The sequence below is a fragment of the Barbus barbus genome (genome assembly GCF_936440315.1).
Source record: "Barbus barbus genome assembly, chromosome: 11".
NCBI classification, from domain to species: Eukaryota; Metazoa; Chordata; class Actinopteri; order Cypriniformes; family Cyprinidae; genus Barbus; species Barbus barbus.
The window spans coordinates 24,813,670-24,935,565 of NC_136739.1; the positions used below are offsets into that span (position 1 = coordinate 24,813,670).

The window sequence follows — 121,896 nt, forward strand, 5'->3', positions numbered from 1 at the left end:
ATAAATGATACCAGAATGTTTATTTTCGGGTAAACAATCCTTTTAGGGGGGTACATATTAGTACCATTTAAGGGTACTGTCCTGTCCCAGTGACAAATATTGTACCCCTGAAGGTAATTTTTTTTCAAGTTTGTTGTTCTCACTTTGTCCATTTTAATCACTTTTAAACATTTTGTCAGTTGTAAAATGTCCTCTTAAAGGCTCCAAATAGGGAACTTTGCAGAGATAGAAGAAAATTTTGAGTTTTCCAACAAACCTTTCAATTAACAGTTCTTAAAAATACAATTTTCTCTTAATTCTGGAATGTACTATACAACTTTTAAAATCAAAACTATTTTAAAACACTAAAAATTATACACGATTTTGTAAATGGTTGCAGAGAAAACTGGGCATCACACACTAAATGAATGTGGATCACACATAAACAGACTTTTCAAATCATGCTGAAAACAACTTCCGTGTGACTCATTGGTAGGAGACACATGACAAATTAAAACAATATGTGTTCTAAAATCAGCTCAAAGTATCAAACATGACTGATATCCTCTGACTTAGAATCAAAGACTGACGCTAAAAAAATCTGAGTCTATACCCATCATACACGTGTTTTTCTGTGAATTGTCATTGTCAACTGTCCAAAATCTACAGACAGGCTAGTGTCAAATCTTGACACTAAAAATGAAGTTCATTCCTGTTTTTAGTCTAAAGAACATTCCTATAATAATGTGAAGAATTATTTTTATTATTATAGTAGTACTTTTTATGCAATAAAAAAGTTCCATGGATGTTAAAATTCTTCATGGAACCACCAACACCAGTGAAGAACCTTTATTTTAAGAATGTAGGAATTAGTGAATGCACCCTATGCGCATTTCCATATTGATTTCATGCATTTCCATATAAATTCTACTGCATATTTTTGCTTGCATATTTGTCATGTGCTTAAATAGCTTTGAAATGGTGTACAAAAGGTTTTAAACAAGGGTTTAAGTGAGGATTTCTACTGTCATGTGGGTTCGGATTTAATGTTCATCCAGAAGCAATTGCTTTTTTCGTTTATTCAAATAGTGTTTACTGTCAGTACGTGCCACATTCCAAGGATTAATCCCAGCCGCCGTGGTGCGCCTATTCAAATTTGGGATCTATCACGAGTTATTTTGAACTTTCGGTATAGAAAAGTTAAAGTCTTTGAATGTCAATGCAAATGTTCATCTTCTTCTGGAGCAATTTAATGCCATCCCCAGTAGGGAGTTCTGACAGCATGAACAAAATCCCTACCAAAACAGTTTGGGGCTGTGACTTCGCAGCTTCACAGACACCCCTAAAGGTTGCAGGGTTTGGATAGGGTGCACATATCACACTGTTTGCTCAGGGACTTGCAAGTGCCAGGGGCGTAGATGTCTGCCAACTGGCTCTGGTTCACCCAGGGAGAGGTTGAGATTTTTTATCCCTGCTTCCCTTTCTGGGAAAAAAGAAGGTCAGAGCTGTCACTTCCATCTGGGTTGAAAGAAATGGCTCGTCCGACTGCCATCCTCTCTCAGCCAATTAGAGCGTGCGCCTAAGCGCCACACTTCGTCCACCAATCACAACTGGGTCTGCGTGGGGGGCATGGGGTTCAGTTTTGGCATGGCACCAGCTACAGGCGGATTATAAGATACAAATTTGGCTTTTCTTTATTTACTGTGACAACTGCATCAGTGAATGTGAATCATCTAGGTTCAAATTTTTTAACCGTTTTATTTGTCTTTTTGCTCAGTTTTTTAAGTTTGCTCAAGAGTCAAATTTGACCTCGTTGGTATTTGGTACAGTAGTTGATTTAATTTGTACGCAGTTACTAAAAAGCATTTGTAGACCGGCGCAACAGTTAAAAAGTTAGTCTGAGTTCATATTGAAAAGCAAAAAGTGGATGTGAAAATGAAGTATATGCTTTTGATATCCTCATGTTTTTGTTCTGTTTTTAGAAGTAACACTTAGTTTGGGGGTTGTCTGAGGACAGTGTAACAGCTTGTCCTATTCTTGACTTAATCTCTGTGCTGGGGTCCAGCAGACAGGTTGGCATCCTGTGGTACTTATTTCCCAGAATGCACCACAAAGCTCACACCGGGGGATGCGTGATGATCAACCCAGTTTCTGCAGAAGTTCACTTCCACGCATTAGCCTGGCCGGCCGAGAACGGAATAAAGGGATGTGGCTGTCTTTTCATAGATATCCACTTCATCAGCAATCCATCCATCTCTCTCTCTGCTTGTACAGGAAGTGGCCCTGAAGTGCTGCGACAGCTGAGAGTAAATTCAAACACGCAGAGAGTCATAAACAGATGCTTGTGATGCTGTTTTCTCTATTCCAGCTCAGTTTTTTGTGGATTTATAATGGATTTGAGGAGAATAAACAAATGACATATGGCTTTAGTTTGATCTGAATTGTGGAATCAGATGCAGCTCAATTGTTTAAGTTATGTTCATTTTTGTTAGCTTTGGCAAAATCACTTTTAATGTAAATCTGTTCAATCATGGGCATCTAGGAAACACCCCGGGCAGCTGCCTTTTGTCTTGGCAATGGTTATAGAAGTATATAGTATATAGCTCCTATCTGTTTGTATGGGGAAAGGTTGAAATCTCTCCAAAGCTGTTGGCTAAACATCAAATTGGTTATAAAATTGGACTAAAATATTATGTATTTTGCTTCTAAAGCTGAAATCATTTCAGGTCTGCCCTGCCAATAGAATGCTGCAGTGATGATGTATTTTTGTAAGCCAACCCAGAAGTGGGCATGGTCCCTGGTCCCCTCTACAGAAACCCAACAGAATTTTTCAGAAAATAAGCGCTGTGACCAACAAAAGTTGATGATTCTTACATGTTACACGTTTGTTCATCATGACAGTCATCACAAATGAACACAAGTTGAATAGAATGTGAGACTACTTTGTGCTTATTTTAACCACAGACCTTTTTCAGGCACTTAATCAAAAATCTAATAAAAAAGACTTTATGATGATAGAACAGGAAGTGCTAAAACGCTAACTTTTTTCCTGGATTTTGGCTACAAAAAAAGTTTCTAGAGCATTCTAGAGCATCTAAGTCAGGGCATCTTTTCTTACTTCTTTTAATTTGTCCTGTGTTCTATTTTGTTTTCTAATCTAACTTTATAATAGACCTGACACTGTATACTGTGAATATTGTTGGATTTGTAACATATTGCTTATGCTCGTCTATTGGAAGATGCTTTGGATAAAAACATCTGCTAAATGCATAGATGCAAATGTTTTGCTGCGTTTCTCCCATTCATTTTCTACAAGTGGTCCATTTGCTCCTAGTCTTTGGCTCCAGTAAGTCATCACAGTTGTTTGAGGAGCAGTACTCTGGACCTGCCTTCTGCATCTTTGCTGGTAGGTCGGATTTGTTGGCTGGCCTCACGCCTGGTACTTTCACAGTGCCCAGCATACGTTCTCTAGATCAAGATCATCAGAAGCCTGGCGCTCAGACTTGGTACCGTGCCCAGTGTACCACACCTGCTGCTGTCGCTTCAGTGTCTATTCAAACCCCCTCAAGCTTATTGAGTGTTACTGCCATTTCTGTCCACCTGAGTGTGCTGTTTTCACTGATGCTGGTACTGTAATGTGCTCAGTTTATGCCTTGTTGCAGTGAGATTGAGATCAAAATTGTGTATCTGTGAGCGTGCCAGTGTACCCAAAGGATTGATGCTAGTCTAAAAGTGACCTTGATCATGTACAAACTGCGAGGTGAGAGAGATAGAGAGAGTGACACTGAGCTAAACTGTTTACAGTTTTTTCTATGAGGAGTGCTCTCTCTGAATCCGACATTGCCAAATAAAAAGACAGTCCTTGTCAGTCCGTTATTGAGTTATTTATACAGTCCCAATAAATAACTCAAGTCTCTGAAGCAGAGGTCTTCAGCTGTAGTGAATGTCCTTGTCTTTCTCTATCACTTTGGAGACACTTTCACAGATACAATGATTTGCAGTGACAAAGTCATTTATTTTTTAGTGTGATTTGGTGATATGAGATGACATGACCAGCAATGGCCATTGGGGATATGATGTGGGTGTGTCCAGTGATGGAAGAAAATTGAGAAATTTTGATTTTATGCAAATGTTTTGGTAACTACCAATGGGAGTGAAGACAAAAAAAATCACTTGAAGAGTTAAATATTACAGGCACATATTCAAATCTATTCATTCATTCATTCATTCATTCATTTACCTATCAATAACCAATACTATATGTACTACAGTACTAATGTTAATATTAATACTATATTTCTATATATATTGATGTACTGTATATAATCTATCTATCTATCTATCTATCTATCTATCTATCTATCTATCTATCTATCTATCTATCTATCTATCTATCTATCTATCTATCTATCTATCTATCTATCTATCTATCTATCTATCTATCTATCTATCTATCTATCTATCTGTCTGTCTGTCTGTCTGTCTGTCTATCATTTCATACAATAAATCATTTTGGTAATGCTTTACAGGAAGGTTTGTTTTTTTATCATATGATGCGCCTCTGTCCTTGGCCTCTTCTTGACCCTGATTGTATTTTGGATGTTCATACATTGTCAGAATTTGTAACTCTTGTGTTGTCCTCTGTCTACATATGCTTTCCAATTGAAGGTTCATCATTGAACTGGTTTGTCATTGGTTGATCTATATTCTCTTCATTAGTGAAAGTCAAGGTTCACTTGCACAATTCATGGCAAATTTACAAAAAATTCTAATAGAAATGTGTAGAAAATATGTTTGACAGTTTATGACAACTAGATCAACCATTCTGCATTTAATGACTTATACTATGAATTAATGATAGATGTTTTGAGGGGTAAGACAATTGCACAGAGAACTATATAATACATTTTAACTAAACTGATAATGTAGGAAACCGCAGACAAGTTGCATGAATGTACCAAAGCAATCACAACTTGTTGAAAAGAATGAGAAACTGATTTTATGATGTGCACAAGTGACTAGATGATGTGGAGGTTGAACAAGTAGTTTTGAAAATTTCATTTCTGATCTAAGAAATGCACCAAAGCGACTGAGAAAAACTGTAAATGAGCTTTAATTTAAAGAACGATTATTTATTTTCCTAGTGAAGCTTGCCTGTATAAAAAGTAATCTCCTCAATGCTAGCATGTTGTGGTTGATTGCATGTTGCTGTGTGGTTGCTAATCAGTTTATTGGCCCAAGTCAAGAGTCCACCCTCCCATTTTTTTTTATTTTTCTTTTTAAGCTGGTACCATGTTTTTGGTCATGTTCGCTGGAGCAAGGGAATGAGGCGGCAAGGAACTCTTCAAATAACAATAATTATTAATCCAATCGCTAGAACATAGGAGTCGTAGGAGACACAGGGAAGAGGCCTCCAGGGACCAGGAGACATGACTAACGGCCTCCAGGTCGGCGCCCGTTCCGGAACCCATGGCGGGTCCGGGGACTTGGGCGGCCATGGCGGGTCTGCCTCCGAGACCGCGGCCCCAGCCCCTGCCTCGGCCTCTACGGCAGGAGCCCTACTACCCCCCCCCAAAAAAAATTCCTTGGGGGAAGTAGGGGCTTGATCGGGCTGGCATTCTGGAGAAGCGGGCATTTGGGGGCGCTCTCTGGAAGCGCAGACTCTTGGGGGCGCTCTGGAGGAACTGGCCCTGGAGAGGCAGGCACAGGAGGGATTGGCCCTGTTGAGGCGGGCACTGGAGGGAGCTTGCAAGGAACTGGCACTGGAGGGCGCTTGGGAGGCGCAGGCATAGTATAGCGCATTCGAGGGGCTGGCACTGGGCTTGGGTGAGCAGCGATTGGCAGGCTTGCCATACTCTCCGCGGGCGGCTGTCTTGCGTTGGCTGCGGACGGCGGTGGGTAAAGGAGAGCCGTGGATGACGGCGGGCTAGTTCTGGCTCGGGGCAGGACACTCTCCAGACACCGGAGGATCCCTTCCCTCCATTTTAGTCCAGTGGTGTCTGGGAGGTCCACGGGACGATGGAAATTGGCCCCGTGCCAGAACAGCGAGAGGCTGCAGAATACCCAAGAATATTCTGCGAACGGGAGATCTAGGTGGGCAAGGGCAATGAAGCGTGCCGCGACATCCATCGCCACAGGAAAAAACAGGAACAACAAAAAAACTTTTCAATAAACTGGGAAAAAATAAACGGGGGTACACGGCGCAGAGGTAATGGTCACGTTCGCTGGAGCAAGGTAACGAGGAGGCAAGGAACTCTTCAAATAACAATATTTATTAATCCAATTGCTAGAACATAGGAGTCGCAGGAAACACAGAACTCAAGGAATGACAAATAACAGCTGGCACCAGACTCAGGGAACACAGGGCTTATAAACAGAGGAGTAAACTAGATAATTAATAACACACGGGTGGGGACTAATAAACTAATGAGGAGAACTTAACGAGAACAGGAAACAAATATGGGCACGAGAGGAGGGGAAACACAAGACACAGGAAGATAGGACTGACAGTTTTACAGTTTGAGCTGTGTTTTTAAACATTCAGGATTTTCTTTTCATATTTTTTCAAACTTTGTGAAACAGTTTTCTACTTCAGATATTTTAAAAAACTTTTGGTGTTGAGTGCCAGTGGGAGTGCTGCTTTAGATTGAATTTTTAATGCTAGGTTTAATGCTTTCCCATGATTCCCCGGTTAATCAAGATCTCAGCGGGGTTCTGCCATGACTGCTGCACCACCCATACCCAGCAAGCTATCAGACTGTAATCTCAGTGTATCTGGCCTTCAGCAGATAAGTTTGCTGTCAGACGATTAGAAATTTAGCATATAATATGACAGTGATGATATGGATGAGTCACTTGTGTGAGACTTTGCCATTGCCCTTGCCCATTGCAGCTGACTTTACAAGTTAAATTAAGCTAAATGTTTTACATCTGAGAATTAATGTGACTAATCTGCAACATTACTGTACAATCAGAACATTTGTGTGTCTTAAAGGTGCTGTAAATGCTTTTTCTATTGAATGCAACACATAAGAAGTCCCATTCTAACCAAAAAAGGGCAAAAAGGTCAAAACCATTAGAATCAGGGTTAGGAAAACAGTTAAAATTTAACATTTCATTTTTTTTTAAATTTGTAATTTTATTTTAATTAAATTTTTTATTTTGTTTATTTATTTTTGTTTATCCTTTATTTATATATTTTTAACATGTATAATATTATACATATATAATTATTGTATGTTTTATATTTCATTTACTGTTTTTTAGGCAAATTCTTGTCACTTAATATGGCTGCAATGTAAGTCTAAGGGTTCTTTTACCCAATTTGTGGTCTACTTAGTAATAGCACACCCCTCCTCATCAAACCGCATGATTTTATGTTCGTAGGACATGCTGAAATGCAATACTTAGGGTTTGGCTATTTGTCCAAATCCCTATGTAACCCTATATATGAGCAAAGTGATGCTTGCCTTAGCAACACCACTAAATTAAAGTACCATAATACCTATTTTTGGATTACGTTTCCTTCCACCAGGAATCACAGAGGTTTGCGGAGGAGTTACTCTGAGCATACAGACAGAAACTTTTCCTATAATCAACCAGTTGCAATAATCCTAAAAGCCTGGAGAAAGACCCTCAGTAACACCGAGTGAGGGATTGAGATTGAAAGGGAGCGAGAGGGAAGGAAGGCGTCCTCCCTCCAGGAGTTACTGTCAGTCAGAGAGAAGGAATGAGTCGTGGCTGATCAAAGCCTCCATTAGCAGTGCAGACAGACTCCCCTCCACCAGCACACACTCAACAACCCCACTGAACAATTAAGATATCATGAACATATCTGGTGGCCCAAAGTCATCTGAAAATCCACTTCAGGGTGAAACTGAGAGAGAGAGAGAGAGTGAGCAAGTGATAGAGCGCAGAGTTCGGACACGAACAGACACTACAAATTAAGATTTACAAGCTACTGCTGCACTTTAAAACTGTTTTGATTGCTGGCACACTGGAGCGGCCTGTCTCGACCTCTCTTTCTCATTCTTTCTTTCTTATTTATGGAGGGGAAATGCCCTTGTTGTGGCATACATTGTATCTTCATTGCCCATGTACCTTACATAGCCGACAGGAGACAGTGACATTTGCTATAACCCACCAAATTCAGTGGAAACACATGTTCTGTCAAGTGTATCATCAAAATACAGGCTGGTCTTCCGTCCTTCACCCTCATTTTTCATATATGTTGTGACAGGTGAGGAAGATGTGAAGAAAGTACACTTCACACTGACACGCTGCTGTCCTTTTTCAAAGAATCTGCTGTCAGAGAGTGTTTTTTCAATTTAGTGCAAATCATATCTGGCACCTACCAATGTTATCTGGTCCTGTTTGCAGCTTAACAATCACCTGTGTAGGAAGGAAGGGACTGACGTGTAAAGTTAATAACCAGTTTTTGTTTTTAATGTGTTGTTTAGGGACAGGTTAATCAGAAATGGATTATACCAATATAATGTATTGGCATGGAAAAATTCAAGTGATGGCATAGCAGTCCTAGTTATAAGGAAAACAAATAACAGCATCTCTTTATCATCTTAAAATTTTACTCAGTATTTGATAGAATTGCTAAATTTGGCATTTTTTTTAATATTTGTAATGATTTTAAAATAATTAATACTTAATAATACATATTTTATATAACATATAATTATAATATTACATTATACAAGTATGAATAATTATTACATATACTGTTCAAAGGTTTTGGGGTTGTTAAGGTTTTTTATTAAATCTCATGCTCAATAAAGCAAAATTTTTATGATCAAAATACTGTAAAAGTTGTAATATTGTGAAAAATGATCACAGATTAAAATAACTGTCTTCTATTTTAATACATTTTAAAATGTAATTTCTTCCTGTGATGGCAAAACTGAGTTTTCAGCAGCTGTTTCTTCAGTCTTCAGTGTCACATGATCCTTCAGAAATAATTCTAATATCCTTATTTGGTGCCCAAGAAACATTTCTTATTATTATCAATGTTGAAAACAGTTGTGCTGCCTAATATTTTTGTGGTAACCATGATATGTCTTTTTTTCAGGATTCTTTGATGAAAAGAAAGTTCAAAATAACAAATTTATTTTTAAACCAAAATCTTTTGTAACATTACAAATGTTTTAGAAATATACTGTCAATTTTGATCAATTTAATGCATTCTTGTTGACAAAGTATTTATTTAAAAAAATCTTACTATGTATAATATGCTAAATAATAAATTCTCTGAATTTAACATGTGATGTGATCAGGTCATAATGTACTATAATATTGTCTATCTTTATTGTTAATATTTTGTACACTGCGTTCTGATATATATAGCATGTATGGTGCAGTATTTAGTTAAATCTTGTTGATTGACTTCCAGTGGCTTTCTGTTCAGTCAGTGTATTAACATTAAGCATTTTTCTGATCATTCAGGAGTAAGGAGTGACCCCTTCCCTTCTGGTTCAGATGGCAGACGGTCGGCAGCCTGAGGACAGCGGCCCCCAGTGGCCATCTCCGGGAGCCCAGGGCTCATCCTCGCCAGGTGGGCATGGAGAGAACGGCTTCTCTTCTACCTTCAGGACTTGCCAGCCTGGCAGTGACCACGCTGGTTCTGCCGCCTCCTACGCCAAAGAGAACGGCTTCAACGGAGACCTTACCTCTGGACACGCTGTGACTGCTGGTGAGAAGCAGAAAATGCCTTTCACATGAGCTTCTGTCCACAGGAAACCCTATGACTAATGACTTCAATCAGTGCTATATGATTATCTTTTGACTTCAGATTTTTTTACACAGCAATTGAAGTGAAATTTGTTAAGGATTTCCTTTCCAAGTTGTTTTATGAAAGAGGTCAAATAGTCTCATCTAGGCAGGCGTGTGACTTGCGGCGTATTGTCTGGTCATTATTGCTGTTATTTCTGGCTAAGAATTGCCCACTTAGACAGGAAGAGCCTGCAAGACTGTGAGTGTATGCATATATGTGTGTTTGTTTATATACTATATATATATATATATATATATATATATGCTCAGGGGCAGTGTTACTTAATTGAAACAACAATAATAGATTGTTAGAATAATAAACTGTTGATTTCAGCCAGCAGTTGACATTTCTTTTGCAATGAGCGAGGGTGTAATATGGTTGCAAACTTTCATGACTGAAATGTTATAATAGATATAATAGTTATAATAGATACTGTAGTTCAGAGCAGCCAAATTACATATTATCCACAGATGGTTTATCTTAATATTTCATAAAAAAATAACACAAGCTCCCTGCGTTCCGTCATGCAGGACAGCTATTAACGTAAAGTGAAAGGAAAGACATAATTAGCCAAGTGAACAATTATGTCTGTTTTTTTCCATTGCAATGATAGACTAGGGTTAATAACAGTGTGTTGCCATTTTAAAAGTCATGGTGTGCTATACACTTGCACTTACATCTCCAAAGCAGTTTAATCTTGTTTTTGGAGACCAGAGAGTTTAGACGACTCTGGCATGAGGAAGTAAGTTAGGCCAGAGCTTTTCTGTCTGGGTATTTGTGAGGCTTCAAGGGTGTACGAGGAAGAAAATGAGGTGGCGCTTCTCTCATGTCAGCACAAAAAATGTAAAAGGAAAGATTGCAGGGATGCTGAACAAAGGTCTGGCAGAGTAAATTGCAGGGGAGCAGCTGCCATGGCAACCCGCTGATATTGAGAGCTGCTGCTGTGAACCTACACTGGGGGAGGGAGTGCTGCTGTTTATTACCCCTCTAATGATGGATCATAATTGTCTATTACACACACACACAAACAATACCGGCGTTGCTGGACATTTGTATGGGTGTACATGTACACACAGGCACAAGAACACGTGCCATTACAGGCATATAACAAGGAATTTTACAAATGTCTCACCCCAAAATCAATGTTAAAAAAAAATTCACTACTGCTAAAAAAGTTTTTTTTTTCTAAAGAAATTAATATTTTTTTTCAACAAGTATATATTAAATTAATCAAAAGTAATAGTATTCTATCTACAAAAGATTTCTATTTCAAATAAACCGATTTCAAAGAATGCTGAAAAAACAAACATAGTAAGCAGCATAACTATTTTCAACATTGATAATAGTAAGAAATGTGTCTTGAGCATCAAATCGGCATATTAGAATGATTTCTGAAGGATCATGTGACACTGAAGACTGGAGAAATGCCTGCTGAAAATTCAGCTTTGTCATCATAGGAATACATTATATTTTAATATACATTCAAACAGAAAACTGTGATTTTTAATTGTAATAATATTTCACAATATTACTTTTTATATTTTGATTAAATGAATCCAGCCTTGGTGAGCATAACAGATTTATTTCAATAACATTGAAAAACGTTGCCAACTATAAACTGTTGAATGATAGTGCATGAATAACATTCTTATGTTATGAATATTAAGATGAATTAGCTTTGTCCAGTATAATTAATCACACTTTACCCCAGATTTTACCCCAAAAGCACATAAGAAAATCATGTTTTTTCATACTAGGCTACTGACAGTGTTAATACAATTATATTCTGTCATATGGATTGCACTGATTCGTACAATGTGTGAGGGGTTATGCAGAGGCAGTCTGGGAGTCCAGTCAGGGGTAGAACAGACACATCAGCAGACATGTTGATGTTAAATTTGTAGATGAAGAGTAGGACGAAGAGTTAGACGGACATATGAAGAGACAGATGCATCGTTCTAAGTGCCCTTCTGCACTTAAGTAAAGTAAAAGCAAAGTAACACTCTGACATCTGCTCACATCTCACATATGACATCTCACTTAAAACTGCATATACACTTTTCATTTTATATAATAATAATTTTTTTTTTTTTTTTAAAGTCGTGACGTATTGTCAAGTATGGTGACCCATACTCGAAATTGGTGCTCTGCGTTTAACCCATCCAAGTGCACACACACAGCAGTGAGTAGTGAACAAATCCACACACACACACACACACACCGTGAACACACACCCGGAGCAGTGGGCAGCCATGCTGCAGCGCCCGGGGAGCAATTGGGGGTTCGGTGCCTTGCTCAAGGGCACCTCAGTCGTGGTATTGAGGGTGGAGAGAGCGCTGGACATTCCCTCCCCCCACCTACAATTCCTGCCGGCCGGGGGCTCGAACTCGCAACCTTTCGATTACTAGTCCGACTCTCTAACCATTAGGCCACGACTTCCCCAATAATAATTAATTAATAATTAATCATAAGCAATAGTTGGTTTTTAGAAATGTCCCTTTTCACATATGAAATTAGCAACTGTACTGAGATCATGGGACGTTTCCCACATTAGTTCTTCTTGTTTTTAGGAATAATGGCATCTATTGTACTTTGCCCTTGTCACCTGACCATGACTGGGTGGGTCAAGTTTCTGATAATCAAAAGGTGCCATTGACTGTGCAATTTTAATTAATTTTTCTGTGTGATGTCAAAAAGTTGAAGTCATTTTCATAACTTTGTTTTAATAACTGCTCTTTTCTGAGTTCTAAAAGTTACAGTATGTTTTCATAGTACATCAAGCTCTTTCATCTTAAAAGATCGAGGAGAATATGATTCCTTATTATATGATTATATGTCCATTTATTTTCATTTTTTTCCAGATAATGTTCCCATCATGTACGGTTTACTCTTACTATATGTCACCGCTGATAGCTAAGTGTACAGTAGACAACGTATAATATGTTTTTATTAGCAGTTTTATGTGTTTATAAAATCCCTGTGCTTTCCAGTAATCTCTGTCCTCTGTATAAATCATCACAGTTCCCTTGTCACCTCCATAAATACTTAATACAGCGTAAAGCCAGGCAGAAAGCATCACCACAGTGATCCCTGACAGTGAGTGATGGAAATGGACTTCCCAACTCTAATGCTAATGATCCTTCAGCCAGGGTTGTGTGTTAACATTGCTCATGCGTTTCTCATTAACAAACCTGCCGTTATAAATCACTGAGCCAAGAGAATGACTTGTTTCTTTTGCTTACATCTATGTGTTTAATGAATGATTCCAGGTTGTGTTTTCATATTTCAGCACTGAGTTCACTATTGACGTGAGTAAAACTGCTCGATTTTAAAGAGTGGGTCTGACTATGTGCCCCTGTGGAGAGAAAGACCTTCCCTGAGAATAGTTTCTCTGCCTCTGTGACCCGTGACTCTGTGATGGTGAGATTTTTGAGCTAAGGGGCATTGGCAAGGCCAGCACACACAAGAGCCCTTCAGACACACAAGAGGCGCTAGACCGAAATACTGACAGTGCGACATATGACATTGCTTTGCATAAAGAACGGACACTTGAAAAGCAGAGAGGGAGAGAGATTGCTTGCTGAGGCAGCTGTTGGCTTGAATTATAGGGGCTGGACTGAAAAGCTTGCCGGCCTGGAATGGTGCACAATAATGGTGTGAATTACATAAAAACCATATTTAAGTCTGCTTGTTAGCATCGTAAAAATATTTTCCAGCATTATTTTATTTTATTTTATTTGAATCCTTACATTTAGGATTTGAAACTTTGACATAACTAGACATAACAGACTTGAATGTCTCAAATCTTGTCACATTTTTCGGAATTAATTTAATTAATTTTATTAATTATAGCATTTTATTTTATTTTTATTTTATTTTATTTTATTTCGTGTATGAAACTTTGATACATAACTAGACATAGCATAAACTTGAATTATATCTCGAATCTTGTGGCTTTTTACAGGGATTAATTTATTGTTATGTGTTCATTAATCATTGCATTTTATTTTAATGCATTTTATTTTATTGCAATTTATCATTGAGCACTTGGAATGGGTAACACCAACATTAGGATTTAATTTGCTAACCAAGCACAAACAACAAACAATACTTTTACTGTATTAATTAACAACTTAATGAATTATGTAAACACCTCTACAGTATGCTAAACATTTGTATAATTTCAGGTTGAAAGAGCAGGAATCAACAATCACCAGTAGTGTATTTATGCATGTCATAAATTAACCTACAATAGATTATTAATAGTCTATTGTTAGTTCATGATACCTGATGCAATAATGAATTGAACCTTTTTGTGAAGTGTTGCATTGGAATATTTCATGACCTACAAGCTACGCACAGTACCTGCAGTTTGAGATAAACTGATTTAGAGAAACCATGAGATAGCAGCACAGATGCAGAGAGTCTGTTATACGGCGGTGTGTCACTCACACACTGAGGGCGGCAAAACCCACAGCCGAAGCATGCTGGGAGACCATTCAGATTGGGCCCAGGCTGTGTGTTGCTGTGGCAACAGCTCTGCTCTTTGGCGGGGGAGTCCTGGCATGGAGTACCAGCCATCCCCCTCCTCCTTCCCGGCTTTCTTTTGGCAGGCAGACACGACTAAGAGTGCACAGGGAAGCATTTGCCTCCAGACAACCAGATAACCGGCACTCACTTTTTGGTAAGAGCTTTGATTTTTCTAACGGGTTGTTGGTCAGAGGCATGAGAATAACTAGTTGTTAGCATATTTGCACTTGTGTGTCTATATTGCATGTTTTCTAAAAATGCTGGCAAATAGATTTGACTCTGATTTCTGCAACCTGTCTAAGGGGAAATATGACTGTCCATGTGAATAACATGTACCACGCAGTATTCTTCATATTTTAGTGTGTGGCTGTGTTTGGGCTACTTTTTTGGGTATTTACTTATTGTGTGTGCTGATGTCTCAGGGATGGGAGCTATTGTGTGCTGGAGGCAAACCCATCTGATCAGCAGTCCGAGCACATCTCTTGCAGATGGGTGTGGACAGGCACAAGGGGGGAGAGAGGGGGATGCTTGGTAGACACACCAGCACATCTGTCAGACACAAAGACGCTGATAGACTGGTCAGGTTTGCCCTGAAAGTGAATCTATAGTGACACAGCTACAGACATGGTGCAGCTATAAAGTAGGTGGTTAAAGAGAGAGATATACTGAAAAATATAGTTAAAAAGATGACAGGCCGTATAGTTTCATTTGATTATTAGACCAGAGAGAGCTATATATATATATATATATATATATACAAATGAATCAATTCACTGGGTCTCTGGTCATGTTCATATTCTCTGCCCTCCTGTTGAGTCATGCAGTAATTGGCTGTGAAGATCAGCTTATGTAATTTGTTATTTCAAATTCATCGTTACATAGTAAACATCTTTTTCCAGGAAATGATGCAGTTTATTAGCAGCTGTAGTTGTAGATTAAAAACACTCGAGTGACGGAATAGTTTGCTGAACAATTCTGTCATTTATTCACTTTGATGTTGTTCCTACATAAAATATTTTTCTATAAAGCATAAAATGTAGAAATTTTGGTAAAATTTTACTGTGAGTTCCTATTATTGTTTCCTGTTTATTATCATGAAGTGCTCTGAAATAACCTTATAAAGGAAACTTAACATTAATTAAGAATGAACAATTAATTCGTTGCTGTTTATGGTTACACTTTATTTTAAGGTGTCTTTGTTACAGTGCAATTAAACATTTAAATACTGAGTAATATTGATTTACTACATGCCTACTTACTATATGGTTGGGGTTAGGGTTTGGCTTAGGGTTGCTTGCATGTTATTATGCATAATTAATTGTTATTATAATAGTGAGTACATATATGTAACAAGGACACCTTAAAAGGGTCCTATTATGCTTTATCCCTTTTTGAATTTTAGTCAGTGTGTAGTTTGTGTAGATAAAAAGATCTACAAAGTCCACTCCAAAGGGAGATATTTCGTAAAAAAAAAAAAAAACCTTTTCAAGAACTAACGAACTGCTCGTTTGGACTACAGCGTTGCTTTCCTGTGTTTGTGATGTCACAAAGGGCCCATTAGAAAATCTTTAAAGTAAATCCCGCCTACCGATATTCGAATGGTTGGCGGGTGGGGAGAACGCTTAGTTGAGCACTGCACGTTTAAAAATCGAAACCCGGTGCGGGTGTTTTTTTATCACTGTATTTCTGAAGGAAATTGACTGTCCAGAAAATTTTGGATGTCATTTTCATTTCATCTTGCATGTAATGTCTGATAAAGCAGCGTTTGTGAGCGGAGCGCTGCTTTGTGTACAGCGTTACCGAGAAAACTTCGATCTCTACCACTCCAACAGCGGCTCCCACTGGCAGAGAATGAATTTGCTTATTTATGCTGCCACAAATAGTATAACTCTGTGGGACTATGGTACAAATAAATTCAACTGTATAACAGTTTCACTGCATTTCATGTTATAATAGAATTAAAGAACAATAAACATAATACATATTACCGTTGCATTTATCTGTACATAGTAAATGCAGTTATTTTTAAGCTGTTGTTGATATCCTATCTAAAACGTGATTTAGCCAAACAACAACAACAATAACATTACCACTTTAATGTCTTGCAATATCCGTGCGTGCAAAGGTTCATGCGTGATCCTCTTGTTCAATATTCTCGGGGTCTGAATTGATATGGCAATATTGACGAACTTGATGCTTTGGCAAGGGGCGGGGCAGTACTGAAACACCATACTATTCCAGCGCGTCATTGCGTCCGAAATTCGTTTTGCTTTTTCGCGCTCAGTGTGGAAAGGTCTTAAGCTATTCGCCAATCACAATGCACTGGGACAGCTAACCAATCACAACACATTTCGTTTTTCGGAAGGCGGGCCTTGATCAAACCCGAAACTAATCGAGCCATTTGTGCCAGGCTGGGGAGAGAGGTATTGAAATAATAATGTAAATTATGCGAAAAATAATGTGTGTTTTCTAACCACCAAGCATGAGAGCATGTTCTAGTACACCCCCAAAACAAATCATTACAATAGTCATTTCTAAATAATAAAGTACTTCAATGACTCTTGCACTATAAGTCGTCTGAAGGCATAGAATGATTTTGTTTGATTTAACCAAATTAAATTTGTCATTCTGTTGTTCTTGCAGCTCTCAAATCACATTCTGTTGTGCAGAAAAGAGCTGCATTAAAGATTGAGGGTTGGGTGATTCATTTATGAAGTTCAGTACAATGATTTAGTGATCCACTAGTCTATGAAAGAGATTCAGTAAATAATGACATTTTAGACTGTTCATCACATAAAACTGTTGTATAACATCAGAAGACTTGTAATATAGTCAAAATTACTTGTCTTGTTCTTTATTGTTGGTTTTGCCTTTTTAAAAACAGCAACAAGGACTATTTTAAGTGAAAAAACAACATCACACAGGTTTTGAACGGCATGAGTGTGACTAAATAATGACAGAATTGTCATTTTGAGTGAATTATTTACTGTGACTCTCTTCTAGAGAAGTCTGACCGCAGGTTGGTGGCGTACCACAAACTCGAGTCTGCGTGGGTGAACATTATTCTAATGGGATCTGAGCAAAACTCTTTTCCCTTTCTGTGCGTGTGTATGGTGGGTGGGCTGATGCTGGGGCTGTAAGGTGGGTGAAAATTGTGCCTGAAAAGTGCACAAGAAACAAAAGCGATGCATTGCTGACTCCCATCATGCAGCCTGTTTGCACTGGAGAGAGAGAGTGGGAGTAGCAAATGGCCCTTAATCACTTCGCATCTCTTCAGAAAGCTTTGACGTAAGCCTCACTGCCGTGTTTTTCTCCGTCTGTGCTAATGTGTCGGCCTCGTGTCTGAGCACATGTTAGCTGATCGTTGCAGCATCAACTTCAGTTAAATTGAAATGCCTCGGCTTGTGCTTGCATGTTAAATGATTAATATTGCAAACACAACAACGATTCATGACTGTTTACAACATTATACTGAGCTTGTCATTGCACTAAATGTGCTTTTGGAACACATTTAAACTCTTACTCCTACACAGTTGGTTTGCAGGCACTGTCTTTGACAATCATCAGCTATGGGTGGCCATTGCATTGTAGATCCATCTTGAGATTAAAATCAGACTGTTGACACCACTGAAATTTATCTGATGTGTTGTAAGAATGCAGCAAATGTGTTAGTGTCTTTAAGAGTCGAGGGATACTTTTAATAGCACCGTTTTAAAGCAGAATCTATCCCTGGACGCGTGTTGCCAGCCAATCCGTGGGCTGTGTTCTGCCCGCTGCTTAATCGGTCTCTTCTTTACCTCCCCAATCTACCGTTACCATGACAATTTACTCTCTCAAAGTGCTGCCAATTTTCTTGCCATTTTCAGCTTTCTCCTTTTCTTTTTTTGGGAGTGTTTTCCTTTGCGTTAGAGGTTCAAATTAATATCCTCTGAATGGACATAGATAAAGCTGAATTACACATTGGAAGTTAAATTTATTTGCTGTGAAATTATATTTAAGCAATTATAGAGAAGAATAGATTTGTAGACTGACTCAATCTTTTATAATGTGCAGTTATGTCTTTGCATTGTCTAGCTGTTAATATAATGTATGTTTTCTAACATTCTTTCCTAACTGAAGCGACAAGTGATAAGGAGTGATTTCTTCTAAAACTGAGTTTTTGTCTTAATAAGCTGTGATTGCCGGAAGCAATGAGAAACAGCCAATGAGAACAGTTTTATCAGCCATCTGGTTTCAAAATCAGGTTTTTGATTGGCTGTGATTGTCACATTGAGCAGCATTTTTAGCTTCATTGATAAATTATATGTCACTGTAAATTTGTCTGTCTACTTAGGAAAATGAGTAAGACAGTAATGAGACATTGTAATATTTGGGGCTATATTGAAGTGCTCATTTGTCTCTGTAAGGATTATTCTTTAGATATTTATTAGGCCACATACACTGGCATTGATATATTTGGGGATAGTAAGATCCTTTTTTCAAGAAATTAATGCTTTTATTCAACTGGGTTATATTAAATTGATCAAAAGTGACAGTAAAGACATTTATAATGTTACAAAAGATTTGTATTTCAAACAAATGAAATTTCCATAAATCAAACAAACCTGAAAAATGTATCAAGCAGAACATTTGTTTTCAATTAGGGGGTCGACCGATTATTGGCCTGGCCGATTATGGGTGCCGATATTAGGCATTTTTGTGGTTATCCGTATCGTTCATTTTCAAAACCGATTTGCCGATAAAATAATTTAAGAGCATTTAAAAAAAGGTTTTATCTGACCCTTTGTTATTTTTAATTTTGACATTAATTTTCATTTTTACACCAGACTTATATATTGGTTTAAAATACTGGTTATCGGTCTACTTGATCTGTAATAATCGGTATTGACATCTGCCCTAAAAAACACATACCGGTCAACCCCTATTTTCAATGTTGATATTAAGAAATGTTAAGCACCAAATCAGCATGTTTACAATCCTGTGACACTGGCTGCTGAAAATTCAGCTTTGCCATCACCGTAATTAATTACTTTTTGTATTAAAATAGAAAACAATTATTTTCAATTGTATTAATATTTCACAATATTACTATGTTTACTGTATTTGTGATCAAATAAATGTATCCTTGTTGATAATAAGAGGCTTCTTTCGAAAACATTTAAAAATCTTACTGACCCCAAACATTTGAATGGTAGTATAAGAGTAGAAATGAAACATTTAGAGTTGTTTGTGCTCTGTGTTTGTTTATGGGAAGTCTCTGTGATTGTTTTTACTAATATTGTTTCAAACCATTTGATATTTTTTACTTACACCAACAAAGACCTTAAATTGATAATTCACCCAACAATGGAAATTCTCTCATTAATTACTCACCCTCATGTTGTTCCAAACCTGTAAGACCTTCATTCATCTTCGGACCACAAATTAAGATATTTTTGATGAAATCCTTGAGCTTTCTTACCCTCCATAGACAGCAAGGGTACTATCATGATCAAGGCACAGAAATGTAGTAAGGACATCATTAAAATAGTCCATGTGACATCAGTGGTTCAAATGTAATTTTACAAAGCTACGAGAATACTTTTTGTGCACAAAGAAAACAAAAATAACAACTTTTGTCAACAATTCTTCTCCACGCCACCTTGGCGCCTTGGATTAAATAAAAAATATCTTAATTTGTGTTCTGAAGATGAACAAAGGTCTTACAGGTTTGGAATGACATGAGGATGAGTAATTAATGACAGAATTTCCATTTTTGGATGAACTATTCCTTTAATTGCGTGTGTGGGCCACCATATGTGTGTACAGTTGTCTTATAATGTGCTCACAATGTAATACAGTCTCATTCTCATTGGCTCAGATCTCTTTGCAGTGCTTAACTGGAATTGTTGGAATTGGACTGCCGGAATTGTTTGATTGATTAAAAAGTGTTCTATTATAACATAAGAAGTGAAGAAATCTTGTCTGGATTGATTCAGAAAATATGTGTGAATATTTGCCCGTGAACTTACTCATGTGGGCATGTGTTGATGTGTGTGTGTATGTGTATGTGTCGCACAGAGCAAGTATCAGCGCGGATCGTGCAGGAGGTTACGGCCGAAGCGGTAGCAGTACTGAAGGGAGAGCAGGAGCTGCATCTGGACACTGCTGTCAGGCTGCCATCAGGTAGGCCTGCAGGAGAGCCTCCTGAGATACTGGAGGTTGGCCACACTCAGGCCAGCTCTTAAACGACTTTATTGTATTGGTGAGATGCAGAGATGAGAAGATAAAAATGGAAGGCTGTGGGAACAGTAAGGATTTATTTTTTTTTTTTTTGGTTTTTGAATTCCTTTTCGGAGGTGCTTCCAGAAGGCTCTTAGCAAAGTGTACAGACACTGGTCACAAGTAGTTTTTGCTGTTTATAATTATATAATTCTGGGTAATGAGTCTTTGTGATTTATTTTACACCTTAAGGTAATAATTCACCTAAAAATGAAACTTGTCACCATTTACTGATTCCAAATTAATAATAATAAAAAAATACTGATTCCAAATTCATATTTCTTTCTTTCTTGGAACATAATAGGAGAAATCTGAATAATGTACAGGTTGCTCATGTATGTACACTACTGTTCAAGTGTTTGGGGTCAGTAAAATTAGTAAGAAATTAATGCTTTTATTCAGAAAGGATTAATTACAGTGACAGTAATAGAATTATTAGATATTAAAATGATGTTAGAATGATATTAGAATGACATCTCAAGGATCATGTGACACTGAAGACTGAACTAATGGATGCTGAAAATTTTAAAATATATTAAAGTTGAGTAGCAGTTGTATTTACTTTGTGTAATATGTCCTAAAATGAACTGCATTTTACTGTAACCTTTGAGCAGTTCTGTACTTTAAACTGTTGCTTTTAAGTTTCAGAAAGGATGAAAAAAAAACATTAAACTTATAAGAAAAGTAGTCCAGGTGTCTTGTGTGCTACATTGTAAGTCTTCTAAAACTATACAATAGCTTTATGTCATGAGCTTAAAATAACAACCCTTCATGAATCAGACATCACTACTTATCATACGCTAGGTGAGCTAGTGCATATGCCAAGATTTTTCATTCATTTTCATTTTCAGGTGAACTGTTCCTTTAAATGTTTACATATTTTCATGTTTGTCAAACACAACATGGAGAGACAGTACTCAAATAAGTTTTATTTTTGCTTCCCTATCTCTGTGGTATGTGATCATTGTTGTTCTGTGTATCCATTTCTTGTTCTGTGTGTAAACTGATCAAAGCTGTGGAAAGCTTCAGCAGGGCACTTGTTTTTCCTTTATAATGGCATATCTGCCCTGACAGCTGACTTGTCCCAGCTCCTCTCTGCTTGATTTCTGTACCCACCCGCCCCTGGCGATCTGTGTGTGTGTGTGTGCCAACACAGGGCAGAGAGGGTCAGCATTAGGGTGAACCTTTAGCCCTCTCTGTCTTTAATGGCTGCCTGGTCATAGTAAAAGTGGACTTTTGTTTCTTGGTTTCTGTGGTTGTACTGCATGTCTTTTGTGCTGTGGTTTTATCTGAGCTTTCTTGGTTTTGAAAGTTAATTTGTGAGCATGTGTTGCTTGTGTTTTGCTTTATGAGGACTGTGCAGTATGCTGGTGACATTAGGGTGTGAATTTACTTATTGAACAGCATAATTGTTCACATCATTAGAAAGCTAAAATAGTACAAACATATAATGGCACACATGAACATGAACTTGCGGTCATCCTTTTTTCCATTACAAACTCAGTTCAAAATGTTCAGATGCTTCATTGTCAGACTTCAAAGAAAAAGGAAAAATGAAACAAACTCTGTAGCTCTAAGTTTCCACTTGCTGGAATTGCTGGAATTAGTCAGCAAAATTAGATAATGATTTCTGCACTAACACGCTTGATGTTGAGTCGGTCTGTCAGAAGAGCTCAAAGGATTAGAGACGGCAAAGTATTCAGCATATCAATCCTGAGCCCTGACTCCTCTCTGCTCAGCATATCCTTAGAAATAACTCTCTCGCACACACAACCCCATTTATTTCATTTGGGTGGGTGGGGGTATTTTTACATTCAAATCTATTGTTATTAAACTGCTTGCCCCTTGGAGTCCCTTTATAAGCTAATACAAGCTAATTGCATTTTAAGATACAATTTTATCCCGACGTGAATCTTTTCTTTCCTTGTTAAAACATGCCCACTGGGTTTCAAGGGGTTTATTTTTCTTGTGTGGGCATTTACAGAAATTGTTCATACTTAAAATTAAGAAAATGTCACATCAGAGCTTGCTTGCATTTCCTGATCTAGTTCCCTCTACTTCTCATCATCGTTACCTGTCTGTTCTTTACTATAGTTACTATTTAAAGGTAAAAAAGGAACAAACTCATATTTGTAGACTCATATTCCAAAACCTTGCTTACTTTATGTACAAATGTTTTTTTATTGTGACTTTTGAGCAATTTAATGCATCCTAATTGAATACAAATATTAAAGACAGACCCTAAATTTTGTTTTCAGTAGTTCACTAAGCTCATGATATGATAATCAAGTTAGCATAAAAATACATATAATGCACTTTTTAGTATTATTGTTTAGTTTAATTTAGTTATAATCAGTATTTCTCTTTTTCACCTTCTTCATGAAGGACACACATGCAACATTTTCTTAGAATTTGAAGAACCTTGGAACTTTAATTTAAATCTCCTACTGTAGGTTGCCTTAAAATTCTTTCTCTGTAGGCAGTTCAGTTGGTTTTATAACAGACCCAATGGGAAGCCTGAACTGTAACTGCGTTGATCTGATCTTGAACATTGTCTTGATCTCTTCTTCTTTTCTTCTGTTTGTTTGCAGTGGAGGACTCTGCAAACCTGCCGCCCTCACCTCCTCCGTCCCCTGCAGCAGAGCATTTTGGGCCTTTGGATCAAGGTAGGGTCATGCTTCTTGTGTGTATGGAGAGAGGTGAGGTGAAAAACACACTGAAAGAACTTGAACACCTTTTTTTCCATGAGTATTCCGGTCGCCCTCTGACCCTGGCTTGAATGAGGGAGTTCTATTTGGGGACGCCTGCTAGTCCCACCCCTTCCAGGCTTATTTCGCCCGTCACAGTGACCTACAGATGCCCACGCTCCACTGATTTGTGGGGCCAGTCCAAAGATTGATGGAGTTGTGTTTGCAGGATCAACTTTGCCTCCTTTGTTGACATCATTCAAGTCAACCTCCTCTTCCTCATCCAGTATCTCCAGCTCTTAAACATGGCCTCATCTTCATCTTTGCTAACTCCGGGAGCTTATCTTGATCAAAACTCACGCCAAAGTGACCCAACCCCTTTCCAGTTCTCATAACCAATCAAACTTAACCTTTCCTTATACCCCGCCCAACCATGGATCTTGACTCCACCTTGCATGAAAGCCTTGAACCTTGAACTGAATGCTGCGCTGTCTCACCTGCAGCTCATGTTTCCAGGTTGTTGTTGAAACGGTGTGGCATTCAGGTTGCCTGCTCATCCTCTCTCCAAAATCAGATCTGTTGATTGCTCCAAACCTTTCTCAGTTCCTCTGTGTGTCCTTGTCTTTAGTTTTGCATGTTGTGTCGTAGATGCTGTTGATGTTGTGGGCTTTTGCTCATTCGTCATTTTGACTGTGTCTGTCTGTACTGTCTGTGGTAGGTCAATGCCATGCTCAGATCACTCTCTGAAGATACTAAACTAAACACTAATGTCATTAACACAATCACTAACAGCCTTCAGGGGAAGCTACGCCAAATGCAGTCATTAAGCGCATACTTAAAGTCAACATGAAATCCAAATTTACTCCATTTAATACATGTTCCTGGTATTATTGTGCATAACTTTCTCAACTTTTGAACAACTTTCCTTTGTGGCTGATGTCATCTTGACCAAAATAATTTTAATCAGGGATGAGTATATTGTCACTATTAGGTTTTGTCTGATATTCCATATATAAAATTGTTTAATCTTTTTTTATTACAAATTACATTATTAAGTTATTACATTTATTATATTGCTTGAATTGGTTACACTTTATTTTAAGGTGTCCTTGTTACAGTGTAATTATACATTTAATTAATGAGTAATATTAATTAACTACTTTGTGGTTAGGGTTAGGATTAGGTTTTGGTGTAGGGTTAGTTGCAAGTATATAGCATAATTTATTGTTATTATAATAGTAAGTACATGAAACGTGTATAACAAGGACACCTTAAAATAGAGTGTTACTCTTGAATTTAGTGAATGTTGAATCCGTATTGGTCATGAAATAGCCTGTGAAACTGATATGGCAATAAACAACATTCAATTTATTTAACAGAATTATTTTAAATGAATACAATTTATATTTCTATTGGCCAATTATCAGTTATCGGCTAAGAGGAAAATAATTATTGACTTACTGGCACACACTTATTAGACATAATTTTACTATTTGTGCATCCCTATTATTATTTTACTAGTTATATAATGTTTCACACAAATATTTCACATTACAAAAGTAAAATTCATGTTGACTTTAAGCAGAAACTTTATATTGATGCAGTTTCATTTGCTTTAGATCTTCAGTTTCAGACAAACCTCTAAAATGTAATTCGGGATGTTCAGACTCTGGTTATGGCATAGCACCGCTGCAGTCACACTTTGTGTTTCTCGACATTATGTGTTTGTGTTGTGTGTGTCTAGGTCTTTTTTAGTACACATACTCCTATCTTGTTTTATTTCTCTCCACCTGACTTTTTTTTAGCTCCTTATTCTCTCTCTCTCTGGCTCTCTCTCTCTTTATCTCCTCCCTTCCCTTCTCAATTTTAGCATATTCTGATACACCTCCCTTTTTACTTTCTCTCTTTCACTTGTTCCTTTTTTCCTCCCTTACTTGCTCCACCCTTTCTAGCTTTCTTCCTTTTCCTCTCTGTCTCTTTGTCTCTGTTTCTTTGTCCAGATTTCCCTGCAGTTCTTTTCCTTGTGTCTATTTGTAGATGTAGGGGATGAGGAGGAAGCAGGTCCTCTCCGCCGCTTCCAAAATTCTCGCGAGAGGTGCAAGTTCCTCGCCCCCTCCATCTCAGTGTCTGTGCCTGAGGATGACCCCTACCACTCTGACGAGGAATACTATGAGCACCCTTTATTCAGCCCAGAGTGGACGCGCTCTGGCTCTCGCCCCCCAGGGCAGGCCGCCGCGTTTAGACAGATTGAAGGTGAACCTCGCATGGTTCCTCTCTGACATTCTCTCCTCCCCTCCTCCTCCTTTTTCTCCCTCTTTCCTTCCACTTCTTTCTTTAGCTCAGCATCAACACCTCTCTCTCTCACTCTCGCTCTCTCTCTCTGGTCCGCCTCTTCCTGTCTTTTGTCTCTGTTGTGTCGTGCCCATCTGACTGAAGCGTGTCTTGTGGGGGTGGTATCTGTTTTTGTACCTTATTCATTGCAAGTCATTTAGATTTTGCGCAACTTTTGTGCTGTGCAGTAAAAAGGCAAGAGCGTTTGTGTTTTTAGGCAAAATCCCCGCTGCTATGGAGGAAAATCACTGACTCTGAAAATGAAATCCAAATGACTTGCACCATCAGCAGGACATTTGTGCATGCTGTGCACATTTTCTCCTTTGCCTGTTTGCCGTCTTCTTGTCTCTGCATCTGTCTGCCCGTATGTTAGCCTGTCTGTCCATTTGTGTTTTTGATTGTCGCTCATCAGGCCCATAATGTATTCATGCGTCTCAACAGGCCCCTCACATTTCTCCAACCTGCTGATGTACACATGCTGTAGATCACAGGAAGACTTTCAGCTCTTCACATGGTGGCCCACACACACACACAAGCATCTCTGACCTTATTGCATCAGTGAAGAAAGCTTAATCACTTTCAGCACCAAAACAACTTCTACACTGTGGGTTGTATTTCCAATTGAAGTAGGGTTGGTGATCAAGAACCATTTTTTTGGGTCTCTAAACTTCTTTATTGCTTAATTTTGGCTAAGCAATGAGCTTGCAACCTTAATTGAATTTGATGAGAATCACTAGACAATAATGAATCAGTGAAAAACTCTCATTTATATCCAATTGAAAATTAACGGAAAACTGTTAATGAGTTATTATAACTTGTGAATTAGTAATTATTGCTTGTGAAATTACTGACTAATCTGACAACATGTAGTTAAATCAGTGTTATTTTAGCATTATTGATAGAATATTATATTATTTTTTAATTAATTTTAGTTTTGTGACATGCTTTGGTCATTTTTTTTATATCTCCATTCAGGTTTAATTTATTTTACAAATTTTTTGTTTTATTTTATTTTATTTTACTTATACTTTTAGTTTTAAAAGTAGGTTGTGTTGTTTCCTTAAAAGTACTAAAATAATCCATTAATGGGATCATTAAGTGGAATTAGAATCATTAAATCCCTTAAAACGTTTGACAATGAGTTTGCTGCCAATTTGTTTGCTGCCTCCTCTCCCTTTTTCTCTCCCTCATACACTTTCTCTTCTCTCATCCCTCGTTCCACTGCAGCATCCTGCTGAGGTATGACCTGGTGTGGTCTCCATATCTAGCCTGGCTCCCAGCAGAGACTGTTCCTTATCTCTCTTTCGCTCTGTCTCCCTCTCTCTCTCTCTCTCTCTCTCTCTCGCTCTCTCTCTGAGAATGAACTACATCATAAGCTTTTTTCTGAGCAAGAATTCTGCATCCCCTGGTTTTTCATTCATACTGACATCTCAATAACTTCCTGACCGACATTATTATGTCGCTGTTTGTTTCGTTCAGTCTCGGTTAACAGAGACAATGCAGATGCACACAGCATTGTGTGCAAGTGTGTTGTATGCAAGTCATATTTTCATGTTCAAGAATAAAATTGAACAAATGAAGGAGCTGATATAGACTATTTGTCATAAACTTTTGAAATAAGCATTAATAATGTAACGGAGAGGTACATATTTGGAAATGAATAATCTGGTTCTTTAGAGTTTTAGAATTTTTCTTTTTTCAGCCTATAGGGAACAAACCGCCATTGCTTATTGTCTGAAAAACTGATTTAAGCAATATCACAGAAAGCAAGGTTGGTTTTTATTTTATTGGATGTAGGTAGCAGTTCTGAAACAAGTTTTATTTTAGCCACATTATGACCAGTATTTTGTTTCTTTTTGCTCTTCTAATGAAAATGATTACAAACAAAGTCAAAGTGAAATCAACCGATGCATGTCACAGAGCAAAACAGACAAGCAGAGTGATTAAAATTGATTGTTTTTTTGTCAAATACATTGCTAAAAATGGTTCTTTGTAATTGTGAGAAAAGAATCAGTTACATTTATTTTAATAATAAAATTCTAAAACAAGTACAGTATGTCCAGAATCAGATTTCCATTAGATGATAAAGTAGAACTATTGTGGAAGAGCAGCTTAAATGCTTTAATAAGAATCTTGTTTGATGTGCATGAGCATCTTCCTTATTCATCCATATCTACCACTACTTCATATACTCAAGGTCAGAGAAAATTCCACATATACATTTTGCAAAAGCCATAAACTGCATTGGATATGTCCTCATAACTGATAGAGCTGAAAGTGTCCCACCTTTTTATTCCCAAATAACCCAAGTCTGTGTTGTCTATAGTCTTGATGTTTCCACTTGTCTCCCTCTCTATGAAGAAGAGGAGACCATAGAGAGTCTCTCAGCTGCGGAGGAGGAAGAGGAGGAGACTTCAGAAGCCGCAGCAACAGCAGCAGCTCTAGAGGAAGAGGAGGATGAGGAGCAGTGGAGTGGGGAGGAGCCTGAGCAGGAACCCCCATCTGAGCTCCTAGAGCGGGCAGAGGTCATAGGCGAGGCCCAGACTCTGCCCGGCCTGCAATCTGAGGTTCACACACAGGCAGCTACTGCTGCCGACGAGGCCCCTAATGGGAGAGCTGAGGAGGCAGGGGGGCAAGAAAGCCCTGCAGAAGGTGTGTCCATCCTTCTCACAACCTGCATGTTTCTCTCTCCCATCACAAAAAAAGCAAAGGGAAAGCATCGTGAAAGCTTTCTGAGGGAATGTGGGTGGATGGCTCAAATCTCTCCTCTATCTGCTGATGCTGCAAGGCAACACAGGCTTGATGGTGACCTGCTTCTGTGGCCAGAGCTGTGTGTCTGTCTGTCAATGTCTTTCTACTTAAAACTTTTCCCAGGGCAGCTGCCATCTGCTAGCTATCTGATTAAGCTTTTTCTGAACTTTACTGCTTGTTTCTCTATTGATGCTACTGCTGCCAGGTCGACCGCTTCCATTAATTGTTATCCATTGCTCAGTTAATTTTTATTTGCCAGCTACATTGCCAGTTTGTGGGTGATGTTTGCTGCATGCTCCAACAAAACACCTGTGTTTTTACATGTGGGATTCTATGAGAATCCTCTGTTTTTGTGATATTGTGTTATGCTTCATTTTCAAAGGCTTTTGAAAAGCTATGCTTGTTGATTTAATTTAAATCGTTTCATTTTTTTTTCAAAGCATTGTCATTTCACATGGTTTACATAAGTGTGTTTTTTAAATTAATTTTATTATGCAAAATGCAGAACAATTTTGAATAATTAAAAACAAGCAATTATAGCCACACGTGTATGTGTAATATTTGGTTATATGAACATGAAAATCACTATGCATTTTCCATAATCTCTGAATATGTATTTGGCAGAAGTTTTTAGATCAGCTATTCCATCTTGCTGCTGGTGTAATGACATCAGTATTGTGTTCGGACCACTTCCTTGGATATTTCATCCTCATTTTATGGACCTCATCCACGCAACATGAAATGTTCTGGGTCTGCATGCTGGTCCTGTCATATCCATGCCATCACTCCATCACTGAATTGGTATGTGTGTCTCATCGGCTGCTGCTATTTGAAAGTGGAAGTTCATTTGACCAAGAGCTTTGCCTGTCTGTGTGGTAGTTGGCCTGGCAAACATATTGTACTTTGAATTATTAATAATACTATACAATGCAGACTACTTGAGATTTACTTTCAGCTGTGAAGATGGAGGCAGAGCGACCAGACAGTGAGAGGACAGATCCCATTGGCATGGACTTCACCGAATCTGTAATGCATCTAGATGATGAACTCCCATCTTACCAGAGCCTTGCCAGAGACACAGATATGCCAGATAGCCCCTTTGCTCGAACATGCCCCATGGAGGATTTTGATGTGTCTCCAAGTGACCAGGGTCATGCCAAAGTACCTTGCGAGCCTCCAGCTGAAAAGCCTGATGTTCAAAGTGGTGCTGTGAAACAGCCTTCAACCGAAACGTGTGAATCCAGCAATATCCATGAGGTCAAACCAGGGCAAATTGAAGACAAACAAATGGAAATAACAACAGAGGGGGACATGAAGGACAAATCTGGGATGTCTGCTTATTTTGAGACCACTACAATTAAGACAGATGCCTCCGTGTCTCAAGGAGAAGGGTATTATGAGCTGAGTACTAAATCAGAAGAACAGAAGGACTCTGTTTGTGACCTACCACTTCCTGAAAACAGTTACAGCACCTTTGCCCAAACACACTCTTTGGAAGTCCAACCAGATCTTCCGAAAAGTAGCGCAGACACACTACACACCGATTTACCTGTAGACGGAAGAGATGACTGCAGACTGTCTCCTGGAAAACTGGCACTAGATCAACGAAGTTACTCTTTAAATATCACCATTGGGGCAATGGATCATGGTGATGCCCAAGGACATCCAAGAAACTTCTCTCCGTTAGCCACTGATATCATGTCTCATACTAGTGGGAGCCTTGACGAATCTGCCGATTACCTTCCTGTCACCACTCCCTCAGTAGAGAAGCTCCCTCAGTTTCCACCACTGATCCTGGAGACATCTGCCTCTGCTACAACCCCATCATCTTCACCTCCCCAGGCAACAGTCACTGATGTTAAGACAAGTCCACAGTCAGAGTCTCCAGAATCCCCTGTCCAAGCTAAGAGCTGTTATAAGAACGGCACTGTCATGGCCCCAGACTTGCCTGAAATGCTGGACTTGGCAGGTACTCGATCAAGGTTGACATCTGACAACACAGACCCAGAGATTATGAGAAGGAAGTCCGTCCCAATGGACATGTCTTCTCTAGTAAGTGATTCTTTAGCACATTTGTTCAAAGGTGACCAGGGCCAGATGGCTGCAAAGAGAGAAATGCAGTTGGAGGAGCAAGGATATTGTGTCTTTAGTGAATACTCTGGTCCCATGCCGTCACCTGCGGATGTGCACAGTCCAATGGACTCATCTTCTCAAATCTTCAACACTGTGATATCAGAGGAGAAGGAAACTGGTCTTGTTGCATTTGGACAACAGGAATGTCCATCGACTGAAGATTTGAAACCAACAGAGGTTGTTACACCACAGGCAAAACCAGATGAAGAAAAGCCGAAGAATGTAGATTCCTTTGAAATTGAAAGTACACCTTTTGAAAAACCTCCTGTAGAGACTAAGCAAGAAGAGTCTGATGTTTTGAAGACTGAGCATTTGGAAGAAACTAAGAGCCCAACTTTACCTGATAATGAGAAAGGACAGTTAGAAAAACAAACTGAAATCTTTATCACACCGAAGGTGACGGTTACTCTTGAGGAAGCAAAGCCTGATCCTGATGCAGATTCCAAACTTGCAGCTGAAACCGAAGCTGAAATAGCTGACTATGAGAGGCAAATTCGTAAATTGGAGATGGAGGACCGACCTTTGAGTGTAGAGGAGGAACGGGAGCTCCAGGAACTCAGGGAGAAGGTGAAGAATAAACCAGACCTTGTGCATCAGGAAGCTTATGAAGAGGTAGATGCAGAGGATGTGTACCAGCTCACTGGAGCTGCAAAGGACAGAATTGCTCGGCCCATTAGACCATCCCCAGCATCTTCTGTAGAAAGTGCTACCGATGAGGAGAAAATGCATGTTAGTGACACTGAAAAACCTAGATCACCAGGTGAGAAAGAAGCTCTTAAAACAGATCCTAATAGATTATCTCCTGTTGGGTCATTTGAGAAATATTTTAGAGAGGAGAGACCTTCTGATCAGGAGGTAAAGCAGAAAGACTCAGAGCAGCCCCTCAAAGAGAAAGTTGCTGAGGAGAAACCTCAGCCAGCTCCTTCTAAGACAGACGAGGCTCCTCTTGACACCACAGTGACTCAAGAAGTAGAGGAAGAAGTGGAGCTTGCCGAGGAGCCTGATGAAGTCATGCCAGAACCAAAACCAGCTCCTAATGTGGAAGAGAAGCCGGTGGTAGATACAACTGAACCAGATAAGGTTGTGGTCGAAAAAGCGGAGGAAAAAGTGGTTGAGAAAGAAGAAGTGGAAGACGAGGAAGTCTTGGAAGGGGCCATAGCTTCAGAAGACACTGTTGAGCCTAGAGCTGCCATTGAGTCAGTGGTGACAGTGGAAGATGACTTTATTACAGTAGTGCAGACCATCGATGAAAGCGAAGTCTCAGTTCATAGTGTACGCTTCTCAGCTCCCCCTGAGGAGGAACATCCACAGCTTCTCCAAGAGGAGGAAGAGGAGGAGGAGGAGTCTGTGGAAATGGCACAGGAAGTAGAGATGGAGGCTCCTAGTTTGGAGGAAGCCGTAGATGTCCCAGAGCCTGTTGAGCCTCCTGTATGTCCAGCTAAAGAGATAGAAGTACCAGAGAGTGAGGCCCCAACCCAAAGCTACGAGGACTACAAAGATGAAACTACCATGGATGACTCCATCTTAGACAGCTCCTGGGTGGATACTCAAGGTGTGATATTAATATCTGTTTTGCATGAAATTTGCTCTGCAAATGACAGAAACTTTCAGAATTGTCTTGAAGTTAATTTGTTTCCTATATTTTTAGGTAACAGTTCTATATTAGTTGGCTTGCCAGTATACAGCAGTATAGAATTTTAAGTTTCTGTGAGGGCCATGTTGGATTTCAAGTAAATGCATGTTTACAGCCTGGTATAAGAGTAGCTTGCCTGTTTCACCTCATGTACTCTGTAGATGATGATAAGAGCATGGCCACAGAGAAAATTGAGCCTCTACCCAGTGTGATGAGCCCTGTCAAGAAACCACCCGTGGAGAAACCAGCAAAACAGAGGGCTAAAGGCGGCAGGAACAAAGGACGAATCACCACCCCTGAACGCAAACATGTTCGCAAAGAGTCGGTACCCACCCAGAAGGATGAGATGAAGAAGAAAAAAGGTTTTTGTTGCTGGAAGTGGCATTGTGTTTTGTTTTGTTTGTATAGTCTGTTTTTGTTTTTTTTCATTATGACATTTTCCCTTCACATTTTTCAACAAATTGAATGTTTAAATCTTAATGCTTATTTCCATTTTGGTTAGATGTCATGTATAAAATCTAAAACTTTGCATTAATTTAATTTTATTATTGTTTTTTGAGACAACAGAGTGGCCGATTTAACTAAACCTATGAAGTACATGTGATTTTACAGTAGTTGCACTATTCTGAATTTGAATTTAATTTCATAACATTCACTTTTTTCATTACATCTTTGTTAAAGTGAGTGTTTTAGTGAAACATCATTTGATCATTGATAAGGGGAGTGACTATATCTCCTATCTTCCCGAGTTGCATTGCTGTTGTGCATGTCCTTGATTCTGTGTCTCCCTCTTGTAGCTGTGATTAAGAAGGCTGAGCTCACAAAAAAATCTGATATTCAGACGTGCTCTCCTTCCCGGAAGAGTGTTTTAAAGGCAACCGTAAGGCACCCTAGACCTACCCAACATCACCCGTGTGTTAAGCGGAAACCCACAGGTGATCTCTGTCACAAGCTGTTTGCAATGTGGCTGGCAAACATGGGCATTAGCATGTTGTTTAAGAGTGATGCTTGTCTATTTGATTTGTTTTTCTTTTTATGTATTTTACATAGCAAATTGTATAAGTTACGCAAGTTGTATGTTCATACAGTGTTTGTAATGAGGCTCACTGGAGTTTCATTCAATTGTTTTGCTTATAATGTTTTCATTTTACTATAGCTTGACCTTTCTCTTTGTTGTTTGCATGTGTTCTCTCAGGTTCTGCGCTTATTCACACAGTTTTCTTTTCAACGCGACACTGCTTATTGAATATTGTGATGATGTGGTGCATCCAATCACTTTGTGCGTGTGTGTTTGTCTGTGGGTTAATTTTAAACGATGTCCTTTTGACTTAAATGTGTTAGACAATTTATGAGGTGCAGCATAGAGTTATCACTATTTCTTCTGCTTTTGTAACATTTCTATTCTGTTATATACAACATTCAGGAACCAATTGCACTGGTTGCCAGGCAACTGGTGGTTTGAGTGAGTTCTGGGCGCTCAGTTAAGAGAATTCTGGAGGAAAGGAACTCACTGTACCACGGTTAGATTTCTGGGAACTGTGCTTGAATTTATGTTGGACATCTGATACATTGCTGCAATGCCCCAGTTAGACTTTACTGAATAGCCTTTTATGTAATACAGTTCATTTTCAATTTCTCTGTTATTCTGTGCCAAGTAGTTTCAGAGCAGAGCTTTCCGGTAGCTACAAAATATTTAGCTGTGGGTAATGGTCAGTTTAATTTTTGATCCTAAATAGCCCAATTAGAAGTACCTTGGCTTGAGCATTAAAAAAAATATCCGGATGGTGGTTAAGTTTTAAAAACATAAGTGAATCAAACATCCCAGTTTAATATTCAGGGACAACTACAAGCAAGCCATTTGTATGTTGATTTGCTTGAAAGTTAAACACTGTGGTTCTGTGGCACTTTCAGAACATTTACTTTGTTAGTTGGAACATCTGACCAGCTCACTTAGCAACATTAACTCAACATAACTCCTGTTTGAGGCAGGACTATCTGTTTGACAGGTCATACCTGTCACATTGCACACTTCAGTTTTACAAAATAAGTGTAAAATAAGTATAGAAAAAGCATTTTTTAAAGAAGAATCTGACTATATGTCAAGCACGTGGCTGCTTTTTTATACAAAATTGCATTTGCTGTGTATTTGCGTGATTTGTATTTGTATTATGTTCAGTTTGTTTTATTTTCATTGGAGAGCCTATAACTCAGTGGTCATGGTCATGGTCACAGTATGTATTTCTTCTCTTTATCATCCTCAGCCTCTCTTTTTCTCTTTCTCTTTGCAGTGTCTGCAGATGGTCGACTGCCCTTCAGTGTGGCCAGGCACTCCAGAGACAGAGCATCTGTAAGCAACCCATTAGATTTCAATCATATACAAATATTATGATCCCAATTAAAATAGGTTGTCAATAGATAGTCCAGTCTATATGCTAGAGATCGGCTCAAATACTCAGAAATAACACAATTATTAATAATGAAAGACACAAACTGTGGCTTGGCGATTTTGGTGTAATTTTTAAAAATCAACTTCAGAACATTTTACACAGATGTTCAACTACACTCAAACATACCAAAGGTCCTCTTTTTCATTTTGTCATTTGTTATGCCATATTTTTTGTGGTACCAGTGATGAATTGAAATGAATTCAATATACAGCTTCTTTGCACCTCAGATGTCTCCCTGGTTTCCACTCTTTGTATTGCCTGCTCATTCCATCTCATATCTGCTTTGTGTTTGTTTTTCAAGTTTGCATGACCGTTTTGCATCATTTCCTTTAACCTCAAAGTGAGACATAGTGCCCCCTCAAGCAGTTTAGTGATCCATGTACTAATACTCATTTAGGGAAACTAGACATTTTCTTCTTTTTGTGCTTGTTTATTTTTAATTCCTGAGTGGTTATTCATTCTGGTAAATGCCCTTGTATCCCCAAATGTGTGGTCAGATGTTGCTCATTTCGTTTGGTTAAACATGCTGTCATGCTGATTTCATATCATTTTCTGCTCATGTTTTTGGTTTCATTTTCACTGTGCATGAATGGCTCATCTGTCCGTGTTCCTCTCATCATAGACCTCCAATCCCACAACACTAACAAAGATCCCCACTTCTAAAATTCGGGCAGAGGCTTTGCTGCCAGCCCGGCCGAACTCGGCCAGCTCCTACAATAAAAGGAGCCCGTTTGTGGAGGCAGATCTTTATGAGCCCCGCCCTTCCTCAGCGGGCCCACAAGTATTGCTAAATTCATATGCTCTAAAGGTAAGCAGGGAGCGAGATGTTTCAAAAAACGATTTGCTTCTGCACATTACAAACTAATCTAGAACTTTCCAAAGAGCAAGCCGTCCTAAAATTTGTTAAGCTAATAGTGAAAATTAATGATGTTTTTGCAAATTTGCATGACTTCTGTGGAATACAAAAGGAAAAAAAGAATTGTTATGAATTATAAAGCGGTATATTCCATAAGATTTTGTTAATTGGAAGAAATAATGCTAAATTCCAAATAATGACATGAGGGGGAGTACATTTTAATTTGCGGGTGAACAATCCCATTAAGTTCACCATGATTCTAACAGGATTACTGACTTTGTTCTCAGGATGGTGGTTCTCGGAGCCCAGAGAAAAGGTCGTCCCTTCCACGGCCAGCATCCATACTAACTCGCCGCCCACACATGGCTGATCATGAGGAGAGCTCTACTTCCATTACCAGCTCTGGGTCCACAGCACCACGCAGGCCCACATGTAAGAGGCATTCTCATGCACCTGTAAAATCTCTCTATTTTTTTGTATTGATATTTATTGTGCCTTAAGAATCTGAAGTGTTTCCTTAAAGCTTTTTGGACATATTTGGATCTATTTTAAGACACTTTCATGCTCTGCTTCCATATCTACGGACTTTCTTTAACTCATACTCACTATATACTCACCCCCTCTCTTCCCCTGCTCCTGTAGCGTTCCGTACTGAAGTCAAAGCAGAGCACAGGACAGGCAGGTCTCATAGCATGACAGGTATAGAGTATCAGTCCCTAATGTTTCACCCCGTTTGTTTTCGGTCTTTCATACCTGCTGTCCTGTGCAGGGATACAGTCACCATAAACATACAGTGCTATTAAAAGTTATTCATCTTCAATGCACATTTAGATACAGCGTTGAAACCACAATGTTCCACTCATGTAACTAACTAATTCAAAAAGGGTGAATAATTTTCATAGGCATTGTTATACATAAGGATTTTTTCCCCACTTTTTGTCTACACCTTGCCTTTTCCATTATGCATGTGAGTATAAACACTGTTATACAATATGTATGTGTGCCATTCAAGTCCATCAAAAATGTGTGTATACATCATCATCTACAGTGGGGACCAAAAGTCTGAAAAAACTGCAAAAAGTTAATTCTTAATGAGCTTCTAACAAGTCTTCTTTCACTTGTTTTCCAGTAAAAAGATCTAAAAATCTTTAAAACAATATACACTTGCTTGAAAAGCAATAAGCGATATTATGCTTTTTTTATACAAAGCAAGTGAAAAAATCTGGAGTAAGACCAAATTTTAAATATAATATTTGGATTTTTTAATATTAAATATAATATTTATTTAAAAATGTGTAGTCTCTGGGTATTTGAAAGAAGCCTCTTATGCTCATCAGGTCCACATGTATTTGATATAAAATACAATAAAAACTGTAATATTGGGAAATATTATTACCATTTAAAGTAACTATTTTCTATTTGAATGTATTTTAAAATATCATATGATCCTTGAGAAATCATTCTAATATGCTGATTTGGTGCCCAACAAACATTTGTTATTCTTAATCATGAAACCAGCTGTGCTTTGGTAACTTAATAAATGTCTTTACTGTCAATTTCGATCAATTTCATGGATCCTTGCTGAATAAAAAAAAAAAAATCGTACAGTATATCAATGTATATTTAAAAAAACACTTTCTGAAAATAAGTCTCAGTATCTAATGCAGTGTTGCGGTTTTCTTCTCTTAAATTGTAATGCTTGTAATAAAACTTTAAATAAATAAAAAGTATGAAATTAGAAAAAAGCAAAACAGGAGCATTTTCACTAATGGACTCCACTGTATATTTAATATTTTATGTATTTTAAGTCATCTTCACATTTGTTTGCTGATGTTGCACTTCTTAATTCCTAGCTTTTAAACTGATCATTTGTGTTTCCACTGAAGGCATAGAGACTGCTCGGTCCCGTTCAGCCCGCAGTGGTACCTCCACACCCCGAACACCTGGGTCCACAGCCATCACCCCTGGAACCCCTCCCAGCTACTCCTGCCGTACTCCGGGCACCCCCCACACTCCGGGCACCCCCAAATCTCTCAGCCTGCTGTCCCAGGAAAAGAAAGTGGCCATCATCCGAACACCTCCAAAATCCCCGGCGACTACACCCAAACAGCTGCGCGTCATTAATCAGCCACTGCCTGACCTCAAGAACATCAAATCCAAGATTGGTTCTATTGACAACATCAAGTACCAGCCCAAGGGGGGCCAGGCAAGTCCAAATGCTCACAATTCATCCTGATTTCACCTCAGCTGATGCTAATAGCCAACAATCCACTCTCTTTTCCCCTCCCCATCTGTCTTTCTTGCTGGTGTTCTGCTCCTTCAGGGACAATTCTGTCCCCTGTGGGCACACTGTCCTTTCAAGTGTGCTTTACTGTGTCTCGCACTCATCACTATTGCCTTGTGTCCGCATGTATCAGTTCACTGTGTGCATACTAATGGCTGCACATAATAGCTGTTGGGCCAGTTCACTCGCCTTAGATTGACTTGTTCCATGCCTGACTAGAAGGTAATATAGTCTTATGACATGGCATTTATTCTCATAACAAGGATCAAAACTTGCTCCAAAACTTTACCTCCTATGATGTATTCATTTAAATATCTAAAATACAAACATTTGATTGAACATTCTTTACATAAAATATTTCATTTGATTTTCTCATTATTTTTTTTATCACTAATGTTACCTGTCATCAGACCATAGCTATTTATTTCTTATAAATTAATATTAGTGCTTTCAGTAAATAATAATAATAATAAAAACATTATATGGCAGGTAGATTCAATTAATTACATATTTTTAAACACATTTTTTTAAGTCATTAATTGTTAAATTGACAGTCTTAATTAGAATGTACATTAAAGTTATACAGTCATGATATATAGTAAATGTATCATATGCTTTTAATTTTATGTTACATTATTAATGTTTTTTTTCATTCATGTATAAACTAACATTCAAAAGTTTGGGTCAGAAGATTTAAAAAAAATTAATTAATACTTTTATCAAGGATGCATTGATGTGTGTATATATATATATATATATATATATATATATATACTGTATATATATATTAGGGTTGTCAATCGATTAAAATATTTAATCACGATTAATCGCATGATTGTCATGAGTTAACTTGCGATTAATCACAACATAAATGTACCTTAAATTAATACTTTTCATGTTTTTAATACTCTAATCAACATGGTCATGGATAAATATGGATGCTTTATGCAATTTATGTTTATTATTAGTGAAACCATACTCAACATAGAGCATCAAGACTAGACATATTTCAAAGATCATAGACGTTTTTCAAAGAACTTGCTCTTGTCTATTAGACACATGAAAAGAGAAATACCAAGTTCCCATTACTTCTATTTTTTTGCACTGAGCAATTCACTTACACCTGTTTACATTTTCGCAGGACAGGGCAGCTCACTTCTTCTGAACATGCAAAATGTACATTTATTATTTATTATTACATTTGTTTGCCTCTCTGTGTCCACATAGGCCTACTGTATTTTGATGCAGCTAAATTCTCAAAACTGTTTTCATTGATATATTCTACTGTTTCTGTTGTCAGACAATGGAATGAATATGAAATAGCCAGCTCTCCCTTCCAAAATGTTAATCTGCACAAAAATCCTGATTTATAATCCAGCCATCGTCTGATAAAATCAAATAGGCTATACATAAAATAAAGACAATAGCTGTGCTGTGATTTCGGCTGTACTTGCATGTTAAATTAGAGAAGCATAGAGCATGAACATAATATCTGTTTTTAACTAAAAGCGCTGTTTCTCAGCCGCTCGCTGAACAGAGCAGACGCGGAGAGAGAGAGAGAGAGAGAGAGAAAGAGGTGTGTGCACAGCAGGAAAGAGTGACGTCGAGCAGTACCGGCGAGTATCAGAAACTAAATAAGGTTTGGGCAAACCCTATAAAGATTGGTCGCTAGGCGCTTTAAAAAAAAAATTAAATAAATAAAGTTGCTAAAGTGGTCCATTTTTCCCTCTAGCCCACGGGTCAAACAGAAAATGCGCGCTGTGTTAATCGTGCGTTAACGCAATTAGTGCCGTTAAAATGAATTTGAATTTAACAGCCCTAATATATACAGTATCTCACAGAAGTGAGTACATATGTACAACAGTATAAATTGTATAACAGTGTAAATTTGCTGTCCCCTCAAAATAACTCAACACACAGCCATTAATGTCTAAACCGCTGGCCACAAAAGTGAGTACAACCCTAAGTGAAAATGTCCAAATTGGGCCCAAAGTGTCAATATTTTGTGTGGCCACCATTATTTTCCAGCACTGCCTTAACCCTCTTGGGCATGGAGTTCACCAGAGCTTCACAGGTTGCCACTGGAGTCCTCTTCCACTCCTCCATGACGACATCACGGAGCTGGTGGATGTTAGAGATATTGCGCTCCTCCACCTTCCATTTGAGGATGCCCCACAGATGCTCAATAGGGTTTAGGTCTGGAGGCATGCTTGGCCAGTCCATCACCTTTACCCTCAGCTTCTTTAGCAAGGCAGTGGTCGTCTTGGAGGTGTGTTTGGGGTCGTTATCATGTTGGAATACTGCCCTGCGGCCCAGTCTCTGCTTCAGTATGTCACAGTACATGTTGGCATTCATGGTTCCCTCAATGAACTGTAGCTCCCCAGTGCCGACAGCACTCATGCAGCCCCAGCCCATGACACTCCCACCACCATGATTGACTGTAGGCAAGACACAATTTGGGCATTTTTGGGCCCAATTTGGACATTTTCACTTAGGGGTGTACTCACTTTTGTGGCCAGCGGTTTAGACTTTAATGGCTGTGTGTTGAGTTATTTTGAGGGGACAGCTAATTTACACTGTTATACAAGTTGTACACTCACTACTTTACATTGTAGCAAAGTGTTATTTCTTCAGTGTTGTCACATGAAAAGATATAATAAAATATTTAAAAAATGTGAGGGGTGAACTCACTTCTGTGAGATACTGTATATATATGAAATAAATTCAGCTTTGGTATGAAAAATAGACTTTTTCAAAAAGAGTAAATCATATTGACCCCAAACTTTTGAATGGTAGTTCAAATATGAATTTAAATTTAAATATATACATTTTAATACTATCAAATGGCATTAAGTTTTGCCTAAGTACTGAAAAATAAAGTAATGTGATATTTGTGTGACAGTGTTTAGTATTTTGCTTCCCTTAGGGAAATGCTTGATAGACTAGCCCATTACAGAACTATGTTTTGGAATTCTATAGTATAGGATTTTATAGTAGGTTGTAGAGCAAATCGATTGCATTCTGGGATTGCGGAAACTTCAAAATTATACACACATAAATGCACATACAGATATGCACCAGGGTGGTTTGTTTTCCGGGTTGAACAGAGTTCAGCTGGGACGATGGTGACAGGCTTGGGATGTAAACATCCCTTGTGATTTTAGGGCATTTCATGCAAGCTTACAGTAATGACCAGAGTGTAGACTGCGTGTTGGAGTGACATGGCTTGTGGCAGAGTGCAGCAGTGCAGAGAAAAGGATTTCATCAGCCAGAGGAATGGGAGATTGTGAGGTTACTGGGGTGAGAAACTATGAGGAAGGACATTAACAGACATTGCAGTAATTTGTTTGTTTGTGGAGTTAGAGACAGTGTGTAAGATTTCAAGGAAAAATGTTGGACAGAACTGGATTTTTTCTATCATGAAATGATTGTATTGGGGAAAATCTATACATATTATTAGAATTTATATGTTTTTAAAAAATGTTTTATATATTATTTTTAAAAATAATTTATTTGATAAAATTTATATTGAGGGTGTATTATTATTTTTTTTCATCAATATATATATATATATATTTCTAAATATACTAAACAGTTATGTTTTCTTAATACAGTGTACAAGACTTTGATTTCATGTTGAATTTAAAAGTACATATGTAAAAGTTAATTTTATTCTAAATGAATTCTAAAGGCCAATCAATTCTAAAGGTCAGAGAGTGAATAGATAATGTTATTAATGTTAATAATGTTTTTTTATCTATTTGATATTTTAGACTTCTTTGTCAAAAAACAAACAAAAAATCTACAAAAATTTAGATTGTGACCCCTTGTAAGCAATGACTAAAAGCGATGAATAGCAACCGTTCAATCATCATCACTTTTTAAGTTTGTCACTAGTTTGTCAACGAGTCCTGTAGACTGATGAATGATCTAGTGAAAATGGCATTGGAGTTCATTTCAGGGCACTCAGGACACCCCGAGGAGCGGCGTGTTGTATAACCTTTGTCATGGCCTGAATCTGTCTGGGCCCAAATGCTCCCTCACCCCTGGATGACAGTGGGTGTCTCCCCAGCATATTCACTCATGGAACAGGTCTAAGAGACAGTGACATGAGCCACAATCTCTCAGGGTTGAGTGACCGGGCATGTGGCGGCCACTGCCAGTCTGTGTTTGCCCAAGGGTGAGACTGGGTAAGAGTGCTGTGCCTGTCTGTGCCTTAATGGCATAATATGTCTACTGAGGGCCACTGAAGCGGACAGGGACAGTCTGAAAACTCGGAAGGCATGTGTATGTTTAATGTCAGAACCTTTTATTAGATTAATATTCTAAAATATCTAAAAGCTGCATCAACTCTAGAGCTGTGTTAAGTGGATATTTGCATATGCTCTCTTTCAAACAAATCTGAAATCTTTTTACTTTAAATGTATACTTTACAGATAAAATTACTAACAATGTGTACTTTATCATTTAATATATCATTTAATATTTATATTATATTTTAATATAATATAATGATGATACTTATTTCATAAACATATACCATTTTGACTTTACTGTTGAGATCATATGATCGTCTTTTAAATTTAATATATAAGACTTAAGAAATTATTTATCAGAATTCAGTTTAAAACCAGAAAAATAAAGTAAAAAAGAGTCTTGATGAGCATTGTGGTTAAAATAGAATTAAAAATTTATTTTATTTGATCTTTTATGATTTTTTATTTAATTTTATTTATTTTATTATTATATTACTGGTCATAATTTACACGCTATATTATTTTAAAATGTAAAGAGAAAAAAGTTACTATTTCTAAACTATTTATTCTAAACCAATTAGTCCTGCAGAGTAACATTCCCTTTGAGATTGTACCATATGAAGTCCATGAAGCCCACTTGAATTGATGTGTTTTTGTTTTTTACAGTTTTCAAAATTTTGTTTTTCATGACTATATTTCACTTCCAACTTTCCAACCCCAAAAATTAAATGAGCCATTTTTGCAGCTTAGTTTCAATAAATGCTTTGAACTTCGGTGGAAGTTTTGAGTTCTGAATGTTGCTGTAGGTGTTCATGTTCATGGATTCCTCATCATATGACACATTTAACATAATCTCTGTGTGTGTGTGTGTGTGTGATCACTCAGAGTTGAACCTACCACATTTGACTATGTCATAGCTTGAAGAGTGTATGTAGAGTTGAGAACTTTCATGACTCGTGTTGGCTCCAGCTGGCTCCAGTGCAGCTGTTTCTCTCCCTGAAGGGTCATCATCTGTGCTTTGATCTCCATCAGCCCTTCTGCGTCAATGTGCACCTCATTCAGGTTTGCAGTCTCTCTGTAGACTGATATGTGTGTAAGAGTGTGTGTTCAAGAGATTTCAGCAACATTGACTACAGTTGTTCACTTTGACCTGCTTTCTGGATCAGCCCGGGTCCAAATCCCTATTCCCTAATAAATTAACACTGTGTTTGAAAACAGCTGAGGCCAGTTAAAAGCATGCTACTACAGCAGCTTGGTATATATATATGTATATGTATGTATTATTATTATTTTTTATTTGTTTTAAAGGCACATATTATTATCTTTTAGTTTTATTATGTAATAGTTAGTTTGTTTTGACTGATCTTGATTATGAAAAAAGTTATTATAGTTTTTTTGTCACCAATTAGTGAGACTTGCAGAGTGACTCACAAAATCCATATTTAATAGTTCGATCTCTTGGGGATTCTTGAAAATGTTGCTAATCAGGACCCCGACAAGAAGTCAAGCTGACATTTGCAGGCGTTAGGACGAGGGGGAGTTTTACATGCTACAGTTAATTAAATTTGCAATGTTTATCTGGAATTATCTCCGTGTTCATCTATTCAGCCCTTCAGTGTGATGCTTCCACTAAATGGAAAAACTTTCAGCATTAATTAGCATAAAATAAGTGAAATCTTTTCTTATTTGTGTTGATGCGGCATATGGGGGTCTAACTGTTGGAAAGAGTGTCAACAATAAGTACAGCGGCAGTTTAACCCTTAAGGGATGTTCATGCTGACAGTGATTAAATCACAACATCTCTGCACTTTTGGTTGCTGGTAGGCAGACATTCCTCTCCACTGCGGATTGGTAGTCGCCGCATTGTGTTGCATAAAGTTGACCTCTGCCCAACTCTGCTGCTTCGTCAGTGCTTCACTTTTATCGACTGGGTATTGCCTGGTTGATTTTTGGCTGCAGGTGCTGTGAGCTCATTGACACATGGATCAGGTTATAGGTTGTCATCTAACCGCCTACTGATCTGTCTCACCAATGCACGGCTAGCAGCTGTCTGTATGTGCATGTGCATGAATGTGTGTGTGTTTCCATCTTCATTAAAAGAGCCACGTATCTTTGTATTTTTCTAGATTCAAATTTTAAACAAGAAGCTGGACTTCAGTCATGTACAGTCAAAGTGCGGATCCAAGGATAATCTGAAGCATTCGCCCCAAGGAGGCAATGTATGTACTGCTCCCTCTCTCCCTATGTCTGTCTCTCCTTCTTTTCCAAAGCCAGTAGACCTCCATGGTTTTTGACCCTTTGCTTCCTTTCTGGACCCGAGGGTCCTAGATTTCCAACTTAGAAATATTCCGGACACATTTCTGCTGCACTGGATGCTCAATGCTACAGATAGGACAAAATGCCTACCATGGCAGAATCAAACATAATATAGATGCAGACTGTCTTTAATGCACACACACATCAGATTTAATATGGAAAACCTGTATATGGGCTAATACACAAAACTGAAGTCCCTTCTTGTTCATGTGAAAATATATACATGCCATGTATATATTTGTAGACTGTAATGCAGGTGTTTGATGTTGACCTGTCAACACTTGTTTGTCAACTGTATGGAAGTCATATAAAAATAAGGCAACACATCATCAACCCTTCTTTTCAATTTATATATGTACAATTTTGCTCAAGAGACCGTATCACGGAGAGCTGCAGCAACCTTCGTGGCTTCTCACTCTTGCTTTCTTTAGGTTTCAAGGTCTCCTGTATTATATTTACTTTTTGGGTTTTGTTCCAAAACCTAGTGAGCTGCCTTGCTGTCTGCTGCCAACATAGACAACATCCTAACTAAAATGGAACCTAATAACTGTATGTCTGTTATGTAGTCTACAGTTTAAAAGTTTGGGGTTGGTGAGATTATTTAATATTTTGAAAGAAGTAAGGCTGTATTCATTTAATCACAAAATGTCATACAAAGGGTAATATTGTGAAGTGTTATTACAATTTAAAATAGCTGTTCTCTATTTAAATATATTTTAACATGTAATTTATTCCTGTGATGGAAAAGCTGAATTTTCAGCAGCCATTACTCCAGTCTTCAGTGTCATAATATTTAGTTTTGAATTAGATTGAAGTATTTTAGTAATACATTTCGACATTGATTAATATTAATAATAGACATTTCTCTCACTTGTCTGACATCCAGATTTTTTTTTTTCTCTACTAAGCATGTTGTGGTTCATTTATGGGATTGGTTTCACAGCAAAGGAGAAATACAATGCTGCCTCATAATTTGACCAAGGCAGTAGTATAATTATGCCTAAAAAATCCCAAAGGGCTGTGATGTTACATAGTCAGCTCACAAGGTTTTGGGACAGAGTGATAGTCTCGCCGTTGTTTCTGATTGTGCATATTGCCAGCAGAAATGTCTTGACTGGCGTTTTCTAAATGTCAGAGCTGGTATGTGCTGAGTCATGTCTGTACTTCAGTCAGATTTGCTTTTTCTTCCCCTCGCAGCAGCAGTCAGTCACTGTGAGTGACTATTACAAGAAAGCTATAATGAGCACACTGTGTAAAGCAGGACGCTAGCAACGCCAAGGTCATGGGTTTGGTTTCCAGAAAACATTACTTATGCTGTCTGTTTAGTTTAGGTTAAGTGGCCTAGATCACTTATCCTAGGCCTAGGACTCCTATCTATATTTATCAAGGTCCTGAGCAAGAACAATGATTTAATATTCTGAAATAACTGAAATTTGACTTTGTTTTTGTCCAGATACACCGGAATCTACCCACTGCAATGTTAACTTTGCCATGAATTTCTAAACAGCTGAATGTCTGTCATTTGATTCAGTGATCTGATGATGTATTTGTGCTATTCGTTGCAGTTGTTGGTTATCTTAATGTTGTGGCATCTTCAGCATATGGATCAGTTCTGCTTGGTTTGCAGCTCAGCTAACCATTTTTATGTGTTTGGCTGTGGAGTAGTTCGCGTGTGACTTTTTAACTGTTCAAATCATCAATTATTGCTCAGTACTTTTTAGGCAAAGCTTTTTATTTATTTATTGCAGCATCATATGAAGAAGAACTGGGCAACTCCTTGCGTTTAATATCCAGTCTATGTTTTATATTTTGTTCTCAATTTATGGTGTTTCTCACAGGTTCAAATTCAGTCTAAGAAGATTGATCTTAGTCATGTGACCTCCAAGTGTGGATCATTGGACAACATTCGCCACAGGCCAGGTGAGCATGCTAAGGAGTTCTAGACATTTTAACCGCAGATTGGAAAATTGCGGTGTCATGCAGGTAGCTTTTAAAGCATGGAAAACCCGAGCTAGATTATTGGATGATATAACAGTGCCATCTTGAGGTTAGGTTTTTAATGTCACCCTTTGCCAAACCCATTTCGAATGATTTCAAGTAGGGGTGGCTGCAGTCCACAAGATCCATGGGGTGTGGTTGGACCCACATCTAAGGGGATCCAACCACTGGTAGGTTTAGGGGTGGAGACGGGGTGGGTTTAGAGATCAGGGCGTGGAGATGGGTAGGTTTAGGTATATGTAAGGTGGGAAAAGTTGGATCTGGATCCAACCACGCCCCCTGGATCTTATGAGCTGTTGTTTTTTCTGAAGTTCTGAAGTTTTTTTTTTTTTTTAGGCAAATTTATAAAGGGTGAAATTTTCTGCAGAAATGAACAGCTAACAGTGATTAAAACAGCATCATGATTTAAATTTCAAATAATTTTTGCTATTGTATTTCGAAGAACATACTGTACAGATTTGATATACTTTCATGTTTTATATGAATTTTGGAAAATATACACTGCTGTTCAAAATTTTGGAGTCAGTAAAGAAATAAAGTATGCATTTAATTGATTAAAAGCATTATATTGGTGCCTTTTGCATTTATAAAACGGATTCAGAATTTATTTATATTTTAAATATGTTATTTGGAACGTTCTATCCAAAGAACAAAGAAATGTATCATATTTTCCCAAAAAGATATTAAGCAACATATCTTAAAGTTATCAAAGTTTTTAACATTGATAATAATAAGAAATGTTTCTTGAGCAACAAATGATTTCTGAAGGATCACGTGACACTGAAGACTGGATTAATAGCTGCTAATAATTCAGTTTTGCCATAACAGGAATAGATTACATAAAAAATATAGTAAGATAGAAAACAGTTACTTTAAATTGTAATAATATTTCGCAATCTTTTTCTGTTTTAACTGTACCTTTTATCAAATAAATGCAGTCTTGTTGAACATTAAAGACTTTTTTCAAAAAGATAAAAAAATAAACATTTAAAACTGTAGTGTAGATCTTTACCTTCATAAAAAAGTCAAGTTGTTTTGTTTCTTTAAGATTGCACCAGGAGAGAAATGAAAAATTGATTAAATGACTCTGCTATGACTCTGGCTGTGTCTCAGGCGGTGGTCATGTGCGCATTGAGAGTGTGAAGCTGGACTTCAGAGAAAAAGCCCATGCAAAGGTGCACTCCCTGGACAATGCCCACCATATGCCTGGAGGAGGACATGTACAGGTGAGTGCACAAAAGCGCACGTCCTTACCCATCCCACATAAGTGACCATTACCGACTTCCTGTTTCCTTCTTCCTAAGATCGAAAGCCATAAGACGATGTTCCGTGACATTGCTAAAGCACGCGTGGATCACGGGGCGGAGATTGTGATCGATACACTCAGGCTGTCGGGCGGCACCTCCCCTCACCGACACAGCCACATGTCTTCGTCCGGAAGCATCAACATGCTGGAGTCGCCACAGCTGGCCACGCTGGCCGACGATGTGACCGCCGCCCTGGCCAAACAAGGCTTGTGAATTCCCCAAAACGTCTCCCTCCGCTCAGTCTACAGTAGTCCCCTTTCAGTGGTGTCACACTTCACCTTTCCTCCCTCTGGTATTTATGGAACACAACAGATTCACTTCTCATATTCAGACTTTCCTCTTCATCAACCAACAATCTTGCAAAACCCTGTCGTGATCGGAAATGGAAAAAATTGTATCTGTTTTATTTGATTTCATTTTAGTTCATTTTAATGAATGTCTACTTAGCTAGAGAGGTACCAGTGCTTTTTATTACTCATGTTACATGTGACTTTTTATGGTTGTGTACAGACAGTGGCCTCAAAAAGCTGGTTTAGGGTCAGCGTCAGCGTCAGGTGTGTTACATAAAAGTCGGTCGATCGGAATTTTTTATATACGGTAATGTGGCGCGACGATCTCATGCTGCACGTGTTATTTTGCCCATTCAGTGCATGGACTCTTCAACATCTCAACTGCGAGTCACGTACGATCAAACACGATATACATTATAAGGGAATATATTTATAGCCTAAATATGCCAGCTCTTCGTCTCAACATCTAATGCTCAATTGAAAAAAGAAACGATTACTTCTTCGATAACTTATACCTGTACAATTGCATTAAAAAAAAAAAAAAAAAAACCTAGATAGTATGACGAGCATGTATTCTAGTACACAAAAGAGACTATTTTCTACTTCAAGGGATTTTAGTAAGTTATTTGCTGAAACATTGAATAAAATGAACACATCATGTTTTGTAGATACTAGCGACGATGTTTAGCTTGTACATTATTTCGGATGACCGCACCTCTGCCTTCGCTGTCGTTAAGAAACCGTTGCTTCTGTGGATCTTTGTCGGTTAACACAGTTTAAGCAGATTCGTGCTTCGATTTACACAAAACGATGATGTTACGGTTACACTAAGACATTCAAGGGCTCCAGGTATGCATAAATCATGTAAGATCTGCTCAGATTTGCTCAAAGTCTTGAAATGTGAACCGTACCACCATTTTTCAGAGTTGAGATGGGAACGGTTCTGTCTGAGCAAGATTTGTGGAGATGCGGCCCTCATTTGATTCTTAAATGTAGGGAGCAGCTCCTTGGGACTTTGTCGGTGTGTTAGGCCCTGTGTTTGTTTGCTGATTCCTGCTTGGATGCTTAGTTTTCTTTTTTAGGAAGTGGAAAAAGAAACAAAGAAATCAAAACATTAAGAAGGATACTCACTCCGCTTGCATCTGTTTGAACACAGTACTCCAGTATATTTTTTCTCGTCATTTGTGGTTCTCCCCGGCCCCTTTTCCTCTAGAACAGCTGTCATTCGTAGGCTTCTGTGTTTTCTCGGCCCCTCTGAGCCGTACCCACCCTTTCCCTGATTCCCTCAGCTGCAGTAAATGTATTTAAAAGGTCACATAGATGTACGCAGTTTTTCTCCTGTTGGTATGATATGGATTATAAATGCCCTTAACAGTTATGACAATAAAAATACAGAAAATCAACAAAACATTAGCGTGATCTGTTTTTTTTTTAGACTTTGTGCTTGTGAAATGTGTAATGACTTATGGTTGTGGTATTACTGCCTCTTTACAGGCCACGTTCCAGTACGTTATAAGCTGTACGTTATAGCGTTAAACTTAATTGTCATTTATATACTTTTCATTATTAATAATTTGTTGCAGGCCTCATGTTTTGAACTTAGTGTTTACAGATAGTTGTATATATAGATTTCTGTTGAAAGACTATGACTTTTTCTTAGTATGTCTAGTAAAATCACAGTCGATTGTAGCATCAGGATATGGTGAAAAACACACCCTAAATATCTTTTTCTGTTTTTTTTAACAGTTAAAAAAATCTCTCCACTTCAGTTGTCACATTCAATTTTTTTTATGGAAACCATTAAATATGACTGCAGTAATAATAATAATAATAATATAGCAATAATAAAATTGTGCAATAAACAACAATAATAATAAAGTCATATTAAACATTATGTTTTAAATTACAAATCAAAAAGGAAATATTTAACTATAGTTATAACACTATTGTACTGTCAAACAAACACAACAATTAAATGTTTAATACAAATTTTACATAACATTAAAATTACATTAATAATATTTATGGCTGTCTTAATGTCTTTGCTTTTATCGACCTTAAACCACTGAGCTTTTATTCAGTGACACCTTCAAGCTCCTCTTTTGTTGACAACAGATTTATGAACAGTTTATGGTTGGCTTATTTTGGATTTTGAATGCAGGTCACAGGGCTAAAATGTGAAATGTTTGTATTTTCAATTTCTGACCAGTTAACCCCATTTACTTTCTTGATACACATTTCTGGTTGTATTGTAAACATCTTTCCTTTCCTATTTTTCCTGATCCAGTCAATTCCTGATCAATAAAATCCACCAAGTCCCATCCTATCCTTGTTGAATATCCTCTTTTACTCTAAATTACAACAGATTATGGAAGTAAAATGGATAGTGAATATGGTTTCATGTTACCTTTAAATGTTAAAGTCTACTACTGCTATGCTATTTAAACGATCAGTCGTGTTTACCTACCTGTTCCACTTAACTATCACTTCCCTTTCTGCCTTCTGTGCTGAATATGGGAACATTAATCACAACAAGGCTGATACTTTGTGAAAAGTTTATTATGAGAATTGACAGAGGCAAAAAATAAATTAAGACTGGGGAAAGGGGAAGGAGGTTTTGCAGCCAGTCCATTAATGGCAGTGTATTTAGCACCTTTGACTTTGTGATCCAGGCAGTGAGGGGTCAAGGGGGTGGTTTGTATTTTTGTGTAATTATGATGCCCCCCTACACCCCCCACCCCCCACAGCCATTCCGCTACGGAGAGGCTTATCCCGACAAGAACAACACCAAGAAAATTAGCTGGAAAAAATATGAATGGCTTCCAAGAATGGACAAAAGAAATAGGAGTCAAGTGGAAAAAAATAGGAAACACAAATAACAAAATAATTGTTTATGACTAACATTCCGTGTTCCTTTCATCCGTTTCTGAGTTGGTTTTGGAAACATTGTGTGGATGTCCTGACATCATGGAATCTGGAGAAATGCTTCAGTTTCCTCACAACTCCGACTTCTTATACAGACATGATGTGTTTGACGAAAGCTGTTCAGAATGGAGAGATTAAATAGGATTAGAATTACAGCACAACAAACAAACATTATCTCTATAAATAGGTCAACCATTAAACATTTTACTGTAGTTAATAAATGTTCAGTGAGATAAAAAAATTATTTTAACTGACCCTCATAGTTCACACAGCCATTTTCATCCTCCTGGCCTTGCATGAGAGCATCGATCTCGGTTTCATTCATTTTCTCACCTGTAGGAAAAGAGAGGAAAATAGGTTGGTCAAGTCATTAAACAGACCGAAAGACTGATGCAAGTCATAAAAATGCATTTCATCTCAGATATTGGCTATCATTTATTTTCAAGTATCAATGAGCTGTTTGTGGGGAAACAATTATTATTATTTTTTATTTTCACAGTTTATTTACTGTGATATTTTTGAATAAACAACGTCTTTACTTTCAAATTTTGTAATAAAATAAGTTATAGCATGAAAAAATAAGGTATGCTGAAAGATACAAATTTGTGAATAAATCTCCTAATTTTGTCAAAAGATGTCTGAAAATTGTTAGAAATCTATAGAGGTAATTTCCCCAAAATGTTTTCATTATATTAATGGTTCTCAGCTACATTAAAAAAGGTAAACCAAAAACATCTAAATTAACTCTTTTTTTTTTTCAATTCAAAAATACTTAACATCACTGAACCAAATTAATTGAGGGTCAAAAAGGTTGAGAATCACTGAGATATATATATATATATATATATATATATATATATATATATATATATTATAATAATTACAAAGCAGAGACTTTCCTTTTACATTCAATTCCAACAAAGATACTGATATGAAACTGCAGTGGTAATGCAATCAGCCTGTTCATTTTGGCCACTTACCCAGTGTTGACAAAACGATACGCAGCTCAGCACCCATTACTGTTCCGTTGCCCTCCTTATCGAATACACGCAGACCCTCAACATAGTCGTCGTATGTTGCCTTGTTTGGGCTGTTCACCACATACTGCAGCATGGGCAGGAAACCCTCAAAGTCGACTCTCTTGTTTGCCATGTCTGTAAATGGGGTCAAAAGTGAAGAGAGGGGTCACAGAGGTTGTAAAACAATGCACTGCAAGCACCTGTCACCACTTCAGCCTTCTACCAATTACAGTTAAATAAACAGGCATCTGAAATATGTCATGGTGAAAGCTCCTGACAGTGCTAATGCTGACTAGAGGTGCTTTCGGAGTAGCTAATTAAAAGTGTAAAGAAAAGGAAAAACAAATTAACTTACCATCAGCGGTAGGGTTGCCCAGAATCTTATTAACCTCTTTGTTGGTTGGGTTCTGTCCCAGTGCACGCATGATATCTGCAATCTGGTTGTAGGCTACTTTGCTGTCACCAACTCTGTCGAAAAGTCCGAAGGCCTCCTTGTAATCTGGAATTGTGGAGAGATTATTTTAGGCAACAATGAAGCGTGTCATTTCTGTGCACATTAATTTCCAACAGGTTCCCTGAACACATCCCTCTCTGCCATTGGTTGATCAAACCGATAATCCCGCCCACAAATCACACCATTGGTTGATGCAATGATGCTGTGTTACACTGTGCTCTTCACCTAATTTTTAAAGAGTGGATGCGCCCATCTTTAACTTGAATGTGCAAGGCTTCCAGTGTCAGCTGCTAGACGAAAACTGATATTATTATTTGTCCGTTTACTGCACTTTGTTATTTTTCTAGTTGTTTTATAAAGCATTAATGAATCTGAAGTTTCGCACATTCACATGAAACAGCTTTCTTCTCTGCACAGTTTTACACATTTTAAGATGGTGTTATTGTAGCATCATTGAGATAATAGAGTAGTTTTTGTTAATATTTTGAATTATTTTATTATATTATTTTTATATTTTCTTCTCTTCATTTTAGATAACGTTTTAGTAATTTGGTGTTTTTTTTGTCATTTTTATTAGTTTTTGTTGATTTTAAATGTCTATAGTTTTATTTATTTTTTATTTTCATATTCATTATTTTTTATTATAAATGTATTGTTTTCAGTTCATTATTATATCAAGTTAATGTAATTGAAAATGTGTAATGCTTCCTTGGAACCTAGCTGAAATACATTTATGTAAGTTTTTAAATACATTTTATTGTATTTCATTTAACAAGTTATTTCAGTTAATTCGTTTTATTTAAAGTATATATATTTTTTTATAATTTTAGTTTTAGTTAACTATAATAACCCTGTTGGGGATCAATACCTGAATGGCTTACAGTTTGGCTTTTTTTGAAAAATGAGGCAATCTGAATGTATAATGTGAATATTAAATTAAAGATCATATAAGTTTTGCCCATTTGAAAGAACATTTCTGCCCCAACAATGGCAAAACCCATAAATGGCTTTTTTTAGTGATGTGATGTCAGTTTTCACTCTCAGTCTTCTCTAGATCTGTACATATTAAGATAAAGCTGTCTGCCAGGCCAGATTATAGTCTCAGTTTTTATAACATTAAAAAATAAATAAAATGAATAGTTATTGTGTTTTGCATTTGTAGACCATGTGTTTTAATTGGATCTCTTAAACTAACAGTCGTTTACCTATCAATCTTATAATCATTTCAGACTGAATAATAATCAGTGCTCACTATTTCTATGGACGTCATGGCAATGAGTCTATTGGCTCTCTGGAAGATGATCTGCTAAAAGATTAATAGCTTCATCTGATTTCCGCACAAAGCCAGCTGCCACCAAAGACGTGACATGGGCGGGGGGAGACATTCAAAGAGTCATCTTGGAATTGATATGCTCTCCCAAGAATATAACCCCCTCCATATAAAGGCAGTACCATGTGAGGCCAGAATGCTGACTGCAGTGTAACTCACACCCAGGCTGCTGAAAGCTCCCCTCACTGAGCAACGACCACATTCTTCCACATAAGACGCAGGCCTGGACAATGGTGCAAATTAACTGTGAAGTTGCATGGAACTGCTTGACCTTTATTCCACAATGGAAGTTAATCCCAGAACACTTTGGGAATTTGACACAGGTCGCTTACTTCAAACCACTTAAAATGTTCTAAGCTTTTGAATTAATATTGCTGGTGCCATTAAATTCCTGCCTAGAGGCAGATTATAATTAGTTGATATTTTATAACTAATTTTTTTTTCCCAATTCTATTCTTCATTATTTTAAGCACTGCACACATGCAAACTCGAGACATGTTTGTAAGCAAGGGTCATGGAACCTATTAAAAATAATCTCACCTTCCATCTGGTCCGGGCTGAAATCGACCTGCAGGAAAACAGAGGTACTTTTTATTCTATCCCATAAAAGTTAAACATAATATAATATGCTTAACAGATCAGTGTGTTATGTAAATTCAAACATTTGGATAAAACTTTCATCACAGGTCTATTTGAATCTGCTTTATAATATATAGTGTAGTTATGTAAGGCAAACAATATATACACTGAGAATGGCAAATATCACTTAAAATAATAATCAGTAATGCAAATTAATTTTCCACAACATAAAACAGGGAGACTATGTGCATGGCCTGAAGATGCTGAATGATTTGCAGGACCTGAGAAAATCCATCACATCACTAACAGCGTTATTACAGGTGAGTTATACACAAACAGCTGCTTTAATAGAAAACTGAAGAGTGAGAGCTCCAGATCTTGGCATGCTTAATTTAGTCCCTCAGCTGCTTACAGAACTGTAAGGAGCTCCATGTTTGGCTAGGTGAACCCACTCCACTTTTGGCTATCTGGGCCAATCAGAAAAGGGGTGTTACGTTTGATTGTAGTTACGCAGCAAAACAAGAGAACTATCCATGGTGCTAAATCTTCTGCCAATAATAGATATTTTCTCCAGTCATCAGGCCCAGAACAACCTTAGGCAACTGCTTATAATGATTTAAGTCATTAACCAATATAATAGGCGTAACAGATCATTAGGTTATGTACATTCAGATATATGGCTCAAACTTTTATGACAACTCCATTTGAATCTGCATTACACACACGTGTCCTTATGTAAAACACATTATGAAAGCAATTAGCCTATAAAGTGTAACGTCTTAAGTGTAACCTTAATGCAGGCATTTTCATAAGAAGCTTTATTTGATGACTTTTTGCTTCATTAAATGCAAATTCATGTAATAGGCTACCTAACATGTAAATAATAACAGAACATTATTTTGGTAGAGTTGGAATCATGTATTAACCAATCAGAATTCAGGACCTGAGCAATCTTTTTTTTTTCCTCATTCGCAATTTAGTAAAAACTGCAAAAACTTTTATTTCAGCTAAACATAAGTAAGTAAGTAAATTCATTTTAAAGTCTGAGGAAAAAAATTCTATGAACTTTAACTGCTCATCTATCTGTTTGATGTCATGTCGTTACCTTCACACCGGACAGATCTACTGCTGCGGGTTTTGGTGGGGCCTCGGGTGCGGGTGCGGGAGCAGGGGCAGGTGCAGGCTCTGCTTTCTTGGGAGGGTCGGGCTTCTTAGCGTCCTTCTTGGGTGCCATTTTTTAGTCTATTTGTCCGCCGGGAGGGAAGTCAACGCAGGGAGTGGACCACAGCTTGGAGGATACTCAGCATTCTCAAGGTAAGTATAGATGTTTATATACGCGTATAATTTACTTCAGAGTTGATGTCAGACTGATACACGCGCGGATTGGGTCGCTGGTCACAGAGGGGAGGGGTCGAGCGCCCCAAATGGAGAAGGGGGCGAAGCGCGGGGACAGCCAAGGGTCGTGAATCTCATTTCAACTTCAGGGGGACACAACAACTAGGGAATTTTCTTCAAGGTATTGATTGTAATATTGATAATTAACGTGCGAAGTCGACATTTAACGCGGGCGCCATGTCCTCGGAGGTAAAGGTGAAGATGTAACCATGTAGTTTTTGCACTGTAGCAGTTTTCTTTAGCAAAAAAGGTCTCCTTTCCTGTAGAGATGCATGAAGCACAGCTCACACAGAAATCACTTTCAATATATAGTATTTTTATTTTTTTTAATTACATTTAACTATTACATGAATTATTATTCCTGGTCAGGTTGAATCACTCATATTAATTATTATTATATATATATTTTTTTAAGCAGTTCAGTTAGCTGTTACAACATGAAGCACTTTTGTAGGTTATTTGACAAAACCTTTTGTAGCTAATGTAGCTTGAGTCATCCTTGGTCTACACCAAGATTAATAATGGCAACATGCTTGCATTAATGTTTCAAATATTGGGAAATGCCAGCAGCTGATGGCTATAAATACTAGGACAGGTGGCTAGAATGTGACCACTTTCTTCAAAATAAATTCAAGTCTCATGGTATGATGTCACTTCAGTGAAAGTGACATGACAAAAACCAAACAAGGAAGTTGTCTGCAATGCATCAGTGCTCAACTAAAGAAATGATCTACAACTTTGATGAGAGTGAATGAAAGGTGTCTACTTTGTTGAAGCAAAAAATCAATTTAAAAGTTGCAGATATAAACTATCCTGTATAAGCTTGAATTTCTTTCGATTTTTTGGTTGCTAGTACATATACTTCCGTTTTTGGGATAGCATTGTTCTGTTATATTGTGGATTTTAAGTTCTATTCTTCTCTACTTAATGTGGTATTTTTTGTTCCGTTTCCCACTTTTATTATAAAATATGGAAAATGGTTGAAAACAAAAAATAAGTAGGTCTAAACTTTAACTGGTGATGCAAATCCATTGTATGGGTGTGTCCAGATCACATATTTCAATCTATGATGTCTGAACTGATTATAATTAAATTATTTTAAAATTCAATTTAAGGTAAAAAAATAAAATGGAAATAAAAAACCTTATGCACTGAATGCAAACTGTGTTTCATCAGACCTCTATGTGCTCGAAGCCCAGGTGTTTTCTCAGTTATGGGTCGTCTGAACGGCTTTAGAGAGAGATGTTCGTGGAAGAGTGGAACTCTTCCAGCATCCAAATTCGTCAGTGTCCGTCATCATGTTATACATGGAAGTGTGTGAGCAAAGTGCAGACAGTTTGAGAAATGATACAGAGAGCCAGAGAGAAATCAAACTGTGAAGTGAATGAAAGCTGATAGTGACAATGAGTGAGTAAACATCTTTGTTCATCTTGGGAAAGAGAGTTAGTGGAGTCTGGAAGTCTTTAGGAGGCCTCAGCTGCTGATGCCCGTTACCCCTCAGAGCGCACAGAGTGTGTTTTTTCCCCCCTCTCCCATCTAAATATGTCTTGCAGGCCCTTTCCCCACCCCCAGAGGTGGGCCAGTAATGTAGAGACTGGAGATATTCATTCACCCATCTCAACCCCTAGCTTTCCCTTTGGACCTGCTTTCTCTGACCCTCTTTTAGTTGTAGTCCCCCAGCTGTCATCAGGGCTCACCCCTGCCATCTAAAAGCACCTTCTCTAAAAACCTGCCCCCATCCACCTGCCCAACAGAACCAACAACCCCCTCTCCTGCTCTTAATGATTTTAGCAGCTAATTCACTTTTAGCCTACTGGGTTATTTGGTATGGTTGTTGGGATGGGGAGGAGTCATTGAGTTTGATGGAAGACGCAAGATGTCCCAAGATAACTTCTCTAGTATGCATCAGGTTTGTCATACCATACATTTTTGGCCTTCATTGCAAACCCATATTATTTACTTTCTTCTGTGAAACACTGAAGAAGACATTTTGAACACTTAAAACAGTTCCTGTTTACTTTGATGGTCAAAAAATACAATGGGAAAATTAAACTGTTTGGTTATCAACAAAATCTATTTTCAAAATCTATTGTATCGTCAAAAATATAATGGAAGTCAGTGGGGACCGAAACTGTTTAGTCACCAACTTACTTGGTGACCAAAGAAAGAAGAGAGAAAGTCATACAGGTTTGGAACAACATGAGTAAATGATGACATAATATTCATTTTGGGGGAGGACTATCACTTTAATGTTTAAATGTATTAACTGAAGCAAAATGAAACAACATGCTGTAAACCAATGGTATAAACACCTGCGCCTGTTTTACGTCATTCAGTCATATGTTTTCAGTGAAGATGTATCATGTGATCTGCACAAGAATATCCTGTTTTCCACAGCAACCCGAGATAGAGCTTTCCAAACATCTGTGAAGCTTCAATATAAAACTCCTTCATCATAAACATGCTACTTCAACTCAGATATGAAAACATCCTCATCTGACTCTCCTCAAACTTCACAAGCTATGCTAATGAGGTAAGCGAGCTTACGCCCATGATACAGTTAAAAGCCTGCAGGGCGTCATGTCAAAGTGACGCACATCTCTGGATTAATTTAGTATCTTTTCAAGAGCGCAACAGGGAAGACGTGCAAGCCGTGAGGGAGGAGACAAGCACTCCAAGGAGAGGTGAAAAGGTCTTACAGTGAAACACTTATCCATGTGTGGCTGAGGAAATTGCTATATTTTTCTTCGATAGCATATATTTTCTAGCTGATATATAACATACTGCTTATTTTGTTTGTAAAATTTTGGTGTAAAATATTTCAGAGACATTGTGTAATAGAATTTATGTGCAATATTTAAATAATAAATAATAAATGTATAAATAATAAACATTAATATATTATCTGTATATACCCACAGTAAAAAAAAAAAACAGAATGTATGTTATCTTGTATTTGTGTCTTGTTTATGTGTATGTTTTTATTCAGTTTTATTTTGTTATTTCGTATTTAAATTATTAAATGTATATTCGTATTCGCCTTTAACACTCCCCTGAAAAGCACTTTTGCCCTTCATAACATATGACTAGATATATTTTGAATACCACTCATAGATATAAGTATCCATTTGTGGACGTTTTCTCAAATCCTGCATATAAAATATTGTGAATAGAGTATTTACCTCATTTTATGACTCCAGAATTAAAAAGATCTAAAAGGACAAACTACATTCTGGCGAACGAAACATGGTGCTGCTGTCTTAAGAATGGACCGGAAAGTGAGTGGCGCTATTTTCAGCTAACCTTAAGGCAGAGCAACAGAAGCATTCTGACTTAGAGGTCACAGATTCTGCATAGTTCAGACCTCAGTGAATCTGATGTGAGCCCCCCAAAACTAACAGTCCACTCACCCTCCTGGACTCCTTACTAATTCCATAAGGAATGGGATTGTAACTTAGCCCCTGGACAGATGGGCCCTATTTATAGCCCTTCCTGAAGAGGTGCGAAGTTTTCTTGGGATCTCTCTGAGGGGGGGCTATAACTCCTTAAGGGGGTTGATTCAGCGTCACCTGCCTATGCCTTAAAGCCGTCTCAGACAAATTATAAAGGGTACAGCTAAACAAAGCAGCACACAGCCTTGGAAAGTGGCTGTAACTCCCAGTGAGGGTCTCCAAGCAGCCCTTACTGTAAAAGAGTACCTATTATAGTTCCTTGGAATTGCTGAAGTCACAAACACACACGTCATTAAAGAGGCTTGCCCATCACTCCTGGTTTAAGTGTTGAGATGGAATTAAATACAAAGTAATCATTTGCATATCCTGGAGGCTGCTAGAATGATCTAGTGCTGCATTAGATATCCTGAGATGTAGATAAACTCTTCAGCATGATTAAAAAAAGAAAAACACCTATTTTACATTACAAGGTCAGGCCCCAAATCCATAAATCTATATAATAAATAAATGCAAACTACAAACTATTTAAATATTTATTATTTATTTATAAGCGTTTCTGAAATCAAATCTTCTGAAATGGCTATATTAATTTAAAAATAGTTTGCAGTTTGAAAAATGGTCAGTTGTTATTTATTTTATTATTATTATTTTTTTTTCTGTTGTCATCTAAAGACAGGCATGCCTAATGAGCATTTAGATAGAGACCAACATGGCCTTGGTTATTTTCAGACCCTTGTATATGGCTAGGGATCTTTGAAAACAGCAAATGGGATCCCAGCCAAAATCCAGACGGAGAAACTCACCATATTTGTTAAGATACCAGTTTAGTGTGAGGATCCAGATCTGAGCTGTATTAGAAAGCTATGCATTTCTGAAGCACCCCCCATACCCTCTAATCACTTAGCAATTTTCCGTGTTATTATGCCAGCAGGCTCTTAGAATAGAAAAGGAGCACAGAAGTATTGCAGACAGGGATGTTCTCTCCATTCAGTTTCTCATGTACTGTAGACACAGGGATCATATTGCAGGAGAATTAATGTAAACATGATAATTTGATCCCATAACATATGGCTATTTGAGAGACATAACACTGCTACTGAAGCACAATGCTGCAGTTAATGTACAGCACTATATGGCATGAAATATATGTTTACATATTTAAATTAAGAGGAACTTAATTATAATACCTTATTCCTTATTCCTTATTATGATAATGTTAAATTTAAAATACTGACTTCAGATTAATCATCACATTAGATTTGTCTCAAGGAATCTCAACAGAAGATGAGTTTTCATAGGATGACAACTAGATGGCAGTGGACGGTATAAAACAATAGATCAGGGTTTGGCTTGTTATTTTCTGCTGTAAAGCCCATGCTGGTAGAGGCTATAACTACAACATTATAGTGACAAAAAACATATTCATTGACCAGTGTTATTTTAGTATAATTTAAAATACTATTATTTTATATATTTTTTTTTTATAGTTTTTTGTTTTGTTTTTCAGTTTAATATTAGTTAAAGTTTTAGTAATTTGCTGTACTTTTTGTTTTGTGTTTGTGTCATTTTTAAAAAAAATATGTATTTAAAAAAAAATGTTGCCTTGGCAACTAGCTGAAAAAAGTTTGAATCTGATTTATTTCAGTTAATATAATTTTTTATTTTTATAAAAAATTTTTTTGATGGTTTTAGTTTTAATTCGGTATACTATAATCATGCCATTGCTATTAAAAAGTAAGTAATTATTTGAAACAACATTTAAATAACATTTATAACAGATGCTACCATTTCCCATTTGCAGCCTAAAATATGTCTATCCAGAAAACACAAAAAGGTAAGTGCTATAAAACAGCATTTCATAATTAAAAACTTCAACAGACACCTCTAAATGTTGGTCACAATTATTACACAAATATACAAACTTAACCGAAACTAAACTACAACAATTTGAACAGGTGAATGAGAGGCCCTGTTTTGGCCTTGAGTAGGAGAACAAGTATACCACCTAAATAACAAGCACTAAATACATACAGTATTAATTATTCTGTGTATGATATAATATTCTTAAGTTGTTAAAGATTTTAGACTAATTTTAAAGAGTTTGAAATGTGCATGAATTATATACATATACTATAACATAAAAAAATTTAACTTTTAGTAGTATAGCAGTTATACTCATGATTTTAATATGCAGTGTGCTAAACACACATAGCCTACCATGGGCTAGTTTGTGGTCAAGTTGTCACTGCTTACAACCTCCCACAGCTTTGACCTATGACCTCCACATGTTAGATCAGGGGTCATTTAATTCACACAGAGTTGATATTGTTCCTGTCTGAGGTCTGTATCTTGCTGAATGGTGCCACACATTATGTGTACTGACAGACTGCTGAATCCACCAGAGTGGCGGCCTTGGCACTGAGCTCTCCCAGCATGCTCAGCAAAAGTCCTGCACCAGCATTAATCCCCTGATAGGGGCTCCCGCTATTGTCAGAAGGAGAGGAAAAGAGCAGGGATTTGCTCACTGTAGCAAACTGTGGATCTGAGTTGCAAATGTGAATGCATGGTTGGGAAGTACTGTTTCATCAGAAGTCTGTGTTCATCTCCTTTAGTAGGCATATTACAGCTTTCTTTTAAAAATCCTAAATATAAGAACACATGACATTACTTTAGCCAGTGATTTGCACAAGCACTTAAACTGATGCAAGGTTTTTTCATGTAAAAAAAAAAAGAAATGTCATATTCATAATTCACTGAAGATGCATTTATTGGTTGGGTCATTACTCTAGAATTATGATGTGATTTTGCCATATTACATGCCCTTTTCCTCTATACTTCTCTCTGTGTAAAAATACAACCTATTGCACTGATGAAATGTTTATTGCACAGTGAAACACCATGGTTGAAGTGATACTGAAATTGCACTTCTAAACAGATTTATACATTGCGTTATATTTTATTATTTATTCTTCTTCTCTATTACAATTGTTGGTGATATTTGAAGTTTAATAGATGTTACTATCAAATCAACTTACTATAAATATTGCCATGCAGTTACCATAATAAAACTGCATTAATGCTAATAATCATTCTTATTTTAGTATTATTATATACTATTACGGTATTTAGTAATATTTTGAATTAGCATTCATTTTTATATTTTCAGTTTCCTTTTCATTTTAGTTTTAATGATTTATTTTTTGTCATTTCTATTCTTCTTCTTTTTTTCCCCCTTCAAATCTAATTTTTTATTTTAAATTGAGTTTTTAGAAATGTTTGTCACATGGAGGCCTAAACATGATTAACAGATTTAAAAGGCTGATTATCGTCTTCAGCCATCGAACTCAAACTGGCCAATCAGAGCACAGCGAGTTGAGTAAGCGATGAGAGAGTGAGACTCTCTCGCGCTCCAGAGCTGATTTACATCTTCAAACAGCAGCAGCAGGTGAACAGAGCGCGCTGCAGTCACCGGTGCATGGACATATTTTAAACCATATAGTCATAGTTGATATTCACTAGAAGACTGACAATAGCGTTAGGTCACAATATGTCAAATATTTTAACAGTCTGTGGAGTTGCCAAATCATTGAGGCTGGGATGGCGCTACTGGAGAACATCGACAAGATTGCTCTGCATGAAGGTGTGTTAACTGAGTTCATTGGTTGAGTGATACGAAGCAAAGAAGCTTTGGTGAAAACTGACAGTCAGAAATCTTTTTTTTTTTTTTTTTGCTTGTTGTATATCATGAATCCACATATTTAAAATTTAGCCTTTAAATAAAATCTAATTTCCAGGCTCAGACCGCGCACCTGGTGCTTGAAGATGGCACGAAGATGAAGGGCTACTCTTTTGGCCATGATCACTCTGCAGCTGGAGAGCTGGTCTTCAACACAGGACTAGTTGGGTAAGAAGGGACCCTCTGAATATGGTCATAGTGTTTTGGCAAAAGAAACTTCCCAGATGACAAATTACTGGCAAAACTCATGTAAAAACCATTTTCTAATCCAAGTCCTAATACTTCAGCTGTAACTCCTCCTAAATCTTTCAAGTGTTTAAGTCCTTCAGCCTGGCATCAGTCTACCAGCCATCCAGAACGCTCTTGCAGCCACATAGTTTTCAAACTTAAAATCTCTTCTTAAAAGTTTGGTAACACTTTAGTATAGGGACCAAGTTGCTTATTAGCATGCCTGTTATTAACATATTGGCTGTTTATTAGTACTTAAGTCAAGTCAAATCAAGTCACTATTATTTGTATAGTGCTTTTAACAATGCAAATTGTGTCAAAGCAGCTTTGCATCACCTTGATATAAAGCTGGGTGGCTTTATATAAGCTTTACAGTATTTAGTGTGGAAATAGTGTGTCGAAAAAAAAGCATGTATTCTGCATGACCATGTTCTACATCCCTAATCTTACCCAGTACCTAAGTTTAACAACTAACTATTAATAAGCAGCAAATTAGTCGTTTATTGAGGCAAAAGTTATAGTTAATTTTTTGTTCATATAGCAAGAATTGAGCCTTAAAATAAAGTGTGACTAAAAATTCTACCTACATAAGACCCAGGCCTATATACTTTATTATTATGATTATTATTATTATTTTGTCAAGTCAGTATTCCCAGTTTCCTTTTCTAGTTTTGAGGTTTCATATTAGCTTTGAATATTTTAGTATTAGTTTTGTCTTCTGTTTGTGTATGATCTCTAGCTATCCTGAGGCTCTGACAGACCCCAGTTACAGAGGGCAGATTCTGACCCTTACCTACCCCATTGTGGGAAACTACGGTATTCCCAATACACAGGAACTGGATGGGCTGGGATTGAAGAAAAATGTGGAGTCTGATCGCATTCAGGTACTAGCAATGCCAAGATCATGGGTCTGATTCCTTATGGAATGCACAAAATGACAAAATATATACCTTGAATAAAATATTCCAATGGAACACAGGCATTTTAAATTGTAATACTTTTTCACAATATTGCTTATTCCTGTATTTTTTTAATCAAATAATTGTAGCCTTGTGATTTCTTTTTAAAAACATTTTAAAATATCGCAAATATTCAAAATTTTGACCAATATATTATATTCAACCCTTATCTGCAGTGATGATGGTTTGTTTCCATATATTTTGTTGCTGGAAGGTGTCAGGACTGCTGGTTCAGGACTACAGCTCTGAGTACAGTCACTGGAACTCTGTCAAATCACTGGCACAGTGGCTTCAAGAGGAGAAGGTGGGTTTCCATATATTCTTACTTTTACTCACTTCTACAGTAAGTATTTAAAGCATTACTTTTTTTTTCCTGTGCTTGCAGGTGCCGGCTCTTTTTGGGATAGATACCAGGATGCTAACAAAGATCATTAGAGACAAGGTCAGCATTTACACTACTTTGAAGTATGCATTTTGTTTTGTTTGAAGTATGCATTTTGTTTTGTTTGAAGTATGCATTTTGTATTTGCTGAGTTACAGTTCATTTTAGTGACGCATTTCTAAAAGCAGTTCGTGGAGACGGAGAAGGCAGAGAACGCACCCTGTTTGTTTTCTTTATTCTTCAAAAGCACAAAGTTTAGTTGTAATTATGAGTGTATATAAATAAAAGTAGACCCCTTACAGATTCGAATGGTGTATTGCTCTTATCTGTACGATCAAAAATGGCAATTCAAGCTCATTTCGGCCTTATCAGAAAAATCTGCCACAAAACGCGTATCCGCATTTTTTCAAATAAGGGTACCGTTTTGGGGAAGATTGAGTTTGATGGACAGCCAGTGGAGATCGCAGACCCAAACCAGCGAAATCTCGTAGCTGAGGTCTCAACCAAGGTAACCAGCATACGTTTTTTGGTTTGCTGTGCATTGCATTTTAAATGTTGACCATGACTTTTCCTGCTTTAAGGATATTCAAGTGTTTGGGAAAGGCAATCCTATCAAAGTGGTTGCTGTTGATTGTGGAATCAAGAACAACATTATAAGACTACTTGTCAAGGTAAGGAATTGTGGTCTCATCCTAGAAAGATGTGGAAGCAACAGGCAATATTTCAAGACTTTTCATTTTTATATCCTAGCGTGGGGCAGAAGTGCATTTAGTGCCATGGGACCAAGACCTGATGAGTTTGGAGTACGACGGTCTCTTCATCTCCAACGGTCCAGGAGATCCTTCACTGGCAAAGACCCTGATTCAAAATGTCCGCAAGGTACACAATGAAAGATAGCATTGTCTTTATGTTGAACAATTCATCTGTGCATGTTATTTCAAAAAAAGAAAACATCTTTCATCTGAAATGACATTTACTGCTGACATCAATTGAGCGATACTGGTAACCGGTAACTGGTAAATTGAGACATAATTGGTCAATTTTTTAAAATGTGCTTTTTCTTGGAAGAATTTCGTTTTAAAGAAGTAAAGTGGGTTTCGAACAACAGTTGACACTGACTATTATTTAAACTGCGTGAAAACTAATGAAAAAATATTAAATTCAGCCACACTAACTAATATGGATGAAGATCAATAAATTGTCACTCTATGTTTATCATTCATCTTGCCATCATAATGACCGTCAGGTGCTGGAAAGTGATCGTCCTCAGCCAGTGTTTGGTATTTGTATGGGGAATCAAATCACAGCTCTGGCAGCTGGTGCACAGTCTTATAAACTATCAATGGGAAACAGGTACAAATTATTATTATACTACATATTTCATGTTAAATAGACCATAATTTACTGATTATATGTCAAATGTGGGTCTGGGAATGAAATACAATGCAAAATTATTCTGGCAGAAGAAGAGAAAACTTTACTTTTGTCATTTGTGTCCTAAGTTTTGTCATTAATCACCTTTGTGACTAATAAAATAATTTGTTCTCATTTTGTACAGAGGCCAAAACCAGCCAGTTGTGAATATGATGACAGGCCAAGCTTTCATCACAGCTCAGAATCATGGGTATGGCATAGACAGCGAGTCCCTTCCTCCAGGCTGGAGTCCTCTTTTCATCAATGCAAATGATGGAACCAATGAGGTCTGGATTAAATTTTTCATTATTTAATTTTTCATTATTTAACCACCCTCGTGTTGTTCCAAACCTGTATGTAGTCCAAACCTGTCTCTTCCATGGAATATGAGTGAAAATGTGGATTTTTGGGTTGGCTTTTCTATAATGTCAGTAATGGGGACTGTCAGGCTCAATTTTATTTTTTTAAACGACTTACTTTCACAAGTAATGAAAAGTTTTTCATTGTTGGGTGAACTTTTGCTTGAACTGTGATTGCCTGGTCAAAAATTAATTGCAAGAGCCTGGAAGGTTTTTCAGCAATGCATTTTGCTGTTAAAGTAACATACATTGGTTTGATGGTTATTCCTAATTAACTATTAGGCTGTTTAGAAAAGATTTATATTTGTAAAAACCTTTGTTTTGTTTTTAGTGGAATCTGGGTTAAAGCCTAACACTGTTTTCTCTTCTTCTCTTTCAGGGCATAATGCATAATACCAAGCCAGTGTTCACAGCTCAGTTCCACCCCGAGGCCAAAGGAGGACCCACAGACACAGAGGTACCACAGCACTGTCAGAGGATCGTGAAGAGTCTGATCCTTTTGTTTTTCATGGCTGAATGTTCTCTCTTGATCATGTTGTGTTCAATCCTCTGTAGGGATTCATACATGGCTGCCCTACACAGCAGGGTGCTGATTATTTAATTAAAAACCAACCAGTGTACTTGAGCACTTTCTTCAATTATCTTTTATAGTTCCTGTTTGATGCTTTCATCTCTCTGATGAGGAATGGGAAGGAGGGGAGCATTGCATCTGTGATGCCAAAGAAACCTGCTGTTCCTCAGAGAATCCAGGTGGGGGAGACAAACTACATAAGTTGGAAGTTCTGTCTGCATGGTGTTGAGTACAGATACAGGTACTTCTTTGTTGTTTTTCCCAGGTGTCCAAAGTGCTGGTGCTGGGATCTGGAGGCCTATCCATTGGTCAGGCAGGAGAGTTTGATTACTCGGGATCCCAGGCTGTCAAAGCTATGAAGGTGAGAAGATTTGTTTATCTCTGCAAGTTGTGCCTCTTTTCAATAACCTAGCTCAGTCCTCCTCGTACCACCTTTGATCAAATCAGATCATCCAAGTACCACCTTTCCACAGACATTCTTGCCCTGAATTTGTTTTTTAACCATTAGAAGCAAATATAGTGTTTTTGAGCACATTTTGTTGACAAAAACCATTTAGGCCTTAGCATAAATTTCTATACAGATTCAAGATGGTGTGTATAGTATGCTAGTTAATGCTAGTTTGTTGCTGCTGTGCTATATGTAGATGCATTGTTCATCAGCAAAAATACTTGTGTGATGAAGCTAGTTAACAAAGGATGTCTTGCGTGTTATGCTAGTTAGGACACTAGCACGCCAGCATCCAAAACACAATAGCAGGGCAACCTTAAGGCTTGTTTGTAACATACACATAATGCCATATTTTGTTTTTATCAATTTTGAAAATCTCTGAAATCTCTCTTTTGCAATTTAAAAAAAATATATATATATTATTTTTTTCTTGCTTTTTTTGGTCTTTTTTTTTTAGTTTCTGTAAGTGTTATTTTAGTATTATTTATATACTAATAAAGTATTTAGTAATTTTTTTAATGTATTTTTATATTTTCAGTTTTCATTTTATTTTTACTTTCAGTTTTAGCTTTTGTCATTTTTTATTACATTTTGTTTTTAGCTTCAATTTATTTTTATTACTAACATTTTTGTTTTTGTTTTAGCAGTTTTAGTAATTAAAGATTTAAAATAGTTGCCCAGGCAAAATTTCCAAATTTTATTTTATTATTTGTGTAATTTAATTATATAGTAATTTTATTTTGGCTTTAATTCAATTAAATTTAGTTAAATCATCAAATCAACATCAATGTGTGTGTTCATTATATGTACTGTATATATAGTTTACTTTTTCAAATATTTTTAAGATTGTTTGATTATTATTTATTTATATATAGTCAAGTCAAGTCAAGTCTGCTTTATTGTCAATTCTTCCACATGTACAGCACATACATACAGAGAATTGAAATTGCATTACTCTCAGACCCTTGGTGCATACAGTAAACATTAAACACTGACAGTAGACGTTCTAATACAGATAAATACAGTTTAAACATATGTACATACAACTATATACAAATGAGGACATTGTAGAAAAATAAAGAGAGAGATGGATAAAGTGGCATAAGGCACATGGCAGATAGAGTGCAAACCAGTTAAATAAAACAAAACTGGAGGGGGGGGGGGTCGCAGTATCAGTGTTCAGTGTTGCATGGGGTAAAAGAGGGGAGAGGGGGCAAGGACGGGAGGGAATTCAGCTTCCTGACAGCCCTTCAGTCTGCTGGTCCTCGCCTGGAGACTCCGCAGTCTCCTCCCTGATGGCAGCAGACTGAAGAAGCTGTGTGTCGGGTGGGTGGGATCACCTGCAATGCGGAGGGCTTTGCGGGTGAGACGGGTGCTGTAGATGTCCTGGAGGGAGGGGAGAGAGACACCAACGATCTTCTCAGCTGCTCTCACTATGTATGCGTTGAAGTGACTTGCGGCAGGATGTGTTGCAAGTGCCATACCACACAGTGATGCAGCTAGTTAGGATGCTCTTGATGGTGCCTCTGTAGAAGGTGCACATGATGGGGGCCGGGGCTCTGGCTCTTCTAAGTTTGCGGAGGAAGTAGAGACGCTGCTGTGCTTTCTTGGCCAGTGCTACAGTGTTTTTAGTCCAGGAGAGGTCCTCTGTGATGTGCACACCCATGAACTTGGTGCTGCTCACTCTCTCCACAGTCGCACCGTTGATGGTCAGAGGGGCATGCTGAGTGTGTACTCTCCTGAAGTCAACAACAACCTCCTTCGTCTTCTCCACATTCAGAGAGAGATGAGTTGTCACTGCACCACCCGGCCAGGCGGCTCACCTCGCTCCTGTAGTTTGTCTCATCTCTGTTGCTAATGAGACCCACCACAGACGTGTCACCCGCAAACGTAATGAAAAGGTTGGAGTTGTGTGACGGTGTGCAGTCGTGGGTCAGCAGAGTGAAGAGGAGGGGGCTCAGCACACATCCTTGGGGGGCCCCAGTGTTCAGTGTGATGGTGCTGGATGTGTTAGTGCCGACCCGTACTGCTTGAGGTCTCCCGGTCAGGAAGTCCAACAGCCAGTTGCACAGAGAGGTGTTGAGCCCCAGCTGGACCAGTTTGTGAGTGAGCTGTTGGGGGATGATTGTGTTGAATGCTGAACTGAAGTCTATGAACAGCATCCTGACATATGAGTCTTTTTTGTCCAGATGTGTGAGGGCTGGGTGGAGGGTAGTGGCGATGGCATCATCGGTCGAGCGGTTGGACCTATATGCAAACTGGAAGGGGTCCAGGGAGGGGTGGGCAGACTTGATGTGGTGCATGACTAGCCGTTCAAAGCACTTCATGAGGATAGGAGTAAGTGTGATTGGACGGTAGTCATTGAAGCAGGATGAAGATAACTTCTTCGGGACTGGAATGATGGTGGTAGCTTTGAAGCATGTGGGAACAACGGCCTGATTTAGCGAGATGTTGAAAATGTCTGTGAAGACATCAGTGAGTTCCACTGCACAGTCTCTCAGTACACGCCCAGGAATGTTATCAGGACCCGGAGCTTTGCGTGCATTGATCCTGCTGAGGGATCTCCTCACACTGTCCGGGGACAGCGTCATCAACTGGTCGCCGGGAGGAGGTGTACTCTTCTGTGCAGTGGTGCTGTTTTGTGCCTCAAAGCAAGCAAAGAAGGCGTTCAGCTCGTTCAGCAGGGGGATGGTGCTGTCACAGGTCTGTGGTGGGGGCATGTAGTCCGTAATGGTCTGTATCCCCTGCCACAGGCTCCGAGTGTCTCTGCTGTCGCTGAAACGATGAGCTATCCTCCTGGAGTACTGTCTCTTGGCCTCTCTGATGCCGCGGGAAAGGTTGGCCCTAGCTGTCTTCAGGCCCTCCTCATCTCCAGCTCTAAAGGCAGCGTTCCGAGCCTTCAGAAGTCTGTAGACCTCCCCTGTCATCCACGGCTTCTGGTTGGCCCTGACAGTGATGGGCTTTGTGACTGTTACATCATCAATGCACTTGGTGATGTAGGCAGTGACAGTCTCGGAGTACTCTTGGAGGTCTGTAGTGTTGTTGTATGTGGCAGCCTGTTTAAACATATTCCAGTCAGTGGTGTCAAAACAGTCTTGAAGTGCCTCTGACGACCCTTCCGGCCACACTTGTATCTGTTTGTGTATTGGTTTGATGACTATATCAATATTGACTATATATATTTGTAATTGTAACATTTTCCAGAAAAGAGTTGTACATTTTCCCGAATTGTATTGTGTACCACAGTTTGAGAACCACTGACCTACTTGAAGCCACAGTACAGGTGTTCTCGCTCACAGCAGTATTTCTTATTTCTTGTTTCTGTCTACAGGAGGAAAACCTACAAACTGTGCTGATTAACCCCAATATTGCCTCAGTACAGACTAACGAGGTTGGCACCAAGCAGGCAGACTCTGTGTACTTCCTTCCCATCACTCCTGAGTTTGTAACGGAGGTGATCAAAGTAGAGCGACCTGACGGCATCCTGCTCTCCATGGGAGGACAGACGGCTCTCAACTGCGGTGAGCATTCATCATCAAACTTTACCAAAATCACCAACACTGAAAGGCTCGATTGATGGTGCATTATGTTCCTGTCCATTGTGTCAGGGGTGGAGCTCTTTCAGAGTGGCGTCCTGCAGAAGTATGGAGTGCAAGTTTTGGGCACACCTGTGAAGTCCATCATGGCCACTGAGGACCGGCAGCTCTTTTCAGAGAAACTAATGGAGATCAACGAAAAGATTGCTCCCAGTATTGCTGTTAAAACAGTGAGATGAACATTTGCAAAATGAAAACCTTTCATTGTAGAAACGAAACATTTGGACACTGTTTGAATTAGTGTTGTCACGATACTGGAATTTCTAACTTTGATACAATACCTTGAAAAATATAGATATTCGATACCATGGAGAAAAAAAACTGCCACAATATTAAGGGGGTAATTTTTTTAATTTAAAGATAAATGTAACAAGTCGAGAACATGCGGTATATTTTACATGAACAAAAAAATGTCTTGAGGTACTGCATTTGTTGATTTATTTATGAATCTTTTATTAATCTTAGTTAAATGTTAATTGAAACTAACGTTTACTAATACATGTACTAATTAAAATCCAAAGTTCTATTTGTTGATATTCTCATTTGCTTCATAACCAAAATATTTCCAGATATAGGGCCCTATGAAATCCGTTTTATTTTTCCCCAAATTCCGTTTTATTTTTTTCTACATTCAATTTTTTCCATTTTAATTTTTCTGGATTGCGTTTTTTTCCTTTTGAATTTTTCTGGACTCTTTTTTTTTAATGGTCAAATTAAATGCTATTAATCTAAAAGCATGTCTAATTAATTAAAATCATGAAAATTATACAATTTAACATTTAATTTATTAAAAGTGTAACAAAAATGACACGTTTAGGGCCGTATGAAATGTTTTATTTTTTTCTCACCTTATGTTTTATTGTTACCAAATTCTGTGTTTTAGCATGTCTATTATTTGAATGCATACAAACAATTTTTATTTATTCTTACAGTAGCCTTATGAAATGTGTTTTCCCCTCAGAAATTCTGTGTTGTGTATTTAAATTTTACAGGATATCAGATGAAGGCATAAAACTATTTTAATTAATTTATATTTGAATTAATGAAAATTAAACATTTACATTTTTGGCAAATGAAGGGGATTTACTATTAAAATAAAAATATTTTGTGATTATTTCTTTTCAGTAGTAGTAAGTAGTAGTATTATGTACATTCTACTAAATAATAGTAATATAGCCTATTTCTGGCACACGGTCTTTAATAGGCTAAGTTAAACCGAACTTTTATTTTGACGGGTTGCCGTGAATACTTTTAAAGTTCTGTGTGTGTATGATGTGATGCTAGTTTTACTCAAATTAAATGGTAAAATGCTCGTAAAGTGCCTTTCAGATCAGTTCTGGAGATATTGTTGATGTATTAATGTCCTCATTGAGACGGCAGAGCTGAAATCACCACGAGCGCCACATTAGTAAACACAACCGCACGTGCAGCACATTCACACAGAGACGCGCAGAACATGCAGGATTCATATTTAAATCGACTTTTGCATCTTAATATTTACAGATACTAGTCCATATCGCGATTTGATTTGTGTAATGACCTACTTTTGATTAATTCATCCACACTTTGACAAATTCCGTGACATTCCGCTTTAAACTGTAAATTCCGTTTTTATGACTGGATTCCGTGCGCGTTCTCTGCATCGCGGAGATCATAGATCCTACAGATAGCGCTCCTGCTGTGTTCTTTAACAACCAGAGCAGTCATCTTTCTATTCACTTCACTTTTGCTATTTAACCAGAGCGAAGGAGACGAGTGCGGTCAGGTGTGGTGCTTGTCCACGCGCCTTGTGTGTATCGGTGTATCGATACTTCGGGAAATTAATTTTGGTACCGTTCAGATATTTCAGTATCGATATTTATCGAAATTTCGATATTTTTGACAACACTAGTTTGAATAGATATTTGTTGTTGATTATGTACTGATGACTGTTTTTGTCTTGAAGGTGGCAGATGCCTTGAAGGCAGCAGATGAGATTGGCTATCCTGTCATGTTGAGATCAGCTTATGCCCTGGGTGGCCTTGGCTCAGGCCTGTGTGCTAATAAAGAGAAGCTAGAGGACACTGCTCGCAAGGTAAGCACTGTAAAACATGAAATAACGTGATGTTAATTCATTCCATTAATGCTGTTGCTCTGAATTTAAAAGCTGTCTGCTTTATGATCAGGTAAAGGGTAAGAAAGCTTAATGTTTGTTCCAGAACAAAGAGAGTTTTATTAAAGGTTGTTTAATGTTTGAGATATACTTAAATATTTAAATATATATACACTAAAAATATTTTTTGTGCCAAATATTTTTAACTATTGTTTTGTAATGGACATTGTTTTTCACCTTATATAAATGCTTTTAAGTCACTAAAATACATTTTTAACTTACTTGTCGGCTGTCGGGGCCAATAGAATTTTTAACTGCTTCATCCAACAAAAAACCTGCATTTTTGTAGCTTAAAGTCTCAATAAATGCTCTTTTTTTCACTGGGTCTGAAGCTGAGTTCTGAAAGCTATGGTATGTGTTCATAGCACACTCTTTTATCTCAAGAAGATGATATGGCTGCTTTCGCCATGGATTGGCATGATGAAAGTGTGTTAAGTCCATTCACCCTTGGTCTGTTCTGTTACAGGCCCTGGCCATGAGCAGCCAGATCCTGGTGGAAAAGTCCCTGCTGGGCTGGAAGGAAGTGGAATATGAGGTGGTTAGAGATGTTGCTGATAACTGTGTCACTGTCTGCAATATAGAGAACTTTGACCCTCTGGGCATCCATACAGGTACCATACTGTCTATGTAGAACACAATCTTGCTTGCAGGTTAGTGATGTTATGCTCATTGTTTTGTTAGTTTTATTTTTGTTTTAATTTTAATTATAAATATAAATGTGGGTATATATATATATATATATATATATATATATATATATATATATATATATATATATATATATGTGTATATTAGGGCTGTCAACGTTAACGCATGTGAATAATTCAAAACCCTTAATGGGTTAAAATAATTTAACGCAATTAACGCAAAATTACTGAAACACAATTTCTATTCTAAACCTTTTTCCCGATTTCGCTTCTCTGTTTGCAATCAGATCATTTTAAACTCCAGGAAAGTTTTCTGTCCAGTGATCTAGCAAGCGAATCCATTCAAGCAATTAGTCCAAAACAGGGCTAATGTAACCAGGCTGATTACATAAGAGATGGTGGAGAGAATAGATACTCACTCTTTATTTTTTAAATGAAATCAAAAATTATATTTTTAAGAATGTGGTACAAGCATGATAAACTAGATTTTCATCTCCTTTTCATCGTCTTTGACATTGATCCCTGCATACACACATCTATATTCATAACCTATAAAGCCATGTGAATTTAAACACCAGTTACGTCGAAAGAGGACATGCATTGTTATATCCTCAAGAGCTTCAGTTAATAGCCCTTTCTGTTCATCCCAAAGGTGACTCCATCGTGGTTGCACCCAGCCAGACTCTGTCCAATGAAGAGTACCACATGTTGAGAGAGACCGCTATTAAAGTAGTACGTCATCTGGGCATTGTGGGAGAGTGCAATATCCAGTATGCCCTGAATCCGTCCTCTCTGGAGTACTGTATCATTGAGGTGAATGCCCGCCTCTCCAGAAGCTCAGCACTGGCGTCCAAAGCCACAGGGTGAGATCATAATATGTCAAAGTACTGTATATAGGCATGCAAGCATTATGGGTGCATAATTCTTTGGCTTGGTTAGAGCTTTACCTGCAAAACAGACGTTTCTCTGTGATCGGCTAAAGGTGTCTGTTTCACACTGTCGCTGGTTTTGTGTTTTTCATCACCAAAATATTGAGAACTGACTGCAGCCAAAGTGTATGTTGAGAGCCAGACTCTAAAAAACACCCACCCACCACTCTCTCTGTTCAGTGTGAAATGAATCTATATCCTTTGAAAGCATTGATGCCACACACTCTGTAAGAAGACAAACAAATTGTGTGGAATAAACAGAACAGATTTTGTTGTCTTATAAAAAGATCAGTGTGAAGAGGCAAAAATAGTTTTAATACCTTGTGGAGCAGTTTTTTTCTCCCCTAAAAATCATTATGGAGGTTTTTTTTTGGAAAGCATTGTTCTTTAAACCGTACTGAGGGCAGGTTTATTAGTCTTTACTAAATCTCAAGAGGAAAATTTAAGTAAATTTAATTAAGACTATTAATTTAGTTCATTTAATTTTTTACTTTCTTTTTAACAGCTGTTAATTATTTATTAGAAATACATGTAGTCACAAATGAGATAATGGTTGACATACTGTAAGCAAATAGAGGTTATAAATAAATAATAGCTTAATAATAGTCATAGCTTAGATACATGGTCTTAGAAATGTATGGCATTTTTGGTATTTTGACAAACTGGAACAGAGTTTGAGACACTGTTGAAATCTTTCTGAAACTCAACACAAGTGAAATGAAATCACAAAAGTCACAGTTTGCTCTTCATGAAATGTCATTGCTGTCTAGGAGAAACAGTTGAGATATTTAAAAGATTTTAATGAATTTTTTTAATTGATTTTAATGAATATAAGATGCAGTTATTATTGTATTATTATTGTAGAAAACGTTACTCTACTTTCTGACTCTTTCTCACTAGGTATCCGCTAGCATTTGTAGCTGCTAAACTAGCACTGGGCATCCCACTGCCGGACATAAAGAACGTAGTGTCGGAGCAGACCACGGCCTGTTTTGAGCCCAGTTTGGATTATATTGTCACCAAAATACCTCGCTGGGATCTGGACCGCTTCCACGGGATGTCTCGGGAGATCGGCAGTGCCATGAAGAGTGTTGGAGAGGTGCGAGTTGCCATGGCGACCGAACACTGCCACTTTCTAACACAGATTAAAACTAATCCAAGACCAAATTATGATTTTGATTCTTCGTTGGCAATTTTATTTAAGTTTAAAATTGTATTTTATTTTGTATCACAGTTAATTCAGTGCTGTTGATTTACAGAAATAGAAAGACTTCTGTCTCCATCCTCTAATTTTCCTCCCCTCACAGGTCATGGCAGTTGGCCGAACCTTTGAGGAGAGCATCCAGAAGGCTTTGCGGATGTGCCACCCCTCAGTGGACGGCTTTGTACCGTGTCTGCCTCTGAAAAGAGCATGGGCAGAACAGAGAGACCTTCAGCGAGAGCTCTCCCTGCCTTCAAGTACTCGTATCTTCTCCCTCGCCCAGGTGTGTGACCCAGAGCATTAAGAAAAGTGCATTAGGGCCCGTTTACACCTGGTCACTTCATGCGTTTTCTCTGATTGGATATCTACAGTGTCTTTCCACTTGGCCACATACAGTAAATGTGTCTTCGCAAAATGGATATAAATCCGTTCTTCAATTCCCGCGCTATATGCAAATTTAACGGAGTTCACGTCAATGAAAGCAATAGATATGCACTGCATTTTATTTATTATAAGCTAATTTCAATATCAGAGACCGCAACAGGAGAGAGCGCGGCATCAGCACTGGAAAGATAGGTTAGTCTCACTACTTTTAATGAATTGTGTGTTGAGCGTCTGCGACTTACTTTCAGTTTCATTCGCGGCAGTTTGCGTGTCGGCTTGCTGAAGAGATACTCAGCTACTCATCCGCGGTGATGCTTGTTCCATTAGCGTTTCGGAGGGCATTTACACCTGGTCTTTTCACGATCGGATGGCTATCCAATCAGAAAAAACGCATGAAGTGACCAGGTGTAAACAGCCCCTTGGAGTCTAGATGATAGATTCTGATTGTGTTCGAAGCAATATAACAGCCAATATAACACCCACTCCTGGAGGGCCGGTGTCCTGCAGAGTTTAGCTCCAACTTGCCTCAACACACCTGCAGGGAAGTTTCTAGTATGCCTAGTAAGAGCATGATTAGCTGGTTCAGGTGTGTCTAATTGGGGTTGGATCTAAACTCTGCAGGACACTGGCCCTCCAGGACCGAGTTTGGGCACCCCTGGTGTATATACTCTACCATATAGAAGTTTGGGGTCAGTATGTTTTATTTATTTTTAAAGAAATTAGTACTTTTATCTTTTATGCAGCACGGACGCATTAACCTGATCAAAATTACTGTAAAAATATCTATAAATTCTGTTCTCTGTTAATTGTGGCCAATGTGTATTAGAGAAAAACATTTATTTCATAATGATATTTCCCCCCATTTTAAATTCTTATTATCCAATGAAAGTTGAGATTGTTTGGAATTTTTTTAACAATGCAGATTAATTTTCAGTCTTCTATGATCATATTTACCAAGGGTGGCGATGTTTTTGGCCATGACTGTATGTAAACATTACTGAAATCTGGTGCGTGAGATCATGTGAGGCGCTCCCTCTGATAATCTTATTAATATCCTGTAGTGTGTGATGCACCATGATTTTGCAAATCTTGTAGTGTTTGCATGTTTAAGATTTGAGGGAAGATAATCTGCTAAAATTCTCTTTATGACCAGATTTCATAATCGGTTAGGATTTTAAAACTGTGAGACATTAAGAATACTCAGAAACATTAAAAAAACTTACTGAAGGTACACTTTTGAAAGGTAGTTTATATAATTGATTAATTTTGTAATACAATCCTGTGTCCTGTTTTAGCTAAAATGATCTAGATACAACTTTAAAGTACTATAAAAAAGTTTACTAAATTGAAAAATGTAATGCAATTAACTATGATATATTGATCAGAGTTGATTCCTGAGACAAATAAAATGGCAAAACTACTTTAGGAGATAGTAATTCGGTACAAAAGGTAGGGTAAATATCCTTTGGGGGTATAAGATCATGTAAACCTTAATTTTAAATAATTGTTTTACGAAATCCTTGATTCCGATTGGTCAGTCACAGAATAGTCACAGAATTTTGTGATAAAATATTTTAGTTTTTTAAGACTACTTAAGTGTAGAGTGTACAGTCAGTTGGCCATTATAGTAAAATAAACCCCTTCAGGTTGATACAAGACCCCTCTGTATCTCCTGGGCATTAAAATTTTAAATTACCTGTCTGCCTAAAGAGAAAACAGCCTACTTTTCATCCCCAAAAAAAGTCTCATGTGAGTGTCAAATGAACACGTTGATGTTGGATTTATTAAGGAATAATAGGGCAAATCCTATCAAGACATGAGACATCAATAACTCTCAAGGTTGGTCTCGCTTGTAGTACTGGAGTTTGATGTTAGTCTCCAGGCACAGCATTTCATTCAGAGCAGGTTATGCCTCCTATTAAGCAGACAGGCTATTAAGTGCTGTGTCCTGATTGGTCCGATGCCTTGTCCCCCCACAGCGCTACGGCAACATCCAGTTACAGCTCATTGGGCTCTGCTCTGTATTCAAAGGACACCACAGGCAAACAGCCAACAATCAAGAGCCATTATTTCTCATTTAACAATGACCCAACAATTTCTTGTAGATCACAATCATTTATTAGAAAAGCCTGTTTATGTTCATGATATTTATAGTATCGTATGCTAATTTGAGGCATTATGTTGATTGTTTTGTTTCTCAAGGCCCTTCACAGTGGTGTGACCATTGATCAGATCCATAACCTCACTGCCATAGACAAGTGGTTCCTGCACAAACTGAAGCACATTACTGCGATGGAGCAGCTCCTGGGTCAGTATAACAGGTGAGTGAGTAACTATTACATTCAGACACTCATAACTGATATTAATAGACAGAACTGCACACCACTTTACCATCAAACTTTGATAAACTAAGTACACGCCAGCAAAATTAAAAAGGTTAATCACCACTTTTTTCTGTATTCTTTTTTGAATGCATTATTATTGGTGATAGTCAGAGTGAACTTGTATGTATTAAAGTACAAGAGGGTGAATATCATATTACTTGTCAAGATCATATCCCGATCATTGTCAAAATCAGTGGAAATGAATAATGAATATTTTGCTTGTTGAAAATTAAGCTTATTTTATTTACTTTTTTCATTTCATTTTTTTTCATTGCATCACATTAAAGCAATTATATAACATAAAATAACTAACAAATTTCATTACTGTAATTCTGAAGTCATTGGATTAGTGTAATGCTTAGATAGGGCTGGGCGATATGGCTGAAAACTGTATCACGATATCAGTGTTTCATATCGGTCGATATCGATAATTATTGATATTTTTTTTTAAGGTGGTACATCAAGTTCGTGGTATTACCAGTCTTGGCGGGGACGACGGTCTTGCATAATTTGCAGACGACATTTGGTCTGACTACGGTCAGACTTATAATATCCAAAAACCGCCATACTGGGAGCTGACTTTCTCTTTTATTTACAATTTCCTCGCTCGCTGCGGCACTCATTTTCTGCTTATGAAGAGGAATCCAGCAGACCAGCCAATAGGGTCTGGCTGCAGACGTGCACTCTCAGCCGCGCGTGCGCACTTAGACACGAGACAACGATATGGCGCAACCAAACATGATACTGTTACATGATTGGCTGTTAGCGTGTCACTCCCTACGTTGCTAGGTTACCAGAGAGTGAGTGCCTTTGTTAATGCAACCAAACTTGCTTTGCAGCCTTTGTTTTCTTCCGACGAAGAATAAAAAATATCGAACGTTTTATCGAACACATTTTTTATTGATATCGTTCACGTGTCTATCGCGATACATATCGTTATCGTTTTATCGCCCAGCCCTATGCTTAGATTTATTAGATTACTGTGAAACAAATTAATTATTAAATTGCTAATGTGATAAGTATTCAGTGTATTCCTTGAAAAACATTAAAAATAACTGGATTACAAAAAAATTAAAATGTCTGGATGCATTATAATTTAGAATTTGGCATAAAAACTAGGTTTAGTTGTAATAAAAATAATGCTGCAATGCAAGATATTTTAATGGTTCTATAAATATATATAGAGTTCTGGCATGAAACTCTAGATGGCGCATTCCGGTCTAACTCAATCTGACCTAATGACATAATTATCACACGGCACAGCTGATTGGTACTCTCCTGTATTGGTAGCCAATGAGCTCTCTGCTCAACATTCAAATATATGAAAATGACTAATGCTTGTTGTAGCAATTTCGCAGCGTGCTTCAGAAACCCTCCACCTGTATAGATCTGCTACGAGGTGATTCATGTACTGTATGCTATAGGGGGTTAATTCATGTATATTTGCAGCAGCAGTATTTCTTACATGCTCACAGCAGCAGCGTAGCAGATCCATTCTTCCAAGATCAAATACATTAACATTGTCATGTACATTACCATGCAATCCCTCTGAGAGTTGTCATGACAGAACAAAATTTCATGCATAATCATTGTGTAACTTATGCATAAGGTCATATATTTTTGTTTAATGATCACTGAAGTGTATAATTGACTGGTTGTTCCTGACAACCAATTTCTAGTACTTTGCCTACTTCTCAGATTCACTTAAGCCATATTCTGATAAAGCACTTGCTCAGAGTATATGGCGTTATTTTACTGCCAAATGTCGAGAGCGCATTTTTGTAGCGTGAATGTAGATTAATATAATGAGCGAGTGCGATTTCCTTTGCTCTGCACAAAACCGGATGCACTTAAAACACTTAAAACGTGTCATTGCTCTCGCTCAAGTGTGTGTGTGCACTCGCACATCTCTCCGTACTCTTGCGCTAGATATTAATTCTTTTCACACCTGGATTAAAAGTTATCAGCCAATCAGATTTTTCTAGAAATGGCTAGGAATCGGATGATTTATAAACCCCCCCCCCCAAAAAAAAATTGTTTGTCTAATCATTTGGTCAAACCCCTCTGAGTGATTTATCTAAACAAACAAACAAACAAACAAAAAAAGTATATGATTCTTAAAGTTCATGTGGCCATACATGTATTGTGTACTTGGGATGAAATAAATATATACTGTATATATCTGCGCGGGACAAGGACAAGGCCCTTCACATCTTAAGTGGTTTAAATGCAGCCTGCTTGGCTTCTGAACTTGAGTGCCCCTGGTCTAGAGCAGTGGTTTTCAAACTTTTTTTAAGAGCGACCCTATTTTTTTCTTTTTAAATTGACCTGACCCATATATATATATATATATATATATATATATATATGTATGTATGTATGTATGTATGTATGTGACCCTGGACCACAAAACCAGTTTTAAGTTGCTGGGGTATATTTGTAGCAATAGCCAAAAATACACTGTTTGAGTCAAATTTATAGATTTTTCTTTTATGCCAAAAATCATTAGGACATTAAGTAAAGATCATGTTCCATGAAGACATTTTGTAAGTTTACTACCGTGAATATATCCAAACTTAATTTTTGATTAGTAACATGCATTGCTAAGAACTTCATTTGGACAACTTTAAAGGTGATTTTCTCAGTTTCAATTTTCAATTTTAGTTTATCACGATCTCAGAAAATCCCGCTACAATCATTGAATCTGTCAATGCGGCACAATTAATCTCTTATTTACATCACCTCTGCACTTTGTTCATTATAACCAGAGGATTTGCGTCGCGAGCTTCCAGAACTCTGAACTGAACAAGAACACTCGTGTTCTGAGCGGTGAGTGGATTCTGACTCCCTAAAACGCCTCTGATTGGCCATTGTGTTATAGAAATCAACAGATGTGTCTCTGATTTACTACAATGTACAACGTTGCAAAAACAGAGCGCAAACACAAATACACATTTGATTGAGGCAGCTGCCGGTTACTTTCGTTTTGTTGTTTATATAGTTGCTTCTTTCCTGAGTCTTGAACTTGGTTACATACATACGTTTTCCTTAAATGATCCTGGCGACCCATTTTTTAAGTCTCGCGACCTATCCGAGACCCAGGGTTTGAAAACCACTGATCTAGTGCAGGAGTAGACAACGTGGGTCCTGTATTGCCGATGTCCTGCAGAGTTTAGCTCCAACCCTGAAAAAAACTCACCTGCCTGTAGCCAGAGCGTCCCAATGCGCATACTATCCATCCTAAATTCTATGTGATATTAGTAATTTTCAGTACTATTTAGGACAGATAGAGTGGATAGTATGCACATTTTGATTAGCTTGTTCAGGTGTGTTTGATTAGGGTTGGAGCTAAACTCTACAGGACTGCGGCACTCCAGGACCGACATTGCCTACCCCTGGTCTAGAGCATAACCTGAGCGCGAGTTTGTTCTGTAGCTAAGGACTCAACAATCTAAGATTGAACATTCAGGTTTTCAGTTACAACTCTGATATTTAACCAATGGACTACTTTCAGGTGAGCGCTGACCTCTTTAAGCACAGTATGGAGTGAAGTCTCACATTTGGTGCATGGGATAGTGAGGACTGGTTGTCTCTGTCCATTGCGACTGACACTCTACTGTCTCACACTCCTGCTGGTTTTAATGCTCTTTACTTTAATAAAAAATGGCCAGATTTAAACCCGGACCAGTACATATACTGAGGACTTGCTGTATACCTATTTTGAGAAGTTTTTAGAGCTATTTTTACATGAAAATAGATCAAAGAGTTTTAATCACCTGAATTGTTTTATGTTCATACAGAGCTTCGAAAAGATGAATGTCAAGGAAGAAAAATCCACAAGTTTTGATTCCAGTTCTTTTTGATCTTTGTTCAAATGTTGTATTGATTTAAAAATAAATATTAAGCATTTTTAGCAAAGATTTTTTTTTTTTTTTAGATTTTCTTTCCTTCCATGTACACTGAAGCATGAACTCTCTGATGATCAAAGGTCCACGGTTTGCTATTTATCTTAAAAACATTTTTCCTCTAATGATTTTGCATGTATTTACCAAAAAAAATAAAATAAATAAAAATAAAAAAACAGCTTAGAAAACGGCATGTAACCAAGCAGTTCAGAGAAATAAATTCATATTCTGCTAATTTTTAGGATCAGCACATACTGTATTTCTTGAGGAATTTCTTAATCCATTTTCCGCCCTCAGCGCCACAGTGCCGAGAGATCTGCTTCTGAAGGCAAAGATGGATGGTTTCTCAGACCGACAGGTTGGCCAGGCTCTGAACATCTCCGAGGGAGAAGCTCGGGTGCTCAGACTCAACAAGAACATCAGACCTTGGGTCAAACAGGTTTGAACCCATTGCTAGAATATCTGTTTATGATTAAAATGACCTTTGGTTCATGATAAGTGTTTCTTGTGCTTACTTTCAGATTGATACACTTGCTGCTGAATACCCTGCAGCCACCAATTATTTGTATTGCACTTACCATGGTCAGGTAAACCACTCTGTCCAACCTTTATGTAGGGTCTTTGATGGTTGAGGCATTGGGCACTTTGTCTAGTTCCCTGTTTAGACTTTTCCACAGTGTTTTCTGGACAATTTTAGTACACAAGAGAAACTGAGGGAAAGCTTTATTAGCATGATTATTAACATTTACAGTATTGCTAAACCATTAGAGTAAATAAATGCACAATACAGAAAATAAATAAGGTGGATTTAATAAATATGTAAGTTGAAAGGGGAAAAATAATATTAAAAAAAATAAAATAATTAATCCTAAATTCTGAAAAGGAAACAGGATAAAATAAAATTAATTGAGATAATTGGAGCTTGTGGTATACATTAAAATAAAACAAAACAAAAAAAATCTGTAAATAAAATCTTAAATACAATTTTGAAATTCATTGCAGAAGTTGGCACTCGTGACATGACTTGACATAAAATAAAATTTTACAATGAACCCACTTTTGGTTTGTCCTTCTAAACAGGAGCATGACTTGGATTTTAAGGATCATGGTATCATGATTGTGGGTTGTGGTCCGTATCACATTGGTGAGTTCAAATCTTTTTGTTACCTAATCATCATCTGATTTTCATTTCACCTACCCGTTCATGTATTATCTTCATTAGTTTTAATGAGTAATTAGTGCAAGAGTGGGTCAGGGCAGCGTTTCACTCTACTCCCCCACAGGCAGCAGTGTGGAGTTTGACTGGTGTGCGGTGTCAAGCATCCGTGCCCTTAGACAGATGGGCAAGCGTACAGTGGTGGTGAACCATAACCCAGAGACGGTCAGTACGGACTTTGATGAGTGTGACCGTCTGTACTTTGAGGAGTTAACCCTGGAGCGTATCCTGGACATCACACAGCAGGAGGTGAGAGGTTAAAGTTCAGCCTGTGCACCTGGTGCCTTTAAATAACTGAAAGGTTACTTTCAGTTTCATATTTGACAAGGACATTATGGTATGGTCCCATTTCTGAAAATTGTATTAGAAAGTGGAGAGTTCTTGATCTAAAATCTGATTGGTTGAGCAAGGCTAAATTAGTATATTGTGATTTATTATTACCAGTACATGTAATTATTTGTAATGCGTCGTTTGCTGGCATTTAAAAAAACATCTTGAAAAGTAAACTTTGTCAAGACGTGTTCTAGCTTGCACAGCTTGACAAAGCCCGGTTTGTGACACCATTGTATTGTTTAAAAATCTATTTTTCATAAAGGAATACTGTAGATGGAGGGAAGTCAGTTGGATTTTTTTTTTTTAATTTTGATTGTATACTATGAGAAAACCGTAAAGTATACTCGCAATAGCTCCACTTTAGCACAATCAAATTACTTCAGTATATCTTTAGTTTGACCTCAGAACTACTTATTTGCAATACAAGTATTTATTAAATTTTTTTCATATTTTCAGTTTTCATTTTTATTGTAGTTTTGATTGTAATTTGTGCGTTTTATCATTTTTAGTAGTAGTTTCTATTATGTAATAATTTTTTAAATGGTTAACAGTAACACTGGTTTGGTGGACAGTTATTTATGTAGTTAAATATTTTGACATTATTGTAGGGAAAATAGTATGTTCCAATAAAAGTATAGGCATTATAGGAAGCATATGCATTGACGTTATACTAAACCTGTTTTTGTTCACCACACTTGCATCCCAAAAAAATTTCCTGATATTATCAGGCTGCCTGCTACCATTTTTGAGCTGTGGAAATAGATTTTCTCTCATTTTGTTCCCTGCCTCATATGAAATAACCTGCTTAATACAATGTTCCAGTCTCCCCTGTTATCTTGTGTCTGAAAGTATATAAGAGTTAATGTGTTCTTTTTTTCACTGTTGAAAGTGAAGTAGCAGTGTCCTTTATAAAACCGGCAGCAGACAGTCTGTAGAATGCGAGCAATTCCTCATTTTCTTCTTTGATGTTCAGCAATGTGTGACTGTAGACAAGAGCCGACTGGTCTTAATATGAATATCACAGCAGGACTAACTCCACTGCTGCTGCCACCAGTGTTAGACTGTTTATGCAGCCAGTGCTATACAAACAGCATCATGTGTTTCCACTGCATATGAATTCTTTAATGCCTGGATTGGTATTTTAAAATCTCATCACATTTGGAAAAAGTGATATTCAAGCACAACAGTGATGGCACGCGTTTTCATCTGCATTGCCTCTTGAAATTATTCTTTTTCTCCAAAAGCATTTCTAAAGGAATCACGACATTACAGCATTTGATTCTAAGCGTTAAAAGTTTTTGAAAACCAGAAAAATAGATGTGCTATGTTCAGAATATTGTACTACTATTCTGTATTATTCCTGCCATAAATAGGTATGTTTGCTGGTATGTTACAGCATGCAGATTCAAAAATACAATACAATACATAGTACAGTATACTATCAATGGTTTTAAGTTATTAACACTATAACCATTTTTAGGGCTGCCTGATAATGAAGAAAAATGTGATATGTGATAACTTGTTAAATAATAAGAAATGCAATACAATGCTGTAGGTGTGTAAAATACATTGAAATTATATTTAATAAATTAAATTAAATTCATATCGTGATTTGTACATTTGCGATTTATTTGCAATATTTTTATATATAATACATGCTCAGAAGCCCTGTATTTGTCATTTGAAAAGTTTTCTGCGAATGAGCAGTCGCTGCCGAGTTATTTTGCTGCAGTTTCTGTTTCCACGGTAACACAAACTTCTATGATTGGTCATTCTTCAGTATTATGTGAAGAGCAGTTCTTCACTGGGATTTTGGCAATTAAAAAAATAGTTAAAGTTGAAATCACACTGCTACAGAATCATATAACATCACTTAACAACCTCTGGGTGAAAAGATTCAAATTTATATTCTGAGAATGTTCTCTGTAGAGAGAATAAATGCTGTTTTTATGCAGCTTCAGACCTAGATGCCATTATCTCCAGAGACTAACCAGGAAATGCCTCTAAGCATCTAAGCAGTGCGTGGTGAGCTCATTTCTATTCCCTTTATAGAGATAGAGCCACTAAAGTCTTCACTGATGATGCAAAAACCTGACCTCTCTAACAGCCATTGACTTTTCCATTCAGACACATTATAAGCTAGTTAAAGTGGTGATTAAAGCATGGGTTGATCAAGTGTTTGTTGTTATGCTCAGATGTTGTAATAAATTCCCAGGTGCTGTGTAGCGGTTTATTACCATCACGTTAGCGTGCTCTGATAAACCTGGAGGGAACCGTATGTGAATGGTGAAGTGCGCATGCATGTGATTGCCATCGGAATGTGATGAATGGGATCAGAAGGTATATGACCGCTCTCAGAGCGTAAAATAATGCCATGTCATGTCCCAGGGTCATCTCCTGGGACCACAGCTCATCTTTAAAACAGAGAAAGAGAGGAAGACAACATCAGCGGATGAGAGTCTAGATTGAGCAATGCCTATAAAGAGTGGAACAGAAAATCATTGGGAATTCATGCAATGAATGAGAAATGATTATAGTCATTTCTGTCAAAACAGCACTCCAATTAAAACCGTCTTTGCTTAAAACTAATTTTCTGTCGTATTAGAGGATGAAGCAAGCTTTATTGAATTCACAAGTAGCACTATTTGTAGTCTTTTGGTCATGGACGGAGACAATCAGTCACATGTGAAATTGCAGAGTTGTGTAATTATAAAAAGCACTTGTCATCTGGTATGTATGTTTACTGAAAGGAATAATTGAGTTTTATAGGACTATTATAATGAATGCCTATTGACATTAATTTTGTCATGGTGTAGATTATTACAGACAATTTAGACTCGGTCTAAATTTAGTCGCACAGTTTGTAAAACAGGACAGGATGTGCATTTTCAAATAAGTAAAAACTGTTTATTATTTGACCTGTAAGATTTTCTAAATGCAGATTTCATTTTCATTCAAATGTAATTTTCACTGGTGGATGAATGCCTTTGTGTTGCAAAGACTAAGGTGGGTCTCGTTTGCACCATGTTAATGGGAACCACACTACTATTCAAAAGTTTGATGTCAGTAAGGTGTTTTTGTTACCAAATGAATATTTTAATTCATCTAGGATGCATTAAACTGCTGGAAAGTGACAGTATAGACACTTACATTGTTACAATAAAAAATCAGTTTCAAACAGATTCTGTTCATTTGAACTTGTATCAAAGAATCCTGGGAAGAAATGAAGCTGCACAACTGTTGTCAATTGTAATAATAATTAGAAATGTTTCTTCAGCACCTAATTAGTATATTAGAATGATTTCTAAAGCAAAAACAAAAATGTGTATTTTAGAGAAGTCTAATATATTTTTACTGCAATTATGATCAAATAAATGCAACCTTGATGTGCACAAGTTGACATCTTTCAAAAAAAAAAAAACTATACATATTTCTCTTATCAGGGTTTATTACATATATTTTATGTAGTTTTACACAGTTTAGTTTCTCACAAAAACCTTTATTTGAATTGTTTTTTTCTCTTTTCTGTATGTGCCTCTTTATTATTCACTGCATGGTCACTTAACATTCCAGTCAGACATTTATTTCCATTTATGTGGGCTGTTCTTGACCAGAATACATTACAGTGTGGATCAGAATTCATGGCGATAGTCAGAAGTGTTTTATACAAGACTAAGGCTTCAGAGACTTTCCATCCCTCCACAGGGCTGCACCGGCTGTATAGTATCTGTGGGTGGGCAGATCCCCAATAACCTGGCCATGCCCCTGCACCTGAACGGGGTGAAGATTCTGGGAACCAGTCCTCTTCAGATCGATCGTGCAGAAGAGAGATCTGTATTCTCCTCCATACTGGATGATCTGGGTGTAGGCCAGGCCCCGTGGAGGGCTCTCAGCTCACTAGTAAGGCCAGTTTCTCTTCAAACACACTTCATCTTTGGTTTGTTTCAGGAGAGATGAAAGGGGTGTTGATACTTGTTTTTAATTTTAAATGCTTTTAATTGAACCACTAAATTATTCTGTACGCCGCTATCTTGATGATTCATATCATGTTCGAGTATAAAAGGGACAGGATTTGCTAGAGTTTGTTGTTTTGGGTCAGTTGAGTAATATAGATGTGATTTTGCAATAATCGTGAACACCACCCGCTTTACTTTTGCATTTTCTTGTTTAATTAATCATTTATTGCTCCATTCGTTCTAGGCTTTTAAGAAATCGCCCTCTCGCGATCGCCTATGCAGACGTTTTTCCAATATAGTTGCTTTTTTCCAACAAATGCTGCATTCACCCCAATACTCCAGAGGTGTCAGAGTGCTTTCAAACAGCAAACATTAGAAGTGCTGAAACATGTTGACTGGAAGCATGCTCGCTCGTCCGTTAGATACATCCAGCCTTCTTGCCACGGGCTATGGAAGCGAAGAGCTGAAGTCGGTGTGATGAAGGGGGGAGAAACAGGGCATTCTGCCCCACGGCGCTGCCCACTCACCCTCCGCTGGTCTCTGTCTCGCTGCTGAGGGTACATCCAGCATTTTAATGGTCTCACTGTTGTTGAAACAAGCCAGAAAGGCAGTAGAGATCAGCAGAATCTTTTGGGATTCTGTGGTTCGTTCACTTTGCTGTTTCTGGCTAGAAGGCCAGTGCTAAGGAAAGGTGAGGAGAGAGGATACGGTTGCTTCCTGATGTCACACAGCATTTCCTGCTATGTTAAAAAGAGACAGTTAACCAAAAAAAAAAAAGAAAATTAATTCAGCATTGTCATCGTTGTGTCGTTCCAAACCTGCACTCCTGTTTTCCATGTAATCTACAAGAAATAAAAAAAAGCACCATAAAAGTAGTCCAGGCATCACATGCAGTGTATTCCAAATCTTTTAAAGCTTTCAATAGAGTGCTGTTGTAATGAGTCCTAAAACTCAAAAACGAGTTAGTATTTTTGCATTTGCATAAAGAATTCTCAGTCAATAGGTTTTTAGAATGGGTTTTGGTTAAATGCTGAAAATAAGGTCTGTGGGTAACTAAAAATGTAATATTTTATTCTACAAATTAAAATAAATAAGATTTTTTAGTAAGCTTTTATGTGCTTTTAAAAAGATACCAACAAATGGCTATTTGGGACGTTGTCGAGATATTACACATCATTATGCCAAACAGAAAAACTAAAATATCCACTCATTAGTCTGCTTTTACAGCCTCCTTGTATTTCTTGCAAACTATTTTAACTCCAATTATCGAACTGGTAGAATGTCTTTTCACTGAAGGTAATGGGGTGATGCTAACTTCTCGGTTGACTTACAAAAATGTGTCGTCATTGCAGCACTTTTATATCTATGGCAGGGGTGTCAAACTCAGTTCCTGGAGGGCCGCTGCCCTGCATAGTTTAGTTCCAACCCTGGTCCAACACACATACCATGTTTTCAATTAAGCCTTAATGACTTGATTAGCTGGATCAGGTGTGTTTAATTAGAGTTGCTAAACTGTGCAGGGCTGTGGCCCTCCAGGTACTGACACCCCTACTTTATGGCCCAGGTTCACAGACAGGATTAGGCCATAAATCAAATAGGACATTTTAAGTAACTTTTCTATATGTAAAAACACAACTGATGTGCATTTTGAGACAAAACAATGGAACTGACAGATCAGTCAGTACGAGTTTCTTTCAGTTAAAACAGCCCAGACATGCATATTAGTCCGGGACTAGACTTAACGTTAACGTTAACAGGCCTTGTCTGTGAAACCAGAGGTATGTTAGGTACAGATGAAATTTGTCATTTTTTTAGTTGATCCACCCCTATACTGTAAGCTCTCAAATGGATACTTAGATGTTAATTTTAATATTAGATTTGTACAATATAATGCTTTTATGGATGCATTTTATCTTTAGTTAGACAGTATTTTCTCCAATATGTTTGACAAAAGCTAATTCCATTTGCTAATAACAGTTTGCTCTGATACAGGGTTGTTCAATCTTATTGTTTTTCTCTCTGTGAAGTAGTTACTTCACGAAGCATTAAAAGTAAGGTGAATAGATGTGGTCAGCGGTAATTGTCTGGCCCTTTGCCCACAGTCTGGGATTCAAATGGAAAAAAGAGCACAAGAAGCCTGACCTCATCTGCAACACATACTATGTGATGCCGTGCAGCTGATTGCAAAGAGATATCTAACTTTGTCTTTTTCAGGAAGATGCTGTTTCTTTTGCCATTACTGTGGGCTACCCTTGCCTCCTGCGGCCATCCTATGTTCTGAGGTGAGTACAAGGGGAACAGTGAAGTCAGGACACAAGCACAGTACGGAATTGACTACCCGTGTGATGCTTTTGTATCTCTTTGGCAGAGAATATTGTGGGATGAAAAGCCAAAAATGTAATCACATTTCACTAATAATCTATCCCTCCAGTGTTTGAAAACTACTGCAATAGGATTAGTTACTGAACAAATTGTCTTGATTGGTGAATGAATCATTGGTGTATTTAAAACAAATACATCAGCTCAGAAGAGTGATACTCTGATCCAACAAATCAGTTAACAGCTCCGTGGGGTATAATTTTCAGTGAATTATTTATTTGAATTAATAATAACAACAATAATTATAAATAAATTTTTGCTCACATAAATATGCTCCCTTTCTGCTACTATGAATTGGCATTGTATGGAAAGGCCAAAGTGAATGTTTCGGACCAAAAAAAAATCAACATGCATAAGTTTTAATTTTTGATTCCATTAATAGCTCTCCCTTATTCATAAGTAGACTGCCCTGAATCAAATGAAAGTAGACATCAGTCAGTTTAAAGCAGTCAACTGCTGATTTGTCACGAGAAGAGAAATGTGTTTTTTACTACTTTCATTCGTTTGAATATTTACTGCCCCGTGTGACCACCGCTTGGCTGCTCAGTTGAGACCCGTGTTTTGAGTTCTGCTTTGTGTTTCTGTGGTTTGGCATTGTTATATTTCCTAAACCCGTGCCTGAGGCTCAGACTCTCAGGGACTGCAGCTCCGACACTGAACCTGACAGAAACACTGCCAGTTCATCTGGACCGTGGAATGGTTCATACTGAAGAGATGCTTAGGGCTGTCTCAGTATATTTCCCACTTGTCTCTCTGTGTTCACTGTATTTTGATGTGTTAGTGAAACATATTGCTGAGTGTCAGTTCAATAGTGTAAAGTTAAACAGCGGTCACCTGCTGTAATATTTTATGGCATGCAACCAGAGTTTAACATGAACTTTTTTGATTAATAAAAATATTGATTTCTTTAATAAAAAAAGGTGCGCACACATAACCCACAATTGTTCTATGGACATGTCCATATATTGGACAATATATGTGGATGATTATTTAATCAGGTGCAGTTTGGCTATGCCACAAATGTTAGCTGCAGGGCTGATGCCATTAAAATCACACAAATTATTATTTTTTTCTCTCTATATGAAGCACATTCGGTGCTGATCGCCTCGAGGAACAGCTGACCCAAATATATTTCTCTAGTTTGCTTTTTCTCTCTTCCTTTCTTCATTTACACAACTCTACATATCTTCCTGTCTGTTAGGTTTGACTCTACAACCATCGAATCATGTTTTTGTCTCCTGATGGGCTCATTTAAATGTCAGAGTGATGAACGATGAGAATCTTTCTGTTTCCAGTGGCTCAGCTATGAATGTGGTGTACGGTGAAGATGAGATGAAACGTTTCCTTGAGGAAGCCACGCAGGTGTCACAGGTGAGATCCATTTGGCCCGGTTGCAGCATAAATAACTTAATGTGAAACGTGTTGGTTTTGCCACATGAATCACGCGAAAGCTCAGTCATGAATTATGTAACATGCAGCCTTTTTACCCGTTATCACAAATGAATGATGTTCTTGAAATTACATTTAATCCTATCTATACACACCCTTTAGGAAAATATACCCTAAAGAGCTTTTTCGTTTTTTAAAACCGACCAAGCACATTTCCAGCAGCTCCAGATTTTCTGTACCTCAGGGCCAGTATTGATTTTCATCTCCTGTTCCTGCTGCCCCTTACAGTTTTTCACTTAAAAGTGCAATAGTTTTCCTGAGTTCAGCAAAACCGCTTTTCCATCACTGTCACCATTGAGCCATTCCTGAGTACATAAGGAAAGATATTGAGTTGTTTTTTTCACCATAATTTTTCATTATCATCACTAGCAAAAATGAATTTAATTAGTTTTTATATTGTCAAGCTTGTTAATTATTCAGATTTGTAAGTACAGGATATAGAGAATTACTGAATTATTGCAGTGCACGGCAATGTTTTCATAAAATCAGTGTTTTCAACCAAATAAAGATGCAACTCTGCAAAAGAACGGCTATTACTCTATATTTGAAATGTGAAGCATAGCAGGTTGTTAAAGACAGTTAAATGCCTCATCAATGGTTGAATGCATTTTAGCAATGCTTCTGCTAATTCATAATATTTGTTCATCTTTCATCTGGTAGAGATGAGTGTATTTACAGTTTATTCTGTCTCTCCATACTCTGTATACTACTGTTCAAAAGTTTGGGGACCGGGGAAGGTACATTTATGTTTGTGAAAAGCTTGCTCACTTGGGCTGCATTTATTTGTTCAAAAACACAGTGAAACAATAACCTTAAAATATTTTCGATTTAAATATATTTTAAAATGTTATTCATTTCTGTGATATTCAAGCCAATATCAATATCTGCGTCTGTGCATAAGTACCTCATTCAGTGAAAATCCAAAAGCCTGAAAATTTCACTTTCCAATCTAAATTCGTATTTTAGTGTGTCAGGTTGCCTTATAAAGCCAGTCAAATGACTAATGGATATTATAAGATTGGAATAGAGACAGGTCTTTCAGACAGGTGCTGGGTCGAAGGGTTTAGCTCTGCAAAGCATTATGCTTATATTCACTTAAGTAACAGAATGACCCTGTGCTGCATGAGGCTCAGGTCGGTGTGGCTGTAAGAGATGGTTAACAATTCTGGGAAGCACTTAACAAACACTCTGTCCTTGTTACTGTACAGTTATAGCCTTGAGAGGCCCTTTGAATCAGCTTTTCAATACAGTATTTTCGATGCACCTTGCAGTATTAAGTTATTTACAGCGTTTTCTTGGGAACAGGATCATCCTGTGGTCATCACTAAATTCATCCGAGGTGCCAGAGAAGTGGAGGTGGATGCAGTGGCCAGAATGGGCAAGGTGAGAGATGCTAGAATAATTATCCAACAGAAAAAGGGTAAAATAACTATATCAGGCACTAAATGGAAATCTGAACGTAGAATATGGAACACTAGATTTTGATTGAAACTGTGCCGAATCGAAGATCCATGTTGCAGTGGTTTGATTGTGTAGAGCAGTGGTTGGCAACAGGTGGCCCGCGGGCCCGCCAGCAATAATATCTGGCCCACGCCCGCAGCCAGATTATTTTGGTAGCGCCTGGTTCTGAAATAAATCTGGCATGACAGCAACAGTTATTCACAATCAGAGTATGAGCGGAGCGGTGTGATTTTCTTTTTTTTTTTTTTTTTTTTTGAATGGAGCGAGGAGCAGATTTTTTAAAAGTTGGAGCATCATGGTTTTCACTCGCTCCAAGAGCACTCCACCACCGCTCCATCCCGAGTACAATTCATGCCAACGACTCGTAATATAACTGCATATTTAGCAAGAATTCACATGTTAAACATATTTAGATGGCTTGATAGAAAAGGATCACTCAAATCAGAAAGAATGTGAAGACTATGATGACTGCAGTGGACATGAGCGGGAAGTTATATTTCTCAGGGAATGTATTTGTTCCTTCTGAATATTTTCAGCTGACAGCTGATTTTTATTTATTTTTTTCTCAGAATTGCGTGATATAAACTCGCACTTGCGAGTTAAAAAGTTATAATTCTGAGATATAAACTCGCAATTCTGAGAACATTTCAGACCCCCCTCAAAACTGGACTTTAACTCGCAATTGCGAGTTTATATCTCACAATTCTGTGGAAAAAAGTCAGAATTGTGAGAGAAAAAGTCACAATACCCTTTTTTCATTTTTTTTATTCAGTGGCGGAAACCGGGCTTCCATAGAACTGTGATATTTCAAACATGGTGAAATACTTTAGACGCGGAGCGGTGTTTCTGATGAGTGGAGCGGAGTAATTTGAGTAGGATACTTTTTTTTTTTATCCGATAAGAAAAAATATGCATAAACTACGATGGAAACACATTTACCGAATACATTTCTCCATACGCATCGATAAGTGGTGTGACTTTTCGCTATGAGATGGTCTATGCTGTTATGGTCATTCTGAAATGCCTGAGGAAAGTCTGTCATCGAAGTATTTCTGTATAATTACTGTCTTACATGACTGCGTTCCCAAACAGCAGCATCCACCTTCGAAAGTAATGACTGCATTTATTGTCTCGTCTGCTTGCTCTGAGGTGCAAGTAATTTGTCATATATGAAAATTATTATCTTCAGGGGCTTCTCCTGTATTCTTGGTGATATTCAGTGCCACAGTTTACCAGGAAGTGACTATTTTGTTCTCTTTGACTCGTTGGATGGAAACGGTGGTTTATTCGCTTATGTTTTATGCAGTATTCCAGTTTTGCGCATAAGTTTAATTCGAATCTTTGGATGGAAACATAGCTATTGACTTCCATAGAATGGAAAAATTGCTGTGGAAGTCAATGGCTACTGTCAGTGGTTATGTTAAGGTGAGTAGATGACAGAAATGACATTTTTGGTCGAACTCTCTCTTTTGGCTGAACAAACAATCTGACTGCTCACACCTAAACTGAAGCTATTCTAGTTCCAGTGTGTGATCATTTGTTAAATCACATAAAAATTTTCTGCATAAAACACATTATATGAGTCTTATCCCTTGAAATCGATATTTGCTAACAGGAACAACTAAATGGTCCATTTTAGTCCCAGCTCTTAAGGACTTGATATCACTTCCACAGTCTACTACTCAGTGCTTAAGTGACGGGAAGTTCAGGGTACAGGTCATTGCCCGTCTCATCTTTTATATTCATAAACTCGTATATTGTTTTGGAATAACAACACTCAACAGCTAGTACCATCAACGAAAGTACTTTAAAAGACACTTTTAAAATGTATCAAGTTGCAACCATTGCAATCAGTTGATGGTTGGGAAATGTGCTAGTGCAATCAAACACATGAGCCCATCCATGATTTGAAAAATGCGAAACGAGCTGAAATAAATGATAGCTAAACAGCTGTTTTAAGGATGGTTGTGGTTACAGGTGCTGGCTCATGCTATCACAGAGCATGTGGAGGATGCAGGAGTGCACTCAGGAGATGCCACACTCATGCTGCCCACCCAGAGCATCAGCCAGGGAGCTCTGGAGAAGGTCTCAACTTAACTTAATTTTTATTCAGCAAAGCTTGTTGTGTGAAGCTGGTCTGCACGTTGTCCAGGCAGACATTTCTTTTGTTTTGTTTTGCTTTTCCATCACATTTTAACAATTTTTTTTCCATTTGTTGTACAATAAGTTTTTGCATGTTTTCTTTAAAACATTGTGGCTTTTCCCTTTTTTGACTGTGGCGATTCTGTCCTCATGAAGAACATAATGCTAAACATCCATTACTAAAATTTGCATTGTTAATGTGACATCCAATTTGTGCAGGAAAAATCAAATCTGGCAACACAAAACACATGCTGGTGTCATTTTTAATCTAAAGTTTCTTTCGGTGTGGTCTTGACTGTATATTTCATGAGCCACAGATGTGACTTTTCATTTTTCTTTAAGCTGAATCAAAGCCAACTGTCAAAAATAGTCTGTTTGTTTGTGAAATCCACCTCTTAAAACACATCTGACAAAACGTTTATTCCTAGCAAAGTTAGACGGCCAGCAGTCCATCAAAGGCTTCTCTTTTCAGCTGCCTCGGTTTATCAGAGTTGATATTAAACTTTCTACATTCCTAAAATGTACATTTGATTGCTGTATATTTGAGAGGACATGCATAACTCAGACTGTGATTGTTTTCTGACTGTGCATACATAATGACTTTGAGTTATTACTTGTTTTTATTTATATATTTTTTATTTTAGGTGAAGACTGCTACACAGAAAATTGCAAAGGCGTTTGAGATTTCAGGGCCATTTAACACTCAATTTTTGGTGAAGGGCAATGACGTAATGGTAAGTTATTGGTGCTTCAGGAAAAATGTGTTTGTGACTTTAAAAGATATGAATTTGAACATTACTTTTTCATGGTCAGTGAACCGACAACATTTAAAAACATTTTTGATCCAGAATTATTATTTATTACTACTTTCCATTTTTTGTTCTTTATTTACTCTGTAAATTATGCTTTCCACTGAAAAACATTGGGTCATAATAAAGAAGAAATGAATCATGCTAAGCTGTTAAGTTTTTATTCAGCTTTATATTTGTAATTTGTAGAATGTCTTCTGGTTACTCAGGACCATGTGTTTCTGTCTCAGGTGATCGAGTGTAACCTGCGTGCATCTCGATCATTCCCTTTCATCTCTAAAACTATTGGTGTGGACTTCATTGATGTGGCTACCAGGGTCATGGTGGGTGAGCCACTGGACGAGTCTCGTCTGCCCTCCCTAGAAAACCCAATCATTCCAGTCGACTATGTTGGCATTAAGGTATGTATGTGTGAAGTACAGTAAATGTGTGTTAGAGCTATGAATTAGCGCACATGCATTTTATTGTAATTTATATTATCAATGTATCAAAAATATAATTTGTATAGTGAAAGTGACGTGACGTGGCCAAGTATGGTTACCCATATCCAACCATATTATAATTACCATAATCCAACCTTGCTGAATAAAAGTACCACATTCTGTTTAGAGGTCTATTTGTTTTTTACTTTTTCAAGTAACTACTAACTGAACAAGCCAGTTAATCGGCTTTAAAAGTGATTGATAGTACAATTAAATTACTAGAGTGTTGGTACTGGTTTGTATCACAGGTTCAGGAGTCAAAGTAGTTACGTGAGTCTAAGACACTTGCCGCCTGAACGGTGTCTCTATTCTCCCAAAGTAATTTTGTGTGAAATGATCAAGGAGTTTCAGGGCAATAGCTGCAAAGAGGAGCCAATCACAAGGGAATAATCCTCGTCTCCTGCCAATCTCAAAGTTTTAAATACCTCATTTAGTGCTGAGAGGAATTTTAAACGGCTAACTGGATGTTTCTGTTAGAGAGAGACATATAAGGGATTTACACTCTCTTGCAAGATTAAAGATTCATTCTCTCTATTTTTCAAATGTATCTTGTGATCTTTTTTTCTTCAGTTTCCCATAATAAAAAGATGTCATGAATGAAATCTCACAAGTCGGTTGTTTCTTCTGAACGCCAACAAGAGCAAATGGAAATATATATTATATTATATCATAATATAACGCAAGTGCATATTTTTCTTTTATTCAGCATTCACGTTAATCATTGTCATTAATCAATTTACAGTAAAGATGTTGATGATGTTATTTTAAATAAATGCTGTTCTTTTGAAATATATATTCAAAGAATCATGAAAAAAGTATTGTTCTTTACAGGGCAATATGGTTGGTTTCTACAAAAATATAAAGCAGCACAAATGTTTTCATGATTTAAGGCAAATTCAAGTTTGCCATGACAGGAATAAATTACATTTTAAAATACATTAAAATATAAAGTTATATTAAACTGCAATAATATGTAACAATATTTTGCTATTTTTACTGTATTGTTCAACTCCTCATGTAGGCTTGGCGAGCATAAGAGACTTTGTTAAAAACATTGAAAAATCTTACAGACCCAAAACATTTAAAAGTAGTGTATACGTATACATATACAGTATTTATTATATTTTCCCTTTCTTTATTGTATGGCATGTTGAGAGTGAACAGATCTGTGGCACCAAAGAAAAAGTACAAATCTGTGGTAAAGATAAAAGGACCTTAAATTAATTGAGCACAGGGTCCAAATCGGTACATTATCCTGTTTTATATTTCCTCTTCTTTTGTCAAGCTGGGTAGAAATATTATTTTTTATAGTGCTTTTAACAATGCAAATTGTCAAAGCATGCTCTTCGTGCCTAACAAGTCCCTAATGTGAAGTCTGTACTGCCTTCCTCAGCTGCAGACTCCTGTTGGATGAAGGTCGGCATGTAAGAGTTTTTTAGAGCATGGACACACTTTGTGTTTCATGAAAGTGCTTGTTATCCTTGTTCGGGAATCTGCTCCTCACGTTAACCACAGAACCATGTTTTTGTGAAATCGGTCCACAAAGATGATCCAGATATCTCTCTAAAGATCTAATACAAATTTTCTCATTGATTTTTCTACAGCTTTCTGCTGGCATTATGCAATATGATTGTTGGTTACAATATTTGTAATTTTCCTCTTGTAATGTATGCCATCAACCATTGGGACCAGGAAGGCCTGGTTTCCATGCCAACCATTGACCTTTAAAGGAAACTATAAATTGGTAATAGGGAAGACCACTATTTGCTACTTCATGTTCTGGGATTCTCCTCGCAGGGTAGTGTGAGTCCTCAGGGGGTTCAGTAGTAAATAATGTATCTGCTATGATGATGAACTGACTCTGGAACGGTGCCCGGTTTGGAATAATAGGTAGTAGTAGTAGAAGTAGTAGTGTCCTTCACCTCCACAGTTCAGCCTGGTGGAGGTGCCCACTGGGATTCCTGCCACATTAACAGCCAACAGTGCATCCATACCAGAACAAATCAAAGCTGCTTGTGTTTATTCCCGCCAGTGCGGCCTTCTCTTGCATTTACATGAGTAAGCGAATTTGGCTTATCCAGGATTGATTAGATGGCTGCAAGGATGAGTTCCCCCTGGTGGCGCTCTGCAGTGGAGGCTGGGGTGGCGTGTTAATCTGCGGCCCTTGTCCCCTGTGCAGGTAATGGGAGCTGTCTGCGTTTAATTGGAGCGATAAGGACGTCACTTCTCACAGGGCAATGAGATTGCTCCGTCACTTGAGAACTGCTTGAATAGAAGTCAAACCGCTCTCCTGTTGGTCCAGTCCAAAACATTTCACTTTAACAGTCCCACCATGTTCTATAAACCGACACTCAATAGCACCCATTATCCAAATTCTTCCAGCATCTTTTTGTCTTTGAAATATGTGTTGTGCTTATTCAAAACATTAGGTTGTTTATCTCAATTCAAGTCATTTCATTGTGTCCTTTGGGTTTGTTGCATCTCTTCCACAAACTGATGTTTTGAATGTCCCCGGTGTGGATGATTCAGGTCTGCTAATGTTTTGGCCTGTGGGTGGCAGTGGTGTAGCAGGTTTATCGTTTTCTCATGCACTTTCATACGAGAAGTTCTGTATAATATCATTTGATTGGTGAGAATCACCCTAACATGTCAAATGCTCTTGAAACCATTAACCCTATATTAAAAATCGTAACATTAGACTTTCATTAGGCTTGTATACATTTTCTCGCTTTCTTGTTCCCAGGATGCGTGATAAGCACTGCGCAGTAATGCTTCACAGATAAGTGTCAGGAAGTAAACAGCATTCGTATCAGATGGCTTTTCTAAATAAATGGAAGCCTGCATCTCCTAAGTTGCATAAATGTATAGCAAACTGTTTCTTTTGCAGTTCTACATGTGTAGCAAAATCTCACTCTAAATTCTTAGATGTTACAGCAGTATAATAATTCAATTGTTGTACATTTTATTTGTTAACATAATTCATAATTGTGTTATTTCTGTGTATATGCCATTTTATAGAGTTTGGGGTAGATAAGGTTATTATAAATAAATAAAATAAAGGCATTTATAAATGTTACAAAAAAGGTTATTTTAGTGCTGTTTTAGTGGTGTTCATTTGAACTTTGTTCACCAAACAGTCCTGTAAAAATATCCATCTATCATAATATTTCACAATCCTGTTTTACTGTATTTTTAATAAATAAATGCAGCCCTGATGAGAGACTTTTTTTTTCAAAAACATTTGGAAACTTTAGAATGGTAATGTATATACTTCAGCCAGATAAAGAAAAGAAACATACTGAAAGACCTCTATTTGAAATTGAATGTTTATACTCTTTGCTAGGCTCCTATGTTTTCTTGGCCTCGCTTAAGAGAAGCTGACCCTGTCCTGCGTTGTGAGATGGCCTCCACCGGGGAGGTATGGAGCTGCTTCAGGCACATTGATTACCGTTACATATGTCATTAAAATCTGAAGTGTCCCCAGCTCGTATTTTCATCTTGCTGGGGATCAGTCCCACCGTCAGGGATAAATATTTACATATTGTTTACCAATTGTAGCCTTATTAGTTCAGTGGCTCTCATGGACACACACTTCTAGTTTTTCCTTCCAAATCAGAGTATTTTTATGTTTCTACGCACGCTGGTTTACTGTACCTGTTCTCCCTGGCAACGAGAAAACCATAGAAACCAGCCTGGAGGACAATGAAGCAATAGGAACGTTTTTATCGTGCAGCACTGATTTCCAGCGTTAGAACAGGAAGTACAATATCTCCACCCCAGATTTTATGATGGCCCCATTCTGTCCATTTTTTCATAATTGTAATATCACACCAGTCTACCTTCATTTAGCAACATCTTTAATATGTTTGATTTATTTCACCTTGGCTTTGAATATTGTACTAATGGAGATAAATGAATTTATCCAGGAGTTTCTGTGTGCTGTGATGAATTTTTGCAGATTTGCTCATGATCTTAAAGATCAATATATTTCTTTCTTGCTCTTGTCTTTTCTCTCTGCAGGTGGCATGCTTTGGACCAAACATCTACTCTGCCTTCCTGAAGGCCATGCTCTCTACGGGATTCAAGCTTCCCCAGAAGGGGATTCTCATTGGGATACAAGTGAGGGATAAACTTTTTTTTTATTTTTTTTTTTCCCCTTAAGGGTTGAATCTCAGAGGACAGTCTGCATTACATCCTCTCAGATTTACTCAGTAGAACATGAACATTTCTGGCTTGTTTTGATCAAAGCAGGTTGTATTTTGCAAGTTATTTCCTCATAAAATGATAAACGCTATAATGAGGTTTTCAAGTAGGAAATCAATTCCTGAATATATTTAGTTCACATTTATGAACCTAAGAATTAAGAGCTTAAAAATGGTTAGTTTCTCACCCTTGCATTGTTAAAAACTGTGAAACAAAGTTCTGGCTGCTCTTTTCTATACAATGAAAGTGAATGGCTGCTAGGTTTGTCAAGCTACAAAAATGAAAAATAGCTCCATAATAGTATTATGAAAGTGGTCAGTATTACTTGTGCACTGAATTCTAAGTCTTCTGAACAGACTGAAAGTTAGGATGCTTCTTCCTGAAAATCTTGCCCTCCACCATAGCTTGCAAAAATTAAGGCAAATTTATAATATAATTACAATACAGTTTGATTAAACTCAGAAACCTTTTTTGTATGAGCTGACATTTTGATGGTACAATTACTGTGATTATCTTAAATAATTGCGCTTGGATCAAACAACCACGATCAGACGATTAATCAGTCGTGACAGGCCATTCATCTGAATGTATATTATGCATATATTAAGTGCACTGCTTGGAACTGATTGATCTAACGTTTTTCCTCATCAAATGTGAAGCCACATATCTCAAATGGATTATCAATAAAAATCTACTAAAATAAGAAAGCACCTGCGTTTTTGCATGTAAACCATCCTGAAAGGGTGAATACCGTGACATACATTCACTGGATAAAGTTACTTCATGAAATGCAACAACCGCATGCTGCAGGCACGAGATGTATAAAACAGGCTTTATAAAGAGATTCTCTAGACTTTCTTCCTCAAATGGTTTTCTATGGGCAAAATTATTTTGTGCATCTTTCTTTGCTGTAACTGTGTGACGTTCACACATCATTTTAAGCCTCGCCTATAGCACTGGCTTTGTTTTATGTTTTGATGTAATATCATCATCGGCATGCCCTTTTTCATTTCCTCCTGTGCTCTCTCAGATGTTTACGATTCATGCCCACTTTCAGCATGGAAATCAAATATCTTGTCAGGGTCATTGACGATGCTCAGACAGCACTGTGTTCTAATGGAGTCTCAGGTATGAATGAGAGCATGCAATTCCCATTCGAAACAAACCCCCGGTTCTGTAGATGCTACCTGCCTGATGGCCGTACCCGGGGACTGCAGATCTGACATGCTTTTTAAAGGCTGATTACCAGCCTGTGGTTAAGTCTCCGTGAACACAGAACTGAGCTATTGATCTGGAAGTGCTTGGAGGAAGACTTTTCTTCTAGAAATAGTCTCCTGCTCTGCGTCCATCCACACAGACTGCCTGACCTTTTGGCTCTGATGTTTTTTTTTCTGTCCGGCTATCTTTTTCTTTCTGCTTTCTCAGTTGTTGTTATACTTTTTTTGTCTCCAGCATTCATTCAGGCCTAACTTCCTGTCCACTGCTCATCAGCTTCATGAGGAGGGCTTTAAGGTGAGTTATTTCCATCCACTTCATTGGGTTTGAGTTAGAGTTGGTTTAAATCGTGAAGCAACAAAACAGCTGCAAAACAGCTTTTTTTGGCTGAATTACATCTTGCATGGATAAAAAAACTATTTATTTCTTTAGCTCTATGCCACAGAGGGTACATCAGCTTGGCTCAATGCTAATGATGTTCCAACAATCCCTGTTGCTTGGCCGAGCCATGAAAGCAAAAATACAACCTTACCCAGCATCAGCAGGTGAGTATTTAGACTTATTTCATTTTAATTTTATTACAGCTCTCAATTGCTATAAATACACAAATAAAATATTTTTAAATGTTTATTAAAAGTGCTAAAAATGTAGTATTATCATAAATCGCAATTAAAAAACAAAAATGGCTAACTAAAAAATACATTAGAGGGTTAGTTCACCCAAAAATGAAAATTAGCCTGTGTTTTACTCGCCCTCGAGGCATCCCTGGATGCAAACATGGATATTTTTCTTACACAAATGCAAGGATTCGCTACAGGAGGCCTTTATTCACCTCCTGGAGCCTTGTGAGGCATGTTTTATTATGGATGTGTACGCTTTGACGTGTTTTGGACTGCTGAATAGAAACACCCGCCCACTGCAATGATATAGCTTAGAAGTGCCAGGACAATTTTTAATATCTAATTCCGATTGGATTCGTCTGAAAGAAGAAAGTCTCATACACCTAGGATGGCTTGAGAGTGAGTAAATGACAGGCACATTTTTCATTTTGGGGTGAACTTACCCTTTAATAAATAATACACATTTATTTTTTTACATTTTAAATTTTTTCTTTAAGAAAAGAAAATGAAATACTAGGCCTTTCTGTAACTAATAGTTTTGGCTAGTTGTGATGACACATTGTGCAATAAAATCGAGTTTGGAAGGGGGTTTTTTTTCTCTCCAAAGCTGTATTTATTTGATCATAAATGCAGTAAATTACCAATATTGGGAAATATTATTACAATTTTAAATAACTGATTTATACCTTATATTTTTAATGTAATTTATTCCTGTAATGACAAACCTGAAAGTTGTTACATCAGTCTTCAGTTTCACATGATCCTTCAGAATATTCTAATATGCTGATCTGTGCTCAAGAAACATTTCTCATTTTAAATGTTGAAAACGTGTGGTGCTTAATATTTTGTGGAAACAGTGATACACTTTGAATCTAAAGTTCAAAAGAACAGCATTTAGTTGAAATAGAAACATTATAATTTTTTTTTATTTATTTTTTTATTAATGATCCCAAACATTCATTTCAATCAGTAATAAAAAAAGCCACTGTCATGCTACTGAATTTACTAGCATCACTACTGTGTTACAGTAGTACTACATAGCCACATAATAGTATTACATATTACTACCGATGCATTCTGTATTCGGCTGTCATGAGACCCTAGAAGTTAAGTCTGTCAACAGAGGATCCAGTCACCTTTGGAGCATTCTCAAGCGTCTTTGTGTCACTTATGTTAGCATTCTGCTCTGGTGCACGGCTCTGTCGTAGCAAAATGTCTTTACTGAAAGCGCATTCTAGACACTGCATGCTGAGATACTTAATGTCTGCCATCTACCCTCACGGGTTGCAGTCTTATTACACTTTTTTTTTTTGTAATAAGAGATGTTTACTAAAGTTGGATCACAGATTTAGCTGATCACATTTATAACTAATCAGAGGGTGCTTTTCACAGCTTTACATACATTATTGAGAGTTGGGTTCACAGTTTAAGGTTTGGTGTCTGGTTTGAATTTTTTAATAGATTAACATTTTTGGTACTTGTGTAAAGGCGTATACCCTAAATAATGTATAGCACTTTTGAAATATGTTTAAAATCATGTGCACCCACATGAAAATCAATGTGTAGTAGTAGCCTAATAAAATCTGGTTTATTTTTGTATTGAAAGGGTTGCCTTATGGGCACCAAAAAATTTCTAGGTGTACTGTTTGAAATTTGTAAAAGGTTTTTAACGATTTACTCCATTTTCTGATTTCTAAATAGACTTATCAGTGAAGGACACATTGACCTTGTGGTCAACTTGCCTAATAACAACACCAAGTTTCTTAAAGACAACTTCCAGATCCGCAGAATGGCAGTGGATTACGGAGTACCACTTATAACAAACTTCCAGGTCAGGCTTCTCTCTTAAATGTATCATAATTCATTTTTGTTCCATAGTATTAAACACCTGTTTCCCTTTTCTGCAGGTTGTAAAGCTGTTTGCAGAAGCCTTCAGGTATTCCGGCGATTTAGACGCCACCAGCCTGTTCCACTACCGTCAACGTGAGCCCAGACTGTCAGAGAGCTCTGTTGCATGATTAACTTGTAACCTCTAAAACCGGGCACTATGCTCAAAAATTAGCCAGGTGGTGTTATCTATTGGGGGCCAACTGAACAGTTACAATTGGTTTTACAATCATTTTCAAACCATTCACACGAAGAAAGATAACTATAACGATGATTATATTAGCTTCCATAACCAACACATAATAACACTGTTTATTATAAGCACATGCTGTAGTTTTGTCATCTGCTGCTGTAATTGCTCAAGCTCTTCAAAGCAGTATGATTCTGATTGGCTATCAATGTTTTAGTTCATCTATTAAAAAAAAAAAAAAAATTGTGAAAATGATTCCAAAGAGATTCTTGTGTACTGTTACAGTTACGATGTATATTTATATACAATTTTATATTTCAATTATAAACTGTATTGTATTAATTTACAGTATACTTATATTTTTAAATTAATTTTACATTAATTTCTTTACAAAAATTATTTGACAAAAACTATACATTTAAATCAATAACTGTAAACTATCTTTATTGTTGAGCCCTGCTACAGTTATCGGCACAAATACAGGTATTTATACATGTGTATCCATTTCTCTTGAACTGTGAATATTCAAGGTCTACATTTCTTGGTAAAAAAAAAATGTATCGTTAACCATAACAATACTACTTGTATCCAAAATGTATTAGGCTGAATGTGGCATGTGAGTGTGTGAGGCGGTGTTGAAGCTTTCTGGCTGTTTTTAACACTCAGCACTGTCTGTTCAATGTACCAAAGAATGAGGAACTGCTGCTCTCAGCACACAATAACAGATATGCGTGAGACTACACAAAAAGATAATGATTTCTATGAATGTGTCCATGTTTGTGCCTCTTTCCAGAGTGAGATTGGAGGATGTGTCTTGACTTTCCTTAATAAATATTAACAAACATCACAAAGTTATTTTACGCTAGAGCAGATCTTCAAGAACGGGTCATTTATAATTAACATGTTTAGTGAGATGGAGTATCTAATAAAAGACCCAAAATATTTATGCATCATTTCATAGCCTTTTATTTTGTGCTTTAATTTGAAACGTTTCATCTTATTGGAAAATCACGAATGGAAAATACTGGTCTGATAAATTAATGGATTTAAAAGTAGTACATTTATAGCAGCTTCTTAATTGGTGCAATGTTATTTATCCATTTACTCTAACCTCAAACTGTCATTCATGAGTGAAACATTTGAAGCTTCTTGGGAGATTCCTCATTCAGCTTTATTAGCTTCCCAGTAATAGAAATATCAAGCACTTGGCCACCTATTAGCATTACTCTGCACACACATTATGTTTATCACTTAAACATCACTTAAACTCTGCGCTAATTGGAAAAAGCTAATATTATGACCAAACAGCCCACTAGAGTGTTGCACATTATCTAGTGGTCTAGATATTGATGCCATAATTAAATCCCAACACATCTGTGTTTGTGTGGGAGCTAAGTATGCAACATGCCACAGCTCATAACGAAAAGAGATTGCGGAAAAAGGGAGACACTAAACCAAAATTGGGGGGGGGGGGGGGGCAGCAGTAGAGTATGAGAAGTCCTTTTATAGTACTGTAGACAAACAAAGTAGAGTAACACATATTTTTAGCACACCTCACGCATTCACTTAAAAGGACAGCTCACCTCAAAATAAAAAAAATGTCAAGGTCTCACCTTTTGTGTTTCACAGAAAAACAATTCTAATGGCATGATAGGGAAAAAAGACATTTTGAATTTTTTGGTGAACTATTCCTTATATGCAAGTACCTATGGTTCAAGGGTCTCTGTTTAAGCAGTTACAGATAGAATCTTTGGGTTCATTAGATCAACAGGAATCATACTGAACTGGCACACAGGCATTTGAAACCCCAACCGGCAGATGGCACCTTATGTCAGCCAGATGAGGGGGCACCAATGTGGCGGTGATAGTTCATATTTAAGCCATTTTGTATTGGCTAATGGCCATTCATTTTCAGCAGGGCATGTTAAGGCATTATGCTGAATGTGCCCATTTTGACCCTGATGCTATTTTGCAGCTGTTGGATCAAAACAAATCTGTGCTGTACATCTGCTCAAATGGAAGACAAATGGATGAAAACCTGGAGCTATTTTTCTGTGTGCTAGAATATATTGATGAAACAAACAGCCTAACGCAGGCTATGCAGTCTAAACATGCAGCATTGCCAACAGGTGTTATTTGTGTTTATTCATTATCAGGTCCAGGCAGAATCTCTCGCTTTTTTAAATTCCATTTTCTGTTCTGATTTTGAGGGAAAGTCTGCAGAATTGTAATGTGGAATGTAGTTAACCATGGTGAAATGTATTAAAGCAGAGATTATTCAAATTAAATTAGCCTAAAAGGTGGAGTATGTGTAGGATTATAGGAATGATTGCTGTGCCAATTCTGATAAATATCATTTTAATTATAAAACAGTTTTTTTAGCTCTGAAATCTAAGTGGTCGAGTTGTTGTTTTTTTAAGCAGCTGCACACAAGAAAAACTGTAAATTGTTTGGTAATCTTAAACAACGCGATTAGGCTTATTACTAATAATAATTAACTATAATTACCACTTCTTTAAAGCTGCAGTCTGTAACTTTTTTGGGTTAAAAATTATCCAAAATCAATATTTGAGCAAGTAAATAACCAGCCAGTGTTCAAAACTTTCACCTTACTTTAGCCCGATTCACAACGTTTATTTTATAATAATAATGTTTTCTAATTTGAGTGGTATGGGTAGGTTTTCACGGGAAATTCAAGCATGGCACTGTGTCATTACGTCACGTCTGCAAACAAAGAAGTTGTCCCGCTACTAGGCTACATTGCATGTGAGGATCCTGTAGATGGAAACGTTTATAGCCTTTTCTCACAGCAGCTAGAATAATTAAATGTATCATTTTGATGGCGGATTGTAATCCAGAAAGGATTGGAAAAGTCATGGAAATCTATTTCACAAATCTCTGTATAATAGAATTATGTTTATTCAGGTCCTGAATTTCGGTGTGGGATTCTGCATATGCTATATCGCATATTTCTACTCATTCCCGCATCTTTCGACTTTAAAATGATGGATATTCACACATTTATTCAATAGCCTATAGCTTGTAAGTTTGATGAGTAAATAGATCCACACAGAATATCCGATCAAATCAGTCATTTGAAAACTGATTCAGCTGTGGGGGAGTGAGAGGGTGTGCCCGAAGCGTGAATCTTGCTTCATAGTACTGGCTGAGTACTGCTGCTCCATCGTATAAACAGAGTATGTGTGATCGCGAATCTCAAAAGTGAAAGTGAAACTAAAAAAATATCTGCATCCACACATAGCCTACATACACAACCATGGCAACAACAATCGCGGAAACAAGCGAAGATGACACAAAAGCATATTCAAGCAAAAGCCAACACGGATAAGTTGTGTGAGACAAAGCAAAATCAATGTTACTCGCCTATCAAAAAGAAACAACACAACCTCGGCGTCCAATTCGAGCCCTTCCTGCTCCTTGAGTTTCTCTCCACCGCTGGAAAGCTGCTCCGATATATATTTACATGGGTCCTACCTCTTGCCTGATCGTAACCCTTCTTTTTAATGTTTTGTTTCTATGACATTAAATCTGCCATCTCTCTCTCTATCTATAGTCGATCTGCTAATATCTGTCCTGTGCACTCAAATAGAGTGCTCTCTTCTCTCTATCAGTACAAGACACGCCCCCCTTACTGCTGATTGGCTACACATGTTTTGGGACTCGGTCAGACACTGTGGTCAAAAGCGTTTTTCAAAAATGGCTTAGTGCATGTGGCCTGGCTGCCACTACTTAGGCTAATGTACATAGCGGAAACCCTGATTAATCCTCCGTATACCTATGTTGCCTTTGGTAGAGACAGTGAGGGGGACGGATCGGGTCACTATGAATCTGGGGGGGTCATGTACCCCTCGTCCCTAGTGCCATCTGTGCAAACCTACAATAATTAAATGTTAAAACAAATTTCCTTTTATGTATTTGATCCCATTTTATTAACCAATGTCTTTGCTGCTGACCTTCAATGATCCAATTCGGATAAGATTAATTTTTGTTTTGTGGTTAAGATCAACAGTGGAAGTACAAACTAAAAAATGAAGGCGTGTCATAATTATTGAACAAGTGCAACCTGCAACTCAATTCATATATGAAGTGCGTACTGCTAGGCACCTCTCTCAAAGTGTCTAAAGTTACCAGCCAATGTGCCGCTTAGCCGGCTAGCTGTTTCAATACTTTTTCCTTTTGTGTGGTTAAGAAAAAATGCATGCCTTTTTATACTTTTTTTTTATAAAAAAGGTCACTTTTTAAAGGTTGCCAAATAAAAATATTAAAATAGCTACATCTGTTGCTAGTTGCTTTGAAAGACAAGTCGCTAGTGCACTGATGATGTGCACTGATGATGTGACAGTCACCAAAACCATCACCACACGTGCAAACCAGAAGCCATGGATGACAGCAGAGGTTCGTGGGCTGCTAAAGACCAGAGATGAAGCATTCAGATCAGGAGATAAAGCAGCCCTCAAAACAGCAAGAGCCAATCTGTCCTGTGGCATCAAAAAAGCAAAACGGTCATATGCCCAAAAAATCAACAACCACTTCACAGACAGCAGAGACACACGGAGCCTGTGGCAAGCCATTCAGACCATCACTGACTACAAGCCCCCGCCACAGGCCTGTGATGAGGACACATCCCTCCCCGATGCACTCAACCACTTTTATTCACGGTTTGAAATGCAGAATGACACACTTGCACAAAAACTGCCCACACCTCCCAACGACCGGGCGCTCTGTCTGTCCCCAGCCGACGTAAGGAAGACCCTATCTAGGATTAACCCACGCAAGGCTGCGGGTCCTGACAACATACCTGGCCGTGTTCTGAGAGACTGTGCTGCACAGCTGACAGATGTCCTAACAGATATCTTCAACACCTCGCTGAGTCAGGCAGTCGTCCCCACGTGTTTCAAATCCACAACAATCATACCGGTACCAAAGAAATCACCTGTGTCCTGTCTCAATGACTACCGTCCCATAGCACTGACTCCAATCATGATGAAGTGCTTTGAGAAGCTAGTCATGCATAACATCAAAACCAGCCTCCCCAACACACTTGACCCGCTCCAGTTTGCATACCGTCCAAACCGCTCTACGGACGATGCAATTTCCTCCACCCTCCACTTGGCTCTTACCCACCTAGAAAATAAAGACTCCTATGTTAGAATGCTGTTCATTGACTTCAGCTCGGCATTCAACACAATAATCCCACAACAGCTCATAAATAAGCTAAACCTGCTGGGCCTTAACAATTCCCTCTGTAACTGGATCCTGGACTTTCTAACTGGAAGACCTCAGTCAGTCCGTGTCGGCAACAACACCTCGAGCACTACAACACTGAGCACAGGTGCCCCACAAGGCTGTGTGCTCAGCCCGCTGCTCTTCACACTGCTGACCCACGACTGCACTGCCAAGTTCAGCTCCAACCACATCATCAAGTTTGCTGATGACACAACAGTGGTAGGTCTCATCAGCAACAACGATGAAACGCACTACAGAGAGGAAGTGGCACAGCTGGCTGAATGGTGTGGCACAAACAACCTGTCCCTCAATGTGGAGAAGACAAAGGAGGTTGTGATGGACTTCAGGAGAAACTCCGTTGACCACCCCCCACTGACCATCGACAGCTCGACTGTGGAGAGAGTCAGCAGCACTAAATTCCTGGGGGTGCACATCACAGAGGATCTCACCTGGACCACCAACACCATGTCACTCTCCAAAAAGGCACAACAGCGCCTAGACTTTCTCCGCCGGCTGAAAAGAGCAAGTCTCCCTCCACCTATCCTCACCACATTCTACAGAGGCACCATTGAGAGTGTGCTGACCAGCTGCATCACTGTCTGGTACGGGAACTGCAGTGCTGCTGACCGCAAGACCCTCCAGCGGACAGTGAACACAGCTGCAAAGATCATCGGTGCCCCTCTCCCCTCCATCCTGGACATCTTCCTTACACGATGCTCCAGCAAAACCAACAGCATCGTGAAGGACTCCACCCATCCCTCCCACAGTCTCTTCCAGCTCCTACCATCAGGAAGACGGTACCGGAGCATCAGAGCCCGCTCCGCCAGACTGCTCAACAGCTTTTTCCCCCAGGCTGTGAGAGCCCTGAACTCAAACCACCCCGCCCCCCTCTGAAACCCCATGCAAACCCCTACCTCCTGAACATGGACCACCCCCCACCCCAAACCTTACCACACCAAAGAAAAACTGTATGGAACTTTTATATATTTTTTTATTTACTTTATTCTTATTTTTCTTTACACTATGGACACTCTCCTCTATGTGCACTATGGACACTTTACACTATGGACACTCACACTTTACACTATGTGCACTATGGACACTCACACTTTACACTAGGTGCACTATGGACACTTACACACACTGCTGCGTGTGCACAATCTCACAAAAAACTCAGCAATATATGTATGTTATGTTTACATGCTCTTGCACTACAAATCATCCTGCACTGTTCCCCAACCAGCTGCTGACTCAAATGTCTCTCTTTGCACATGTACAGTTTGTATTTTTTGTCTTCTATTTTTTAGTTTGTATAGGATAATATTTATGTGAAGCATTCGTATAGTTGTATTTTTTATCCTTTATTCTTTTAGTTTGTATAGGGTAAATACTTATATATAGTATACTTATAGTTAAATCTGTTAGTAGTGTATAGGTTTATAGTGTTTTTTTCTTACTTCATTGTTGTATGTCTGTATTTATGTAGCACCGTGGTCCTGCGAGACACGACATTTCGTTCCACTGCATGTCCCCACATGTAGCGGAATGACAATAAAGCTCAACTTGAACTTGAACTTGAACTTGAACTAGTGTAGTCTGAGAAATTGCTAAGTGTAAGGGAAAAAAAAATTGCTAAGTTGGCAACACTGCAGACATTTCAGCATGTCCCGCCAAAGTCACAAACCACTCCCCTTTTTTCTGCAGCCTACAGCTACAGCAGCAAGCATGAAGCTGCCTCCGTTTGCAACGCAGGCCCTCACATCTCAGATTTTCCTTATACTTCCCCTAACCCCTTTCCTTTTCAGCGGCCTCCAGCTCCCGTAGTGGACACTAGCGCGAGGCCGCCTCTGCTAGCATTGCAGGCTGCACAGGCTCTACAGCTTTTTTCCCCCGAATGTCACAAACCCAGGGCTCGACAGTGCGAGCATTTCACTCGCATTTGCGACTAAAAATAGACGTGTGCGAACTGGAAAATGTATTTAGGAGCACAAGTGCGAATACAAAACAAAATACAAAACAGCCTAACTTATACAGTAGCCTATAACAAACGTATTAATGTATTCTGTTTATTTATGGAAAAATTGCGATGCAGCCTCATATGATTACTTTAGAACTTTAAAAAGGCAACGGTTTAATTTAAATGAGCACAGATGAGAAGAAAAGCGGAGCTAGTTAAAGTGAAGACGCGCTGAATGACGCACATTCGCCACTAGAGGGCGCTGCCGCTGCCGTTACCCCGGTAACCCAGTAAACAAATCAGCTGCGCTACTTTCCTAAAACTGTGTAAATAATGTTTCACACTCACAGTCATTTAGATATTTATATTCGCTTTAGTCTTCACGATAGCATCAAATAATTCTTACTTAAAGACTTCATTTTTTCTAAGCTAAAACATGGCCCATCCACTGATCTATAATAGAGAACAGTGGGCCTATCTATATATCAACGACTGATTCGTTATTATTGTTCAGTAACACAAGCTCCATTAGTTAACATGAAAAAAACAATGACTGCATTTATTAATAATGCTATCTTAATTTCAACTTTTAATAATACGTTATAAAATCAAAAGTTGTCTTAATATAATTCAATGGAGCTAACATTAACTATAGTTGTATTTTTTATTAATCAACATTAACAAAGAATATTAACTACTGCAACAATTAGCTATTGCAAATTTTTAGTTAATGTTAACCTGCTTTAACTAATGTTAACAAATGGGACCTTACTTACCTATTGTTCTTTCGTTCATTTGAACAATCTTTTGCACTCTAATCTTGAAACACTTGTTTACTTTATATTTTTATGTATTTTTTATAAAAGTCTTTTAGTAAATTATCTTTAATAAAGTTATTTAACCTGTTAGGAGGACAACACTTTTTTTCACTTAGAAATTATATATTGTGATTTAAAAACAAAAACATATACCGTGACAAAAGCTTCAATGATTATTGTGAAAATTTTATACCGACACAGTTTAATAGGATTATAACTAATTACATAATTAGCCTATTAAATAGTGTCTGAAGTAAAATTATTTAAAAACCTTGTGTACTTTCTGTATTCTGATAAATTAAATAATTGTGCTTGTAAATGTCTCTTTGTATCCCCTTATTAAGCTAAAACACCTCATTTGAAAAATTTGCATTGCGCCCCTAAATTTTTTTAATGCGCTCCTAAATTTTTTGACTTAGGAGCACATGTGCTCCTTGGGGAAAAGGTAAGCGTCAAGCCCTGCAAACCCCCGTGGCCTGCAGCTGAAGCAAGCGCGAAACTGCCTCCGCTTGCAACACAGGCCCTCACATGTCTTTTCCCCTGTTACTTCTAATCCCTTTTCCTTCCAGTGACCTCCAGCTTCCATAGCAGACGCTAGCGTGAGCACGCCTCCGTTAGCAGCACAGACCTATCCACAGCTTTTTCCTTACCCCATTCCAACCCCCTCCCCTACCCATGGCACGCAGCCCCACCGTCCAACTCTACTAGCATGAGCATGCCTCCACTAGCAGTGCAGACCCATCCACAGCCATTCCCCCTCTCTTTTCCTCCCTTTCTTCCGCTCCCGGAACGGTCCCAAGCATGAGCTTGCCTCTGCTAATTGCGCAGGTCCCGGCGCCCGCCATTTCCCCTCTCTTTCCAACCTTCTCCCGCTCCGATAGCTGTCCCAAGCATGAGCATGCCTCCGCTAATGGCGCAGACCCCGACGCCCGCCATTCCCCCTCTCCTTCCCTCCCCTTCTCCCACTCCTGGAGCCGTTCCAGTGGCTACCATTCCTCCTCCCCTTGCTCGTCCTTCCTTCTCACTCTTCCGCCACGCCCCTACCCATCCATCTGAACGCTCTCGCCTTGGAACCCCCCCCATTAGTCAGCAGCATCAGGACACAGATTTTCTGGAAGATCAGACTGTTGGCACCAGAGGCGGAACCACTCCCAACCCCTTACTACTTCAATCTCCAATCACCAATCCAACCACACCAAACCCTCCTAGCCTATCTGCATTACAGAAGCCCACAGGCTAAACTCCCGTCTGACCTACTTTTGTTGATGACTCTAAACGAACTGCCACATGGTTCTGGTTCCAAAAACACCTCAAGTACATTCTACTGCCATCCGGTATCCCAGCAGATCATTACTCCGGCCACTCCTTCCACATAGGCGTAGCTACCACAGCCGCCCCCCCACAAAAAGGCCTTCAAGGACCTACATTTGGTCAGATCGCTTTCATATCAAAGAAGCTCACCGAACCCTCATTAGCCGACCCCTTTTAACGCCAGTCTATCCCTGTTCACTCGATCTTCAGTCCCACAATAGCCAGCCCTTTTAACATCACCAAATCCACCCATAGCAGCTCATCTCCACATCAACCATATATGTATTATCGTAACAGTTTACAATAAGTTTCTAGTTTAGTTAGTGAAATATGATATATAACATGATATGATAACAGACAGTACATTTAATGTGTTTATTAATCTTGGTTAATTCTTATTACTGTTTTTTTTATTTTATTTTTTGTACATTCTAGTTGTATAAATTGTGACCCTGGACCACAAAACCAGTCTTAAGTCCCTGGGGTATATTTGTAGCAATAGCCAAAAATACATTGTATGGGTCAAAATTATAGATTTTTCTTTTATGCCAATAATCATTAGGACATTAAGTAAAGGTCATGTTCCACAAAGATATTAATACATTTCCTACTGTAAATATATCAACTTAATTTTTTATTAGTAATATGCATTGCTAAAAGCTTCATTTGGACAACTTTAAAGGCGATTTTCTCAATATTTAGATAATTTCTTTTGCACCCTAAGATTCCAGATTTTCAAATAGTTGTATCTCAGCCAGATATTGCTTATTTATTAAGATGTATAAATCTCAATTTCGAAAAATTGACCCTTATGACTGGTTTTGTGGTCCATGGTCACAATCAACATTAGTAGTTTGTGCCAGGTATTGTGATCAAACATTAATCAAAAATGTATTTCTAAATTAAAGGGATAGTTCACCCAGATATAACAGTATATCTTCGTTTTAGTTCCACAGAAGATAGAAAGTCATACAGATTTGGAAAATGAGGGTGAGTAAATATTTTTAATTTCAAAATAATGAATAATTTTTGTTTCAACAAATGTTAAAAAATAAGCTTCTTGTAAAGTGTTACCTTTGTTTCATGTATAAAACTAGGGTTTGATGGCTCTGTATGATTGACTTGCTCAGAACATGTAGTGAGGGAACAGGAAAATTTCCTGTTTAATCATTTGCGCAGGTTTAGACTTGCTCAAGATCTGCCTCAGGCTAATTTCTTATGTGCTCTGGGTTAGAGAACAGAGCAACCACACAGCAACTGAAGTTAATTCTCCAAAGAATCAAATGATCCAAATTTGCCTAAAGTGCAAAGTTCTCCGTTTACCTTGTAAAGAGTTTGAAGGGGTCTTGCTTTGTTCTTTAAGCAAATGGAGGTTAATTTGTTTTAGTCAGGGGCTCTGATTAAGTTATTTACAGATGGCAGGACTGCAAAGATAGCATACTTTTTCACAGACCTGTCTACATCCATTAAGACTAAAGGACGGGACAACGCGTCTTGTCGTTAGTGCCCGTGAGGAATAGTCTACAGCCTTGAAAACAAGTTCAACTCAAACTATCTCAGCCTGAACCTAATAGGCCTATCCAATTTCAATACATCCTAGAGAAAACTCCCGGCATTAGCCAGAATTTGTCTATAAAAAGAGCCCACAAGAGGATAATATGCTAATAAGCATCTCTCACGTTGCCAGACTCAGTGCGAAGCTATTACTTTTATTAGTTTAAAAAAAACATGCTATAGAATAGTCCAGCTGAGTAAAACTACCCTAAATAGCTTGTACTTATTTTTCTTGTGAATAAGGAGAATCAAACAGGCCATATGTGACAAATAAGACGTGTTTTTGCCTGCATCAATGTTATATCGCCTCTGGCTGTTGTTCAGCAGCTAAACTGTCGCAGAATGGGCGTATAGAGTAATGACTTGTGGACCCTGAGGGACACTTGGTACATCGTTGCTGACAACAGTGTCAAAATGGATCCTTAACCCTCTTCATATTATTACCACTCGAAAATGAAAAGCGATAGAGGGAGAACAGAGGCGAGAAAAGCTGCTGAACATAATTACCACGACACATAACGACGCGTGTGATATTTCCCCCGCCATGCGAAACCTCTCGGAGGATTCCGACATGCCTTGATTTTCCGTTTGCGGCGAGAACTTTTAATTATACATGAATGAGTTCTAGTGCTGCCTCTCGGTGAGGACCTCTGAGAATAGAGCACTGTATGCCAGGCTTCCAGGGGTCATGATTAGCTAGTCACACAAGGCTGAACTTTTGATTGAATTTAGCTGGGAAAATTAAATGTTGAAATTTGATAGGGTAGAAGTTACTGTATAAGAAACTTAAATAAGGCCATTAGGACAGCGGTGCACTTTTAAGGGAATAGAATCAGAGTTGCTTCTAACCCTCTAAGGGTCGGCGGTGTATTATATTATAAAAAAGCAGAGTAGCATTGATCAGAATGATATTAGATTGATGTTGATCCCACTGTACCATGATACATGTAACCTAAAAGCTCTTTAATGAGATGGAGAGTGCATTTCCCCCTACCTATAAGTCTCTTTGGGTTCAGAAGGAACGAAAGACATGTAAAATGTGTTAGTATGGCTATCAGTAGAGCCCCAAGATATTGCTCTGAGAAGCCAGAGATTAAAAAGAGACTTGCTCTATATGTAGGTGTGTGTGTGTGTGTTATTAAATGTCCAATTGCACATGGAGATGTAGACATTTGCCTCAGGATGGAGACTGCACTGCTGTTCATCTGTATACGCGAGAGGCAAATAATACATATTTAATCTATATTTGACATTCTTTGCATACTGCCGTTTAGATCATTTGGATCATACATGGGCCATGTAACTAATATTTCCATTTAATCTGTGAAGTATGTCACTTCACATTCATAAATTAATTTTGTGGCTTTTCATTTTTCTTTTCAATGTCTTGACAAGCTATTATATTTAGATATATTTACACACATGCATACTGTGTGTATGATCAAAATGCAACAATTTGCTTAAAGAGCAAGACTCCTTTTAAACTCTTTACAAGGTTTTTGCACTTGAGTCAACTTTGAATAATTTGTCACTTTAACATCTAAATTCAAGTTCAGCTCCTTTGAGTCTATTGGCTCGCTGCACACTATAAACAAGTGTACCACAAGACCAAGACAATTTTTGGAACTGTAAAGTTTCAACAAAGTTCTGACCTTGTCAAACAATAAGAATTAATTTTAATTAAGAATCTGTTGCCATGAAATACCTTTAATCTGTAAAGTATGCAATGCATTAATAAAAAACATTTATAAAAGCATATACTGTCAACATGAGTGCGATATCAGCTTTTGGTCATACCACACAGTGTACTCGCCACAATATTATAAAATAATTACTATAGGAACTTGGTCCTTGAGGTTAAAGGGGGTCTTGCTTTGTGGTCCCTGGGGTTTCTGAAGTTGACTAGCCTGAAATCAGTGGTTTAGCACTGCTTGACAAGGTCTGTAGAAAAAAGAAACCCACATGACTGTAATGGCATCTCTTTTTTGCCATTTTTAACCCCCTTTTAGTACAGATGAGTGAAGCTTGTGATGCTACTCTTGTTGCCTCACCACAGGTAGGAACAAATTGAGCTGAAGCTCATTAAGGAAAGTGTCTGGATGATGGTGATCTAACCTTCAGCCGTCTCTCAAAGGATCTCAGAGGAGGCCGGGCAGCTGCAGTTGTCTCTGTCCCTGCGCTGATCGAGTGTGCAGACTCAGCCATACTGAATAATGCACGGCACCTGCCTGAGCTGAAGGAGGCCTGCTGTGTGCTGAAGTAAGAAAAAAAAAAAACGGCCCGCTAATTGACATTGGTTTCTCATGCTGTGCTAATGAATTCTCCATGGGGCAGGGATGAGGCACGGTGCGTGCTGGTATCTTCAAGAGAGGTTAACAGATAAATGATGGGTGTTTTTAAGTGCCATCTGAATTATTTGGCCATTATATCCCCAGATCAAGAAGAGAAGTCAGAAGACATTCTGTAATTTCCCTAAAGAAATTTGACATCTCCCTTTCCTGTGTTCAACTCATGACATTACCATGATGGTTGTCATTATACTGAAAGAATTCCAGGCCATTAATATGCTTGCATGGGCTAAATTTCTAATTAGGGTACATACTTCCCCCACCTTTTTCTGCACCTTTTGATGTTTAAATGTATATTTATTCTTCTTTTGAACATTGTGCATGATTGCATTATTATATTATAGCTTCTATTTGTCTCGTCTCAGACTTTACCATAATCTAAAATGTGGAAAAAAAGTAATAATCAAGCATAAGTAGGTGATTCCAAACTTTTGACAGGTAGAATCTGGTCCAACAGGTGGTCAATAATGGAACAGTACAAAATGAGAGCAAATTTTGTAAATGTAACATTATTTTTGGTTAACATAGGAGCCACTACCATACTTGGAACAAAATTGGCCTCCGCCATGCAAGCAGTTCCTCTTCTGCATCACATACATTTTGATCTGGCCAGGTTTGCATCCTACAGAGCACAGAAGGAAGGGAAATTCCTTTTCCATTCTGCTGCAGATTCCTATCCTGCTGTTTTAATAGGACAACATACCAGTTCCTGAAAAACACATTGGGTACGTGGTAAGATATACTTTAGTAATTATTGGAAGATTTTTTCTCTCTCATTTGTTGGGTCCAATTAGACCTAATTTCATAGTATGCGGTGGTAGCTCTACAATACTGTACATTCGTCTACACGATGCTAATTGTGAATAATAAAATGCATCTAAACATATAATCAGATCAATTTATCAGTTTAGGACCACTGATCTAGTGCGCATGAAGTATATTCTCAACTGGTATACTGTAGAAATGCAATATGATGATCAGTTTGTTTTATTGTCATTTAAAGTACCCTATTTTGTCAGACAAAAAACAGACTGTTTATAATGTAGCTTCAATATGAGCAATCAGTCTAGAAAGTGAACGTCAAACACATTTCATCCTGTGCATTATTACCAACAATAGGTGCTGATGTAGACAAACAAGCAAGAAACAGCTGTACGAGCATGCTTAAATCACTGCAGGAGCCAATGTGTTGCACACAAAGACAAGCCATTTATGTGTGTTATTGAAAATTGATGCTGCTTACAGCTTGGTTTCATACTTGTCCGTTTTTTAATTCACTTCTTATTTTCTCTGTGCTCTTATCTGAAATTACTGAGCAAAATTACTGTCTCTTATGAAGAATTTAAAACCCTAATTAGTCATACCTTGCCTCAGAAAGCCAGAAACGTTACTCAACAATTTCCCTGTCATATTTTCTGTGAAGACTCCAAAAAAAGACACTTCATTTCATAAAAAAAACTTTTGTATTACTTCCCGTTTTATGAAAATATAAATAAGGAAAGGGGGAAGTGGTGTGTGGTGACCGGAATGTGTGCTCTGCATTTAACCCATCCGAGTGTACGCACAGTAGTGAACATACACCTGGAGCAGTGGGCAGCCAATGCTGCAGCACCCGGGGAGCAGTGGGGGGTTTGGTGCCTTGCTCAAGGGTCTCACCTCAGTCGTGGTATTGAGGGTGGAGAGAGTGTTTGGTTATTCACTCCTCCACCTACAATCCCTGCCGGACCTGAGACTCGAACCCACGACCTTCCAGTTATAAGTCCAACTCTCTATCCATTAGGCCACGACTGCCCTAAATAATTAGACATTACTAAGAGAAGTGATTTATATTCCAATGGCAGAAAGACACTCCATACTGCAGTTAAACTAAATTTTTTGCTCAAAGTAAAATTCAACAATGCACAGGGCCCTGAAAATGGACTTCCTGTTTAGATTAAAAACACCTAAAATTATGTAGTATTTGTATTGTAGTGGTTAAACTCAATTATACAATGATTTTATTAACAAAGTTTTTTAATGAATATTTTTAATCTTTTACTTATCCTCATGTTGTTCCAAAATTGTTACTACTTATTTTCTGTATAATGCACATAGATACATTCTCAAGATTTTTTTATTTTTTCACAGTGGCTATAGCTTTCATTCTCCAATAGGGCAAAAATACAACAAAAGCTTCATAAAAGTAATACATACAAGAAAAGGGTAAGCAATTTGACAATTTTCATGTTGGATGTGAACTACTCTTTTTAACTCTTTTGCAGAAGATGAAAACAAACTAAATTTAGAATGTGTACTGCCATTTTTGTATTGTTACAAATGAAAAAAACGGCCAGTAAGAGCAGTTCTGTTTCTCCAGGGAATTAAAGCATGGTTTATACTGTGAGTATGAAGAGCAGAAGGGGTCTTTCCCTCCTCTTCTCACCTGTTCTTCTCTGCAGGCTGTTTTCCTACAACTGTGGCACTTGATGAACTGTGGCAGCTAATAGACCAGGGTGGATAATCAATATCTGAACTACAACATTCTTGAGAGCTGTTTCCTAGTACATAGTACCAGTCGGGTGTAGGAACCCCCTGCCTCCAGACGTACACTCCTGTACTCTGTTTCTTAATAATTCTGTCACTGTTGTCTTCAAATGGAGGTAAAAAAAAAAAAGTCATTCTTAGTTGCAATACCTTTCTCTTAGATGTAATCAAATATTCAAGACTGGGGAGACCAAATGTAAAACATTAATAATCTTTCATTGTAAAAACCCATATTGGTTGGCTTAAGGAAGCTCCCTGTGTAGGCTGCAGAAAATGCTGAGTTTTTAAACTGCTAAAGTTTACATAGCTGCAACTTACTCAGAGTTTTAGAGACTGTCCAGTCAAGTGACCTTAATTTATTTAGTGCCCAAGGGAAGTACAGGGTGAAAAGCAACAATCCTAGTACTGAGCCCTGAAGTACTCCACACACTTGTGAACAATATCACCTCTTAACTTACTACTACAAATTGATAAGAGTGAAAACATTGTCTAATAGTGCAAATAATTCCATGACTGCTCTATTCAGTGACTCTCTACGGGTGTATCATTTAAATTCTCACCTCCATCATGTTCATTATGCAAAGTTTATCTAATGATCATCTTATTCGGCTTATTTCCCATTACATAAGAATGGAATTGATGTCTTGCGTTGCTTGTGTTCTGAAATGTTTTCTACAAACTCCAGCGTGCATACAGTAATGCCTTCATTTGCATGTTTTCATTTTGTTAGACATTTTTAGAGAGAGAGAAATAAGATGCTTGCAGGCTGATTACTTCTCCTCTGTGACTTTTAGTTAAACATCAGCCCACATCCAATTCTCTTTGAGATAACAGGAGAGAAAAACACGACATAGCAGTCTCTTTCTAAGTTCCTTTCTCACAGCACTGAACTCCCTGCTCCCTCTCTTTGCATCTCTTTTTAACAAACAACCACTGAACTTTACGTCTTAATTTAAGATATAAAAGGTACATCTAAAAAAATTAGAATATCGTGAAAAAGTTAATTTTTTCTTGTAACTTATTTCAAAAAGTGAAACTTTCATATATTTTAGATTCATTAAATGTAAAGTAAAACATTTCAAAAGTTTTTTTTATTTATTTTGATGATTAGAGCTTACAGCTCATGAAAGTCAAAAATCAGTATCTCAAAATATTAGAATATTTACATTTGAGTTTCATTAAACGACCATCACTACAGTATAAATTCCGGGTATCTCTTGTTCTTTGAAACCACAATAATGGGGAAGACTGCTGACTTGGCAATGATCCAGAAGATGAACACTGACGCCCTCCACAAAGAGGGTAAGTCACAGAGGGTCATTACTGTGGCTGTTTACAGAGTGCTGCATCAAGGCATATTAAATGCAAAGTTGACCGGAAGGAAGAATTTGGGTAGGAAAAGGTGCACAATCAACAGGGATGACCGCAAGCTTGAGAATACTTTTCAGATTAAAGTAAATTTAGCATTTCATTTGGAAATCAAGGTCCCAGAGTCTGGAGGAAGAGTG

At 37.8% G+C, this 121,896-nt stretch overlaps 3 protein-coding genes across 3 annotated transcripts; 2 read left to right on the forward strand and 1 right to left on the reverse strand.

Moving 5' to 3' along the window:
* Window positions 1-9,465: 9,465 nt before the first annotated feature.
* On the forward strand, window positions 9,466-49,222 carry LOC306876883 (microtubule-associated protein 2-like; the record flags this gene model as incomplete). Its single annotated transcript, XM_079428325.1, has 17 exons — window positions 9,466-9,679; window positions 20,351-20,455; window positions 23,143-23,217; window positions 25,276-25,491; window positions 27,931-28,221; window positions 29,276-32,005; window positions 32,248-32,448; window positions 32,884-33,021; window positions 34,375-34,433; window positions 35,156-35,341; window positions 35,677-35,821; window positions 36,032-36,088; window positions 37,276-37,595; window positions 44,056-44,148; window positions 46,084-46,165; window positions 47,357-47,469; window positions 47,548-49,222. 17 exons carry the CDS (start codon window positions 9,466-9,468, stop codon window positions 47,761-47,763), a joined length of 5,241 nt encoding a protein of 1,746 aa, XP_079284451.1. The 3' UTR covers window positions 47,764-49,222.
* Window positions 49,223-50,382: 1,160 nt separating this feature from the next.
* Window positions 50,383-55,489, reverse strand: LOC306876891 (myosin, light chain 1, alkali; skeletal, fast-like). Its single transcript, XM_079428341.1, has 6 exons — window positions 55,253-55,489; window positions 54,109-54,136; window positions 52,140-52,283; window positions 51,746-51,919; window positions 51,021-51,098; window positions 50,383-50,881 (listed from the first exon to the last, which is right to left on the reverse strand). The coding sequence occupies exons 1-6, from the start codon at window positions 55,379-55,381 to the stop codon at window positions 50,853-50,855; spliced, it is 582 nt and encodes a 193-aa protein (XP_079284467.1). The 5' UTR covers window positions 55,382-55,489; the 3' UTR covers window positions 50,383-50,852.
* Window positions 55,490-62,541: 7,052 nt separating this feature from the next.
* On the forward strand, window positions 62,542-104,857 carry cps1 (carbamoyl-phosphate synthase 1, mitochondrial; the record flags this gene model as incomplete). The annotated part of the gene is made up of 38 exons (XM_079428553.1): window positions 62,542-62,634; window positions 62,789-62,898; window positions 63,698-63,842; window positions 64,132-64,221; window positions 64,303-64,359; window positions 64,715-64,807; window positions 64,881-64,970; window positions 65,050-65,178; window positions 65,546-65,652; window positions 65,858-65,999; window positions 66,451-66,528; window positions 66,723-66,821; window positions 66,908-67,003; window positions 70,422-70,611; window positions 70,699-70,856; window positions 72,632-72,760; window positions 73,305-73,449; window positions 74,138-74,348; window positions 75,315-75,513; window positions 75,722-75,898; window positions 78,202-78,320; window positions 82,586-82,727; window positions 82,810-82,875; window positions 83,369-83,432; window positions 83,572-83,753; window positions 87,543-87,737; window positions 90,008-90,075; window positions 91,468-91,543; window positions 92,927-93,004; window positions 95,060-95,167; window positions 95,869-95,958; window positions 96,264-96,434; window positions 99,859-99,933; window positions 100,536-100,634; window positions 102,171-102,230; window positions 102,366-102,478; window positions 104,255-104,384; window positions 104,461-104,857. The coding sequence occupies 38 exons, from the start codon at window positions 62,542-62,544 to the stop codon at window positions 104,569-104,571; spliced, it is 4,485 nt and encodes a 1,494-aa protein (XP_079284679.1). The 3' UTR covers window positions 104,572-104,857.
* Window positions 104,858-121,896: the final 17,039 nt, after the last annotated feature.

What these genes read in the sequence shown, in the direction of transcription:
- LOC306876891 (XM_079428341.1), bottom strand. Translation starts at nt 55,381, where the DNA reads ATGGCACCCAAGAAGGACGCTAAGAAGCCCGACCCTCCCAAGAAAGCA. An exon ending in GGGCAACCCTACCGCTGATG is followed by an intron (nt 51,920 to 52,139) that starts GTAAGTTAATTT and finishes CCCCATTTACAG; the next exon opens with ACATGGCAAACAAGAGAGTC. An exon ending in TGGCTGTGTGAACTATGAGG is followed by an intron (nt 50,882 to 51,020) that starts GTCAGTTAAAAT and finishes CATTCTGAACAG; the next exon opens with CTTTCGTCAAACACATCATG.